We start from the raw sequence: 141,384 nt of genomic DNA, 5'->3' as shown, positions 1-141,384 counted from the left end.
GAGATGCCACGGCCTCTGGGGGCACCAGGGGCCACTGCCTGTGGCCAGCACTTCCTGGGGGACCAAGGCCTTCCCGCTCCCCATGGAGATGCACCAGCCTTCCACCTGACCGTTAATGGGGCCTGATAGCTAACAAATAATGAGAGGGGACAGTATGCAGGTGGATTTTCACTGGGGGGTTTGCCTCATGTGCTCTCTGGGGAGCAGGGTGAGTGGGACCCTGGGTGACCAACGGCCACTCCAGCCCCTTCTGGGGCGTGTCTGGGGTTCTAGCCCAGCTGGGCTGTGTGAGGGGCCCATCCCTGACTCCAGCCATGGGCAGCACTTTCCAGGAAGCCTGGAAAATCTCCTTGGGACCCGCCCCTTCCTCAGAGAGTGGTGGGTGACTTGGGGAGGCGGGTGAGCCCCTGGGCCCCACGGGGCCACGTGGACGGGTACAGGGTATGTGTGCACGCAACCTCTGGGGCCCGGACGAGGAGCACCAGCTCCTCACTCTGAGCCACGGTCCTTGGCTCTGGGTAGACCCCGTCCACACCCCCAGGGAGACCACATCCCCTCCTGCACCTCTGCAGTGTCTTCTCCATGCCAGCTTCTCCCAGGAATGCCAAAGGCTGTCCGGGATCCTGGGCCCACACCCCCGGCCTGGTCCAGGCCCCCCACCCCTCCTGCTGGGCCCAGCCCTGACAAGGACTTTCATTTCTCCAAACTCAAAGCCACTCCCCGACCTGGGAGGGCCAAGCCTGCATCCACTGCTTGCATGACATGGCACCTGAGCTTCAGTCCCCTCCTACCTAGGAGGAAACCCAGCCACCTGGCCGGTGAAGCCTCTGCTCAGCCAGTGCGCCTCCGCCCTCCCTGGCCCGAGCGACCTCACTTTGGTCTTTCAGTTTTTGGAAAAGTTCGGATTTGTCTTTAAATGACCACAATACAAATGGTCTGGATGAGTCACCCCCAAACCTGGGTCATCTTGGCTGCCATGAATCTTTCTATTTTAATTTATTGAGTTGAGATTCACATAACATAAAATTAACCATTTTAAATGAACATTCTCAATTCGGTGCAGCCACCACTTCTCTGGAGTTCTGGAAATTTTCTACCCCCCGGAAGGAAACCCCGGCCCTTTCGGTCACTCCCCATGCCCCTCCCCCAGCCCCTGGTGATCAGTGATCCATTTTCTGTCTCTGTGGATTTGCCCGTTCTGGACATTTCGCATACATGGAGTTACACACTATGTGGTCTTCTGTGTCTGGCGTCTCTCGCTAAGCATCATGTTTTCAAGGTGCATCCATGTTGTAGCAAGTGTCCGTGCTTCATTTCTTTTCATGGCTGAGTGATACTCCGAGTGTGGACGGACCACACTTGTTTACCCCTTGGCCTGGCCCTTGTCACCAGTTGTCCCAGGGCCACGGGAGCAAGCACTGCCGAGCCTCCACACTTGGTCCCAGCCCACGTAGCTGGCCACCACACACCAGGTTTCGGCTTTGCAGCGGTTTATTCTGGGGACAGGCTCTCCAAGGACAGGTTGGATTTCACTAATTTTTTTTTAAGTGAGCTTTTTTTTGGGGGGCCGCACCGCATGACATATGAGATCTTAGTTTTTCCTGACCAGGGATCGAAACTGTGCCCCCTGCAGTGGAAGCACAGAGTCTTAACCACTGGACCATCAGGGAAGTCCCTGGATTTCACTCATTTTAATCAGCCCCGGTGTGGCGTATCAGGGTCTCAGGGCCGTCCCAGCTGCCCCTCTGTGCAGAGACACTAATTCCCTGTTCACAGAGGTCACTCACGTCTGCCGTCCCCACCAAAGGGCAGCCCCCATCATTTCAGAAGCAGGCTCTGAGGCTGGTGTAAAGGGGCCACCTGTGTTCAGTCACCTGATCACTGCAGAGCCCCCCACGTGAGGAGCAGTGCCCAGACAGGCTAAGAATCATATCTCAGGCTGTGTGGCCATGGGCAGAGCGGGAGGCCAAGCCCCACAGCCTGCCCAGGGTCCAGACCTTCCCTCTCCGCTCTCCTGAGCTCAGCTTCCAGCTGACTTTCCTGCTGGCATTCCGAGGAAAATCCAATCCTCCTGGGTGGAAACGGCATCTGTCCAAATGAGTTTTCCGAGTCTGGTTGAAAACACTCTGGGAAGCTCCAGGAGAGAAAATGTGGTTTTGATTTTCTGGGGCAGCCAGGCCCCCAAACTCAGCCCACGTGGCCCAAGCACGAGTCTCTCCGATTCTCAGCCAGATGCAGCGCATCACTGAGCAGGAGCTTGCTGACAGGTGGCCTCTCCCCAGGGCCTGGGGCTCCTGTCCTAGGGTGCTGCTCCCTCCGGCCTCACCTTGGACAAAGCCTGCGTCTGAGCTCTGACTGGTCACTTCTCAAGGTCACTAAGAAACTTGGGCAGGGAAAGAGCTGACCCCATGGGGCTTCCGGGACATCCCGACCAAGCCTGGGTTCACAGCTGCTGCCTCTTACCTGGGACTGTCCAGCTAGGTAGTGAGCTCCTCTGCACAAGAAGGTTGCCAGAGCAGCTGGGCACGTGGACAGAGGCGAGGTCCTCCCAAGCGCCCATGCCCATTCTTGTCTGAAGTCAGAGGTGTTGCTTGTGTCCACCTCTGGCTGGAGGATCCCAAGCCCGTAGGCAGCAGGGAGGGTCCGGCCACCCAGAGTCCATGGAGGGGGTCTGTGGGCGGCTCCTGCTTCCTCTCCCAGGCCAGACTCTTGGGAGCCCACAGGAGCACTTTGGGGGAAACCCGTGGCCTCTGGGGGCTGAGGTCATGGGGAAAAGGTCCTCCTGCTCCCAGGGGTCCCTGGGGTTCTACTCACTTCCCTGCACCCCACATCAGCTAGAGAGCAACTCAAGAGGCCTTACCAGTCTCTGATGCCTTGTAACACGGAGACCCCAGTTCCCCATCGGCAGAGCGGGGAGACCCCCGCCCAGGCAGGGAGTCTGAGCAGTATCATGAGGGGTGTCGGCAAGTTCCAGGGCTCAGCTGGGGGATGGGACTGGGAGGTACCCGAGCGCCCCCCACCCACCCAGACTCTGCCTCCGGAGCCCCTGTCCACCCCTGATGGTCAGCTCATGTGCCTGACATGAGGCGCTGGGGTCAGCAGTGACCACAGTGGGCCCGCCGCTGCCCTCTTGGGGCTCATGATGTGTGGGCAGGAGTCCCACCTGTTGCAATGACAGCTGACGGTGACCTGGGCTACTAGGGAAATAATCAGATAGGCTCATTATGTGGGGTAGTGCAGAAGGCTTCTCGGAGGAGGAGGCATCTGGGCCGAGGGTGACGGGGCCAGCAGGGGAGAGGCAGGGCAGGCACATTTAGCGCTGAGGACACCACTCCCCACTTCTCCCAGGAGGGGAGATGTCCCCTTATGGCAGCAACTTGTAGGACGGTCTGGCTGGTGCGCCTTCCCCTTCCTCCCGACAGTGGAAGCAAACAGGTAACCCACTCAGTTCCCGTCAAGTCTCCTGGGAAGCAGCAATGCCCGTTCCGGCCTCTCTTTCTTCCCCCGTCTCTCTCTCTTTAAGTCTGGTGCAGGGACGTTCTGGCCAGCCAGCCCGGCTCCCCTCGTTGAACCCTCCCTCCCTGCCCATCTCCTCCACCTCCCCTGCAGCCCCCACCCAGGGGCGGCTCCTTGGAGTACTCACCAGGCCAGGCTATTTGTATCCCCTCTTGACACCCACCCAGGAGCCAGGCGCTATACCTGGTTAATTGTTTCCTACCGCTGTTGGGAGCCCCCACCCACACACCTCCCACAGGCTGCCCCCTGCCTGCTCCAGAGCTCTCAGAGTCTGTGTGCACCCCTGATGACCCAAGGGCAAGGTCTCTGGGGCCGCTGGGCACGCATGTCTCCGTTTCGTGGGCCTCCTCCCCAGGGACCACCCAGCCTCGCAGCCTGGCCCCAGCACTCATGGTTCTGGCTTATCCACCCCATGGCTGCATAGGAATCTCCCAATTTAGTCCATTGCTCAGGCTCCGTGGGGCTCAAGCCTCTGCTCACTCAGGCTGGCCTCCTGGCTGCCCATGGGGGAAGCTGTTCCTCTCTTTCCCCGTTGGCTCCCTCGCCGCTCTGAGGTGCCCAGGCAGGCGGACTTGGGTGCCCATTTCCCAGATGGGTAAACCGGATCTGAGCCTTCCCAATATGCCCAGCCCAGGGGAACCAGCAGGGACCGTGAAGCGGCGTCTTGCTGGGGTCCCAGCATCCATCTGGGTGGCAGGGGTAGGAGGGCATTTTGCAGACTGGAGCTTCAGGGGCTCAGTATCAAGGAGGATTTGGGTGGGGCCTCTCCGGGGCTTCATGCAAATGAGCCTGCGCTGGGGCTGTTTTGTAACAGCCTCGCCCACACTCCGGATCTGCCTCGCCCGCTGCCGCCCACGGACCCTGCGGAATTAGCTCGCAAATGGGAGGAACAGGTGACAGGGAGCCCGCGTGAGGGGAGTCAGCCCCGCCAATCTCACACCCGGGTGTGCGGAGCGGGAGGCAGGCGGGGGCGAGGGCCCGCGACCCCATCAACCCATCACAATCAAGATGTAGTTTGTCTCCTTTCCAAAGGCACCGAGCTGGCTGTGTCCCTGCTTTGCAAGAAAATGACTTTCCTGTCAGCTGGGAGCAGGACGCCCACCTCCCCAAAGCTCCAGCTCTGTCTTCCTCCACGACTGTGCCTGCTCCATCCACACTGCGGGCATTCCCGAGGCGATGAAAACCCCCGCTCAGCCTGGCCTGTGACATCCATCTGCCCGGGGTGGGGCTGGGGCTGGTGTTTCATGGAAGGAAACACTCCAGCCAGCGCTTCCTGCTCAGGTTGCCTTCTGTCCCTGCCGCTCCCTCTGGGCCTGGCGGTCAGGTCAAGGAGGCAGGGCCGGGCCAGGCTCCGCGTCCAGCAGCCCCCAGTGTGCACCCCAGCCCCACCCACCACTCAAGCCAGCTCCCAAGGGTGCCTGCGGGGCCTCCCTGGCCTCAGGGCCAGCCTGAACATCCAAATGTGCTGGCCGCCCTCCCGGGGTGTCCAGAGGGGTCCAGAACATTTTCTCAGCCTTAGATCGTCCTCTAACTAGGACACCCAAGAACGCTTCCCTCTGTGGGTGATGCCAGCGCATTCGGGTCCCCTGGCAGGCCAGCTTGGGGGCTGATGGGGCAGAGGCACCTCTGGCATGACCCACCGAGGCAGAGCCCAGGAGGAGCATCTGAGCCCACAAGCCCCTTCCATCCAGCTGACAGAGTGAAGGCCCTTCCCCTTCCCAGCGAGGAAGCCCACAGTGCTCAGAGGACAGACAGGTGTAGGGTGTCCTTTAGGGCAGCAGATCCTGGCACGTCCTGCCGCTGGGGCCTTGCCCCACTTTGCTTTTCTGCCCAGGGCTTGGCCTGCAGCCCTGGCCAGCAGAGTGACCACGGGGGAATCACAGACCCTTCAGGCCTTTGCTGAGATCACACTGGCTGAGCACAGGCCAGCCCAGTGCCCAGCACATACTGTACGGTCGCCACTGTCCTCACGCCCCCTACCCTCTTCTGCATACCCGCCTGCCCCCCCAACCCCTTACGAATAGATGCCTCCCCAGGTCCTCACAGAGCATGTAGGTTTCCTCTTTTAACAGGACCATGCTCCCCACCCAGACATTCCTCTCCGGGGACCTGGGCAGCTGTGAGGGGCTCCCGCCTGCCTTGCCCTCCTCACCCTCAGCAGGAGAAAGGCGTTCTGGACTCCCTTTCACCATCGCTCTCTTCACCATCACTTACCTGTTTCAGGATATTTTCTTTCTGTCTGCTGAATAGAGTGGAACATTCCACAATGTGGAAACGTGGGGACATGGGTCCCCTGACTCTGGGAAGAAAAGTTCCAGAGACCCCACTTTCCATAGAGTGATCAGAAGAACTTTGGGTTGATTTTGGAAGAAATCCTCCTACATGTTTTTCTCACTGCCCTGCCTTAAAAAAACAACAACAAAACAAAACACAAAAACCCTTATCCTGGATGTGAATGGAATCTCCCGGGTGAATGGAATCTCACGGTGATCCCTGCCTTGGGAGGCTCCGTGATGCCTGGCTCCTTCTCCCAGCCGTGTTGGACCCCAATGTGTGTAAAGATCATAATTCACTTACTTACTCAAAGGGCACTTGGGAGGCTCCCAGTTTGCAGCCTACAGAGAACCTTCTAGTCCTGTGAGCACAAGAGCTTTTGGCTGTGTGTGCACACCCAGGAGCAGGACTGTGGGGTTGTAGGGCACCTATGTGTCACCTGCAGGTAGGACTAAAGCCGTTTTGAGGGATGAGGCCCTGGTTCCCCACATCCTCTCCAGCACTTGGTGTTTTCCCTCCTCTTAATTTTGGCCTTTCTGGCAGGTGCCACCCCTTCTGGAGGAGGGAGTTCACACGCTTCAGCTGTTTCTTGATAATTCAAGGTCTCAATCATCAGTGTTACTCACAGTTCCAGATTAAATAGCTCAGAGCAGACCAGCCCTCCCCATGTTGTGTGCTTAGCACCCCTCTCACAACAACTCACCGTGCATAGACCACCAGACTGCCAACCAGAGTGCCCGGGGCTCCCAAGACCTCCTTTGTGCCCTGTCAGCCACCCCTTTTCACTCCCTGCCACTCCTGTACAAATATTGTCACTATCTGAGACATATTGGAAGAGAAAACAGTGAGTCCCTGGGCATCCTGCCATGCTGCTGCCCTGCCCTTCTGTGACCACTGGGCCTTCGTCTGGCTTCAGGCTTTGGAAGAACTGAGACTCGCCTCATCTTCCTCTGTTCATTCACAGATTCATAGTCAGCAAATACTCCCTGAGCATCTGGTCTGTGTCCAGAACAGCCTATGTCATGGATGAAGCTCAAGCACAGCCACAGACCTGACCCTGTTGAGCTCGTAAGGCCACCCAGGGGCACACTACCCATGCTGGGATGGGGTTGCCCCCCCAACACTGCCCCCACCCACAACCCAAAGTGCATGTTTTCCACAGAGGGGCGTGGGCAGTGTGGGACCTCCCACACTTGTTTATTGGGTGACCACCGTCCTGGTTCTCCAGGGACAGAGGGCCTCCCAGGATACATGACAGTCAGTGCCAAAGCTGGAAATGTCTGGAGAAACTGAGGTGAGTATGGACCCAGAGTTGTGGGGGGCTGCACCTGGGTCCTGGCCCAGACACTCTGCCTGCCTTGGGCATGGCTCAGGTCTGCCCCTGTGTCTTCTCAGTGCTGCTGCCCACTCAGGTCCAGTGAGAAAAGAGCCAGCCAGGGCTGCCTAAATGGGCTTCTGAGGCTGAGTGAAGGAGCGAAGGATGATGCCATTTACCAGGATCTGTACTAGGCAAGGCTGAGGTCACAGATCCCTGCTCAGAGGCAAGACTCTGTGGAGGGGATTTCCCTGGTGGTGCAGTAGTTAAGACTCTGAACTCCCAATGCAGGGGGCCCAGGTTCTATCCTGGTCAAGGAACTAGGTCCCACAAGCATGCAGCAACTAGCAGTTTGCATGCCACAACTGAGGAGTCCATATGCCGCAACTAAGGAGCCTGCGAGCCGCAACTAAGGAGCCCACCTGCTGCAACTAAGACCTGGCGTAACCAAATAAATAAATAAATATTTTTAAAAAAAGACTCAGTGGAAACATCTCAGGGAGACGTTACCATGACAACCCGCAGAGGAGGCTGGTCCCTGTGTAGGTTCCTACAGTCCCCTCCACTTGTCCTGTGTGACCCTTTCTTGATGCACTGAGAAGGGGGCAGGGCTAGGTTAGTCTCCTTCTCCTTTAAAGTCCTATACCTGGTGTCTGATGGTCATTGGATGGATGGAGGGATGGATGGGGAGAATGTCGGCCCTGTCCAGCAAGCAGGCCGACTCCTTGCTGAGGTGTGAGTCCTAACTTCAGCTCAATGACAACTTTGGGTGATGTGTATTTAGTGGCTGCTCCTAACCAAATCCTGTGCTAAGGACTCATCTCCCATGCTTCTGATCACCGTTCCTGGGGAGGTACACACCATCCTTCCCATTTTACAGAGGGACCTCAGAAGCCAGAGAGGCCTACCAGATGCCAGGCACCGTGACCCTGTCTTGATAACCCCCTCCTGTTTGGAAAAATGTAGAAGACTCAGGTTTCTAGAGCTAGGGTCATCCAGGCCCTCTGGCCACCTTCATCCCACCCCTCCCTCTCCCTTTAGTGAACAAGCTCCTCAGAAGACCCATGTGACCCCAGGAAATTGGGCAGAAGGAAGGGGAGACCCCCCCCTTTGGGGGTGATGCCCAGAGTGTCCAGGCCCACCTTAGTCCCACACTTGTGTGTGAGCGGGGACGCACACACAGCCATCGGGGGTACAGGGTACAGAAGCGTAGACAATACTTCCCAGTGGTGTCCAGACGCCCTGCCACCGATGAGACACTTGTTATCTGGAAATGGATGTGGCCTCTCCTCCATGCAGCCCTGGCTTGATGGAGCTCCCTCCACCCAGGGACACCCAGCACTTGCCCTCTGCCTGCACTAGGGGCTGTCCTCTGGACAGAGCAGCCCCTCATCCTCCATCAGCCGGGATCTGGAGCTGGTCCAAGTGTCCCAGTGGTGGTGTCACCTGTCCCTTAACATCCAGCCCAGGAAGGGACATTGACTGCCTGGTCAGGTCACACACCCTGCTATTCTCCCACATCCCCTGCTTATTCTCCCACATCCTCATCGCCCCACGGCAGGGGGACCCCTCTGCCAACTTGTCTGGCATTTCAGTCCCCTCCCTTCCACCCCCAAGATGACACCCAGGAGGCACAAGACATGCCGTGAAGGAGCAGGAAACCAGGGAGCCGGCACCAGATCCTCTAGGCGGTTTCCAAATCCAGCCCCCCAGGGGGTCGCAGGGAGGAGCCGGCTGATCCTCCCCCGCGATGCACTCCTAAGTCACAGGCTCAATTTTTCTGGTGGGAGAGCTAGATCTGTGGGTGGCACTTTTTTTCCTGGTGACGTCTAAATAACCATGACAGCAGCAGCAAAGGATGGCAGAGCCTGGCTCTCGGAAGAGTTTCTTCTGGGTCTTCCAGGCTCCCTCTACCCTCACCCCTCTCTTCCCCTCTTCTCTCTTTTTTTCTACCCTCCTCACCTCACCTGTCTCCTCTTTCCTCTCCTCTCAGTCTCTCTCCTCCCCCCTCCCCATCCCTGCCTTCTGCTTCTCACAATGCAGGGAGCACAGCCACTGCTGGCCTCTGTCCCCTGAGCCAGGAAGTAGAGTCCAGGGGCCAGGATGCCCACCCGCCAAAGTCCCCTCTGTATCCAAATATTTACACTGTGTCTGCACACAAAAATTAATACATCGATTTTGTCAGCCGATTCCCACTGCCCGCTTGGCCTCTGGAGAGTCAGGCCGGTACTGGCCCGTCCTGCCCGCCACAACGGCAGCACCCACAATGCTGCCCAGAGGCCGGCTGGTAGCGCATACAAAGCACCCGTCCGGCCATTATCATTCCGGAGCCGAAATCCACCCCGGCGTGCATCTCATCGGTCATTCAGCAGCCCTTAATGACTTGTCAGTTCCTTGCCCTGCCATTTTCTGTCTAATTAATTCTTTTATTGTGCACCGGATAAAGCAAGACAAAGGCCTCCCCGGCAATAATGATTCATTAAAATGCAGCGCCTTCGCTGGCGCTCTTGGCCCTGCACCAGCCCGGCTGCTCTGCTCAGCCGCCTGCACTCCCGCCAGGCCTCCAGCACCTTAACCCTTTGCGGGGTCCTGCGGGTGGCACCCCGGCCCAGGGAGCCAGCGAGCAGGGCCGACCTGACCCGGTTAGGGACCTCTTGGAAAGGCCCAGCAGCAGCCTCAGCAGACCGAGCCCTGCATTCTGGCCCCAGCCCCCTGGGGACGGCAGGGGTTATGGAGAGCTTGGGGGGGCGGGGGCGAGGTATCCGCTGCACACAGGACCTTGCTGGGGACAGCCCAGCCTGGGCAGGGGAAGCAGGAAGGCTGTGCAGGCCTCCACCACCGGCCATTCTGGGGCTGAGCTGAGGAAGTCACTATGAGGCTGGGGGAGATGAGGGGAGGGAAGACCCCAGGGGTCCGGGGACAAGTCTGCCAGCAGGATGGGGCAGGAAGGTTCCTGTCCCATGTGTCCAAGTGCTGGCCTCAGGCTCACCAAGTAAATCCTCAAGGCACCTCGGTGAGACCATCATCACCCCATGGTCATGGGGGGAAACTGAGGCACAGAGGGGTTGACAGGAAAGTGGCAGAGCTTCTATCCACCGGCCCAGACTGCCTTACTGCAGGGAAGCTTGGAGGACACCTCGGTGCAGCAGGAGGGGTCCCAGAGGCAGAGGCTGGGACGGGGGCATCCCAGGCCCCTGGCCTTTGAGTGCACATTCTCTGCCCATTTCACTTTTACTTAATTTTCTTACCAGCAAATCCACCTTATTCTGCAGATGAGCAAGAAGCAGCATCATGTGATTGAAGGTGGTAATAATAGAACCAAGAGTTCTCTCAGGTATCTGTGCAAACGCTCCATCGCGGGCAGGTCCTAATCTCACTGAGTCCCCCCAGTATGTCAGGGGGTCTTTTCCATCTTTCCTCCCTCCCAGAGGGAGGCCAGGTATCCCAAAGCCAGCCTGAAGAAGCAGAAGACAGGACACCTCTCACAGCCTGGTTGCCCAGGCACGCAGCCAGGGGTGGGCAGTGCTGGGCTCTCAGGGCCAGTCCTCGGCCCCACTCTCTGCTCCAGGACGTTCCTCACATGAAGGGGGGGCTGGAGCCCCATGTGCATCTCCCTCTTTTGCTCCTTCCCTCCCTGACTTCCCCTTTGTAGCCTCCTGCAGCCCCATCCTTGGAGATATCTGTACAGCTGCTCCCTCCTGGAGGAGAAGTGCCCGGGCCAGGGGGCCCGAGTTTGGGGGCCGAGTGCGGCTACAAGTCTCCTTCCTCGAGAATGATTCCTTACCCCCAGTGTCTGGCAGAACAGCCCATCTCCCTTGTCTTGGGGTCTACACTGGCTCTGGGGTGAGACTGGGGGATTTGGCATCACGGGCTTTGTGGCCTCCAGACTAGGTCCTGGTCAGCACAGGTTTTCCATGAAGCCTGTTGGAATGTGTCCAAGGAGGCCGTCCACACAGGGTGTGAGGGCTTGCCTAGTGTCTGGTGGCCATCGAGTCACCACCTGGAAACACATCCTCCCAGCCCCACCTGATGCCATGGACCGCAGCCGCTGCAAACCTGATCAGCCAGAGATGGCATCCACAGAGACCCTAGAGCCCTCTGTCCTGGGCAGGACTGGAGACCCCAGCTACACACTGGGGAGGAAAGAGTTGGTTCCACACCAGGCCAGGACTCTAAGTCTGTGATGCCCATCCTGAGTGCTGTTCCCCTAAATGTGGGCCAAAGTTGCAGCAGGCTGGGTGGGTCCTGAATCTGACCCTTGGGATCGGCCGGGTGAGCAGGACTTTGGGCCTCTCCCAGGCAGCTGCTCAGAGGACATGGGCATTCCCTGAAGCTGACAGCCACACTGGCCATGAACTCCCATCCAAACAGAAAATCCACTTCTGAAAGCCGATATCATCCCAGGAAGAGTGATTGTGAACCAGAAGGGGCCTTTCCAACACATCAGAGCAGGGCTGGATCATAAATGCCATTTCCCCTTTCTCCCTGAACAGGGCACTCTGTTCATCTGAGATCAGAGAGGCAATGCTCTCTGTTCTGCATGAGGAAATGAAAAATGAGGAACTTTTCCTGCCAGCCTGGCCCTGGGATGGGCCAATGGAACAGTCTAAATGAGAACAGGACTCCGGACCAGCTTGAGCAGACACTCTCTTAGACTTGGGGCGAGGCGGGGCGAGGCCGACCTTGGGAGTAACCTCGTCAGCTGGGCTTTCCTCAAAAATCCTTCACCAGCCTGAGGACCAGGGTAGCCCAGGGAGCCCTCTCAGCAGCCCTGACCCCCGGGGGGCCGCCCCAGCTGGCTTCTCAGAGTGTCACTGCGGGACCCAGCATTTGGGGAGACAGAGACCCCACCACTTCTAGGGTCCTTGGCTGTGGGCTCGGCCTGCGATGTCTGCCTGAGAATGCTCCCAGCGGGGAAGCCACCAGCCCAGGCCCCAAAGACGGGAGGGGGCCCTGGAGGGGCAGGGACAAGGTGCAGGGCACTGGGTCTCCATGCCCTCGGCCAGGCAGGGTGTGGTTGCGCCAGGACCACATGGCTGTCCTTCCTCTCCCTGGAGCGTCACGAGCTCAGATGTAGGAAACCCATGGGAACCCTGCCCAGAACCCAGGGCCATGGGCTGTCACACAGGGTGGGTCAGTGGGAAAAGACCGGGACCTGGGGAGTTAATACGCAGGAGCCCCTCCAACTCCAAACAAAACTGGCAGAGCCTCCAGCCCTCGGGAACCTGGCAAGGCCTGAGCGATCCCAGAACAGCAAAGGGGAGGCCTTGCTCCCTCTGTCAGCAAGCTGGACGCTGGGGGCTTTCCTTGGTTTGGGGTGTCAATGCGAGGGCTTAGAGGGCCATATGGACCTGGACAGCCCTTCGCTGGATGCAGGGCAGGCTGGGTTGGCTCCTCGCAGGCGGCCGGCTGTGAAGGCAGCGGGCCTCCGTGAGCCTGGATGTCTACATCCCCCCACCTCAGACCCGCCTCACCCGGGAAGCTTGGCAAACACTGGTCTCACGAACCCTCATAAATCCGGGCAGCTCTTCCCAAACGCTGCTCTTGGCAGGCCCTGGATGTGGCTCCCCAGCGCGGGGTGAGGGATGCGCCCTGGATTGCAGCCACGCGAGCGGCTGGGCAGGCGAGGGGACGGGTGCGTGGCCCTATACCCAGGCCATCCATTAAAATTGCATAGGTTAACTGCCTTGCGTATCTGGGTTCTCTTGAGAAGCATAATCTTCCTCTCACCCCCAGATGCATCTGCACAGCTCAGAGGTGGGTGCCTCCAGGCCCGTGTGCTGGGGAGGCCCAGCCGGGGAGCGAGGCTGCCCCTCGCTTGCTGTTGCTCCCACAACCGTTTCTTCCTAGAAACCCTTTCTGCCAACCAGACAGTCCTGTCCGGGGCCTGCAGGGCAGCTTTTATCCAGCTCCCAGCCTGGCTCTGAGCCAGTGCCCGAAAAATGTCGTCAGCCACCCAGAAACCAGCTCTGGGATTCGCCTGGGAGGAAACCACGGCCCAAATCTGGCCCATCTGGACCCATTTTGCCTACTGAGAAGGTTCCCCCCCCAACACACACCAGGAGGAAGATGCATCCCCCGCTTCCTGGAGGCTTCTGAGATCTATTCTTTTCAAATTCAGATGCAGCACCCAAGAGGGAGGGTGGTCTGGCCAGCCGGCCCCTCCCCCCGGGGAGCCTGGGGTTAACCCTCACAGAGCCCACTCCTGCCTTGGCCAAACTCCTTCAAAACAGGACCCCCATGGTCTCGGAGACCCACAGCCCCCATGCTTATGGAAAGCAACACACAAAATGCAGCCCACGTAGATAAAAAGCATTTTTTAATTTTATCAAATTGATCTGTACAAAAGTTAGCGTTGCTTGGTCAGAAAGTAGCGAAACACAGCAGGTAAGTGACAGCGAAAGTCCAAACTTGACACCGAAAAATATATTGCATAAAAATGAGTTTGCTGTAGTTCCCTGCCCCCACCCCCAGGAAGAGATATGCAAAACAAAAAATTTTTTTCTAGAAAATGGTAGGAAAAAGTAGAAAAAGTAAAAAGAAGCAACATCTCAGATGTACTTAAATTTACAAAGTTTTAAAGGCACAATTTTCCATGAAGTAGGCGGTTATCATCGCTCAGCACACAGCAGAAGCAGGACAGGGAAATCAGGTATTATTCTTCTAAAACTAAGAATCTAAAAGCGCTTAGTGGAGAAGGTTTTAGTTTCACAGCTTGTAGGTGGCGCCTGGTTCCTAAGAGCCGAGATTAATGCATTTCTGGAGCCACCACGTCCCAGGAAATTCCCGCCTCCACCACTTGGCACGGTTGTGAGCAGGAATGAAATTCAGCGACACCCTGCCTTCTAAACCTTGACTTAATGCCAGGTGCCAGGGGCACCTCAACCTGATCAGAGACACCACAAGACAAATCCCTTCTCCTGCCTCGGGGTTCCGGCCACCTCTGGGGGCCCTGGAGCTGGGGCTCTGCCTGATGCCTCCCAAACAGCCAGGCTCGCAAATGCCTGGAGCAAGGGCCCCACCCCATCTGCCCCCACCCCCAGCCCTCACCCTCAGCTCTGCGGCTTCCGTTTTGTCTTAAATTCTGCTCTCTGCACAGATTACTTCATTAATTAAAGATAAAATAATACAGAACATAAATACATTTTAACAGCTTTCAAAACAAATCAAACACATTGAAGCTTCAAAAATAAAAATTAAAAAAATAAAATAAAAAGAGAGAAGTGTTAATCACAGCCAAACCTTGCTCGGAAGAACCCTAACTACAAGGAACACCTCAGGTCTAATGAGCTGGTCCCAAGAGGTGCTCCCGCGGACACATCCCCGCCAGGCTGTGGGTGACGGGTGATGACCAGCCTCAGGAACGTCATCCATTGGTCTCGGGGAGTTCTCAGCGCCAAGGGTGGCCAGGACCTTGGAACACGGGCGGCCTGGAGACCCCACACCTCTTCCCTCCTTTTGTCCTTTGTGCTGTGGCTGCTGCTTTGCAGACACTGAGGTGCAAAACCCAGACGCTGGCGTCTGCTCGGAAGAGGGACCCAGTGACTGTCCGTCAGAGTCGCAGTCCCCGCAAAAAGAGAGCGAGAAGGGAAGGAGGGCTTTGTCCATGGACAGGAGTTTGGAAGTCTGGAAGCAGAGGGGACTCGTTTACAAAGCCTGGCTTCCCGCGGACCTCAGCAGGCACTTGACGGAGCCGCAGCTCCTCCCCACGTCACACACCTTCTGGAAGCCCTCGGAGGTCTATCTATCTTTGCCGAGATCAAGGTTGTCCTCGGCCGCAGCCCGTCCACGCGGCCGCACCCTCAGGGTCTGGTCAGGGTGGTGTACACGGGCTGCTCCCAGTTACTGGGGGGGCTGTGGGCGGGCGGCACGGAGAGGCCACCGAGCAGGGGCGAGGCGTAGGGTCGGCGGGGCGAGTGGAAGTAGGGGTACTGGTAGAGGCCGGACGGGTAGCCGGGGTATGGGCCATAGTAGTTGGGGGCCTGCAGGTCGGTGTAGTCGCACTGTGAGCTGGTGAAGGAGCTGGCGGCCGCGGCGGAGGCGGCCGTGGTGACACTGGCCTGAGCGCTATAGGAGCCGTAGTCGGTGTGCCCCGGAGAGCCGTGCGACTGGTCGCTGTAGTGGCCGGGGCTCAGCTGCTCCGTCTTGATGTGCGGCCTCGGGGGCCCTGCCTCAGTGGGCGACGCAGAGGCCGATGGGGCTCCCTTGTGGGCCCACACAGGGGACGCCCCGATGCCAGCCGCCCCGGAGTGCGAGTAGGAGGTGCCTCCGTAGGAGCTGGCAGCCGCGGGCTGGCCTGGCTCTGTGGGCAAGGCCGAGTGGCCGTTGAGGGGCAGGTACTGGTCGAACTCGTGGACGTCAAAGGTGTCCATGTTTCCGATGACCTCACTGCTCAGCTCAGAGATGTCCACGTTGCTGAAGTCGATGTTCTGGCGCCCGCTGTCCACCAGGCGGCGGCCTTCCAGCTTCAGCTCCTGCTTGCCCCCGTGGTGCAGGTCAGTCTTGGGGGTGGTGGGGGGGGTGGGCGGCCCATGGGTCTGCCCTGGGGACAGAGCACATTTCAGGGATGAATGCCCCTTCTGTAGGGGGCGGCCAGGCTGGTGACGTGCACACAGGAGGAAAACCAGCCCCGCTAACTGCCGCAGGTAGGAATCAACGGCTTTTTGTTCCTGTACATTTCCCAGAAATTCCAGCAAAGCCAGACCTAGACCTCACTCCTCGCCGAGGAAATTCCGTTAAGCACTGTTCTAGGGAAAGGCCTGGGGCCAGGGAGGCCCCATCGTGAAGAGCAAGCTGGGGGCCGGGGGGGGGGGGGGGGGGGGGGGGGGAGGAGAGGAAGTGCCCAGCCCCTCGCCCACGGCAACAACACAGTCCACACAAAACCTGTCTCCCCAGGCCCGTGGCTGTAGCCAGCATGACTAAGACTGCTCAGCTGGCCAGAATTCCACCCGGGTCAGTCTGATCCTGAAACTGGGCTGCTAACCACCAGGCCGGTGGCATGGGTGAATCCTAGGTCAGAACCAGCAAAAAGGCCAGCGGAGCAGAAACGCTTTCGGGAAGGACAGAAAACACCCAGGTCACAGTGCGCTAGACCAGGGCAAGATATCAGGCCCTCAGTCTCAGAGGGGGCTAAGCAGGCCCCCGTGGGCATCGGAAACAGCTGCCTTTTGGGGCTATGGGGCCTTTTCCCAGGTACCCGGGGAAGGTTTGGTTCTCTTGAGGGTGCCTGCCCTGGGAGTGAGCCCCTGCTCCCACCCCCAGGAGCCCACCTGTGTGGTCACCGTGGTGGTGTGCGTCACCGAGGCCGGCGTCAGTCTTGTAGACAGTACCGCCCGGGTGGTGGCCCAGCTCGGCGCCTGAGTCTGAGTCGCTCTGGCCAGTCTTCACACTCTTCCTCCGGCGTGGCTGGTACTTGTAATCTGGGTGGTCCTTCTTGTGCTGGACCCGCAGCCTCTCTGCCTCCTCCACGAAGGGGCGCTTCTCACTCTCACTCAGCAAGCTGCAGGGCAAAGGGCAGGAACAAGATGACGAGGGGGCCGACACCACCCCAGGTGTTGGCCCGCGCATCAGGTGAGGCGCTGGGTAGGACCAGGGAAGCCCGAGTGCATGCCCACAACCTGGTGGGCACCAGGCAGGTGCTCCCCTTCTCTGAGGACAGAAGGGATCAAGCCGGGGGTGAGGGCATTAGGTGAGGTCAGAGGAACAAGCCAGAATAAGACCCAAACCTTCCGGCTTCCATCTTCCTCCTCTGACTTCCCCCCTCCCTGAACCTGTCCCCTCCCTTTGGGACTTTCTATGGCAGGTGGGTGAAGAGGCCAGGACCCAGCTGAGAACACACTGTGGACAAAGGGAGGCTTCTGGGAACCAAGCCGGGACTTTGTGGGCAGCTGGGCTTCCCAGACTTCCAGAAACACTGGCAAAACCCAGTGGTCCTCGCTAAGGCTCAGAACACACACCGGCCCCCCATACCCTTCCAGAAGCTCATGTCTGCCTGCAGGACAGGGTCTAGGGATACAGAGGCACGGGGCTGCCATGGGTCCACAGCACCCTGACTGGACAGAGGCCGGAGCACAGAAGACATAAACACAAGCTTTGAGCTCCCACTCATGAGGTGAGGAGCAGGAAACGAGACCAGCACCCTGGATCCAGAGCTTTAAACCCCAGCAGAGAGCGTTTGGTGGGGATGGGCTGTCCCAAGCAGCAACCTTGTCACTACTGCCCACTGCTTGCCGTCCTACTTTCTGCAAAACGGCCAGCCTCATCACACCAAAGTGCACACCAGTGCTGAATACCCCCTCCATCCCCTTCCTTCCCTGGTGAGGGTGCAGAGGTGGCAGAGCATTGGGAGAAGCTGCGGGGAAGGTGCCGAAGGTGCTGGTGGGGCAAACACACACCATTCCATCTGCCTTCTGGACTCCCACCACAGGGTGGTCGGGGAGTCCTTTCCAAGGAGGGGGCACCTCCAGAGAGTTGTCTTCTGCTTCCAGAAAGAGGCCACTTTCCTCTGGGAGGGACAAGCTTCCAGGCTCTGCGGCCACTCACAGCTGGGGTCCCCAACTCGGCCTGCCATCCACTGCCTAGAGAAGGCTGTTTCTGGGCTCAGGGAATGTGCTAGGGGCTGCACACTGCTCCTGCTGCCCTCTGCGTGCCCAGGCCGTCCTGTACCCCGTGTCCCATCCGTCTGGCCAGATCGGGTTTTTCCACTACGACTCGCCCTGGGAACAGCCACTGGGAGCAGGGCCGAGGCCGGGCGCTGCGCCACCGCCCAGCTCCACGCACCCCAGAACCCGCTCCCCGCCCCGGCCTCGGGACAGTGCACTCACCGCCACAGCTTGCCCAGCGTCTTGCTGAGTTCCGCGTTGTGCAGGTGCGGGTACTGATCCGCCAGCTTGCGGCGCGCTGCTTGCGCCCACACCATGAAGGCGTTCATGGGCCGCTTCACGTGCGGCTTGGCCTTGAGCGCACCGCCGCCGCCGCCTCGCACCGGCATGGGCACCAGGCTCCAGTCGTAGCCCTTGAGCACCTGCGACACGGCGTCGCGGATGCAGGCGGGGAAGCGCTCGTCCGCCGCCTCGGCCGCGTCGCCCCGGCCGCCGCCCCCCGCGCCCGCCGCACGGCCCAGACCCTCGGAACCGGCAGGCGACGGCGGCGCGTCCGAGTCTGAGTCCTCCACGTGCGACATGGAGCTAGCAGTGCCAGATGGGCTGCAGGGCGGCTGGGCGCGGGTCTCGCTCATGTCCAGCATCGGGGCCGCGCGCGGAGAAGCGCGCACCGGGGAGGTGCACCGAGTCCGATGCCCGGCTGCGCTGCAGCCTCTCTGGGACCCGAGGTCGTCGCGCGGTGGCCCGACCCGCGTCCCGCAGCCTCCCAACCCCGGTCCTCTTGCCGCCGCCGCCGTCGCCGCCGCCGGAGCTCAGTCCCCGCTGGGCTACCCGCAACAAGTTTCTTTAAGCAGCGGCCACAAGGCTCCGCCCCCCGCCCGGCTCCCCATTGGCCGGTGCGCACCCCACTGCCACTGGGGGCGGAGCTTGGCCGCCCCCGCCCCCTCCCCCCACCTTAAAGAAAGCGCCGCAGTTCCCCCTGCGCCCCCGCCCACCCCGCCTGGCGCCGCACCACGTGGGGCCGGCGCGCCCGGCAGCCGAGGACCGGATCCCGGGCTGTGCAGCACGCCGAGGGCCCCCCTTCCAGGAGGGGCGGGAAGGAAAAAGGGGGCAGAGACGGGTAGAGGTGGGCGCTCCGGGGTGCCCTTTGCCTGCTGGGGTTCTCCGCTGCGCTCCCTCTGCTGGCTCGTAGCTGCTCCTGTGCGTCCGGGCCCCGGTCCCATTACCCAGCCTCGGCCTCCCGCTGCGTAAGGAGGCGGGTCCTCAAGAGCCTCCCCCACAGCTTGCGTTGAGCCCCGATGTCTTGCCCACAGCCCAGAGGCGCCGGGGTCAACTGCTGCAAGCCTGCGGCCCAGGGCGGGGGGTCAGCTCCCCGCCCGCAGGGCCGGCGCGACGTGCAGGAGCCTCCCGCGCGCCAGTCTGCACGCCGCGCACGTCCAGGTAACGGCGCGCCCAGGGACCACGGCTCGGAGTTGGGCGATCCCAGGACCCCGATCCCGTCCGGGCGCGGAAAGTGCGGCAGGGGCGCTGCCGCAGAAGCCGCGGCCGCCGAAGGGGGCGGGAGCGCTGGGCGGGGCCTGGGCTGACCCTAGCTGAGTCCCTAGGGCGTCCCGGCGGATGGCGTGGCCGGACGCGGGGGCCCAGGGCCTTCCGGGCGTGACCCGGGGGTTGGGGGCACCGAGGCCGTCCGCCGGGGCGGTCCTGGGTGGTCTGGCGGAGGCGGAGGCCGCTCCGGGCGCTTGGAGTGGAGGAGGTGGGCGCGCCAGCCAAGGAGAGAAGGGGGCGGGGTGTGCCGCCCTGTTGGGGGCGGCGGGGTCGGAGAGGGGACATTTACCCGGAGGCAAGCGCCGGGCCGCGGCTCAGAGTCCCCGCCCGAGGCCGCCCCCGCCAGTTGGCCGTGGGCCCGGCGGTCCCGGAGGGCGGCTCGGATTCTTTCGCCAAACCCGCCGAGAGGCGACGGCCCGGCCGCCCAGAGCTTCGCCAGACTACCCCCCCCCCACCCAAGACAGCCAACACAGAACACGCGCGTCTCCGACCTTGCGACCCGGGTGACCCTAGTCAAGGGCGCCCAGTTCCCCAACCATGCACCTCCTTCCGAGTCATGGATTCCCGGGCGAGTGGCCACGGCAGCCTAAGGAGTAGAAGGGGCGGGTCTGTTAGCAGAAAACACCAAAGCTGAAGAGTCTCCCCTATGTGCTTTTACGAACCCAGGAGCTCCCTCCAAGGCTCTGACCTCGCAGGGAGAGCCTCCTGCCCTCACCCCGCCCCCACACGTAAGACAGGGCTCCAGCCAGTTTCCAACTGAGTGCGCCATTGCCTGGGCTGTGAACTCCTTAGTTAGGCCTTGGAGACAGTTTCTGCCAGACGTCTAGTGGGCTCTGGGAGATGCCGGGGATGCCCGGGACCCCCACAGCCTTGCATCTGGAACAGCTGGCACAGGGCCTAAGAGGCAGGGGCCAGCGCCCAGGCTGCCCTGTTCCCCACCACCTTCAGGTGATGGAAGGGCTACCCCACTGGCCCAGGTCAGGGAACCCGACCTCCAATCTTCCAGGAAAGCACCATGAGGAGCCTCGCTGTAAGGCGAAACAGTGTGCTGGGAGGACGCCCTGATACCAGAGGGAGAGCTGGCCTGTCCCTTTGCCTCCCCTCCTGTCATCTGCCTGCCTTTGCAAGGTCACCTGCCAGGAACATCCTTCCCGCTGGTCTGCGGTGGCTTCCCTTCAGAGGTCCTGCCCTCCTCTTGGAGTCCCACCCTGCAGTCGGAGGACACCAGGGAGGCCCAAGTGAGGGCTTCCCCAGGGGCATCCACCAGACGCAGAATTGAAGTGGGGGGAAGGAGGTAAGGATGACAGACCCGGCCCAAACTGTCCTGCCTCCAACCCTGTCCTGGGGATCAGATCCCACCCCTCCCTGCACTGGGCATGCCGTTGGGCACCAGGTCTGCGTTTCCATGAAGAGCTTTGCTTTGCCAGGGAAAATGGAGCACGGTCTGCATTGGGTACGCTGGGCAGGGCAACCTCTCCCCGCTCCCCACTGACCCATGGTGGGGCACCACACAGCTATGTCCCCTAGGACACAATCAGTTGACCACTGGGACCCTTGGAGGAAAAGAGGCTGAGCTAGGAGAGTCCAGTGCCAGATCCAGGTCACAGTGTGTGGCATGTGCAGTCCTAGGCCCCACCCTCAGCTCCACCGGGCTGCAGTGACCACCTCAGGGACTGATGGGGTCCACCTGTCCTGGTGGGCAGCTTCTGTCTTATATGTGCAGGCCACCATTCCCAGGGGATGGGCAGGCAGATCCCTGCCAGGGCTTGTCTCAGGCTGGCTGCTGACACAGAGGGTGGCACCCAGAAGTGCCCCAAAGCTCCCTCGTGGTCTTGAAGGCTGTAAAATTTGCCATGTGCTATCTGGCCCCACCCATTAGTGCTGACCTCGATTCATATCCTCATCTGCTAGGCAGCCCCTGAGTGGACACCAGGACGTAGCCTTCAGAGGAGGTGGTGGCCACAGTTAATTCCTGTGTTTACCAGTATTGATGAAGTGCCTGCTGTGTGCTGGGCTTTTCTGGGCAACACAGCACAGAACCACACTACACCGTCCTAGCCTAGAAGATGTGGCGTTTGAGGAGGGGACCAACAGTGAACACACCAAGGGGCTGAGACATTCACCATGGGCGGCAGGGGGGTGGTGGTGGTGGGGTGATCCAGGAAGGCGGCTTTGAGGAGGTGACAAGTTGGGGCCTGACACTTCTGACCAATCGAAGAGAGAGGAAAGAGCATGGTGGGATGGGGAGCATGTGCGAAGGTTCTGTGGCAGCAAAGAGCACAGGTTATCTGAGAACAGAGCCAGGCTGAGGGGCAGCTCTCAGTCCACCCCCGGCTCCCCTCTTCTCTGAGCTCTTCCTTTCTGTCCCCACCCACCCCAGTCCACATGCCTCTACCTTCATCTGTGGGCTCTGCGGTTTCAGGGAGACGATCTGATTGGCCAAGTTTGGACCAGGTACCTGCCCCGGGACTATCAGCCTGGGGTGTGGGAAAGCTGACGTAAGCAGGTTTCTAGACCCACACCCCTGGCAGAGGCTCCAAGGGGACCTGCAAAGAAGGAGGTGTGGGCTGCCAGGCACCCCCCGTGCCTATGAGACCTGGCCAGTGGAGGGCTGGAGAGCTCCAGGGAAACCTCTTCCAGGTGCAGAGACACCCCCCCAGCCCATCCACTCGTTGGCTTCTAGGCCGGCTTGGGAAGTCCATGTGAAGGGGCTGCTGAGGGCCAGATCACCACGGAGAAGGACACCTGCCCATCCTCTGCCCGTCCCCTGCCTGGCTCTTCTCTCAGACAGTCAGGGCGGCCATGTGTGTAGTTGGTAGAGTCTTTAAGAGAAAGACCTTGGGGGCAGGTCATGTGGGCCCATGAACCCCAGGCCGATGTGTCCCCTGTGTGTCCGCAGCCCTGGCCTGGGCCTCTTGGCAAGCCAGCCTGAGGCAATTGGCATTACATCCTGGGAACCCCGGCTCAACCTTGGGGATTAATTGGTACTTTTAATTACTGGCCGGTCTGCAGAACCAAACTTCCAGGCCAAAGATGAAGCGACAGCTCTGAGCAGAGGCCCCATAAAGGCAGCCTCGTCCTGGCCCACCAGGTCTCCAGAGAGAGAAGAGAGGGGGCTCCCAAGGGTGCCAGGGGTCCAGCATACCCCAGTAACAGACTCTCGGGGCTCTGGGCCAAGCCTTTTGCTGAAACTCCCCTCCCCGACATAATTGCCAGCTGGTGTGGAAGTTCTGGTTTGGGTGGAAGCCTGCCCCTTGGTTGGGCTAATATCCCCTCGGGAGCTGGCCGTAGCTGTTCCTTGTCCTGTGCAGAGGACACTGGAAGATCACGCCCGGATTCCTCCCCTCTCTGCCCGCAGGGCCAGGGTGTTGGGGGCCAGCCCGTGGCAGGCGCTGGTCCCATGTAGCTTGCTCCTGAGCCCTGTTACTGCTTCCAGCAGACACCTCCTCAGGATGCCTCCCCACCTCCAGGTAGGGAGAACCTGCTCCAGGCTGTCCCTCTGCACCTTTTCATCAGCTCTAAGGCCTCCTGATAAGTAAACCCATACGGCCTGGGGGTGGCTGCTGACTGCTGGTGGGACCCCCTGCTGTGGCTGTTCCTCTCTGGGGAGGGGGCAGTGCTTAACCCAAGGACCCCAAAGTACATTGTCTGCCCAGTGAGATGTGTGTGCACGGATGTGTCGGAACAGCTGTGGTCTCTGCTCTGGCCTCCACTCACCCCCTCCTGGTAGTGGTCCCCAAGCCTCCGGCTGTGCCCATCCATCTCTCTCTGGCCAGTGGGCCTGGAGCTGACTCCACCAGCAGCCATTAGGTCTCTTTGACTGCGGGAAGAGGGTGATTCTGCAGCCAAAAACGTCTCCAGGCAGGGTCCCGGGGGTAGAGGGAGCACAAAGGGGTCCAGGCCAGGCACCAGCAGCGTCTTCCACAGAGGAACTGAGTGCTGAGGCGTTAGCGTTTTGGCATCGGTGTGTGCCTTCCTCTGGACGTCTCCCCCGTCAGCCAGTAAATTCCATTCCTTGTCCCTGCAGAAGGGCTCTGCGTGCTACTAGACTCCTGGATCCCTGGACCCCAGCCCCATGCTGGGCCCTCACTCCCCTGGGCCCTGGACTCCACCCTCATGTTGGACCCTCAGTCTCCTGAACTCCCAGACCCCACTCTCATTCTGGGCCTTTGCCCCCTGGACCCCAGCGATGGGGCCAGGAGAGACTTCCTCAGCCCCCCTGCAGGAGGGGACCCAGGACATTGAAGCAGACTCTCACTTCAGAAAATCAGCTTTCTGAGCCCGAACAGGCTGCCAAGAGCTATGCTTGTCCTTCCAATCTTGGCTTTCAGATTTAATGAGGCCTCTTGTCCAAGTTGAACCCCTCAGAGTGTGACTGGGATGGGCCAACATGGCTGAAAGTAGACACGTCACAGAGAAAATCCCTTTCTGAGTAAGGGGCTCCGGCCAGCAGGGACCTGGCCGCCTCTGCCACAATGGAAGGTTCCAGAGACCCACTAGTGTCAAAGGCAAGTTAAAACACACCCTGTCAAAAGATTACCACCCAGGGCTCCCAGGTATTTGTTTTTCTGAACACAGAGTAGGAGGGTTTAATTAAGATGCTCTCAGGCGGGCACATTGGGGTTCTTCTGCAGTGAGGTGGGAGCCGGCCTGCAGGAGCTCAGACATGGGTGTGGCAAAGCTTTGCCTCTGGGGTTGTTGGGCTGGGGCAGAGGTGCAGGAAACTCCTGGTCTTCTCTTCGTGGGTCCCTTGGTCCCTCTGGGCCTGGCACGAGGAGCTGGAGGGGCAGCCGCTGGCAAGAGAAAACCCAGCCTCCTCGGCTGCAAACCCCAACGTCTCCTTCCTCTTGGGACATGGCGTGTGTAGAACAGGACTGTCAGCCACCTGCTCCCGAGCCCCAGGACCTGAGGACTTCAAGATATGGGCCAACTTTGCCACTCAAACTGGTGATTCCCACCCAGTCACCTGGTGTTGGTTTGAGAAGGAATGGGCTCCTTGGCCAGGTGCAAGCAGGAGCCTGGCAAGTCATCAGAGGAGGTAGCTGGCACCCCGGGGGCGGGTATATTGGAGCCTCCTGAGGGCTGGTGGCCTGCTGCTCCCTCTCCATTCCCTTGGACAGGAGGGGCCCTGAGCTGGCTGTGTGGAGGTGGGTGCTGGAGTGGCCGGGATGAGCCAGCTCCGAAAGCTCTTGATCACGTGACCCCTGTGCGTTATCTGGAAGTACAGTAATGAATTAACCCGAGCGGTTAGAAGCAATTTCTGGCAGCTTTCAACATTTCCTGTGACCACGATGAGATGGAGAGCCCCCAGTGGCCGCTGTGCAGGTCCATTAGACTAGATCGGGATGGGGGAAGTAAGCGTTCTGTATTCTATAGCTCATTCTGAAAACACTTTTGGGGCTTCCAGGCCAGACCTGTGTTGGTGCTGGGACAGTGGGTGACGTTCACAGGGGCTCTGCCCTGTAGAAGCTTATGCCGGCAAAGCGTTCTAATAAAGTGTGGAAGGAGGTTTCCCAGCTGGTCTGTGAACTGGGGCTACACAGTGGTCCCTGCCCCTGCCTCCTGCCTCCTGCCCTTGGGGTGTGGAAAGGGGCAGGAGGGAGTTGTGGTGCTCCCCCGAGAAGGTGCTGGAGTTCTAGAAAGGAGGGCGTCTCCAGGTCATGGGTTCTGATGCCGTTCTCTGTGGCCTCTAGCTTTGGGCAAGTTACGGGGTTACTCTGGGCAGCAGAGTACCTGTCTGTCCCGGAGGCCCCACCAGACCTGCACAAGTTGATGTCCGTAGGATTCTGGGTGTGCTGTAGACAACACCTGATGTGTCCTGCATTTTCTCAGTGACCTCACCATCATGCGAAGCTGGCAGAGTTCCGAGCACATCTCCCACTGTCAGGCCCACTGGGCGTCCTGTAGGAGAACCTGTAACAGCAATGCTGCCCTCTCTTTCCAGAAATGAATCGTCTGCTTTAATCACGGGGTGAGTCTTAAGAAGGTAAGATCTGGTGATGCATGGCACTGGGCACAAGCTCCCCCAGCCCAGCCCTCAGCACCCCCCAGGTTTGGGCCAAATCACGGTCTTGGATGCCAGTGCCTTCAGGAGCCAGGCAGGGAGGGGAATGTGGAAGCTGTTGAGGGCGAGGCTATAAGGAGTGGTGCGGCCTGTGGGTGGCCGGAGAGAGGCCCTAATGGCCAGCCAGGGCTCTGCTGCTACCCAGACCTCAGCTGACTGCAGAGGCATACCTGAGCCAGGCTGGATGGGAAGCACTGCCCAGCGACACAACAACTTGTGGCTTTGAGGCTGTTTGTTACGTGGCATTATCGTGGTGATTGGTAAATGATACAGTTCTGTGGGCCGAATTCACCTGCAGGCCTCCTGATTGTGACCTCAGCAGTTTTCAAGACTTCTTCCAGTTCAGAATATGATTCCATGAGAAAAACATAACTGTACACTCTTTCCCCTATAGGGCTCTACAACCAGAGAATGTCACTGCACTAGGATTATTTGCTTTCCACTCTGCCTGGCAGTCATGGCTCACCAGCTTGCAGGTCCACACAGGGTCACATCTCCTTCTGGGGATCAGGGGTAGGAGTGCTCGTGGCCCGGAACCGAGGTGTGGGGACAGGAGACGGGCAAGCCAAGCAGAACAGCCGTCCATGAGTCATGGTTCCAGAACAACCAGCAAATGGCCAGCACCTGCTCACCCACCCCCTCCCGCACCTGCCAGCCTCACCAGGGGGTTTTGGCCGCTGGACAGGCAGGGTGGGGCCGGCCCAAACTGACCACCCCTCCAGAAGAAAGTGACAGATGTTAGCACCAGCAGGTCCTGCCCTCCCCATCAACAGATGTCAAGACATGAAAAATTGGGGTAAATGAAGAGTGCACGATTAGATTTGGGCCCAAGCTGGGTTCTTGTGGGTGCCAGAGACAGCTGCAAAAGCACGTCAGGGACAATCACCCTGATGCGGTGGGGACTGCCAGGCCCGTGTGCCCAGGGACAGCTGGACGAGGTGCTGACATGGGGCTCCTTCCTCTGAAGCCGTCCCGCAGCTGCTGGGAGTGCCGCCAGCTGTGAGCTTGTGCGCCTCGGCTCCAGGGCCGTGCTGGGGGAGCTGCAGGCGGACCCACCTAGGGGTTCCTGGGACACTAGCCCATCTTGAGCTGAGAGCTCCTCTCAGGGGAGCTCCCTTTCTCCCCTCCCCTCCCCTTCTTGGCCCTTTCTGGCTCTGCCCAGGTGGGGCTCAGCTCCAGGTCTCTTGAAACCAGCCCGGAGGGTAGTCAGGCCTCCTCTCAGCACCTCTGGCCTCTCCTGTATCTTGGCTTGTTTTCATATAGTTTTTTCCTTGAAAATGTAGGTTCAGGAGCCTCCCCCAGGCTCCTGGCGTTGGTGAACAGCTGCTTCATAGAGACCCCAGCATGCAGGCGCTGAGTGGTGGGGCAAGAGGAAAGCATCTCAGTGCCCCGACCCAGCACCAGGCCCCGGCCCTCCGGCTTGGGGTTTGCAGAAGAGGTGTGTTTTAGAGTGGGGCATCTTCGCGGGGCACAAGATGTACCCATGTCTGAATATTATTTTAAAACTGTTAGTTGCTCTCTAGCATAGATGAAGATGTAAGTTTAAATGAAGATGTAAGTATAAATGACATGACTTATTCCAACAGGTAAAAGCAATGCCTTTTTAGGTGATTCTGAAACAAGGACCAGAGCAGATTTTTTTTTTTAATTTTGGTGAAATTCACATAGCATAAAATTAAGTTTTTTTAGGTGTACAATTCAGTAGCATTTAGTACATTCACCATGTTGTGCAAGCATCACCTCTATTTAGTTCTACAATATCTTCATCACCCTACAAGGAAACCCTGTCCCTGTTAGCAGTCACTCCTCATCCCCCTCCCCCAGCCCCTGGGAACCACTGATCTAATTTCTGTCTCTGTGGATTTGCTTATTCTGGATGTTTCATATAAATGGAATTGTACAATATGTGGCTTTGTGTGTCTGTCTGGCTTCACTCACTGAATATGTTTTCAAGGTTCATCTATGTTGTAGAATGTATCAATATGACTCTTTTTTATGTCTGAACAATACACCAGTGCACGTTGGATTAAATTCAGGCTGAAACGGCCACGAACTGAGCCACTGGCCAGCCTTTCCATGGCCAAGCCCTGCTCGATGGGGTTCATTCCCGTGAAGGTTCTAGACCCTCAGATGGACTGGACCTCTGCAGTCAGCTCAGAGGAGGACCCTGGAGGAGACATGAGAACATGAGCTCCCGGTGGACCCTCTGATGGCCTCGCCCACCCTGTGCAAACCCGGGGAGGGAGCCTAGAGCCCAGCGAGCTGGAGGCTGGACAAGGGGCCCCTTTCTGCTCTGCACAATGTCCCATTGTGCCCTTCTCAGGGGGGAACAATGCAGCCCCAGCCAGGGGAAGCTGAGGACAAAGGGCCCTTTGTGAAAACTGTCCCCACCTGAAAAGCAGCACCCGGGGTCACACCTGACAGCAGAGCCATCCTTCCTTGCCTCCATCCCCTGTGCAGCTCCCACATCCAGGCGGGGACCCAGGGAAGCTCGGGCAGGCTTGGGCTGGGGGCCCTGGACTCTCCCCACTCTTCCCAAGTGGCTGTGTGGGCTCATCCGAACGTGGCACCCGGACAACAGCGGGTATGGAGGGGAGGTGTGGGTTGTGGGTTCCTGTGGAAGGACCTGGAAGCAGGACACAGCCAGGGCTCCCCAAGGCTTGAGCCCTCAGGATGAGGGCTCAAGGAGCTAGGGGCTCTCCAGGCTACAGAAGATGTTTGCACCCTCCGTTGAAAATCTCTTATAGGTCTTAGAGATGGGGTCCGAGGGAGGGTTTTTCATGGAAAAGAAAAGGGAGCTTTTAAAAAAAATCACACTGTAATATACACGTAAATGCTATTACCCCAACAATGGGAGGGTGGGGTGGCAGCTGAGGGCTGGAGGCGGGGTTCCGGAAGTTCCTGGTCAAGCCTAATTTGGGAGAGCCTATGTCCAGAGGCAATCACTGCCCTCATGGGGCTTACACTACAGGTGAAGATATAATTAAATATGCCAGAAAAACTGATCATTTGACTACACAACTATTGATAATTTACATACCAAAGACTAGGAACAAGACGTAAAAACAAACAAAAAACCCAGAACATTTGCAATATACAGACAAGAAGATCTTTCTTGACAAAATTCACCACTCACTTGTCTGGGCGTGTTGTGTGTAGTGCATTTCACATTGTATGACTAGGTGGTTGTCTCTCCCCTACTAGACTGTGAATTCTTTCAGGATCAAAACTATTTCATATTTACCTTTGAATTCTCAGTGGCCAACACAAATGAAAATGGTATAGTTAAAATGAAAACTATACCTCATGGACTTTAATGTTTTTTTCTTTTAAACTATAAAGTGAGAATGTTGATCTACTTCCACTTTGAAATGGAAAGATATTTTAAGTAGATAAAATCCCAAGCAATATTAAAAAAAGAGGATCTTTAATATGTAAAGAGCTCTAACAAATGAATAAGAAAAAAACACACCTACCTCAATCATTTCCTTCCAAGCTCCCCACAGTTTACCCAGTAACCCCTAAGGTCCACTCTCTCACACAGCTCTTCCTTCCTCTGAGGAATGCCTACCATTCCACCTGCTTAGAGACACCTCTCCTGTATCTTCAGAATGTAGAGTTGCTTGTGTCCTCACTGGGGTTATGCTTAGGTCATTGGTCAGTAAGCTCTTCCTTACTCTGAATCCTCAGCCCACCACTCTCCCCTGCGGCTGGAGGTCCAGTCTTGAGGGCCAATAGGAGCGCTGACCGTCTAAGGGGACTTTGCTGTCCTGTGCAGAGATGTTGTGGGGTTGGTGGGGGGTAAAGGGAAAGAAGGCTGGAGCGTCTGAACTTTAGGGCCCAGCCACTGCGTGCACTGTCCCTCACTAGCTGTGTGATCATCACCCCAGCACCCTCCTCAGACAGCAGAGATGGGGAGTTGGGAGGGGACACCTGTGAGGTACCGGTCCACACCACCCGTTCAGGCAGTGGCAGCCTGGAGCCCTGGGGTGAAGCTGCTGCTCTGGCCTTTCCTCTGCAGGAATGCAAGTCTACACACTGCCAGGGCGTGCAGCAGGAGCGCAGTACCCTCCAGGGTCCTTGGCTGCCCACATCTCAGCTGCCCTGGACGCGGAGAAGGCCTGTGGTCTGATACGTGCTTTCCAATAATCTCTTTCACATTGCATTTCTGCTTCTGAAGTGCCATCCGTCCCTCTCCAGTGTGAGGGTCCAGGAGGGGAGGCGCCTAGGTAGGGGAGTGCACTGGGGGCCTCTGCAACTTTGGCTAATTCAATGAATGAATGAGCGAGTGAATGAACGAGTGAGTGGGTCAAGCCCGCTCCAGGTGGGGCGACGAGCCGTTCTCCACGAACCCACCGCGTTACTCTCACGGCTGCAGCGCCCCGAGCGACCTGCGGGGAGCGCGAGCGGTATCGGGCCAAGTCCTCGCTCCTCGCGCATGGGCGTGGCTGGCCGGAGTTGGTCGGACCTCTAAGTGTGGGCGGGGTCTCTCGGCGTGGGCGGGGCATTTTCAGCGCGCGGCGCTCCTCGCGCATGCGCTCCGACGGCCCGGCGATGGCGACGCCGGAGGAGCCCTTGAGGAGGCGGAAGGCCGGGGTCGCGGGCCCGGCGCCTGAATCTTCGCCAGGGCCGGGGCGCGACCCTGCGGGCTGCCCAGCCCGCCTCCGCGCGGGCACCTTCTGGCTGACCAGAATCGTGCTCCTGAAGGCCCTCGCTTTCGTTTACTGTGAGTTCGCGGGGCCAGGCGCCCCAGTGTGGTCCCTCCGCTCGCGCCCTGCCCCCCACCCTCAGGCCCATCCCCAAGCGGGTTCGCGGCCGAGCCTCGGCCCTGCGCCCCCCTCCGTCCTGCAGGTCCGGGGGGCCCCCACGCCGACCCCGCGCTGACCAGGAGCTCGTGAGGCGGTGACTCCCCTTTGCCGCCTACAGGTCCCACGAGCTGTGGCCCCGCCGCCTCCCCGCGGCTCCAAAGCTTTGAGGCCTGAGCAGCAGGTGCGGCCTCACCTGCGGGGTTCTGTGCGCGCCAGGTTTGATCAGGCGGAGAACCGCGTGGTCTGCCCCAGTCTCCCTCTCTCCCTCCCCTCGCCCCAGGCCGCCCCCCAGAACACCGCTGGACACCCGACGCCCCCCGTCCGCGCGCGCGCGGAGTGCACACCCCCCCAACCCCGATCCCCACGCCTGGAGGGGCACAAACGCCCTGGGTCGAGCATTGGTGCCTGAAGCCAAACTGGGCTTCTCAGACAAACGTGGCAGTGCGGGGGCCAGTGGGGTTGGGGCACAGCCCCCGGCTGAGATGGCCTGGGGCCAGTGGGCAGTCGCCCTTCTAGAGGGTTCCGGAGGGCGCTGGTACCCGGCGGGCCGGCCGGGATTGCACGCCGCGGGCACCGGCCGTCCCGGCGTCATTTCTGAGTTTTCAGAACATGCGTTCCAAGGGAGTGGAAATGCCACGCTTTGCACAGCGACCGTCATCACACACCGAGCGGGGCGCCGCGGGGACCAGGGCCGGGCGCGCGGTGAGGCTCGGTGTGCGGCGCTGGGGGATTCAGCTTCGACTCTCGTGCGCTCTAAGTTACTATAGAAAATACTTCTTGCCAGTATTGCTTTATTCTCCACGGGATTAGTCATTCTAAACGGTTGAGCTGTCACTTAGTAAAAGATGGAGTCAAGACAAAGTTAATCTCCGAGACTTTAGCAGACCCTTAAACCGGCGCCATGACAGTAGAAAAACCCCGGTGGCTTAGCTCGCAGAGAGCACAGCTTATAAAAAACTCAGCTTGGCTTTCCAGTGTTAGGGGCTGCCTTTGATCTCCACAGGGATTCTCTGTTCGGTTCAGAAGGAAACCGTTTTGAACCAGTGGGTCAAGAAGATATTTTAAGGCCGGTACTGAGCACAGAATGATTTGCTTTGGCATATGCATTCCCCCCACCCCCATCTTTTCTCGCTATTTGGGGTAGAGTCAGTGCTTTTCAGCTGCACGAAGGAACCAGTTTACCATCTTCAGGGACGAGGGTCCCTGGCTGAGATGGCTCTGGCAAGTAGGCAGTCGCCCTGTATTGATTTCTTTCTGGAGGGTTCCAGATCTCCTGGGGACTGTGAGCTACCTCAGAGTCCCTTAAGTCCCAGGAATTTCCCACAATGCCACAGACTGTCCACAGCTTTCACTTGACGTTGAGTGTTACAGTTGCCCTCATGGACTGCTGACCCCACCAGGAGGCTGAATAATGGACCCCTAGCCTATGCTTCCTTCACCCTCTGCACATCTAACAGAGTTCTTAGTGTCATTAGTCTACCTGTCTGTGCGACTCCCTGGGAGCTCCTTGAAGCCAGGGTCGGTGTTTAATACCTCCGTCCTCTGTCTTCTAGGAGCAGCTCCTGCTCCATAAAATTTCCTTGACATTTTGCAGCCTTTATCATTGCTCTGTGCCACCACAGGATACTTTTCCAACTGTGTCCTCCCTCCTCCCCAGCTCGGCACCCCAGGCCCTGGGTGTGACACTCAGGTCAGAGACTGCCCACCCGAGAGGCCCCTGGTTCTCTCTGAGTTGTAGTTGTAATTCCTCAGATCTCGTGTCTTGTTTTGGGGTTTATTCTCTCTCTTTACTGGAGCATATCCCAAAACAACGTTCCAAGAAAAGATACAGAGAAGGTGAACTTTCTGTGTCCTTCCTTGCACACGTAGAAATTGGCCACTTGCCTGGGTCTGTGGCTCTCAGAGCAGTTTTCCTCAGAACTTTGTGATGTCAAGGGGTCTTTACACAGTCTGACTCCTGCTCTTTTGCAGGTGACTAAAGGGAAACACTTTTATTTCTTCTGCTCACATGCTTGTGACACCAGATGTGGGTTTTTTCTCACAGCGAGTAATCGTCTGATTGTCCAGACACCACGTGAGTGTCCTGAAAGTCAGTGCGTTTTGACCCTAACTGCCCGGCGTCCCCACAGGCTGAGGGCTCAGTCCCACGAGACACCCCCCAACACCACAGACGCCAGTGAGAAGTCCAGGCCGTCACCTGTGCTTCTGACCAACCATATGTAAATTGGGGTTCCCACGACCCCCTCCTCGGGTTCCATAACTTGCCAGAACAGCTCACAGAACTCAGGGGAACACTTTGCTTATGTTACTGGTTTATCATAAAGGACATGACTCGGGAACAGCCAGATGGGAGAGATGCCCAGGGAAGGTGTGGGAAGGGGTGCAGAGCCCCCACGCCCTCCCAGGGAGCCACCCTCCCAGCACCTCCCTGAACCCCTCCATTTGGGGTTTGTGTGGAGGCTCCATTACACAGGCAGGACTGATTAAATCCCTGGCTGTTGGAGATCAGCTGCGTCTCCAGCCCCTCCCCGTCCCGTGAGGTTAGAGGTCAGGAGTGGGGCTGAAATTTCCTCTGGCAACCAGCCCCCATCCTCCAAGAATCACCTCATTGGTATAAACCCAGGTAAGGTTGAAAGGGGCTTGTTATGAATAACAGATGCTCCTCTCACCTCATCACTCAGGAAATCCCTGGAGTTTTAGGAGCTTTGTGCCAGGAACCTGGACGAAGACCAAATAAATATTTCTTATGATATGACAATACCACAGGGACCTTTTTTCCTCTCTGGGAGCTTTTCGAGTCTGCTGCCTTGCCATCCTGGCCCGGGTCCTTGTCATGTGATGGCATGGCTCTGTGAGCTCCCTTCCTCGTTCCTTCGCAGGGCCCAGGTGAGCTCACTCAGACTTAAGACTCCTGCCCTAGTTCTGGATGAGCTTCTCTGGCCCTGCCCAGTCTGCTGACTCCAGGCTCCTGTCTGTTCAGACCCCCCAGTGGGTCCCAGATGTACCCCTTTGGGGACCACCAATGCACTGAGGCTCCCAGTTCAGATCAGAGCCTGAAGCTAAACGAGGATCTGTTGCAGAAGAAGGTGAGCTCCTCCCAGGCCTCGGGAATTGTGCCCTCATATGGGACCCGCCGTGATGGCCAGGACCGTATGAGTAACCATGTGTAGGTGACTGCCGCCATGGTGCTCTCCAAGGAACTGCAAGCACTGGAGCGAATGGAGGACTTTTTGACACATCAGCAAAATTATTTATCTCCCCAGTTTCATATGGTACCTTGGAGTCCCCGGGATAATATATCTTTTAAAATCCTACTTCAAAAAGATCTCACAACTAGTTTCAGCCCAACTCTGATTCCTGGCTTTGCCAGCTTACGGTACTGTCCTTTTGGTTCAGATTTGCTGTGCAGTGTCATGCTTGAGTCTTTCCTTGTTTACTTTACCTGTAGTAGAGTTTATTAGGTCTTTCCTCCCAGCTGCCAGTCACTGTTAGAGCGTCTGAGGTGAACCTAAACTGCACCCTCTAGCAGCGGCAGCTTGTCTCACTCATGGTCAAGAGGTCTCACCTGGGGTCTGGTAGCTTAGCCTTGCGGCCAGTCAGCGCCCAGGCCCAGCACTGGCGCAGCCCAGCAGAACCACACACACCTGCATTTGCTGAACTCTTAGGTGTTCTTTGGAAATTTTGAGGAAGAAAATGGAACCAAAAGAGTACTCGAATCTTGCTTCATTTTCTGTTGTTCTGAGCTTTCAGCGCTTCCTAGATTCATGGGAAGTTAGTTCTTCCCTCCAGGCCCCTTGATTGCTAATGAAATGCTCTGCTTGGTTTCACAAGCTTCTCTGTAAAATGCTTCCAGTTTGTTTAAGAAATAAACCTGCCCTACGTCTGAGCTCTCTACAGCACACACCTTTAAAGAAAACCTTTAAAGAAAAAGTACTGGAGGTTATTTTTCTAAGGCCCAGAATGTAGCCACAGTCCATAAAACCACCCATCGGAGAGTGACATTTCCGAGATGATTCTGTTTTAATTTTATAGCACTTTATCTGAAAGGGAGAGAAAACTAAATTTTTTCTTTTTGATATTTTAAAGAAAATATTTGCAGACATCCTTGATAATGCATATTAGGTGACCTGGTAACCTCTCCTAGGTCAGTCTGTGGGTTACCCCACCAGGGAGCAGCTGAGAGTCTCATGCCTGGGCCCTGTCTCCTTCCTTCCTAGAGCTGGTCAGGGGCTGTCTCCTCCTTTCCTAGAGCTGTGGTGGGGGGGGGGGGTGTCCCCTTCCTTCCTAGAGCTGGGCAGAGGGCTGACTCTTTCCTGGAGCAGAGTGGGGGCTGACTGAGCCTTTCTAAGGTTGGTTGTTCGGTTTAGCTTTGAGATCCTATGATTTTTTGAAAACTTTTTTCTTTATTTAGGCATTTCTATAACAGGAGTGAAAAATGAATAGGTTCTTTTCATCTGAAATTTAAATCCATTCTGTTTTCATTTTTTCCTGTAAGGTAGGAAGTTTCCTATGATGCTTGCCTTAGATTTACTTTTTTTTTTTTAGTTAAGATGGTATGTTTTATGCTTTGTGTATTTTACCACAATTTAAAACTTTAAATTTTTTTAAATTAAAAATTGAAAATATCGTAAATGGATGTTGAACTTTGTCAAAAGTTCTTTCTCCATCTGTTGAGATGATCATATGGTTTTTATTCTTCGATTTGTTAATGTGGCATATCACATTGATTGATTTGCATATATTGAAGAATCCTTGCCTCCCTGGGATGAATCCCACTTGATCAGGGTGTATGATCCTTTTAATGTGTTGTTGGTAGATTTACTTTTTAACTAGTGAGACCAAATTTCGTTTTTCTTTCATGGCATTGGAGTGTGGTTGTGGGGCGGGAGGATGTCCAGCTGTTCAGCCATTGCTAATTAGGTCCCCACGTAGTCTGAGTCGGGAGAGACAGGCTCCACCTGGGTGCGTGTGTGTGGATGTGCACACACACGGCCAGGGCTGGGTGGGCACCACTGTGGGGGTGGCCTCCATGTTACCAGGAAAGTCGGTGGCATATGGACTTGGGCAGCTTTTGCCCAGTGATGGAGGCAGCAGGAGGGGTGCGAGGAGAAGACCAGGGGAGCCCTCCCTGCTGACCCTCTGGTGTCCAGTGTTCTGTCTTTATTCCTGACATCCTGGACATCTGCTGTCATGGGGGGGATCAGGTCTCAATTTTCTTCCTGCAGTTACAGTGAGCCGCACGTAGTATTCAAGAAACATTTGCCTTTAAAAACAAAACAAAACTATTAACCAAACTCCAGACCTTATTGGTTTTCCACCAGCACCCCTTCCCATCCGGTGTCCCCGCACTGCGTTAGCCGTCATGGCTCCTCTGTCCCCTCTGGTCTGCAGCAGTCTCTGGACTTCCCTGCCTCTTTATGACCTTGACAGTTTTGAGCATGTCTGGTCATGTGTTTGGTAGAATGTCCCTCAAATTGGGCTTGTCTAATGTCTTCTCATGACTGGACAGGTTGTGGGGAGAATCTCACAGAGGAGAGGCACCCTTCGCATCACGGGTGATACTGACCTGGATCACCTGGTTGGGGTGTGTCTGCCAGGTGTCTCCTCTGTCAAGTTCTCCTTTTTCCGTCCGTCATGGGGTCCAGTCCATGCTCCAGGGACCCCCGAGGTGGTATCTCCACATGTTATTTGGATATCCTCTGTAATGAATTTATTTGGCAATTGTCATATTTGTTTACACTGTGGGTTGTGGTCCAGCAGTGTTCCTCGTGGTATCAAATTGTCCAGCTCTGGTCGGTGGTGGTTCTTCCCAGTTGTCTCCCGTATCCCTGTGACATGCCTCCATTCTTTATTTTTCGAGAGCTTCCTTACTTTGTGGTACTACAGGATGCTGCAGGCTCCTCTCATTTCCCAGCCCTAAAACCAGCCATTTCTCCAGGAGCCCTCGTTCCTTTTATTTGAGAGTGGTGTTAGGAACCCAGATCTGGGTGCTGTGCTGAGAGTGCCCATTGCTACTGGGGTGTCACTGCTTCCAGACTCTCTTAGCAAACAGAGCTAGGTTACATATGTGGGTGTGCTCACTCACATATGGTCATTTCTCTGCATATCCATTTGAATGTATATTAGGGTAAACATGAATTCTCATTGGCATCTCCGATTCTCATCCAGTATGTGGGGTGTGTGTTGGCCTTCCCTTTTTGCTTATCTGGAACCTCCTTCTCCACTAGTGAGAAATCTTGCCCCACCATCCCCCATGGTTTATTTGCTTAACCCCAATGCACATGCAAAGCAGTCTTAGAATTGTTTGCCTACCCCCAATTAGACTCCGGTGTTTCTATACAGTTACTTTTGTCTTTGTCCTTAGTTTTTACTCAGAACAATTTCCAAAGTTTCTTAGGCCAGCCCTCCCTCTTTCCTTGCATTCAGTGTGGCCGAGTTATACATTTGTGATAGAGTTTGATTCATTTGTCACAGTCTGCATTCTATGCTGGCATCCCCTAACCTCCTGGCTAGGTTGTTTTGATAGTTTATATACATTAAAGTTCGTTTTTTATGATGTACAATTATGGGTTTTGACAAATGCATAGTTATCAGTCACTCTAGTACCGTACCAGAATAGTTACATCTCTTGAAAATTCCCGTCCACGTAATCGGCTTCCCCCCGCAGCCCCTGGCATGCTCTGGTATGTGTTCTGCCCCATGGTTTTGTCTTTTCCAGTGTGTCAGATGAATGGAATCCTACAGTGTGTAGCCTTTGGGTCTGGGTTCCTTTACTTAGTAAAATGTACTTGAGATCTTTCCATGCTGTTGAGTGAATCAACATTCCGTTGATATTCTCTCTGAATATCATACCGTTTTATGAACGCACCACAGTTTTTATCCATTCAAGCTCTGAGGGACATCTATGTTGTTTCCAGTTTTAGCAATTATGACCAAAGCTCCTGTAAACAGTTGCATGCAGGCTTTTTTGTAAATGTAAGTTTTCAGTTCACTTGAGTGAACACGTAAGAGTATAATTGCTGGGTCATATGGTAAATCTGTGTTTAACTTTATAAGAAACTGCCAAACTGTCCTCCAGAGTGACCGTACCAGTTTGCCTCCTACGAGCAATGAATGAGAGTTCCTCTTTTTCTGAATCCTCTGGAGCATTCGGTATTTTCAGTTTTTTGGATTTTGGCTGTTACGATAGGTGTGTGGTGATACTGCATTGCGTTGTTTTTTTTTTTTTTAAGTTTTTTAAAATATTTATTTATTTAATTAATTTATTTTTGACTGCGTTGGGTCTTTGTTGCTGCACGTGGGCTTTCTCTAGTTGCGGTGAGCGGGGGCTACTCTTCATTGCGGTACGCAGGCTTCTCATTGCGGTGGCTTCTCTTGTTGCAGAGCACCATGGGCTCTAGGCACGTGGGCTTCAGTAGTTGTGGCTCGCGGGCTCTAGAGCGCAGGCTCAGTAGTTGGGGCTCCCGGGCTTAGTTGCTCTGCAGCATGTGGGATCTTCCCGGACCAGGGCACTAACCCGTGTCCCCTGCATTGGCAGGCGGATTCTTAACCACAGCACCACAAGGGAAGCCCCTGCATTGTGGTTTTAATTGGCGTTTCCCTACTAACAAATGATATTAAGCATCTTTTCATGTGCTCATTTGCCATCTGTGTATCTTCTTTGTGTGAAGCAGATGACTTTCAGTATCTGTTCAGATCTTTTGCCCTTTAAAAAACTGGGTTGTTTGTTTTCTTGTTGTTGAGTTTTAATGGTACTTTATTCTGGATGCAAGTCCTTTATCAGATATGTGATTTGCAGGTATTTTTCCCAGTCTATGGCTTGTCTTTTCGTTCTCTTAAAAATATCTTTTACAGGGCTTCCCTGGTGGCGCAGTGGTTGGGAGTCCGCCTGCCGATGCAGGGGACTCGGGTTCGTGCCCCGGTCTGGGAAGATCGCACATGCTGCGGAGCGGCTGGGCCCATGAGCCATGGCCGCTGGGCCTGCGCGTCTGAAGCCTGTGCTCCGCAACGGGAGAGGCCACGACAGTGAGAGGCCCACGTAGAGCAAAAAAAAAAAAAAAAAAAAAATCTTTTACAGAACAAAAGTTTTTCATTTGATAAAGTAGAATTTATCAGTGTTTTCTTTCATGGGTCATGCTTTGGGTGTTGTATCTAAAAACTCATTGCCAAACACAAGTCACATAGATTTTCTTCTATATTTTATTTTAGAAGTTCCATACTTTTATGTTTTACATTTAGGTCTCTGGTCCTTTTGAATAAATTTTTGTACAAAGTGTGAGTTATGTGTCAAGGTTCATTTTTTTTGCATATGATGTCTAGTTGTTCCAGCACTGCTTGTTGAAAATACTGTCTTTGTCTGTAATTGTCTTTGCACCCTTGTCAGAAATCAGTTGACTGTCTTTGTGTAGGTCTACTTCTGGACTCTCTAGTCTCCCATTGATTTATGTGTCTGTACTTTTGCTAATACCACACTGTCTTGATTACTGTAGCTTTGTAGTAAGTCTTGAAATTGGATAAAATGAGTCCTCGAACTTTGTTCGTCATCGGAATTATTTTGGCTATCCTAGTTCCTTTGCTCTTACATATACATTTTAGAATCAGCTTGTCAATATCTATGGAAAAGCTTACCAGATGTTTTGATTGAGATTGCATTGACTCTATAGATCAAATTGGGGAGAACTGACCTCTTAATAATGCTGGCTCTTCTTCCAGTTCATGAACACAATGAATCTTTCCATTTATTTTGATCTTCTTTGATTTCTCTCATCATGTTTTGTAGTTTCCCATGTACGGATTCTGCATATATTTTGTTAGTTTTTTATCTAGGCACTTTTTTTTTTTTTTTTTTCGCGGTATGTGGACCTCTCACTGGTGTGGCCTCTCCCACTGCGGAGCACAGGCTCCGGACACGCAGGCCCAGCAGCCATGGCTCACGGGCCCAGCCGCTCCGCGGCATGTGGGATCTTCCCAGACCGGGGCACGAACCCGTGTCCCCTGCATCGGCAGGCAGACTCTCAACCACTGCGCCACCAAGGAAGCCCTAGGCACTTTTTTTGGTGGCTATTGTAATATTTAAACATTCAGCTTACAGTTGTTCATTGCTGATATATAGGAATATAATTGACTTTTGTATATTGGTCTTGTATTCTGTGACCTTCTTAAACTCACTTATTAGTGCCATGAGGGCTTTTTTTTCTTCTTCTTTCTTTTTTGTCGATTCTTTGGGATTTTCTACATAGGCAGTCTATTAATAGAGATAGTTTCATTTCTTCCTTTCTAACCTATATACCTTTATTTCTTATACTTGCTTCATTGCACTAGCTAGGATTTCCTATACAGTGTTGAATATGAGTAATAAGAGAAGAGATAGTCTTGCTTTGTTCCAAATCTTCAGGGAAAAGTATTCAGTCATTAATCTTTAAGTATGATCTTGGCTGTAGGTTTTTCATAGTTACGTTTTATAGACTGATGAAGTACCCTTCTATTCCTAATTTGCTGAAAGTTTTTTTACCATGAATGGATGAATTCTTTCATGTACTTTTTTGTGGGTCTATTCATACTATCTTATGGTTTTCTGATTTAGTTTGTTAGTGTGGTGATTACATTGATTTTTTTAAAAATATTTATTTATTTATTTGTTTGGCTTCCTGGGTCTTAGTTGAGGCACTTGGGATGTTCCTTGCCGCGTGTGGGATATTTAGTTGCGGCATGCAGAATCTTTTAGTTGTGGCACGTGGGATCTTTTAGTTGCGGTGTGCAGGATCTTTACTTGTGGCATGTGAACTCTTAGTTGCGGCATGTGGGATCTAGTTCCCCGACCAGGGACAGAACCCAGGCCCCCTGCATTGGAAGTGCAGAGACTTAGCCATTGGACCACCAGGGGAGTCCCCATGGATAGTTTTTTGTTTGTTTGTTTTGGTTTGTTTTGCGGTACGCGGGCTTCTCATTGTTGTGGCTTCTCCCATTGCGGAGACAAGGCTCCGGACGCGCAGGCGCAGCGGCCATGGCTCACGGGCCCAACTGCTCCGCGGCATGTGGGATCTTCCAGGACCGGAGCACGAACCCGTGTCCCCTGCATCGGCAGGCGGACTCTCAACCACTGCGCCACCAGGGAAGCCCTTAAGTTATAAATAAAAGTAAAATAAGGTGTATATTATTTTTATTTTTTTTTACATCTTTATTGGGGTATAATTGCCTTACCATGGTGTGTTAGTTTCTGCTTTATAACAAAGTGAATCAGTTAATACATATACATATGTTCCCATATCTCTGCCCTCTTGTGTCTCCCTCCCTCCCACCCTCCCTATCCCACCCCTCTAGGTGGTCACAAAGCACCGAGCTGATCTCCCTGTGCTATGCCGCTGCTTCCCACTAGCTATCTGTTTTACGCTTGGTAGTGTATATTTGTCCATGCCACTCTCTCACTTTGTCACAGCTTACCCTTCCCCCTCCCCGTATCCTCAAGTCCATTCTCTAGTAGGTCTGTGTCTTTATTCCCGTCTTAACCCTAGGTTCTTCATGACATTTTTTTCCTTAGATTCCATATATATGTGTTAGCATACAGTATTTGTCTTTCTCTTTCTGACTTACTTCACTCTGTATGACAGACTCTAGGTCTATCCACCTCACTACAAATAACTCAATTTCATTTCTTTTTATGGCTGAGTAATATTCCATTGTATATTTTGCCACATCTTCTTTATCCATTCATCCGATGATGGGCACTTAGGTTGCTTCCATGTCCTGGCTATTGTAAATAGAGCTGCAATGAATATTTTGGTACAGGACTCTTTTTGAATTATGGTTTTCTCAGAGTATATGCCCAGTAGTGGGATTGCTGGGTCATATGGTAGTTTTATTTGTAGTTTTTTAAGGAACCTCCATACTGTTCTCCACAGTGGCTGTACCAATTCACATTCCCACCAGCAGTGCAAGAGTGATCCCTTTTCTCCACACCCTCTCCAGCATTTATTGTTTCTAGATTTTCTGATGATGGCCATTCTGACCGGCGTGAGATGATATCTCATTGTAGTTTTGATTTGCATTTCTCTAATGATTAAGGATGTTGAGCATTCTTTCATGTGTTTGTTGGCAATCTGTATATCTTCTTTGGAGAAATGTCTATTTAGGTCTTCGGCCCATTTTTGGATTGGGTTTTTTGTTTTTTTGATATTGAGCTGCATGAGCTAATTGTAAATTTTGGAGATTAACCCTTTCTCAGTTGCTTCATTTGCAAATATTTTCTTCCATTCTGAGGGTTGTCTTTTCATCTTGTTTATGGTTTCCTTTGCTGTGCAAAAGCTTTTAAGTTACATTAGGTCCCATTTGTTTATTTTTGTTTTTATTTCCATTTCTCTAGGAGGTGGGTCAGAAAGGATCTTGCTGTGATTTATGTCATAGAGTGTTCTGCCTACGTTTTCCTCTAAGAGTTTGATCGTCTCTGGCCTTACATTTAGGTCTTTAATCCATTTTGAGCTTATTTTTGTGTATGGTGTTAGGGAGTATTCTAATCTCATACTTTTACATGTACCTGTCCAGTTTTCCCAGCACCACTTATTGAAGAGGCTGTCCTTTCTCCACTGTACATTCCTGCCACCTTTATCAAAGATAAGGTGACCATATGTGCGTGGGTTTATCTCTGGGCTTTCTATCCTGTTCCATTGATCTATCTTTCTGTTTTTGTGCCAGTACCATACTGTCTTGATTACTGTAGCTTTGTAGTATAGTCTGAAGTCAGGGAGCCTGATTCCTCCAGCTCCGTTTTTCGTTCTCAATATTGCTTTGGCAATTCGGGGTCTTTTGTGTTTCCATACAAATTGTGAAATTTTTTGTTCTGGTTCTGTGAAAAATGCCAGTGGTAGTTTGTTAGGGATTGCATTGAATCTATAGATTGCTTTGGGTAGTAGAGTCATTTTCACAATGTTGATTCTTCCAATCCAAGAACATGGTATATCTCTCCATCTATTTGTATCATCTTTAATTTCTTTCATCAGTGTCTTATAATTTTCTGCATACAGGTCTTTTGTCTCCTTAGGTAGGTTTATTCCTAGATATTTTATTCTTTTTGTTGTGGTGGTAAATGGGAGTGTTTTCTTAATTTCACTTTCAGGTTTTTCATCACTAGTGTATAGGAATGCCAGAGATTTCTGTGCATTAATTTTGTAACCTGCTACTTTACCCAATTCATTGATTAGCTCTAGTAGTTTTCTGGTAGCATCTTTAGGGTTCTCTATGTATAGGATCATGTCATCTGCAAACAGTGACAGCTTTACTTCTTCTTTTCCGATTTGGATTCCTTTTATTTCCTTTTCTTCTCTGATTGCTGTGGCTAAAACTTCCGAAACTATGTTGAATAAGAGTGGTGAGAGTGGGCAACCTTGTCTTGTTCCTGATCTTAGTGGAAATGGTGCCAGTTTTTCACCATTGAGGACGATGTTGGCTGGGGCTTTGTCATATATGGCCTTTATTATGTTGAGGAAAGTTCCCTCTATGCCTACTTTCTGCAGGGTTTTTATCATAAATGGGTGTTGAATTTTGTTGAAAGCTTTCTCTGACATCTATTGAGATGATCGTATGGTTTTTCTCCTTCAGTTTGTTAATATGGTGTATCACGTTGATTGATTTGTGTATACTGAAGAATCCTTGCGTTCCTGGAATAAACCCCACTTGATCATGGTGTAGGATCCTTTTAATGTGCTGTTGGATTCTGTTTGCTAGTATTTTGTTGAGGATTTTTGCATCTATGTTCATCAGTGATATTGGCCTGTAGTTTTCTTTCTTTGTGACATCCTTGTCTGGTTTTGGTATCAGGGTGATGGTGGCCTCGTAGAATGAGTTTGGGAGAGTTCCTCCCTCTGCTATATTTTGAAAGAGTTTGAGAAGGATAGGTGTTAGCTCTTCTCTAAATGTTTGATAGAATTCGCCTGTGAAGCTATCTGGTCCTGGGCTTTTGTTTGTTGGAAGATTTTTTTTTTTAACATCTTTATTGGGGTATAATTGCTTTACAATGGTGTGTTAGTTTCTGCTTTATAACAAAGTGAATCAGTTATACATATGTTCCCATATCTCTGCCCTCTTGTGTCTCCCTCCCTCCCACCCTCCCTATCCCACCCCTCCAGGCGGTCACAAAGCACCGAGCCGATATCTGTGTGCCATGCGGCTGCTTCCCACTAGCTACCTACCTTACGTTTGTTAGTGTGTATATGTCCATGACTCTTTTTCGCCCTGTCACAGCTCACCCTTCCCCCTCCCCATATCCTCATTCCGTTCTCCAGTAGGTCTGTGTCTTTATTCCTGTCTTACCCTTGGGTTCTTCATGACATTTTTTTTTCTTCTTAAATTCCATATATATGTGTTAGCATACAGTATTTGTCTTTTTCTTTCTGACTTACTTCACTCTGTATGACAGACTCTAGGTCTATCCACCTCATTACAAATAGCTCAATTTCATTTCTTTTTATGGCTGAGTAATATTCCATTGTACATGTGTGCCACATCTTCTTTATCCCTTCATCCGATGATGGGCACTTAGGTTGTTTCCATCTCTGGGCTATTGTAAATAGAGCTGCAATGAACATTTTGGTACATGACTCTTTTTGGATTTTGGTTTTCTCAGGGTATATGCCCAGTAGTGGGATTGCTGGGTCATATGGTAGTTCTATTTGTAGTTTTTTAAGGAACCTCCATACTGTTCTCCATAGTGGCTGAACCAATTCACAGTCCCACCAGCAGTGCAAGGGTGTTCCCTTTTCTCCACACCCTCTCCAGCATTTATTGTTTCTAGATTTTTTGATGATGGCCATTTTGACTGGTGTGAGATGATATCTCATTGTAGTTCTGATTTGCATTTCTCTAATGATTAATGATGTTGAGCATTCTTTCATGTGTTTGTTGGCAGTCTGTATATCTTCTTTGGAGAAATGTCTATTTAGATCTTCTGCCCATTTTTGGATTGGGTTGTTTGTTTTTTTGTTATTGAGCTGCGTGAGCTGCTTGTAAATTCTGGAGATTAATCCTTTGTCAGTTGCTTCATTTGCAAATATTTTCTCCCATTCTGAGGGTTGTCTTTTGGTCTTGTTTATGGTTTCCTTTGCTGTGCAAAAGCTTTGACGTTTCATTAGGTCCCATTTGTTTATTTTTGTTTTTATTTCCATTACTCTAGGAGGTTGGTCAGAAAGGATCTTGCTTTGATTTATGTCATAGAGTGTTCTGCCTATGTTTTCCTCTAAGAGTTTGATAGTTTCTGGCCTTACATTTAGGTCTTTAATCCATTTTGAGCTTATTTTTGTGTATGATGTTAGGGAGTGATCTAATCTCATACTTTTACATGTATTTGTCCAGTTTTCCCAGCACCACTTATTGAAGAGGCTGTCCTTTCTCCACTGTACATTCCTGCCACCTTTATCAAAGATAAGGTGACCATATGTGCGTGGGTTTATCTCTGGGCTTTCTATCCTGTTCCATTGATCTATCTTTCTGTTTTTGTGCCAGTACCATACTGTCTTGATTACTGTAGCTTTGTAGTATAGTCTGAAGTCAGGGAGCCTGATTCCTCCAGCTCCTTTTTTCGTTCTCAAGATTGCTTTGGCTATTCAGGGTCTTTTGTGTTTCCATACAAATTGCGAAATTTTTTGTTCTAGTTCTGTGAAAAATGCCAGTGGTAGTTTGATAGGGATTGCATTGAATCTATAGATTGCTTTGGGTAGTACAGTCATTTTCACAATGTTGATTCTTCCAATCCAAGAACATGGTATATCTCTCCATCTATTTGTATCATCTTTAATTTCTTTCATCAGTGTCTTATAATTTTCTGCATACAGGTCTTTTGTCTCCTTAGGTAAGTTTATTCCTAGATATTTTATTTCTTTTGTTGCAATGGTAAATGGGAGTGTTTTCTTGATTTCACTTTCAGATTTTTCATCATTAGTATATAGGAATGCCAGAGATTTCTGTGCATTAATTTTGTATCCTGCTACTTTACCAAATTCATTGATTAGCTCTAGTAGTTTTCTGGTATCATCTTTAGGATTCTCTATGTATAGTATCATGTCATCTGCAAACAGTGACAGCTTTACTTCTTCTTTTCCGATTTGGATTCCTTTTATTTCCTTTTCTTCTCTGATTGCTGTGGCTAAAACTTCCGAAACTATGTTGAATAAGAGTGGTGAGAGTGGGCAACCTTGTCTTGTTCCTGATCTTAGTGGAAATGGTGTCAGTTTTTCACCATTGAGGATGATGTTGGCTGTGGGCTTGTCATATATGGCCTTTGTTATGTTGGGGTAAGTTCCCTCTGTGCCTACTTTCTGCAGGGTTTTTTTTTTTGTTTTTTTTTTAACTTTTTTTTTTTTTTAACATCTTTATTGGGGTATAATTGCTTTACAATGGTGTGTTAGTTTCTGCTTTATAACAAAGTGAATCAGTCATACATAAACATATGTTCCCATATGTCTTCCCTGTTGCGTCTCCCTCCCTCCCACCCTCCCCATCCCACCCCTCCAGGCTGTCACAAAGCACCGAGCCAATATCCCTGTGCCATGCAGCTGCTTCCCACTAGCTATCTACCTTACTGCGTTTGTTACTGTGTATATGCCCATGACTCTCTCTCGCCCTGTCACAGCTCACCCTTCCCCCTCCCCATAACCTCAAGTCCGTTCTCTAAGAGGTCTGCGTCTTTATTCCTGCTTTACCCCTAGGTTCTTCATGACATTTTTTTCTTAAATTCCATATATATGTGTTAGCATACGGTATTTGTCTTTTTCTTTCTGACTTACTTCACTCTGTATGACAGACTCTAGGTCTATCCACCTCATTACAAATAGCTCAATTTCGTTTCTTTTTATGGCTGAGTAATATTCCATTGTATATATGTGCCACATCTTCTTTATCCATTCATCCGATGACGGGCACTTAGGTTGTTTCCATCTCCGGGCTATTGTAAATAGAGCTGCAATGAACATTTTGGTACATGACTCTTTTTGAATTTTGGTTTTCTCAGGGTATATGCCCAGTAGTGGGATTGCTGGGTCATATGGTAGTTCTATTTGTAGTTTTTTAAGGAACCTCCATACTGTTCTCCATAGTGGCTGAACCAATTCACATTCCCACCAGCAGTGCAAGAGTGTTCCCTTTTCTCCACACCCTCTCCAGCATTTATTGTTTCTAGATTTTTTGATGATGGCCATTCTGACTGGTGTGAGATGATATCTCATTGTAGTTTTGATTTGCATTTCTCTAATGATTAATGATGTTGAGCATTCTTTCATGTGTTTGTTGGCAGTCTGTATATCTTCTTTGGAGAAATGTCTATTTAGGTCTTCTGCCCATTTTTGGATTGGGTTGTTTGTTTTCTTGTTATTGAGCTGCATGAGCTGCTTGTAAATTTTGGAGATTAATCCTTTGTCGGTTGCTTCATTTGCAAATATTTTCTCCCATTCTGAGGGTTGTCTTTTGGTCTTGTTTATGGTTTCCTTTGCTGTGCAAAAGCTTTGAAGTTTCATTAGGTCCCATTTGTTTATTTTTGTTTTTATTTCCATTACTCTAGGAGGTGGGTCAGAAAGGATCTTGCTTTGATTTATGTCATAGAGTGTTCTGCCTATGTTTTCCTCTAAGAGTTTGATAGTTTCTGGCCTTACATTTAGGTCTTTAATCCATTTTGAGCTTATTTTTGTGTATGGTGTTAGGGAGTGATCTAATCTCATACTTTTACATGTACCTGTCCAGTTTTCCCAGCACCACTTATTGAAGAGGCTGTCCTTTCTCCATTGTACATTACTGCCACCTTTATCAAAGATAAGGTGTCCATATGTGCATGGGTTTATCTCTGGGCTTTCTATCCTGTTCCATTGATCTATCTTTCTGTTTTTGTGCCAGTACCATACCGTCTTGATGACTGTAGCTTTGTAGTGTAGTCTGAAGTCAGGGAGCCTGATTCCTCCAGTTCCTTCTTTCGTTCTCAAGATTGCTTTGGCTATTCGGGGTCTTTTGTGTTTCCATACAAATTGCGAAATTTTTTGTTCTAGTTCTGTGAAAAATGCCAGTGGTAGTTTGATAGGGATTGCATTGAATCTATAGATTGCTTTGGGTAGTACAGTCATTTTCACAATGTTGATTCTTCCAATCCAAGAACATGGTATATCTCTCCATCTATTTGTATCATCTTTAATTTCTTTCATCAGTGTCTTATAATTTTCTGCATTCAGGTCTTTTGTCTCCTTAGGTAGGTTTATTCCTAGATATTTTATTCTTTTTGTTGCAATGGTAAATGGGAGTGTTTTCTTGATTTCACTTTCAGATTTTTCATCATTAGTATATAGGAATGCCAGAGATTTCTGTGCATTAATTTTGTATCCTGCCACTTTACCAAATTCATTGATTAGCTCTAGTAGTTTTCTGGTAGCATCTTTAGGGTTCTCTATGTATAGGATCATGTCATCTGCAAACAGTGACAGCTTTACTTCTTCTTTTCCGATTTGGATTCCTTTTATTTCCTTTTCTTCTCTGATTGCTGTGGCTAAAACTTCCAAAACAATGTTGAATAATAGTGGTGAGAGTGGGCAACCTTGTCTTGTTCCTGATCTTAGTGGAAATGCTTTCAGTTTTTCACCATTGAGGATGATGTTTGCTGTGGGCTTGTCATATATGGCCTTTATTATGTTGAGGAAAGTTCCCTCTATGCCTACTTTCTGCAGGGTTTTTATCATAAATGGGTGTTGAATTTTGTCAAAAGCTTTCTCTGCATCTATTGAGATGATCATATGGTTTTTCTCCTTCAATTTGTTAATATGGTTTATCACATTGATAGATTTGCGTATATTGAAGAATCCTTGCATTCCTGGAATAAACCCCACTTGATCATGGTGTATAATCCTTTTAATGTGCTGTTGGATTCTGTTTGCTAGTATTTTGTTGAGGATTTTTGCATCTATGTTCATCAGTGATATTGGCCTGTAGTTTTCTTTCTTTGTGACATCCTTGTCTGGTTTTGGTATCAAGGTGATGGTGGCCTCGTAGAAGGAGTTAGGGAGTGGTCCTCCCTCTGCTATATTTTGGAAGAGTTTTAGAAGGATAGGTGTTAGCTCTTCTCTAAATGTTTGATAGAATTCGCCTGTGAAGCCATCTGGTCCTGGGCTTTTGTTAGTTGGAAGATTTTTAATCACAGTTTCAATTTCAGTGCTTGTGATTGGTCTGTTCATATTTTCTATTTCTTCCTGATTCAGTCTTGGCAGGCTGTGCATTTCTAAGAATTTGTCCATTTCTTCCAGGTTGTCCATTTAATTGGCTTAGAGTTGCTTGTAGTAATCTCTCATGATCTTTTGTATTTCTGCGTTATCAGTTGTTACTTCTCCCTTTTCATTTTTAAGTCTATTGATTTGAGTCTTCTCCCTTTTTTTCTTGATGAGTCTGGCTAATGGTTTATCAATTTTGTTTATCTTCTCAAAGAACCAGCTTTTAATTTTATTGATCTTTGCTATCATTTCCTTCATTTCTTTTTCATTTATTTCTGATCTGATCTTTATGATTTCTTTCCTTCTGCTAACTTCCGGGTTTTTTGTTCTTTCTCTAATTGCTTTAGGTGCAAGGTTAGGTTGTTTATTCGAGATGTTTCCTGTTGCTTAAGGTAGGATTGTATTGCTATAAACTTCCCTCTTAGAACTGCTTTTGCTGCATCCCATAGGTTTTGGGTCATCGTGTCGCCATTGTCATTTGTTTCTAGGTATTTTTTGATTTCCTCTTTGATTTCTTCAGTGATCACTTCGTTATTAAGTAGTGTATTGTTTAGCCTCCATGTGTTTGTATTTTTTACAGATCTTTTCCTGTAATTGATATCTAGTCTCATAGCATTGTGGTCGGAAAAGATACTTGATACAATTTCAATTTTCTTAAATTTACCAAGGCTTGTTTTGTGACCCAAGATATGATCTGTCCTGGAGAATGTTCCATGAGCACTTGAGAAAAATGTGTATTCTGTTGTTTTTGGATGGAATGTCCTATAAATATCAATTAAGTCCATCTTATTTAATGTATCATTTAAAGCTTGTGTTTCCTTATTTATTTTCATTTTGGATGATCTGTCCATTGGTGAAAGTGAGGTGTTAAAGTCTCCTACTATGAATGTGTTACTGTCGATTTCCTCTTTTATGGCTGTTAGTATTTGCCTTATGTATTGAGGTGCTCCTATGTTGGGTGCGTAAATATTTACAATTGTTATATCTTCTTCTTGGATCGATCCCTTGATCATTATGTAGTGTCCTTCTTTGTCTCTTCTAATAGTCTTTATCTTAAAGTCTATTTTGTCTGATATGAGAATTGCTACTCCAGCTTTCTTTTGGTTTCCATTTGCATGGAATATCTTTTTCCATCCCCTCACTTTCAGTCTGTATGTGTCCCTAGGTCTGAAGTGGGTCTCTTGTAAACAGCATATATATGGGTCTTGTTTTTGTATCCATTCAGCCAGTTTGTGTCTTTTGGTGGGAGCATTTAATCCATTTACATTTAAGGTAATTATCGATATGTATGTTCCTATTCCCATTTTCTTAATTGTTTTGGGTTTGTTATTGTAGGTCTTTTCCTTCTCTTGTGTTTCTTGCCTAGAGAAGATCCTTTAGCATTTGTTGTAAAGCTGGTTTGGTGGTGCTGAACTCTCTCAGCTTTTGCTTGTCTGTAAAGGTTTTAATTTCTCCATCAAATCTGAATGAGATCCTTGCTGGGTAGAGTAATCTTGGTTGTAGGTTTTTCTCCTTCATCACTTTAAATATGACCTCCCACTCCCTTCTGGGTTGCAGAGTTTCTGCTGAAAGATCAGCTGTTAACCTTATGGGGATTCCCTTGTGTGTTATTTGTTGTTTTTCCCTTGCTGCTTTTAATATGTTTTCTTTGTATTTAATTTTTGACAGTTTGATTAGTATGTGTCTTGGCGTGTTTCTCCTTGGATTTATCCTGTATGGGACTTTCTGTGCTTCCTGGACTTGATTAACTATTTCCTTTCCCAATTTAGGGAAGTTTTCAACTATAATCTCTTCAAATATTTTCTCAGTCCCTTTCTTTTTCTCTTTTTCTTCTGGGACCCCCTATAATTCAAATGTTGGTGTGTTTAATGTTGTCCCAGAGGTCTCTGGGACTGTCCTCAGTTCTTTTCATTCTTTCTTCTTTATTCTGCTCTGCAGTAGTTATTTCCACTATTTTATCTTCCAGGTCACTTATCCGTTCTTCTGCCTCAGTTATTCTGCTATTGATCCCTTCTAGAGTATTTCTAATTTCAGTTATTGTGTTGTTCATTGTTGCTTGTTTTCTCTTTAGTTCTTCTAGGTCCTTGTTCAATGTTTCTTGCATTTTCTCTATTCTATTTCCAAGATTTTGGATCATCTTTACTATCATTATTCTGAATTCTTTTTTAGGTAGACTGCCTATTTCCTCTTCATTTGTTAGGTCTGGTGGGTTTTTATCTTGCTCCTTCATCTGCTGTGTGTTTTTCTGTCTTCTCATTTTGCTTATCTTACTGTGTTTGGGGTCTCCTTTTTCCAGGCTGCAGGTTCGTAGTTCACGTTGTTTTTGGTGTCTGTCCCCAGTGACTAAAGTTGGTTCAGTGGGTTGTGTAGGCTTCCTGGTGGAGGGGACTAGTGCCTGTGTTCTGGTGGATGAGGCTGGATCTTGTCTTTCTGGTGGGCAGGTCCACGTCTGGTGGTGTGTTTTGGGGTGTCTGTGGACTTATTATGATTTTAGGCAGCCTCTCTGCTAATGGGTGGGGTTGTGTTCCTGTCTTGCTAGTTGTTTGTCATAGGGTGTCCAGCACTGTAGCTTGCTGGTCGTTGAGTGAAGCTGGGCGTTGGTGTTGAGATGGAGATCTCTGGGAGATTTTTGCCATTTGATATTGCTGGGAGGTCTCTTGTGGACCAGTGTCCTGAAGTTGGCTCTCCCACCTCAGAGGCACAGCACTGACTCCTGGCTGCAGCACCAAGAGCCTTTCATCCACACGGCTCAGAATAGAAGGGAGAAAAAGTAGAAAGAAAGAGAGAGAGAGAGAGGGAGGGAGGGAGGGAGGGTGAGAGAGAGAGAGAGAGAGAGAGAGAGAGAGAAAGAAAGAAAAGAAGATAAAATGAAGTAAGATAAAATAAAGTTATTAAAATAAAAAATAATTATTAAGCAAAAAAAATTTTTTTAAGTAAAAAAAAAAAGAACGGATGGACAGAACCCTAGGACAAATGGTGAAAGGAAAACTATACAGACAAAATCTCACACAGAAGCATACACGTACACACTCACAAAAAGAGAAAAAAGGGAAAAAATAATAAATCTTGCTCTCAAAGTTCACCTCCTCAATTTTGGATGATTTGTTGTCTATTTAGGTATTCCACCGATGCAGGGTACATCAAGTTGCTTGTGGAGCTTTAATCCGCTGCTCCTGAGGCTGCTGGGAGAAATTTCCCTTTCTCTTCTTTGTTCGCACGGCTCCTGGGGCTCAGCTTTGGATTTGGCCCCGCCTCTGCGTGTATGTCGCCAGAGGGCGTCTGTTCTTCGCTCAGACAGGACGGGGTTAAAGGAGCTGCTGATTCCGGAGCCTTGGCTCACTCAGGCTCGGGGGAGGGAGGGGCATGGAGTGCGGGACGAGCCTGCGGCGGCATAGGCCAGCAGGACGTTGCACCAGCCTGAGGCGTGCCGTGTGTTCTCCTGGAGAAGTTGTCCCTGGATCCCGGCACCCTGGCAGCGGCGGGCTGCACAGGCTCCCCGGAAGGGAGGTGTGGATAGTGACCTGTGCTCGCACACAGGCTTCTTGGTGGTGGCAGCAGCAGCCTTAGCGTCTCATGACCGTCTCTGGGGTCCGCACTGTTAGCCGCGGCTCGCGCCCGTCTCTGGAGCTCCTTTAAGCAGCGCTCTTAATCCCCTCTCCTCGCGCGCCAGGAAACAAAGAGGGAAGAAAAAGTCTCTTGCCTCTTCGGCAGGTCCAGACTTTTCCCCGGACTCCCTCCCGGCTAGCGGTGGTGCACTAACCCCTTCAGGCTCTGTTCACGCCGACAGTCCTCTCCCTGCCATCCCCTCAGCTCCCAGCCCCTGCCCGCCCCGGCGGGTGAGCAGACAAGCCGCTCTCTCGGGCTGGTGAGTGCCGGTCGGCACTGATCCTTTGTGCGGGAATCTCTCCGCTTTGCCCTCTGCACCCCTGTTGCTGTGCTCTCCTCCGCGGCTCCGAAGCTTCCCCCCTCCGCCACCCACAGTCTCCGCCCGCAAAGGGGCTTCCTAGTGTGTGGAAACCTTTCCTCCTTCCCACTGGTGCAGGTCCCATCCCTATTCTTTTGTTTCTGTTTATTCTTTTTTCTTTTGCCCTACCCAGGTACATGGGGAGTTTCTTGCCTTTTGGGAGGTCTGAGGTCTTCTGCCAGCGTTCAGTGGGTGTTCTGTAGGAGTTGTTCCACGTGTAGATGTATTTCTGATGTATCTGTGGGGAGGAAGGTGATCTCCGCCCATGGATAGTTTTTTGAGGGTTGAACCAGCCTTGCATTTCTGAGATGAAGTTGGCTGGTTGTGATGTATTATCTTTATTTCTTCTTTTGTGAGTTTTGGTAGTTTGCGTCCTTCAACTAATTCTCCTATTTCATCTAAGTTGTCAAACTCAAGATCTTAGAGAGATGTGTAGTATTCCTGTATTATCTTTTTACACCTGTGGGATCTGTAGCAGTGTTCTGTTTTGATCCCTGATATTGGTGTCTTCTTTCCTTGGTTAATCTGACTAGAGTTCTAACAGTTACATTGATTTTATCGAAGAACCAACTTTTGGTTTTATTGATTTTCTCTGTGTTTTTCCCTGTTCTCAATTTCATTGATTTCACCTCTTTTTAAAAATGTCTTTTGTGATGCTTGTTTTATATATAATTTACTCTTTTTTCTGATTTCTTAAAGTAGAAGTTTAGATTTGAGGCCTTTCTATTTTCTAACATGAGTGTTTTACTGTAAATTTTCTTTAAGCAAAGTTCATTCTGGGATAGTTAACTAACCATTTTATGTAATCAGGCACATATTTTATATAAATGTGTGTTTATTTTATATATACGTATACGTTGTGTATAAGTAGATACAACACACATAGCTATGTATACATATACACATACATTATGACTTCTCCAGGTTGGATCTTCTAATATCTCCCCCAAGATTTTGTGAAATACCCTTGAGTCCACGCTTTGATTCCAAACCACTGGTCAGACTCTGCCTCATCTTCTTGCCTAGCCGAGGCCCTGCACGTCTGAAAAGTATCTACAGAGGGCTGTGTTCCTGTTCATGTTCCTTTTGTCTTCTTTTCCTTCCAGTTGTGGCATTCTTGGTGGCCTTCCATCAGAACAAGCAGCTGATTGGAGACAGGGGACTGCTGCCCTGCAGAGTGTACCTGAGGAGTGTGCAGCAGCACTTCCGTGGGCAAGTCAGCTGGGAGACCGTGAGCTATGCCCCCACCGTCCTCTGGCTGCTGGACTGGTCTCACATGGACTTCAACCTGGACGCGCTGGCTCTTCTCGGGCTGGGCATCTCCTCTTTCATCCTGGTCTCCGGCTGTGCCAATATGGTTCTCATGGCTGCTCTCTGGGTCCTCTACATGTCCCTGGTCAACGTGGGGCAGATCTGGTAAGAGGGAAGGATGGGGCACCTATAATGCAGGCACGTGGTAACTCAGGGTTCAGGGGTGTTACCCCTCAGAGCCCAACGAGGCCTCCTAGTAACAGGAGCAAGCAAATGAGCTTACTTCTTACGTTAATTTGGAAAATGTCACCCTTTTAATTAGGCTGTGGTAGACCCTGCTGGTCGCATTCAACCAAAATCCGGGAGCTTCCTTATTTGGGTGTAATTGGGATTCTGTTAGGAGTGTCATGGCCACACCTGAGATAGCATTGCCAGCCTCTTGTGCTGGGGGGCCATGAGATGGAGGTGGAAGCTGCTGGGTGGGCTGCTGGGAGCACTCTGGTGGTGGGGCTTGATTTGGAGGCTTACTCCTCTGCTCCTGCTCCCACCTGCTCCTTCCTTGTTTGAGAGGAACTGGTGCCAGTGGTCACAGTTCAGGCCAGCCCTGCTGGGGGGAATAGGCTCCAGTGCCGGACAGGTCAGAGGCAGCGTTGGGCTCCATGGAGGGAGAGTCACATGGGAACACGACGGGGGCATCAGTGCAGCGTGTCGCTTGGATAGGCTTGGAGGAAAATTGAGGGCCATGAAGTGCTGTGCCATGTTTGACAGTGGAGGAGGGGGTACTGCTCTTCTTCAAGTTCTGGGCTCCGGCCCTGGGGAAGAATCACCTACCAGAGGAAGCACAGAGGACTCTGTAAGAGAAGGTGAAGCCTTGAGAGAAAGCTCTGGGGTTGGGGTGGGTGTCTGTGTAGACATGGAGGAAGTAGACAAGGGGGTGGTGTCTGCGTGCATGAGCAGGAAGTGGAGGAGGGGTGGTGTCTGTGTAGAGGAGCAGGAGGTTAAGCACCTGTGGGCCTCCTCCTGCCATGTTCCCACCAGAGCCTTTGTTTTCTGGGAGGAAAGGTTCATTCGGTGGCCTGACATTCTTGGCTGCTGGCCCAGGTCAAAGGGGCTGGCTAGGTCCTGGACCATGACATGAATGGGTTTTAACCCAGACGCCGGACTCCTTCAGTGTCACTCACTCAGCTCGTGAGCCATCAGAGGTCCCCTCCCAGCTCCTGTCGTCTGGCCCTGGTCCCCGAGCAAGTGTGAGTGACACTCAGTGTGTGAGCTGAAGACACCTCTCCCCATCCAGTCTACGGAAAAGAAGGCTGACATCTCAGTCACCCTGGCTCCCCTCCCTGCTCCCGGGGCCTTCATGTTGATATTGAACTATTGACCAGCTAACACCCTCGTAGTCAGAGCCAGAATTTATTCAGAGACTTTGGGAAACTTCAGTGCCCTGGTGTTGTGGCGTGGGCTGCGTGGATCAGAAGAAACAGTGATGGGCGTCGGCTACCAGGTTTTGCAGGGGTCACCAAGTGGGTGGCAACATCGTACTGTGGTGGTGCATCCTGTGTCCAGTTCCATACAGAAACTGTGTGGGTTCCTAGACAAATGATATTTACATCTGATTTATGGCATTTTCTTTTCTGAAGGCCCAAGCAGTGAGGGTAGAAATAGGGGCTGGCTCCCGGTAGGTGGAATGTGCCTCGTGCCCGTCAGGCTGCTGTGAGGCGAGGGAAGCGTCCTTCATTCCTGTCTGCTTCTCCCCACCTGGGATTCACGGGTGCTGCCACCTCGGGCTGTCTGACCTCCTCGGTGGCCACAGGCATTCACTGCCTGCCTCTAGTCTCTCTGGTCAGTGGATGTTTACAGCACAAGAGGACTCTGGCTGGGGTTGTCTGTGATGTGTAAAAGGCTGCTGTTTCTTGGCACGTGTGATTTAGCGCATGTCAGAGGAGGGAGAATTCTGGGTACGTTTGCCCCGTTTTAACAGCTGGAGTTACAGAGAGGGGGAGCGCAATGCCTGGCTCCAGTGTCCTGCTCAGAGGATGCACCTGTCTGTAACACGGGGCTCGGGCCATACTGTACCTCACCCAGCGACCGGGAAAATTGTATCCACTGTCAGTTTGGGGTTTTTTTCTTTTTTTTTTTTTCTTTGCGGTACGCAGGCCTCTCACTGTTGTGGCCTCTCCCGTTGCGGAGCACAGGCTCCGGACGCGCAGGCTCAGTGGCCATGGCTCACGGGCCCAGCCGCTCCGCGGCATGTGGGATCTTCCCGGACCAGGACACAAACCCGTGTCCCCTGCATCGCAGGCGGACTCTCAACCACTGCGCCACCAGGGAAGCCCTCTTTTCTCTTTTAATTTATTTTTGGCTGCATTGGGTCTTCGTTGCTGCTTATGGGCTTTCTCTAGTGGTGGCGAGCAGGGGCTACTCTTTGTTGCAGTGCACGGGCTTCTCATTGCAGTGGCTTTAGGCATGCGGGCTTCAGCAGTTGCGGCACGTGGGCTCTAGGGTGCATGGACTTCAGTGGTTGTGGCACACGGGCTCTGTAGTTGTGGCTCACGGGCTCTAGAGCGCAGGCTCAGTAGTTATGGCGCATGGGCTTAGTTGCTCTGCGGCATGTGGAATCCTCCCAGACCAGGGATTGAACCTGTGTACCATGCGTCGGCAGGCAGATTCTTAACCACCGTGCCACCAGGGAAGTCCCTCCACTGTCAGTTTTGTTTTGTTTTGTTTTTTAATAAATTTGTTTATTTTATTTTTGGCTGTGTTGGGTCTTTGTTGCTGTGCGTGGGCTTTCTTTAGTTGCGGCAAGTGTGGGCTACTCTTTGTTGTGGTGCATGGGCTTCTCACTGCAGTGGCTTCTCTTGTTGTGGAGCACGAGCTCTAGGCGTGCGAGCTTCAGTAGTTGTGCTCGTGTGCTCTAGAGCGCAGGCTCATTAGTTGTGGTACACGGGCTTACTTGCTCGGCAGCGTGTGGGATCTTCCCAGACCAGGGCTCGAACCTGTGTCCCCTGCATTGGCATGCAGATTCTTAACCACCATGCCACCAGGGAAGCCCCTCCACTGTCAATTTTAAACAGTAATTTCTAGTCACATCTAGAATGTGTTGGTCAGGAAGATTTTTGAAAACTGGTCTGAGTACACATGGCCAAAAATAGAGTCTTGTATTTTTTCAGTGAAAAAGATGTTCTGCTCCCTTCCACTTGGATGTGTTTAAAAATGTGATTTGAATTAATTTAAGCTCACTCAAGGAAAATAAAATAAAACTGTTTTCTCAGAAATGACACATGAGGTCTTCCCTCATGGCGCAGTGGTTAAGAATCCACCTGCCAATTCAGAGGACATGGGTTCGAGCCCTGGTCTAGGAAGATCCCACATGCCGCGGAGCAGTTAAGCCCATGCGCCACAACTACTGAGCCTGCACTCTAGAGCCCACGAGCCACAATTACTGAAGCACACGCACCTAGAGCCTCTGCTCCACAACAAGAGAAGCCACTGCAATGAGAAGCCCGCGCACTGCAATGAAGAGTAACCCCAACTCCCTGCAACTAGAGAAAGCCCGCATGCAGCAACAAAGACCCAACACAGCCAAAGATAAAACAAATTTATTTTAATAAAAAATGACACAAGATGTTTTAGGTGAAAAATGTAAAACAAAACAAAACAAGACAAAAACCTGTCAGTGGAGACCAGTGGATTATTTACCACATTCTTGATGCCGAACATCTGTGTTCCCAGCGGAACTGCAGGCTGCTTGCTGTGGCCCACGTGTGGGGCCCCAGGTGAGGCTGGGCAGGCCACTCGATCTGGAAGGTGTCTCAGGTCACCTTGACTCGGGGCTCCTGAATGGATGATAGTTTCCAGGTTGTCAGAGTGATGCTGGAAACTTACTGGGAGAGTGAGGACCCCTTAAATGGAAATTGGGCTTTCCTTTTCTTGATGCCCCAGCATGAGAGTTAGACACACTCTGTTCTTTCACGTCCCATTTATTCTAAGTTGAGGGAGAAGGATATTTGTTTGGGGTGAGATCCTCAGATAATGGACACTGTTGATTGGATGTCTTTCAAGTGTCATCCAGCTGGTGGCCTGCAGTGGGGACAGGAAGCCCACATGGGGCAAGGAGACACCAGGCAGGTGCACGGGGCACATCTTGGCCGGCACCGAGGCCCCTGCCCTGGGGTCCCATGGTGGTGGCTCGGCGCCTGCCCAGTCTGGCTTGTGTGCACTATGGCCACTGCTTCACTTGAAGCCTTGCTCACTTCCTTCTCTTAAGTGGGTGTCCCCTCTGCTCCTGCTGACCCCAACTGGCATCTGTGATGAAGTCCCAGCGTTGGAAATGAACGTCTTCAGCAGACATGGGATGCAGCGTTGCTGCCAAGTGAGGCTGGTGGGGCCCCATGTCGATATCTTGGGCGGAGTCAGGCAGCCTTCCAGACAGCCTGCTCGTTCTGGGATCCTGGGATCGTGCCCGCCCTTCTCCCGCCCTCCTGACATGGTCCTAGTACATGCGTGGTGAGGCTAGCAGGAACCTGATGAATCCAATTCATGGCGGCAATGGTCAGAGATCTTCATTTTGGGGAGAGTGGCTTTAGTCATGCAGTTAGTGCTTTGTAGGGTGATGACCCAGGTCCTCAGACTCGGGAAGCAATACTTTCAGAGGAGCCAGAAAAGACTGGTGTTATCAACTGCTTGTCTAGTGGTGGCAGGAGGGAGAGCAGGATCACAGTGTTCCCACCTTGCAGCAGAAACAAGGGAACCAAGACAGGGCCAGCTGGGGTGGTCTGCCCCTGGGTGAGGGTCCAGCTCTCTGGGGTCCTCTCCTGGAGCTGCACCCTGGAGGCAGCGCAGTGCATGGGTAGGCTTGGGGCCAGCCATGGCCATGCTGAGACCCAGCCCTGGCCCCATAGACACCTGGGCTGTGTTGTTGACTTAGCTGTGTCCCTAGCTCCACAAATCAGCATGTCCACACTCAGCCTGTCCCCCAGGTGGGATCCTGGGGAGATCTGGGACTTGTTTGTGAGTCTTCCTGCTTCCCCCATGTTTCACCAACCTCCACATCCTCCTGATTTCACCTGCAGGGTATCTCCGAAACCTTCCTCTGCTGCCAGCACCAGTGTGGCCCTGAGTCCATAGTGGCTGTCAGCTCTGCTCCTCACATGCCCTGTGGTTTGTCAGGGACACGTGCCAGCTTCCTCTGGGTTTCTGCTGTTCCAGGCCCGGCAGTTAGAAGGCGATACTTTCACATGTGGGCAGATCTAAGGCGAGGACCACAACCGCCCTCCCCACCTGCCCCACCTCGTCTTGAAGAGCAGGGCAGGCATGGTTTTGGGTTTTCAGGCCTTGGAAGCTGGGCCCTGTTGCCTCTAGACCAGGGCTACTGTCAGGCTCCTTTCAGGGAATGGGAACGACTCCCACGGCCCGTAGGAGGGGGCCCCATAGGGTCAAGGTGCCACAGACTCACAAAGCGGGCCAGGTGGGTCGGAGCTACGGGGTGGGTGAGGGAGTCCTTGGACTTTGCTGGCCAGAGGGAGGAGAAGGAGGAGCAGATGCACTGCCGTCGTGGTGTTTCCTTAGGCTGTGGTTCTGTTCTGTCTGGGTTGGTTGAGAAACTCTGAGAGAGGGTGCAGCAGGCAGCAGGGGTGCACCTTCCTGACACCTGTCATGTCTTCTGGACATGGGAAGGAGACGACGCCAGACGGTTCTTCAAGACAGGAAGTGAGGCAGAGGCTTGGCGCCCAGGGGCTGGACATTTGGGGGCCTCCCTGAGGACAGTGCTGCCACCGAGAGCGGGCAGTAAGAAGCCCACCAGGCCAGCAGGTCCCTCAGGAGAGGTGCAAGGCCGGCCCGGGGGGCCCAGAGTTTCCAAGGACACAGGTGTGGCCGCGCCGCATGGCTTTGGGATCACACACCGCCCCCCAGAGTCTCAATCAAGCGTGGCAGGAGTAGGTTCTGATTTAATGGTGCCCGGGGACTGGGTGACAGCAGGAGTCATAGTCGTCCCCGAAGGGCAGACAGCCAGGGCCAGCTCCGTGACACTCTTGGTTCCATGTCTGGGTTTCATAGAGGAGGCCTTGCTGGCAGAGGGTGCAGCTCTGGCAGGCGGGACGGGGTGGGGGGTGGCCAGGCGCTGGGTCTGCAGCAAGGAGCTTTGGGCCAGGCACATCAGATGCAGGGCGAGTCTGTCCTGTTCTGGCCAGAACTTGAGTTCACCTCCCTTGGCCGTTGCCAGAGCCCCCGGGTGTTGCACTCACAGGAGGGGAGCTGGGCTGGCCTTGAGGTGACGGCCGTTCTGTGCGTTCTGTTTGCGGGGTTGGAGGCAGCTCTCCTGACAGGTACAGATGTTGTTGCTGCCCAGCTACCTCGACTTTTCTTAATTTCACAGACTTCATTTTTAGAAGAGTTTGAGACCTACTGAATTACTGCAGAAGCAGTGCGGAGTTCCTGTGTGTCCCACTCCCAGTTTCCCGTTATTATCCTCTACATTAGACGGTGCATTTGTCACACTTAACAAGCCAGTGTTGACACTATTGTTCATTCACCTCTTCTCAGTCCTTCCCATCCTGGGACCCCATCCAGGTCCCACAGAAATCTTGTTTGCCGCATCTCCTTGGGCCCCCTTGGGCTGGGACTGTGGCTCAGACACCCCTGTTCTGGACGCCTAGACGGTGTTGAGGAGGACCGATCAGGGGTTTTGTAGAATGTCCCTCCGGCGGGATTTGTCTGATGTTTTTCTCATTGTTGTCGTGGTGATGGGTTTGAGAGGAAGACCAGAGGTAAAGTGCTGTTGTCGACACGTCGGATCAGGAGTCCCTGCCCTCAGCATGACCTGTCTGCGGACGTTGCCCTGACCTCTGGCCGAGGTCATGCCTATCAGGCGTCTCCACTGTCCCAAGTCTCCACCGTGTCCTCATTGGAGGTCATCACAGCACAGCCCACACATGGAGGGGGTGGTGGTGTCAGCCCCTCCTCGAGGGGGGCACACACAGTGACGTGGGCTCTTCCCCACAGGTCTCTCTGGTATCCCCGTGTTTACTCAGTCATTGGCCAAGTCGCCGTGGACTGGAGCATGTTTATTGGTGCCCTGGGTGCCCGTCCTCTTGCTCTAGGCATTGAAACATCTTGGGGTCAGTGACACTGAAGAGAGACAGAGCCAGAGCTCAGTGACTGTTGTTGCGTGAAATGCGAGTGACCTCACGGAAGACGGACCAGCCCAGTGCTGTCCTGCTCAAATGGAAGCCCGAGTTGTCCCTTCTTCTCCAGTTTCTTCAGTTAGTATCAACTTTCCCAAAAAGTTGGATTTCTGGTTCTGTTATCTGTGCTTTGCTTTGACAGGAATCCTAAAGGGCTTCTTTGTTGCTCTTAAGGATGGCCGTGTGGCCGTCCTTTCCTCTTCCCACCTTCCCGGCCCCCACAAAGAAGAAAGGATTATCTCTAGAAACTTGGAGCGAGGTCGGGGGCTCCGGAGGTCCCTTCCTGCAGAGGAAGCCGCCTTGGCACTTTCCTCTGGCAGAAGGGACAGAGTATCAACTTCAAAGAGTGCCGGCAGCAGATGCCCGAGGGCTGCAGAGGTGCAGAGGGGACCCCTGCATAGCGGCCGCCTTCAGACTGTTGAGGATGAAAACTTTATTTTGGCCTTAAACGCAGTTGATGTCCACGGCTGCCCCTGCCCGTAGCCCCAGGTGCTTTTACGGGTGTAGATAGATTTGATGTGTAGAAATGAATTCCTGCTACGGTTTTGCAAGGTCCGGGTAGCAGCATGGTGCCATTTCTGCCGTGTGGCCATGCAGCAGGGCCCTGTTCCCTGGGGAAGCCCCATGTCCTTGTCGAAGGAGTGGCTCACCGCTGCCCACGGTCATCAGACACTGACACAGGCCTTCTCTGCTCTCTCAGACGGTGCCAAGATGTGGCGGGTCCCAAGACAGACCATGTTCCTGGACTGGGGGCGGGGTGGGGGCAGTCACCCATTGGCTGCATCGGTCGGGCCACTGCTTCACCCCCTCTGGCCTTTCTGTCCTGCCCTGCTTCTGTTCAGCCGTCTCCACGCAGCACTCACGGACACGGCTTGGAAGAACATGCTTTATCATGAATTCCCATCCACCTGCTTCCCGAGTGGGCCTTCGAGAAGCACTCTGTGCCAGGCAAGAAAGTGGGAGAATTCTACAAATTCACAGCTGCCCCTCCACAGCCAGGGGAGAGCAATCTAAAATATTTATCCAGGGCTTCCCTGGTGGCGCAGTGGTTAAGAATCCGCCTGCCACTGCAGGGGACACGGGTTCGTGCCCTGGTCCGGGAAGATCACACATGCTGCGGAACAACTAAGCCCGTGCGGCCACAACTACTGAGCCTGCACTCCAGAGCCCGCGAGCCACAACTCCTGAAGCCCAGGCACCTAGAGCCTGTGCTCTGCAACAAGAGAAGCCACCACAATGAGAAGCCCGTGCACCACAACGAAGAGTAGCCCCTGCTCACCGCAACTAGAGAAAGCCCGTGCACAGCAACAAAGACCCAACACAGCCAAAAATAAATAAAATAAATCTTTTTTAAAAATTTATAAAATAAAAATAAAATATTTATCCATGATGCCTTCTTACAAAGTGAAAAATCGCTGGGAACTGCTTTAGTTTTCTAATCAGAGCCTTTCTGTAAAACAGGAGCCTTGCATAGAGGTCGCTGGGGTAGCTCAAGGCCGAGGGCTGTAGACATGGGCGCGAGGAGGCCTGGCACACACACCCCTCCCTTCTTGGTTCTCTGCTTCCTTGCCGTGGAGATGAGTGGTCGGTGGGCTGTGGGCCACCTCTGATGGGGGAAGGCCTGTCACTAACAGACAGTTGGAGGTAAGGCGTTAATACAGACCATTTGGGAGCAAAATCTGGAACTCTTAGACCAGGGAGGACTTGAGTTTCTTTAAAGAACAAAACAACAGACCATCCCCCAAAGTAGTTCTGTGGACAGCCATCTCTTCTAAAATAAGTTCCAGCTGTTAAAAATATAATAAAAGCTGTAAAAGTCTAATGAATACTTTTTAACTTTTCATGTAATTAGATATAACTGCCTATATTTAAAAATCTTATATCAAGCAGCCTTGAAATTTAAAATTCAAAACAGGTGAAGTTAGGAGAGAACGCATTTCCAAATGCCCTCAGCAAATTTGACAACAGTGATGCCACAAGCCCGTCGCCGGTGTCCACGGGGACACTGTTCTGGTGGCCAGGCTGTGGGTGGGAGCTAGGCCAGGCCTCCTCTGTCCTGTTAGCTTTCAGTCTCTTCCAGTTGGTTCTGATGAAAATGTAAAACGTCCATTGTTTGTGAGGTTTTAAAAGTCAGCCCCGGGCTTCCCTGGTGGCACAGTGGTTGAGAGTCCGCCTGCTGATGCAGGGGACACGGGTTCGTGCCCCGGTGCGGGAAGATCCCACATGCCCCGGAGCGGCTAGGCCCGTGAGCCATGGCCACTGAGCCTGCGCGTCCGGAGCCTGTGCTCCGCAACGGGAGAGGCAACAACAGTGAGAGGCCCGTGTACCACAAAAAAAAAAAAAAAGTCAGCCCCTTCCCTTTTCTCTGCTCACCAAGGTTGTTTATTGGGAGAATTTACTGGGTAAACTTATTTGTCGCATTAGCCAGTGTGTGCACTGGCTGTTTATAGGTTTTTATTATGGAAACTCAGAATCCTGCTCAGAAGCAGAAGGAGTAACGCAGAGCGCTCAGGCCCATGTTCTATGCTCGTTCTGTCCTCGCTCCTCCGTGCAGCTTTCCCTGTAGGAAGCCAGCATCTCTCTGGGTCGGATTGTTAAAACGCCCCTACTCTGAGGAAGGGCCCTGGCCTCACCATGTTCTTTATTGCCTGGCCTGCAGGGTCTGTGTCCTGCCTTCTCAGGTGGGAAATTGCTTCGTGTGGGAAACAGGCAGTCAGGGCGCCCTCCTCGCGACCCCGCACCCTGCCCTTCCCTCCCCTTTGGGAGCTTCTAGCAAATCTCAGACTTCGTATTGTTTCATTCACACCTCCTTAATCAGACAACTTTTTTTTTTAACATCTTTATTTACGAACCATAAAATGTAACCATTTAACACGTGTAAGAACAATCACCATCTGCCTCTAAAACATTTCATCAGCCTGGGCCTGCGTCCTCACCCCCTGGCACCCGCTCTTGCTTCCTGTCTGTGCGGACATGCCTGCTCTGGCTGCTTCACACAGATGGAGTCACCCTATGCGGCCTCCCTGTGCAGCTGCCGTCACTGAGGAGGCGCTGCATGGCTCATCCACAGTGTAGCTGGGACCGCTGCCTTGCTCCTTTCACTCATGATCACTTGCAGAGTCAGTTAGAGACAGTTGTGTCCCTTTGTATTCTCGGGTCCTCCTGCTGGGTGTTGTGTTAACTTGGGCAGAGTGACGGGCAGAGGATTCACAGGTGTGAGGAATGTGTTCTGGAGCCACTGCGATCCCAGCCAGGGCCACTTGTGTTACATTGTGGGGTTCCTTTCCATGACCTGGGGTCCATACACGTTTGTGCTCCCCAGGGGTGCATCCTGGAAGCCCTTGTGGGCGAAGACCCCCAACTCCCTCAGATTCCACAGGGAAGGCATGTCTGACACATCCTCCATTTAGGGTTGCTTTTCTAATAACCTGTGCTCGTGGTAATGGGGTGTCCTTTGAAATTAAAGATTCTAGGGTAGGACATTTTCATGGTGTTTGAAGGAAATTATTAACTGCAGTAAAACCAAGTACAGTTGACCTCTGAATACATGGGTCAGAATTGCGTTGAGTTCACTTCTACACAGGTTTCTCACTAAAACCTATGAGGAAACCACTCAACCTGCAGTGAGAGGGCCGATCTAAAAAACACCTCCACTGCAGAATAGCCTGCCTAAATGCCAAATTGTTCAAGGGTGAACAGTATTACATTTACTTTTCCAAACATGTTTATTGATACCCTGTTGTGGGCGTGGCCCTGTAGTGTGATTGTACATTGGGGCAAATAGGAAACACTACTGTCAATGACAGTTACCTGGGTACCTAAGGTGTGCACCCCAAGTTCAGTAAACTAGGACAGGTCTCCCCTCAGCTTCACCTCCACTCACACCTCAGAGCATGTCTCCCCTCAACTTCATCTTTGCTCAGACACTTCAGGGCAGGACTCCCTTCAGCTTCACCTCCACTCAGAGAGCTGATGGCTGGTCTCCCCTCATTTTTATCTCCACTCAGATGCCTGAGAGCAGGTGCCCCTTCAGTTTCACCTCCACTCAGAAACCTCAGTGCATCTCTCCCCTCTTCTTCACCTCTACACAGACACCTCAGGACAGGTCTCCACTTTAGCTTCACCTCCACTCAGACACCTGAGTGCAGGTCTTCCTTCACCTCATCTTTACTAAGAGACCTAGGACAGGTCTCCCTTGACATTTATCTTCACTCAGACACCTGAATGCAGGTCACCCCTCAGCTTTACCTCCACTCAGGGACCTGAGGACAGGTCTTCCCTCAGCTTCACCTCCACTCGCACACCTCTGCACAGGTCTACCCTCATTTTCACATCCACTCAGACACCTGTAGGAGGTTCTCTGCTCACCTTTACCTCCACTTAGACCTTAGAGGGAAGGTCTCCGTCACCTTCACCTCCACCTGGAAACTTGAGGGTGTATCTCCCTTTAGCTTTCTCTCCACTGTGTCACCTGATGGCAGGTCTCCGCTCACCTTCATATCCACTCAGATACCTCAGGACAGGTCTCTTCTCACCCTCATCTCCACTCAGAAACCTCAGGTCAGGTCTCCCCTCACCTTCACCTTCACTCAGACACCTGAGGGCAGGTCTCCCTGCACCTTCATGTTACTCAAACATCTGAGACCAGGTCTCCCCTCAGCTTCATCTCCACTCAGACTCCTCAGGATAGGTCACCCCTTAGCTTCACCTCTACTCTTACACCTGAGGTGACTTTTCCCCTAACCTTCACCTCCACTCAGACACCCAAATACAGGTCTCCTCCACTCAGTCACCTGAGGGCAGGTATCCCCTCAGCTGCCGCTCTACTCTGTCACCTGAGTGCATGTCTCCCCTCACTTTTTCCTTGTACCTCAGTAATGTGGTGACCTCCGTAACTTGTCCCCGTTCTGTTTGGAGACACTGTGTTAATCTTTCTTTAGTGGGGTGAAATGATGCTTAAATTAGAAGTTTTTGGTAAAGCCGTCCTAAATTAATACATTCTTCCCCTTCTGTCTTTCAGGTATTCATTTGGTAAGTGGCAGACACTTAGGATAGCCTACCATGTTAGAGGTAATCTGGGGTATGTATCTTTGCACGTGTCCTGGCTTCTCGTGCTGGCGTCTCTCGTTCTCTGTGGTTGCACCGTCTCTCTCTGATAACCCATTTGCCCTTGACCTGCATCCTCATCCACTGCCTTCCACCAGATGGGGGACTAATGCTACTGTCATGCCTCCATCTGTCATGCCCTCATATGCTGACATCTGTTTTCATACTGGTGATGGGCACCCAGCGGGGTGTCCCAGGACATTGTCATTGGTTGTACCCTTCTGGTGGTGGAGGGACTTGTGGCATGAGGACTGCAGTGTCCTGCAGGCCTGCTCTCCACTCCCAGGCGTCCCCGGGGACACCCCATGCAGCACAAGTTTCCTGGGTGCCCCACAGGCTCAGGTTTTGCTTGGTTCTCTGTGGGGAGACTTCAGGTCCCACCCGTGCTCTGTGAGCAGCGCAGCCCCAGAGGCTCCCGAGCCAGTAGAGGCGCAGGGCTCTGGGCACGTGGCCGGGAGTGATCAGGCAGGCTGAGCGCGCAGCTGGTCTCGACCCCGAGGCCTCTGGGCAGCCCTGGGGACATAGCGGGTTCAGCAGTTGACGCGTCTCAAGGGTCCTCCCAGGCTCAGGAAGCAGAAGCAGGGGTTCCCCGGGGCACCAAGATCCATGTCGGGTGGGATGGGAGCCCAGTGCCCTCCCGCCCCTCCTGCTCCCATGCTGACCTCTCCCTCCATGCACGGTAGGCAGTCGGGGTCCAGGGCTGCCCCCCTCACCGTCTCCGCCTGGCCTCTGAGGCGCATGCCCCCTGCATCAGAGGTCACTGTCTTTGCGCTTCATTCCTTAAAGGTCATTCCCTTACCAGCCGTACAGGGCCTCCTGTGACAAGTATGACGGGTGACTTGGAGCTTGTGGCCTAGACCAGGAGCTGGAGATGGGATTCCTTGACCGTCTCACAGTTATTACATCAACAAGAGGCAAAGCAGCGCATAGCATTTGTTTTCAGTTCTGTTCGAGGGGACTCTGGGTGAGGAGAGGCCGTGTGAACACAGGAGACCGTGGTGCCCACCACCATGCACTCTCTGCTGTGCACTTTGGAGGCCACTAGTGTTGCAACTTTTACTTCAAAAAATAGGTCTAAAATTCTGTGCCCTGTAAGTGCGGCCTGCTTCCTGCTCCCCTGCAGGAAGTGTGCTTTTTTGATATTTGCGAGCTTGGGGCTGGGAGCCTTTTTCGAACTTCATGCTGGTCCCTGTGCATTTGAAAACTATGCAGGAATCTGGCAGTCCTGGCTTAGCTGAGGCTTCCAGGAAGGGCTTTCTGGTCTTTTCCCCCAGGATGAGGCTGCTCTTGGCCCAAGGCTGAGTCCTGTGGGGCTCCAGGCGGGGCCATAGGGAGGGGGGCTCCAGGAAGGGACTCCCCTCTGCCCGCATGTGCTCAGGTCAGGGTGAGTGAAGGGTCACCTCAGTCGTTTTCTCCGGGCTGAACTGTGATTCCCTCCAAGTGCTTCTGCAGAGTCCACGCTCAGAGGCAGGCCCCTCCCAGGCCTGGGCAGGCGAGAGCGCCAGAGGGACAGGCCAACCCACTGGAGGATGGGTGATGCACGCTGGCCAAGCCCAGGTCGGGATCTCCTCGGCTCCGGCTCTTGGCCATCTACCAGGGTCCTCACGCCCAGGCAGACAGACAGACAGACAGACAGACATGGGGATGCTGGTGCTTTCCTGAGGCCTCACTCCTTCTTTCATGGCTCCTGAGGCCTTGGGAGTGAATGTTTTGTAATTTCTTTGATTTGATTTTATCTTGAGGGACCTCAGTGTGTGCAGATGGTGCCTCCAGGTGACCTTCAGGGATGACCTCCCAGCAGGTGACCTCCAGGCAAGTGACCTCCAGGCACCTTCATCCCTGTCTCCACTTTTCAGCACTGAGATTCATCTGTCAGGAGCCTTGCTGTCCTGACAGGCACAGCATAAGTGCGTTTGATTCACTCCTTAGGAGTTTTCTCTTAAGGGACATATTTCCCTATTTCTCAACTCTGGTGGGGAGGGAGGGGGAAGAGGGAATTTTAAGGAAGGATTCCGAAAGGCTCCATGCCCAGGATGTTCCTTTTGAGGATAAGTGTTCACTGTTTTACTGTAGGCTCATCAGGCTAAGAATTGGACATTTAGGGATCCTTGGTTTTATTGAGAAGCTCAGTGGACGAATTTTTGATTTAGCCTAACGTGAAAACTGTGTCAGCTAGTGCACAGTCTTCCTTGGGACTGGGCAAGTGTTGGGGTCCCGCCTCGAACTGCAGGGTCAGGGAACAGGACCACAACAGAGACGGTGAGGGCTGACCACTCGAATTGTGTGTGCCATGTGAGCCGGGAGCACACCAGGTCCTCTCGGCAGGTGCACGGAGTGGATCGCAGCGTTTAAAATAAACACGCCCAGGCTGCGGAGGCCCATGCGGGTGAGGCCGGGGAGGCGGGGCAGGCGAGCAGCATCCTAGGCAGGTAGGTGTCTGGCAGCGGAGCTGCTGTGTAGTGGGGCCGTGCCTCCTGTGCGGGGCGTGGAGAGCCTGGGCTGCGGACAGGACGCGAGCAGACAGGCCGTGTTTAGATCTGTCACCTGCCGCCATACCTTTGGTGCCTTGCTCTGCTGTGCTCTTGCCGAGTGGGCCACCCTCACTCCTGTGTGTTGAGTCTGTTTCCAGGCAGGCCGAGGGCAGGTCAGATGTTTACGCAGCCTGCACCCCCAGACCCCACGTCCCCTGTCACAGCAGCACCTCCCGGCAGCCGTTGCAAATTAAATGCTCCCTGTGACCTTTACCTCTCTTAAATTCATGCTTTGAAAACAGCTTAATGAGGGGTTTACTGGCCCAATTGGAAGTTTTTATTAAAACCCATTGGTGCTGGAGTGGAGCCTGCCTGCAGGAAGCGATTAGCCAGCCTCGTAGCTCAGAGCTGCCTTGGCCACAGCAGGGCCACCAAACCGTTTCCAGACCCTCACCGGCCCCGGCTCCAAGATTCGCCTGGTTCTCATATCCTCCACTTTAATTCATGGTTCATCTAGTTCTCCCTCCAGCCCCATGTCCAATGAAGCAGTTTCTTGTGATTAAATTATTCCCGTAATCAGAGGCAGCCGTGGCCGCCCTGTCCTGTGAGCTCACCAGGCTGCAGACCCTTCCGGGGAGCCTGTCCCTGCTGACCCCTTCCTGGCCCTCCAACCTACCCCCTGGAATGTGAGCTCTGCTAGGCAGTGTCGGTCTTGATCTCATGTCTTGTCGTGTCCTTCTTAGAAAGGACAGAGAGCCTGGATCAGGTGACTCTCAGGGCCGCCATGTGACCCAGCAAAGGTGGTCATTTCCAAAGTGAGGGAAACAGGCACCATTAGTATTCTCACTGTGAGTGGTGACCCTTCCTGCTGGGGGCTCCCGGCACCCGCCTGCCCCCTCTGGTCTGAGTCTCCTCCTTAGTGTGGGCCAGTGTGGCCTTGCTCTTTCCTCTCCATCCCCCTCCCGGTCATGGGGAATGCAGTGCAGGAGACGTGCTGCCCAGAGATCACTGTCCATTGCTGGAGGGGAAGGAGCAGCAGGTGAGGGGCTGGAGCCGGGGTAGACTGAAGGTGCCATCCCCACGGTAACCACCTACCTGGTCATGCCTTCCTTACCCTGGAGCCTGATTGGATCTGCACATAAGCACAGACCAGGCGGGCCATGGTATATGCATTTCTGCCCTTCTCTTTTTTTCACTTGGTAATATCCAGTGAAAATTACTTAGTGGAACCTAAAAGAAAATATATTTTAAAGACTTTTTTCTTGTTCACATGATTATTAACACTTTGCTTGTTCTAAATTTTTCCCATCTAGTACCCGTTTCTGCTTCTAAAACAGAATGCAGAATTCTAGAATACCAAAGAAGCATTTTGTGGCTGTGATTCATATTTCCAGTCCTGAATCCTTTTGGGGGTGTTTTGTCTGGAATATTCTAAATAGCCTTTTATTTTTATTAAATTGTGTAGATGTTGGACTAGTATTGCCTGTTCAGTTCACAGTATAATTAATAATGACAGCATTGCAGTTGACTGTGGAGGCTCCTGGGTGCTGGCACCCTGGCCATTGAAGGCAGGTTCATCACCACTCATTTTCCAGAGACTTGCTGTTAGTCCTGCAGCCCAGGGTCTGCCTGCTGGCCATCCGCCCTCCTGTTCATGCCCTGGCCTCACCACTCCCCCACCCGTGGTGCTGCCTCGACTCTCCTGTGATGCCAAGTGCGTGTTTGGCTCCTCCCTCCCCCCACATCACAGTAGCCATATGGGTCCTTTCAAAGAACTGGCTTTATTTATCAGATTTTTTAAAAATGTGTTCTGGCTCATTAAATTTTACTTTTTACAGGTTGCTTCCTCCTTCTGGGAGGAAGGGGTTTAATATTTTCTAAGATCTTGAGTTGATTAACTCATTAATTGTCCATTCTCCTTACCTGCAAATGAAAATATGGAGAGGGGTGATCACTCCCCTCTGAATGTGTCCCTGGCCACCCTGGCAGCTGACCCCAGTGTCCCCGACAGTGGCAGACAGTGTAGTTTTATAACCTTCAGATGCTGATGCCTCTTTGTCCCAAGTGCTGTTTAGAGAAGAGTGTCAAATGCTTAAGGTTTTATAGGTTATCTTTTGTTAGTCAGTTTCTGATTTTATTACACTATGGCCAGATAACATGGCCTAAAGACTGTTCTTTTTTTTTTAATTTTATTTATTTATTTTTGGCTGCATTGGGTCTTCATTGCTGTGTACTGGCTTTCTCTAGTTGCAGCAAGCGGGGGCTACTCTTCGTTGCGGTGCGCAGGCTTCTCACTGTGGTGGCTTCTCTTGTTGCAGAGCACGGGCTCTAGGCGCATGGGCTTCGTTAGTTGTGGCTCACGGGCTCTAGAGCTCAGGCTCAGTAGTTGTGGCACACAGGCTTAGTTGCTCCACAGCATGTGGGATCTTCCTGGACCAGGGCTCGAACCCATGTCCCCTGCATTGGCAGGCGGATTCTTAACCACTGTGCCAGCAGGGAAACCCGATTGTTCTTTTAATTATTATTTTTTTTAAGTTAGACATGAGAGTGGATTAGAAATTCAAGTTGTATTACACAGCTTCTAACAAAAACAGCTTACCTTCTTTTACCTGCACTCACCCCATCCTGTTCGCAGGGTAACTCCTTCATCTCCTCAAGCAGTTCTGACTAACATGTTTATATAGATTATTCTTACTGTATCACCTCTAGACATTATCCGTGTACTTCCTGTTATTACTCTCTCACACTTCTAATGCTCTTCACCTATCTCAGTTCAGCTGTCACAAATGTAATTTTTATTAAATTAATATTCAGTCTTTACATTATTGCAACTATGTGATATTGTTGATTGCTGAGCTGGTAGAGACGTATAATGATTTTTTTCTAATAACTTTTTTTTTTTGGCTGCGTTGGGTCTTCGTTGCTGCGCACAGGCTTTTCTCTAGTTGCAGAGCACAGGCTGTAGGCACGCGGGCTTCAGTAGTTGTGGCACGTGGGCTCAGTAGTTGTGGCTCGCGGGCTCTAGAGCACAGGCTCAGTAGTTGCAGTGCACGGGCTTAGTTGCTCCGCAGCACGTGGGATCTTCCTGGACCAGGGCTTGAACCCGTGTCCCCTGCACTGGCAGGTGGATTCTTAACCACTGCGCCAGCAGGTAAGTCCCTCTAATAACTGTTTTTGGGGGAGATACGCAGTTTACGGGATCTTAGTTCCCCAACCAGGGATTGAACCTGGACCCCCTACAGTGGAAGCACAGAGTCTTAACCACTGGACCACCAGGGAATTCCCTGATAACTCCTTGTTTTTCCTGGAGTTAATAGTTGCCTCTTCTTTTTTAAAAAAAACACATTTTTTCCTTCCTTTTTTTTTTTTTTGGCCATGCCACACGGCTTACAGGATCTCAGTTCCCCGACCAGGCATTAAACCCGGGCAGTGAAAGCATGGAATCCTAACCACTGGACCACCAGGGAATTCCCTAGTTGCCTCTTCTTTTTTTGGTTTGCTTTGTTTTTCATCTCTGATCATGTTTCATTCAGCAGTTTGTTCCAAATACAACAGCACAACTGCTTGACCCCTCCCGATAACTGTTTTTTTTTTTTTTTTACTGAATCAGACACATTAGATAATCTATCAGTGCTTTCTCCCCCTTCATAGAGATTTCTCCTTGGGTGCTGTTACCACCTGGAGTGCATGCTTTTGAGGCCTTGGATTTGGAGATGGTGGGCAGGTTAACTCTGCCAGATTAGGTACCACTGACTGATTGGTCCCTCTCCCCATCTCTGGGATCCTTGTGGTTCACAGGGCAGGTGCCTTGTTGTGCTGGGGGTAAGGCCAGAGATGCATCCATGTCTCCACTGCCTTCCTCCCCATTGCGTTCTGGAGCAGTATTCTCAGGGAGGATCATTTTTAAGCCCTTTCCTTGATCACATTTATATAAAACAGCTAAAAGCATCTGGCGAGATGGGTCCTTCTCTTTACTTCTCCAGCATTAATAGTCACCTGTCTGAGGCAAGGTGAACAGGCTGATTTTATTCACCTTGCCCCAGTGCTGCTTCCTTTCCAGGTAAACACCTGTGTGTCCTGAATCCTGAAAAGCACTTAGGAGCCAGAGAAGGGCTCTTGGTCTCACTGGACACCATCGCAGCCACTGGCTGGCCTGGAACCTCCAGAGTCTGGTGTGTGTCCCTGGAGCTTCCTGGCTGCAATGCCCCATTGTCGGGTGCGGGAGGAACACAGCGTCGGCAAGCCTGACCTTTGGCAGCACAGTAACAGGGAGAGGCATTGTTAGGTTAGCTCTGGAGCAGCAGCTGTGTGCCAGTTTCTTTTGTAAATGCTTTGATATTTTAAAACAGAAATTTTAAACGAGGAAACCATGCTTTGTTGCTGTTACAATAGCAGCTCTTGTCCGTGTGGGTTCATTGAATGGAGACAGACACCGATGCAGCTTTAGTACCATTAATGGCTCCCAAGTGTGTCAGACAAATCTCTTCTTGATGGCTGTGTCCTTCTCTTACCAAGAATGTTATACCTCTTTTAAAGAAGGATCCTGTACTTATTACGGACATGTTGGCTGATCTCAGATTAATGTCCATTTGACAGGGTTTTCCATTTGTTTGCAGCCTCAATGCCTGTCTTTTGAGCATTTAGAAGATTGACATACAAACAGGATTCAGGGGTAAAATTTGTGTGATGTCCACTGACCCTTATGGGCCTCTGTATGGGCTGTTCCTGCTGTGGGATGTGGCCCCTGGAGCTGCGTGCTCCCCTGCCGCCAGCATCCTGCACATCCCCGGGGGCTCCTCCAGCCGCTGCCCCGGCCTTGTCCTTCCCTGGCCCAGATCCCTGCCACTCCTGACGTGGATCTTCTTGTGCACTGGTGCCCCTCCCTGCAGTGTGCAGACCTAGTCCCAAGAGGAACTTGATCACGGCTTGGTGCCCGCATGTGGGATGGGGACTCTGGGTCCCCCAACTTGGCACGGGGGCGGGCAGGTGGTCAGCCCCCTGGAGGGAAGCCTCACGCCAGCTCCGGGCACCCACTCAGGAGGCCATGCTGGTGGTGCACACGCACATTGAGAAACCCGAGTCCTTGTTTCCTTTGATTGTCTGTGAAACAAGTGTGTGTGCGCCCTGGTGTCTGGGCGATTGCGGGTAGAGAGGCTCATGGGGCCTCCTCGGGCATCAGCCCATGCTCTTGGCCTTGGTGCGGACCCGGGAGAGCACTGAGCGGAACCTCCGCAGTCAGTTCCCCCCAGCAACGGCAGCTGCACAGCGAAGGCCATGGGCTGCCTGGCTCTGCTCTCCTTGTCCTGGGCCCGGGCAGCAGCAGGATGGGCAGCGGCCACGGCCATGCATTGTTCCCAGGTGGTCTGAGGCAGAGTCCCTGAGTCTGTCCTCTTCAGGCAGCTTGTCCTGGTGAAATGTGTCAACAGCACCTTGAAAAAGATCTCGACGTAGCTTCCAAGTCGGTTCAGAGCCCAGGGGCACTTCGCCCAGCCCCTCATAGACATCTTACTGACCCAGCACTGGCCACCACAGCTGGACTGCAGACAAAATTGGGCTTGTCTGGTGTTTTCTCAAGACTGGACAGGTTGGGAGTTGGGGGCTGGGTACCACGGGGCAAGAGAGTTGCTGCGACCTCCCTGGAGCACAGTTATGCGCCTGCCAGCAGCCTGCTCCCCTCAGGGTTCCTACTGCAGGACCGGGAAGGTGCGGGCAAGCTGGGACAGGGCTCCTCACTGTGTTGGGGCTGGAAACGGAGGTGTGTCAGAGGCTTAGGTGGGGAGCTGGTTAAGTAATGTGCATCTCTGCTCTGGGTTACTGCATGATAGAATTCAGTGACCACAGTGCTGTTTAATGAATGAAGCCGTGTTTATGATGTGTTAAGCAGTGTGTCCTGTATTCCATTCTGTCTCAAAAAAATCTAGCAGATCTGTTTTGAAATCCATGACCAAGGGGTTAACCAGATTTACCTCTGGGTGAGCAGGTCACTTCCTTCTTCTCTCTGGTTCCGATTTATCTTCACTAAACATTTTTGCTTTCAATGAAGGATAAATACATTAGTTTTTTGGATTTTTTTTTGTTTGTTTGTTTTTAATACGTTAGTTTTAACAAGTTAGTTTTAATAAAGGAAATCAAAGGTGAAGGGACGTGAGCTGGGCACGTGGAGCCTGTGTTCACGACAGGGCTCCCGAGGCTGTGGGACTTGCCTTGTGGGAAGGCGATTCCTTCCCTGGGATGAGGTCTCAGCTAGGCAGAAGCGGGTTGCAGGCAAGGTTCAGGCCCCGTCTGGGTTGGGGGCCGGGACCCAGCGTGCTGGGATTTGGGAGGGTGGAGGTTTTCGGGGCTGGGGGGATAGTAGGAGGTCAAGCCACCAAGTAGGGGCCTGTCTCTGGCCAGGCCCAAGGTTGACCTGCTCTCTGCACCGCTGCCCAGCAGGAGGCACTGGCCAGGGATGCCTGGATCCCACACATGGTCATGGAGACAGTCCTTAAAGGAGGGCCCATCTGTGAGGTGGTGTCGAGCAGGCAGGGTGGGACGTGACGGTCTGGAGGTCTGAGCTTCAAGGACACCCAGCTGCGGGCGTGGAGGCTGAGCAGGAGGAGGAGTGTGGGTGCAAAGAGCTTCTGACCTGACCTCTTCATCTTCTGTGCCGAGTGCTTGGGTGGGTCTGCAGAACGTGGGGCAGGGGTGTCACTGGGCCCTCGCCAGGCACTTGGCACTTCATCGGGGCCTGGCTAGTTCAATATCCTTCTACCCGTCGCCTTTGTGCTGTGTCTTGGGTTTTGTATTTTTTGATGGCAAGAAATCTCCTTTCATCTGAGGAAGAGCTCTTTGATCTGCCTCAAGAAAGGCAGGAGTCTTGAGGGATGAAAGCAGTGACACAGGAAACAAAACCTGATTCTCGTCACGCAGCGGACCTCTCCAGGCCTCGGACCTTTTGGACTCTCCGTGGCCCGGGCCCCTTCTTCCTGCATTCCAAGCGTGCGTGTGTGGTTTTGTTGAGAGGCTTACGTGAAAGTCTTACTACGTCAGCGCGTCCCAGGCTTTAATTTGGTGAAAAGCACTGTTCCAGGATGGAGAGAGTGGGTCTCACCCTGGTCTGTTTACACAGGACAGTGTGGTAAGCGTCAGCCTTTCAGCTTAAGCGCTGTTAAGCGGTTTTCACTGGTGAAACCTTGCCCCCGCCACCACCACTTGGTTCAGGACCCAGATTTGGGAAGTTGACACCATTGAACATTTGGCTCATCTTCAGTAACCGGACAGCTCTCTTCCTTTTTTCCCCTTTTGGATTGTGCCAAAATCAGCAATTTTGTCATAATCCCAATGAAAATAACAGTTGAGAAATGTCAGGGGATTTGCAGGTAGCCAGCAGGTGTGCTGTGGATGGGGCATGGCCAGCTCTCTGGTTTGGGAACAGGAGGCCCTGGGTGGGTGCCCCTTCTTTCTTTCCTGAACACTGAACTGGAGCAAAGCCCTACAGTTTTCTTAGAGAACGTGGCCGTCTGCACAGAATCCTGGGTCCTAGTTTTCTTCCCTCAGGTTTTCATAAGGCCTCGCTCTGTGTGGGAAGAGCCCAGGGCATGAGCAGTTCAGCGTGCAGGGCACGTGGCTCTGCTTCCACCTTACTCCCACCTCGGGCTGCAATTGGACAACCTCGGAGTGGGAGGGAACACATTCAAAGAAGCTCCATCAGTCCCATTTCAGCCTCTAGCTCTTAGCCTCCTTGGGGAAATCAGTCACTCTGAAAAACACACCTCCTGTTTTGTTCTGGAAAAAAGTTTTGTTTTTAGAGTTACACCTGAATAATTTGATCAGACTCACTACTGCAGCTCCCAAGATGATGACTTGCAGCTGTTCTGTAAAGTGAGTGCTCATTCTGCTGGGAATTTTAAAGACTTATTCCCACACTCACTGTAAGTTTGGCTTCTAGAACAAATGGCAGTGTAAAAATAGCATTTCAGGGACTTTCCTGGTGGCGCAGTGGTTAAGAGTCTGCCTGCCAATGCGGGGGACTCGGGTTCAATCCCTGGTCCGGGAAGATCTCGCATGCTGTGGAGCAACTAAGCCATGCACCACAACTACTGAGCCTGTGCTCTAGAGCCCACGAGCCACAACTACTGAGCCCACGCACCGCAACTACTGAAGCCCCTGCCCCCTAGTGCCTGCACGCTGCAACTGCTGAAGCCCACATGCCTAGAGCCCATGCTCCACAACAAGAGAAGCCACTGCAGTGAGAAGCCCACGTACCGCTACAAAGAGTAGCCCCTGCTTGCTGAAACTAGAGGAAGCCCGCATGCAGCAACAAAGACCCGACGCAGCCCATATGTGTGTGTATATATATATATATATATATATATAAAAAAAACATTTCCCAATTTGCGCTCAGAGAGAATGCCAGTGATCAGTTTTAAACGCTTCTTTAATTTTTGAATATGAAAAACATCAAACAAATCTGAAAGTAAACAGAGTGGCCTTGTGAGCCCCGGCAAGCGTCTCAGACGCTTCATTGCCCAAGACGTGCCTGTCTTCCATGTGCGGGTGACCCCTTCCACTCTGCTATTTAAAGTAAACCGTAGGCGTTGCGTTATTGCATTTAGAAATACTTTGTTGTACACCTCTGAGAGATGGGGTCTTTTAAAACAATGTGACTACAATACCAGCATCACACCTGAAAGCTTAGGAGAGTTCTATCAAATGTGTAGTCAGCATTCCAGTGTTCCTGGTTGTCTCCTAAATAATGTCCTTTCTACATTTCGTCCAAATAGGGATCTGACACATTTCATTGATGTGCCCTTATTGCCTCTCCAGAGGCTCCTCCTTTATGCTCCCAGACAAGGTGTTTCTCAGTCTGGGAGTGCCAGGCCCCCCGCCCTCACTGTGAGCTGGTAGGAGAGCTCCAGGCCGCATCAGTCAGCTTTGCTTCTGGCAAAGATGCTTCTTGGGTGCTGGGACTTTCTGTTGCCGCCAATCAGGAGGCACAGCCTGCCTTTCCCGTCTCTCTCTGCAATGGTGAGATTGCTGAGGTCAGGCCTTCCCAGCCTGATCTGTCATTAGAAAGTTCTCCACCAGCCGCACTGCTGGGCCCCAGCAGCCTCGGTGTTCATTGCCTGGACTCATCCGCTAGGGCCTGCAAGCTGGCGATGTTCTAATTCTATTGTTCTGTTTGCATTTGTTATTGGGGATTTTTTTTAATCAAAGTAACTTTCCCTCATCAACTCTCTGGTTGCTCTAAATGCAGTTTCTCTGGGGATGTCAGAATAAACCCTTCACCCTTTCCTTTACTTAATTTTCAGAAGAACTTCGTTCCCAAGCACCCCAGAGGATTCCCTTTTTTCTTTTGGCTGTGTTGGGTCGTCGTTGCTGCGTGTGGGCTTTCTCTAGTTGCCGCAAGCAGGGGCTACTCTTTGTTGCAGTGCATGGGCTTCTTATTGCAGTGGCTTCTCTTGTTGCAGAGCACAGACTCTAGGTGCCCGGTGTCTGGAGCGCAGGCTCAGTAGTTGTGGCGCACGGACTTAGCTGCTCCGTGGCTTGTGGGATCTTCCCGGACCAGGGATTGAATCTGTGTCCCCTGCATCGGCAGGCGGATTCTTAACCACTGTGTTACTGGGGAAGTCCAGCAGAGAATTCCTTTTAATGTCATTTCCAGTCAGTCTGTTACCACCACTCAGTAGTTGAGCTCGTTTCCTGTAGATTCTCTTGTTTTTTTTGTTTTTTTATTTCTATATAGGCAATCATATTTTTTTCCACTTCAGACCTTAAACTTTTATTTCTTTTTCTCAGTTTTGCAGTGCCTAAGAACTCCACTACAGTGTTGAATAGACTTTTAAAATCATTTATGAAAAATTTCAAGCATACAAAAAAAGTTGAATTGTATAGTAAAAAACCCATCTATGGACCACCTAGATTCTACAGTTTATATTTTACTAGTTTTTGCTGTGGTGGTGGTGGTAGCTTATATGTTCATCTTTCTATCCACCACCAACCCTTCATGTATTTTGATGCAATCCAGAGTAAATGTCAGTTGTCAGTATCCTGCCCCTAAATACTAAAGACTCAGTGGGCAGGTCGTTAACAAGAGCTCAGCGCACCTTCAGGGTTTTGCCTTGATGAAGAATTCACACACAATGAAATGTGCAGATCATAAGTGGACATTGTTAGTTCTGACAGATGCATACACCTGTGTAATCTAGACTCCCATCAAGATATAGAAAATTACCATCACCCCAGAAAGTTCCCTCATGCCCCCAACTAGTCACCACTCCCATTTAAGAAAAACACTGAATCTATTCTGTTCTAAGATTGAGTCCATGTGAGAACTTACAGGACTTTTTGTCTGTTTGCACCAGATGCTCCTCATGAGGAGGGAAGGTTTGCTTCATGCCAAGCTCCTCGCCTAACTTTCCAAAGGACCTGCTCAGTTAATATCTCTCTTCAAAACCCTCATGCCCTGTCCTTTCCACACAAGAGATCCTTGGTTTCAGTGGCCGGTGGGGAAGGGCATGGTTAGCTATGTGAATGACAGCTGGAGGATTCTGCATATCTGGCAAGTGAAATTAAAATTCCTGAAATGAAAGCATATCTTAGTTAATAGAGAAGTTTCACCTGCTTTCTCATTTATAGGCTATAATGTTTTTTTATAAGGATGGGTAGTATTTTTTCTGTTTATTGTTATTAATGTAAGGCACTTAAGTCACAATCTTACCTCTTTATGTCCTAGAGAGAACGGCCTGTTTTTACTGAGTGCCTTCTGAGCATAGTGTGTGATGATGCATGGCTTTCCATCTCTTCTTGCTTGGACAGACGGCCTGATAGATCCTCCTGGAGGAGGTAGTGATTCCTCCCTCCACACCTATACTGCTTTATTTCCCCTTTAAATTTTTGATTATGCTCAACATTGTCCTCATGCAAGCAGTTTGAGTCTCTTGCTGTCTGAAAAGCTTCTGGATTCTTGGCTCTGATCTCGGAACAGACAGTTCCGTCAGGTGCAAGACTCTGCACTCAGTTCACCGTCTTCTCATCTCCGTTGTTGCTGACGAGAACTCGGCTGCTGTTCCTCATGTCAGTTCTCTGAGCATAATGGCTTTCTTTTCTCTGACTGCTTTGGAGGTTTTGTCTTTGGTTTGCAGCAGTTTGACTACGACGTGCCTGCATGTGGCATTATCCTGCTTATGATTCCCTGAGGTTTTTGAGTCTGTAATTTATGTCTTTTACCAAACTTGGCTAATTTTTGCCAGTATTTTTTAAAAGTTTTTTATGCCCCATTTCTCTCTCCTCTTCTAAGATTCCAATTACATATATGTTAGAGCTTTTTTTTTTTGCTGTACGCAGGCCTCTCACTGTTGTGGCCTCTCCCGTTGCGGAGCACAGGCTCCAGACACGCAGGCTCAGCGGCCATGGCTCACGGGCCCAGCCGCTCCGCGGCATGTGGGATCTTCCCAGACCAGGGCACAAACCCGTGTCCCCCGCATCAGCAGGCGGACTCTCAACCACTGCGCCACCAGGGAAGTCCCTTCACCACCTTTTTATTCTCTGTCATCCAATCTGCTATTAAGCTCATCTAGTAAAATTTTAATTTCATATATTTTATTTTTCAGTTCTAGAATGTTTGTTCTTTTTTTATAGTTCTGTTTCTCTTCCAAGTTCTCTCGTCTGTTTATGTCTTATGATCGGTCATATTTTCATTTATGTTCTTAAGAATTCTTACTATGGTTGCTTTACTTTGTCTGCTTGGAGCTTGTGTTCTGGGTGCAGAATGAGTGGAGAATGGAAATAATTGAGATGAGCAGTGTGTGGTGGGGTGAGTGTTGCAGGCTAGGCAGTGCCGGGATGGACTGAGGCCTAGGTGTATGTTACATCCAGGGAAGGTGTATCTGAGCAGAGACCTGACCAAAGGGCCATAGGGATGGGCACTGGGGGCAGGGACTTGACGCGCCTGGGCCGCCAGCAAGGGAGGAGACCCCTGGGCAGAACAGAGGAACAGGTGAGGCAGTCAGGGGGGCCCTGGTCAGCTTCATTCTCTCCCTGTGGGTCTCTCTGTGGGTCACCTATGGTGTTTTCCCATGATGACTTGCATCAGCTGACTTACCTGAAACCTGACCCTCTGCCGTACACTGATCCTTCTAGAAGAAAGGAAATCTCTTCTAATGGAATCGAGGACATGATGCTGGAAGCTGTCACTGCCCCTCCCCGAGTCCCTGAACCACCACCAGGCTCCCTTGCAAATGACCACTGAGCAAGATTGTGGCAGCTGGCGGAGTCCACTGGGTACTGGTTCTGTGGCCGAGACGCCCTCCCTCCCCTCCTCATTCCGTGGGTGTACGTGCCACCCAGAGAGGGTCTGTGAGGCTCCCTGCCCTCATCAGCCATCCCGGCCTCTGGGCCCAGGAGCTGCCCGTCACGCTGACCTCACGGAGGGCCAGAGACAGCGAGCATCCGAGAGTCATGGACAGGTAGAGGCAGGAAGAAGGCTGGTGTGTCCCCTGCCATGGCCCCAGCAGAGACGGTGTCCACGTGGGGCAGAGGCCTTGGGGCTGGCCCGACCTCTGCCCTGACCTCTACCCTGGGCGCCTGCCAGGTGGAGCAGTGTATGTGATTCCCTCCTTTCCAGAGGAGCTGACCCTCCCTGTTATTTCTGACGAGTGTGGACACACTGGCCTCTCCTCCCTCAGGTGACAGGGCCTGCCCATGGGCAGCGAGGAGGACGCCAGGAACCATGTCCATCAGTGTGGGGAAGCTCTTGAGAGCTGTGGGTGAGTGGGTCATCCTCCAGGATTATGTGGGTGAGGGTTACCCCAATTCCATGGCACAGGGGTAGGGGACAGGAGCTCGCCCTGCTGTGGTGCTGGATGGGCGTGGCCGCTCCGCACAGGACCTGTGGACACACGTGCCTCCTGGGCTGACAGAGAGCAGGTCTGCCCAACCACCGCCAACCACGTTTCAAGCTCAGCAGCCCCACATGGCTAGTGGGCCTGGGCTGCACAGGCAGGAGGCAGGTCAGAACCTCCCCTCGTCTTGAGCAACCCCAAGAAAGCACTGCCCGGCATCTCGTGAGGGGTCTCACAAGGCACTTTGAGACGAGCTTCAGCTAATTTTCTTTACTTTTTTTTTTTTTAAGATTTATTTAGTTCGGCTGCGTTGGGTCTTAGTTGTAGCACACAGGATCTTTCATTGTGGCATGCAGGATCTTCGTTGTGGTACGCGGGCTTCTCTCTAGTTGTGGCGTGCAGGTTTTCTCTTTTCTAGTTGTGGCATGCAGGGTTTTTTTCCTCTTCTCTAGACATGGCGTGCAGGTTTTCTCTCTCTAGTTGTGGCGCACAGGCTCCAGGGTGCATGGGCTCTGTAGTTTGCAGCATGCAGGCTCTGAGGTACACAAGCTCAGCAGTTGTGGTGCGCGGGCTTAGTTTCCCCGTGGCGTGTGGGATCTTAGTTCCCTGACCAGGGATCGAACCCACGTCCCCTGCATTGTAAGGTGGATTCTTTACCACTGGACCACCAGGGAAGTCCCATCAGCTAGTTTTCATGCACAGGAAACAAAAGACAAAGAAATGGTAAGGCATTGTGCCCTTCATCCAGATATATATTAAATATTTTGAATATGTTAATCCTGAAAAATCTCTGTTGCCAAGTCTCATTTCCGTTGACAGGAAGCATTCTCATATTTATCCCAAACCAGTAAAGCCAGCTAAGGTCATTACTATGGATTTTGTTTTCAGGCTAGCTGGTGACACCTGTGTGGATCTGAGCAGCAGGGGACACCTGGGGCTATGAAGTCTGGTTGCCACAGCAACCAAGTATGAACCAGCACCGTGACAAAGTGCAGTGGGAGGAGGGTCGCTGTGCAGGTCACACAGGTCACTTCCCGTTCCCTGCAGCGCCCAAGGACATCCGTAAAACACAGACTGGCAATTTGCTAAGCGCTTCCTAATTGAGAGCGTGCAATTTAAAATGATTTTACTTAAAGCGTGAAGCATTTAACCAGGTCTTTCAAAAACGTCTTCTTGCTAGAAGACGTGTTCCATTTACCGTCTGATCTCTGGCTTAAATCCTCAAATATGTGAGAAGTGACCAGAAAGCCGGACAGACAGGGTCCTGTCCCAAGAAACCTGCCCAGCTCACGCCGGTTCTGGAGGATTCCTGGGCAGACGTGGCTCTGAGCGGGTCCTTGTAGGGGGCACGGGAGGCAGGCCCAGCACGAGGGGGGCTGAGGTTGGGGAGGTGAACAGGAGCATGGCTGCACCTCTGGGGCAGGGCAGCATTAGTACCTCCTGGGCCCTGGGGACAGGCCCCAGTCTGTCCCCTTAGGGCAAGGGCAGCTCTGCCAGGTGGTTCTTATGGCCGGAAGGGGTTGGTGCACCTGGGCAAGGCCCCGTGCACCGTGGTGACTGCAGGAGGGGGTGTGAGGTGGATGTAAGGTGTGAGCAGGCTGGGCGGGGCTCTTGACCTCGCTGGACAGGTGCACACAATCACCAGGTGCCCCGTCCAGATGGGGAACAGAGAGAGACGCATGTTCCCCGTGATGTGCTGGACAGCGGGCGGCTATTTCTAAACACCAGCAAGAGTTTTCCTTCAAGTTTTGTTGTAGCCTCCCTTGTGTTTTTTACCTGATCTCATTTTATATTGTGTCTCAACAAAAGAGGAAAGTGTGTTAGCCAGTCATTGGGCAGGGCGTGCTGGTCTGGACTGCAGTGTTTGCAGCAGGCACCAGCAGCATGCAGCTCTCCCTAGTCCCTTCTGGGTGACGGGCGGGCAGACGGTTCAGGAACAGTGTCAGTGGAACCTCCCCCCAATTTCCCGGCTGCCATGCAGCCCCCACTCCCCAAGGCCCGACACCACACAGTGAGGCCTGCCCTTTGCTCAATACCCCGTGGCTCCACTCTGGTGAGCATCGGGGCTCCAGCTGGCCCACAAGAGCCCATGCAACACAGGAGTTCCTCTGCCTGCACCTGGCTGGCACTCTGCCCTCAAAACACCAAATCCCTCCAGTGGAGTCTGCGTCACACATGCCAAGCAGCCATGATAAAAACTCGCAAGCATGGCTTTGCAGATCAGAAATGTGGAGGAGAACACAGGAGTTCAGCCCCGGGCGGCCTGGACCCCTGGGCCGCCTCTGACACTCTGCTGAGAAGAGGGGCTTTTTCTCCACCTGCCGCTCAGGCCATTCCAGGGTTGCCCACTTCTGTGAAACTCGTACTTTGCAGGCGTTGAGCACGGAAGTCACCAGAGTCAAAGGCGCAGGGAGGAGTGGGGTCTGCAGACTGTGCTCCTGGACCACGCCAGCTGGACATGTCCCATGACTCAGGCCCCGTGTTTTGGACACAGGCCCGGGTGGCCCTCTAGCTTATTAGCCCCAGAGTCTGAGCACCTCTCCTGCTGCCTGAGGTCAGCGAGGGGGCCCAGGGCACGTGGCAAGCAGCAGCCAGTATCACAGCAAATGGATTCGGGGCTGCCCGCTTTGTCCTGCCACCTTTCCGACCATGGTCTCTGCCTGGGCCACCCCCCACCCAGGAGCCACTGTGCCTATCGCGAGGCCCCCAGTAGGGCTGTGAGCGAGACCCAGAGCTACCCCCACCAATGCCAAAGTGACATCCTCCCACCGGATGGGGCCAAGGACAGTGGACCAGGCACTCCCCCAGCTGGCCCGTCACCCTATGTCTCGAGCTTTGGCCTCTGAACCCCACCTGCCCATCACAGTGGGCTCTGACTGCACTTGTAGGAGGCATGGGGCTCTGTGGCAGAGCGAGCATCGGCACCTGGGGGGACAGGGTGGCCCCAGAACTGTCCCCAAGGTGTAAAAACAGCCCTTCTTTGCCGTCAGAAGCTGCAGAACGGGCTACTGTGCCCGTGAAGACTGGGAGTGACTTACAGCTCCGAGTGCTCCCAGGGTGGGCGGCTCAGGCAGGAGTGACAGCCCGTCAGGAGGGAAGCGCTTTCCCCTTCTCCCGCTTTTAACCATGAAGCTAATGGGTTTCCTACTCATAACGTGGATGGTGCTGTCATCTTTGAAGGATCCATGCCTGCGACATTTAATTACTCTAAGTAACTGTAATAGTTTCGAGGAGGTTGTGAGGCCTCAGTTGCTTTCAGAGCCATCGGGTGGCCTCTGCCACTGAAACCTTGCTTTAGGCCACATTTCCTTTCTGGTTGGTGGCTTAGCCTGTGCCATCCTGACCTTGACTCTGGGTGACCACAGTGCCTGGCGAGCCCCCTCTGAGCCCCCTTGACGGTCAGCAAGAATCCCCCACGAGGAGCCGCCCGGCCCCATCCTCATCCATCCTGGAGTGCCATGCCCACTCTGCGGTGGCCGTGTGTTCTGCATCACCAGGCCCATGCCAGGCTGCCCAGTGGTGGATTATCCAGTCTTCGATAGAAGAGCATCTTTGCTCTTCACAGGCCCAAGAGGACAAAGCCAGAAGTCAGCACCACATCCACATCGGAGCTGTTTGGGGAGCAGGTGCCCCATGTGGCGAAGGAGTGAGGGACCCACGGGTCACAGGTCAGGCCAGGAGACTGAGGGGCCGGATTCAACATTTGTAGGCCTTCCTCAGACTCGTGTGCAGCTCTGGCAGACACGGGCTGGGTGATTCAGAAGCACAAGTCGGGAGGAGGGGAGCATGGAGAGCATCCACTTCCTCTGACCACCAGTCTGCTCGGCTGCAGCCAGTCCAGCCCACAGGCGCCCAGACTGCCCAGAGCCTGCAAGGCAAGGGGCTGTGTCTGCTCTCAGACCTGGAGGCCACCGACTATGGCTGGCCCTGAGCTCTGGTCAGGACAGGGCTGGACGACCCTGCAAGTCCCTGTCAGAGCCGTCCCCAGAGACAGTGGGCAAGCGGCTCCTTGGGAAGGCCACCGCCGCCACACCTCACCCAGCATGGCGGGTGGGCGCCGACCCTCAGTCTCACGAGGACGCCTCCCAAACATAGCTGGACGCTGCGCCGCATTCCTGGAAACCAGCCAGTAGCTGCCGAGGTGAAAGTTCTAGCAGCAGGTGGTGCAGCCCACGGAGACTCCCCTGGTCACTTGCTCACTGTCACCCCAAAGCCACTGGTGGGATGTCCCATGCTGTGGGCGAAACCGTCCAGGCCCCCATGAAGGGGCTGTCGCCTTGCCCTCCTGAGGGGTCTGCGCATAGGCTGGGGTGCACGTCTGGGAGGAGGGCTTGTCTTTCTGGGGCCACGGAGAACAGTGGTGTTCCTTGTGCCAGCAGCATAGCTGCTGACCACCGGCCGGACCCCAGCAAAGGAAGCGGAGCAGGTGGGTGTAGGCCACCCTCTCCTCCTAGCAGTGCCGGTGAGCACTAATGGCTGGAGTGGCGGCCAGCGAGCAGGCAGCCTCAGCTTCGGCCTGGAAAATGGCTATGCCGAGATGGGGGGCGGGGGTGGCCCCACGCACCCAGCAGGATGAGGGAGGTTCCAAGTTCAGGAGGAGGCAGGAGGGCCAGGTGACACGTACATCCCTAGGGTGATAGCGGGTCCCCGTCACCTGCTTCCTGGCACTTAGGAGGGTCTCTGGGCTCTGCCATTTGCATTTCGCTTTGATTGGTGTCACTCAAACTGCACATTAAAATTCCGTTCGTCGCGTCTGTGCAGAGCGAGGTGACAGAGAAGGCAGACCCGGGCTCTGGGGACCGCTCTGCCCGCCCACGTGAGGTCTGCAAGCTGCTGAGGGGCTTCCAGGGAGCATGAGCAAGGCCGGGTCCCCACTCCTGGGCGGGTACATGGGCTGTTCCAGCCTTGCTTCCTCTGGGGCCTGCCCAGCTCAGCCTGGAACACCGTGTCCGCCTGCCCTGCTTGCGGGGCCACATTGAGGAGGGGTGGGGACAGTGTCCTTTGAGGTCCCTTCTCAGATCTGAAGCGTCTGCAGATAAATCCTCCCAGAACCGTGTCATCACTCCCATGTTCTGCCGTCATAAAACCACACGTTTTAAAATGCCCCCATGTGGAAGGAGTCCAAGCTTAATAAAAACGACTTCTCAAGATAAAACCAGAGAAGGTGTCGCATAAGGAACAGAGTCTGCTTCTTCCTGTTGAGACAAGAAGGGGGTTTGAAGCACATTGTGAAGCAGAGGTCGTCATGTCCACGAGCAGAAGGACGAGACCTGCACCCAAAATGAGCGACGCTCAGTGTCCGGAACCTCGTAGAGCAGATGAGCACGAGGGCTTCCTGCTTTCTTCCTTTGAGGCATCTGGGGGAAGCCGGGTGTGTGCCCTGGAGGCCAGCTCAGCCCACGTGGGCATCCCACACACTGGGTCCCCAGAGGAGGGTGGCACCGATGTCCCCATCTCGGCCTTGGCCAGAGCGCCCTGTGCTCTGCCTTCCTCTCCCGTCGGTGACAGCTGTGCCGACAGGCCCACCGTCTCCATTGGTCGTGGCCTGGCCACAGCCTGGTGGCGCTCTGGGCTCCAGTCGCCCGCCTCACTCGGCTCCCTCCCCCGGGCACCCCTCCCCAGCACTGTCCAGGCTTCTTTCTGCTTCTGGAATCATCTCCAGACAGTGCAGGGCGCATGCTGGTGGCCCCAGATCCCCCAGCACAGGTGGCTCAGCCGATGCAGTGAGCCCACAGAGACCCTAGGCAGTGACGGCCCACCCGTCGGTGCCGCCCTGGTGTTGGCACTGCTGCCTTTGGGCAAACTCACCTGTTTGTCTTCCAGAGAAGAACCGATGTGGAACTGAGCTTCAGAAATCCAGAGCATATGAGAGTCAGTGGGATTTCTCCCTCCACATTTTACTATGAAAAATTTCAAGCCACAGAAAGTTTCAAACAGTTGTACAGTAAAAACCCTCAAACCCACCACCTACATTTGGCCGTGGCTGGTCGTTGGCTCTATTGGCATCATCACACATCTGTTCATGCCTCATCTTAACGTTCAGTGTGTTTCAGAGTGGGGTTCAAAATTCATTTAGGTTTGTCTGTTTTTTTGAGAAGTTTACAAACATTGAAATGCACAGACCTTAAGGTGCTTTTGGTAAGTCTTGGCCAGTGCACCACCATGACCAGCACTCCCACCCCCAGGGTGCAGACCCCCCAGGCAGCCAGGTTCTAATTTCTCTCACCTGCATGGGGGCAGCTTGTTCTGGAACCTACATCAGTGGAACTGTAGAGTGTTTGCCCTTGTCTGAAGCGTCTCTGACGCAGCAGAATGTTTTTGAGGTTCATCAGTGTGGGGTGAAAGGGAAGTCGTGCAGCCCACAAAGCGCAGTGCAGGCTCCTTTTGATGCAGCCCAAGACCAGCTCCATGTTGTGGGTGTCCCGGAGACGCAGTGTGAGGGGCCGTCTCCACGATAGGAGCGAGAACTCAGGTGTGCTGCTCACACCTGCATTTCTCACATGGGCTCCCCAGCAGGAAGAATGACTGATGCCCCCCATCCAGCGGTGCCAGGCTGAGCCACGCAGGGCCTGTACTTGCTACTCCCCTGGCTCCCTCCCTCACCTGGGCAGATGGGACCACAGTCTGCTCCGCATTTAGCAACTCACGTCCGGGTCGCCCAGCCTGCTCGGTGCCCGTGTCCACCCTGGTGACTGCTCAGGGGCTGCGCCGTGTCTGTGGGCGCCCTGCGAAGGGCAGGAGCCATGGCCTGAGCAGCTAGGCTCAGCCAGGAGCTGTGTCTCGGTTGCTCTTTGTCCTGTTTGAAGGACTGTCTGGGTTAAGCCGGGTTTGGTGCAGTTGCTTCCTCGGAAAGTGTCCACTGCTGCTTACTCGTCCTTTGTGTTCTGTTGCCCTCATTTCAGGATGGGAGTCCCAGCTTCTGGAGACGGGCTTCCTGGGGATTTTCCTGTGCCCTCTCTGGACTCTGTCTCCATTGCCCAGGGGGACCCCCACGTCCCGGATCGTCCTGTGGGGCTATCGGTGGCTGATTTTCAGAATCATGCTCGGAGCGGTAAGTAGAACTTTTATTTGTTATACTTGGAAGGAAACGTACTAAAAACGAGTGGCTGCCTTGCTGCTTTCCCGCCGGCCAGGCCAGCCGTGCCCCTTCCACCACTTTCCATGATGTCCGAGGCCTGTTTCTGAGCACTCGATGCTCCACTGGCCCCTCTGGCATGGCCATTTTCTATGGGAAACAACCAGGACTTGAGTCATTCCACGGGGACACTCAGGGGAGGGCCCCCTGGTCACCCCTTCCCCCCCAGTCCTCCTGGTGTGTATGGAGCATCTGAAATGTCGGGAAACGTGTTAGCGGGTCACACGACGTTGTCTGTGACCCCGGCCTCACGCCCTCCTGTCTCTCTGCCGGTGGAGCCCCTTCTCCCAATGCCTCCCCGTGTGGTTGCGGTGGTGCTCAGCTATCCCGCTTCCCTGCCACGTCCTCTCCCCCTCACGCCCTCCTGCTGTGCCCTGGGACCAGGCTCCTCGACTCCCACCTGCCATGCAGCTGTGGAAAGTGCACGTCTCAGTTTTAATTACACCTTCGAGTTTTCAGAAACTTAAAATCAGGAGTAAGGTGGTTCACCAGGCAGAAGTCTGGGCGACTTCATGTACTTTCCCTTCCGCCTCTGCCCTGCTTGTTACGCTAAAATGTAAAATACCCATTTCTTTCACATCGTCCAGACAGTCTAGTGTCTGTTTGCTCTAAGTTGTTCCTCGTGGGGGAAAATACGAGCCTGCAGGGGGGTGGGGGCCGGCGCTGGTTCTCCTGCAAAGTCGCTGTCCTCCACTGCGCCATGCTGCCCCTTCCTTGTCAAATGTTCGGTTTACTCATGGGCTTCTTACGTGAGGGGGGCCACGTCCCCCGGGCAGCACAGCGCCACCTTGCCCTATGCGGCTCTCTGTATTTGAAGCCCCCGTCGCCCCACGTCCTGGCTGGTGCCACAGTCTGCTGGGAAGACTGAACTAGCAAGTGATGGCATCTGCTGTCGAGGGGGACGGGCCAGTCCTCAAGCAGGACCGTGGGTTCCCACTCCCACAGGCTCCCCTCCTGGACTCCCAGGGTGTTGGCCGTCAACGCCGTGGTGGTTCAGGTAGCTGCCATGTCTGCACCGTCTGGCCAGGCTCCGGGGGCACTGCAGGCAGCTGGGTGCAGAGGGATGAGCTCTGTGGCAGGGGGGTGGGGGTGGGGGGTGGGAGACAGGCCAGGGTGGTTGGCCAGGTTCCCAACCCAGCGGGGTATGAGCAGCTACAGACACTTGGAAACACCATGTTGGGTGATTGTGTGGGTCCAGATTCCACGGCAAAGTGTGATGCTTTCCCTAAACTCATTTTTCCATTTAATTAGAAAGATGAGCATGGTTTTTTCATAGGGCCCTTTGATGAAACACGAAACCGTGAGCGGTCTCGCCACCGCACAGGTGTTCTTAGCCTCAAGGCTGCTGTTCCTTGTCCGTCTAGGACTCAATTGTAGATTCTCTCTCAGCTGGCTTTAAAAAGCATAAAAACATATGCATTGTTTCTAAGGACTTTATCAGGACCCTCCTGGGACGGTAGCTTCGGCTGCAGAGCTCTGGGTGGCGGAGCTGTCAGGTTGCTCTGAGCACGGTTCGCGGCTGCACAAACTCCCACGATGCCTCACAGGGGCGGCGAGTCATTAGCATGTTGTAAAGCACCTTTTATGGCATTTTGATTGACTGTTAGCACCAGCTGGATAAAAAATTATCAGGTGCACTAAAAGGTGTAATTACTTGATTCCGTCTGTACGTTGGATATTATTAACCTCCCTTCGTAGGAAAGCAGAACAACAGAGTTGACTTGATAAAAAGGAGTGACAGCAGCAAGTTGTCCAGTCCGTAGGAGCTGAGCAGACGCTGCCCGGGATGAGCCCAGCCCCGATTTTCTGCTGCTCGATCAGAACTGGTGACTGTCCCGGACGCTCAGACCTGCTTGTGGTTCTGTAGTCTGGCCATGCTTCACATGCCCCAGAGGACAGACTGGTCCTTTCAGAGCTCAGCCTCAGAGGGGACCCCAGGTCGTGTGGGTGGGGGTGCCCGAGCAGAAGGAAGGAAACCTCTCTGCCCGCTGATGGCCTGGTCCCCCCAGGTGCCCGGGGTGCAGTCGGTGTGGCCACTCCATCCTTGGGTGTCTGGAGAGGTGGCACCAGGCTGCCCTTCTCTGGAAGCAGCTGGAAACTGGACACATGGTGACACAAATGTTTTCACACCCGACGATAGCCAGGTGGGCCGGGGTCCAGAGGGAAACTCTCGAGCCGAGCCCTTAACTGCCTGGCTCTTCGGGGAGGCCGGGGTCCTTGCCGCGGGGAGGCAGTGATGGCCGGAGGGCTTCCTGCTGGAGGCAGCGGCCAGGGCACAGAGGGGAGGAATCTGTGCAGAGGATGCAGCTCCAAGGACAAAGCATCAATTCTGTCCAAAATGCATCCTCTGATCTAACCATGAGGAAGCATCAGACATGCCCCAACTGCGGGACGTTCTGCACAGCTTCTGACCAGCATCTCAAGTATCCAAGTCATACCTTAATTAAAGTCTAAGGAGCCGTCAGCCAGGATGTTAGTGGGAAGCTGGTGAAACTCAAGTAGGGTTGAAGTAGTAGTGACACGTGTACAGAGTCTCCTTGTCATTTTTACAGCTTTTCTGAAGTCTAAGATTTTCTTCAAAATAAAAGGTTAAAGAGAAGTAGTATGGGCAACTTTATGCACGTGAAGTGGGCAGTTAGAGGACATAGAGGTAGGTAGGTTTCTGACACTGACACAAGAGGGTCAGCACAGCTGAATCATTTTATAAACTGAGTCATTAAACATACAAAAGGTACCTCCCACAGAAAACTCCAGGCCCAGACAACTCCACTGATGAGATTTATCAAATATTTAAGGAAGAAGTGATAGCAAATCTACACACACTCATTCAGAAAACGGGAGAGGGGACCCTTCCCAGCTCACTCTCCTGAGGCCGGTGAAGACAAGGACATTTCAAAAAGGGAAGTTACAGAATACTGTTCTTCAAGAGCACAAACAAAAATTATCAAGGAATTATTCGCAAATGAATCCAGAGTACATAAAGGTGTCAAGTCCACGTGGGATTTTCCCCAGAATGCAAGGCTGGTAGGACATGAATAAATAGATGTAATTTACCAAGTTACCAGATATAAGGAAGAAAGAGATCAAATGATATGTTCATCTCATTCTAGGTACAAAAAGCATTAGACAATGTTAAACACTTATTCACAATAACCAAAAAAAATCTCAGCAAACTAGAAATAGAAGGAAACTTCTTCAACCTGATAAAAGATAACTATACAAACTACCTACAGCTAACATCATACTAAATGGTGAAAGACTGAACACTTTTCCTCTAAGACTGGGAACAGGGCAGTGGTGGCCAACCTCCTCATGGCTAGTCAACAGTGTGTTGAAGATCTTAGCTTGTGCATTAAAGCAAGAAAAAGTGGTGAAGGCCCTGAAGATTGGAACAGAGGAAGTAAAATTATCTCTGTTCATCACGTATGTGGAAGATCACAAGGGCCGTAGAACTAGGGATTGAAGTCGACCAGTGTGCAGGACTCAGGGCCAGTATTTCCATGAGCTGGCAAAAACTGTCAAAAACATGAAAGTTTAAAATATACCCCTAACATCCACAACCATAAAATACTTAGGAAGTTTTCACAGAAGTGCAACACTTGTGCTCTGAAAACCACCAAACGTCACTAAGAGGAGACTTGGGCAAGTAGGTCTTCCACGTTTGTGGTCAGAAGGCTCGTTACCAGCCAAGGGTCAGTTGTCCCCAAACTGGTCGATAGATTTCGTGCAGCCGCAAACATAATCCTAGAAGGGTTTTCTTTTTAGAAATTAACGAACCAAGTCTTAGGTGTGCGTGGAAATGCGCAGGACCTAGTCTTGAATGAGAGCAAAGTTGTCGGCATCACACTGCTTGTGGGTTCAGGCCTTCCCAGAGGATGTGGCCCTCGAGGCGCCAGGGGAGGTGAGAGGCCAAGAGCCGTATCGACGGGGTTGGTCAGTCTGGAAGTAGTCCCACACTGAAGTCACGGTCAAGTGACCTCTGGACAAGACAGCAAGTCAGTTCAGCTGAGAAAGAAAAGTGTCTCCCCCGCCAGTGCTGGGTATCCACACGGGCACACGGACCCCACCCCCCACCCCACCACACATGACAGTTCGAGGTGGACGCAAACGTAAAACCAAGACACTCCTCGCAGATAACTTAGAACGTTCACAGTCTCGGAGAGGCAAAGATTGCTTACAGCACAGAAACCATTAACCATAAGAGAAAAAAATGGGTAAACTCTACGTCAAAACGATGAAAATCTTGGGTTCTTCAAAAGACACCATGAAAAAACGGCAAGCCACAGGTTGCAGGGAGCACTCACAGCACACACCTGGCAGAACCTCCGTGTGGAGTATGTGAAGAACTCATGCATGTCACTAACGGACAGTTCACTCTGAAAAAGGGAGAGGTCTCGGCAGGCACGCGCGTGGCCGTCCCAGCACTTGCACGAAACACACATGGATGGACACTGAGGTCCCACCCCCCCAAGAGGACAGAACTTAGCAGCTGACCAAACCAAATACTGGCTCACTCAAGTTGCTGTAACAAAACACCACAGCCCAGGTGGCTTAAACCACATTTATTTTCTCACAGTTCTGGAGGCTGGAAGTCCGGGGTCGGTGTTGCAGCCAATTCTGTTCCCAGCGAGGACTCTTCCTGGCTTGCAGATGCCACCCTCACACTGTGTCCTCACCTGTTGGGTCAGCTGCCCCCCCCCCACATGACCTCCTTGACCCTGCGTGACTCCCTTGGTCCAGACGCAGCCACACTGGGGGTCAGGGCCTCGATATACGAATGTTGAGGGGCGCGAGCAAGAGGGACTCCCTGCGTGCTCTCCTGTGGGCGTGTAAAACAGTGCAGCCACTTGGGGAGGCAGTTTGGCATTTACTTTCTGAGTTGACCCCACGCCCACCCTGTCCCCCAGAGTTTCCACTCGATACGTAACCCAGGAGAAGTGGAAACGTGGTCACAGAGGCCTTTTACACAAACACTCGCGGCAGCATTATCCACACGCACCAAGAACTGGAAACCAACCACAGTCCACCAGCAGGAGGATGGGGGCAGCCTGGCCCAAATCCCCCAAAGGCAAACCACCCAGCCGGACAGGGACCCAATGCCGAGCCCACAGGCATCATGTGGCTGAGAGCACTAGCCAGGAAGGGGTCCCGCGTGAGTCCTTGTGAAGGTTCTGGAATCGGCAGAGCCAGCAGGCGGCCACAGACCCAGAGGCTCTGTCACATCTGGGATGTGGGGTGGGGATTGATGGGCGTGCAGGAACTCTCGGGGCAATGGGGTGAGGCTTCACGGGCATGCACATCCACACAAGCCCCTCAGCTGCAGCTTCAGGACAGGACATAAGTCATTTCCTGCAACCTAACAAGAGGTCACCGTAAGGGGAGCCTCGGGAGGTGGTCCATCAGCCCCACAAAGAGCAGAGTTGTGCACATCCATCCGAGCAGGGTTTTCCTGGGCTGAGCACCAGTTGACACAACATGCCTTCAAGCCCTGGAAAGACCATCAGCCCCGCCAGGCACTGCAGCTCGAGACAGGCTCCGAGACGCTGCTTCCTACCTGTTGCCCAAGCCAACCGCGGGCCTGGCCTGTGCGGCGTGAGTTCTCGTTATTCGTTCCCGCTGATACAGAGGTGACTTGACGGCCCCAAACTGTCGCCACACGGGCCGGGGGGGCAGGGTGGCCACCCCACATTGGTGTGATTGGAACTGGAATTCAGGCCGTCCCACGCTGGGGCTTCACAGCTGTGCGGCAGTTCTGTGCGTTGGCATCCTGGGGCCAGACCGAAGCAGTGAGGAGCTGCCAGTTCCTCACAGGAGAGGGCAGACCAGGCCCAGATGCACTCCTTCCTTTTCCGTCCTCAGAGCAAAGAGTGGAGACTCTCTCACCTGCGGGAAATGGTAGATGGTGTAGATGTTCAAGTCACTGTGGTTAAGCCCTTTAATTATGCTTTAAAGATAAAGGTTTTCACTTTTGGACTTCCCTGGTGGCGCACTGGTTAAGAATCCACCTGCCAATGCAGGGGACACGGGTTTGAACCCTGGTCTGGGAAGATCCCACATGCCGCAGAGCAACTAAGCCCGTGTGCCACAACTAGTGAGCCTGTGCTCTAGAGTCCCAGAGCCACAACTACTGAAGCCCGCGCGCCTAGAGCCTGTGCTCCACAACAAGAGAAGTCACCGCAATGAGAAGCCCTCGCACTGCAATGAAGAGTAGCCCCCACTCACCGCAACTAGAGAAAGCTGCCGCACAGCAACGAAGACCCGACAAGCCAAAAAATAAATAAGTAAACAAACAAAAAACCATTTAAAAAAATTTTTTTCACTTTTATCTCAATCTGTTTTTGTAGCTGAGTTCATACTGGCCGAAGTTTTCAGCTGGACCATGTTAAACACCTGTCGTGGAAGCCAGAGCCCTTGGCTCCTGGTCCCTGTGCTTATTCCATGGGGAGTGGGCGGGGATGTTCCACACGGGCGTCCTCAATGGTTCCAGCCCGTGCTGGGCCCGAGAACCGTGCTCACTCGATGGCTGACATTCTGGAAACTGAGCCAGTATCCGTGCTACTGGGAGTTCTCATACCTGGACAACGCCAAGGGGATACCAGTTGGGTCAGTCAGACCCCCGGGAAGTCGAAGAATGAAACCTGTCTGCACCTCTCTCCCTGCAGCCTGGCCCCCGGGGGTGTGTACACGTGGCCGTCGGGTGGCAGTGGCTGGCATCTCCCTCTTCCCATAGGAGCCTTGCTTGGTGTGAGGGCTGCCTCACAGGGGTGTCCTGGGCCCACGGGGAGAGTGGCAGTGAGAAGAGGCGGTGCCCGGATGTTCAGAGTCATCAAACAAGGGAAGTAGGAACCTGTCCTGCTGCTAAATGTCTGGCAGTCGGGGGAACCCATCCTGCTGCTGGATGTCTGGAGTGGGTAAACCGGTCCAGCTGCTGGATGTCTAGGTGGGTGGGGAAGGCTGTCCTGCTACTGGATGTCTGGAGCGGGGGTGGGGGGACCCGTTCTGCTGCTGGATGTCTGGGGGTGGTGGGGGTAACTGTCTCCTGGACGGCTGTTTCCACTTGCATTAACTAGGCTGTTAGCGTGGCTTTTATTTTCCTGTATATTCTCTCTACAGTTCTTCCAATGTCTTTTACTACCTTTCTCCTGATACTAAATTGTTTTTATTTTATTGCTTCACATTTTGAGTTAAGAACTTAATTCCCTAAGATGACATGATACTATACATAGAGAATCCTAAAGACGCTACCAGAAAACTACTAGAGCTAATCAATGAATATGGTAAAGTAGCAGGATACAAAATTAATGCACAGAAATCTCTTGCATTCCTATACACTAATGATGAAAAACCTGAAAGAGAAATTAAGGAAACACTCCCATTTACCATTGCAACAAAAAGAATAAAATACCTAGGAATAAACCTACCTAAGGAGACAAAAGACCTGTATGCAGAAAACTGTAAGACACTGATGAAAGAAATTAAAGATGATACAAATAGATGGAGAGATATACCATGTTCTTGGATTGGAAGAATCAACATTGTGAAAATGACTCTACTACCCAAAGCAATCTACAGATTCAATGCAATACCTAACAAACTACCACTGGCATTTTTCACAGAACTAGAACAAAAAATTTCACAATTTGTGTGGAAACACAAAAGACCCCGAATAGCCAAAGCAATCTTGAGAACGAAAAAAGGAGCTGGAGGAATCAGGCTCCCTGACTTCAGACTATACTACAAAGCTACGGTAATCAAGACAGTATGGTGCTGGCACAAAAACAGAAATATAGATCAATGGAACAGGATAGAAAGCCCAGAGATAAACCCATGCACATATGGTCACCTTATTTTTGATAAAGGAGGCAAGAATATACAACAGAGAAAAGACAGCCTCTTCAATAAGTGGTGCTGGGAAAACGGGACAGGTACATGTAAAAGAATGAAATTAGAATACTCCCTAACACCATACACAAAAATAAACTCAAAATGGATTAAAGACCTAAATGTAAGGCCAGACACTATAAAACTCATAGAGGAAAACATAGGCGGAACAGTATGACATAAATCACAGCAAGATTCTTTTGACCCACCTCCTAGAGAAATGGAAATAAAAACAAAAATAAACAAATGGGACCTAATGAAACGTCAAAGCTTTTGCACAGCAAAGGAAACCATAAACCAGACAAAAAGACAACCCTCAGAATGGGAGAAAATATTTGCAAATGAAGCAACAGACAAAGGATTCATCTCCAAAATTTACAAGCAGCTCATGCAGCTCAATATAAAAAAAAAAAAAAACCCAGTCCAAAAATGGGCAGAAGACCTAAATAGACATTTCTCCAAAGAAGATATACAGACTGCCAACAAACACATGAAAGGATGCTCAACATCACTAATCATTAGAGAAATGCAAATCAGAACTACAATGAGGTATCACCTCACGCCAGTCAGAATGGCCATCATCAAAAAATCTACAAACAATAAATGCTGGAGAGGGTGTGGAGAAAAGGGAACCCTCTTGCACTGTTGGTGGGAATGTAAATTGATACAGCCACTATGGAGAACAGTACGGAGGTTCCTTAAAAAACTAAATATAGAACTACCATACAACCCAGCAATCCCACTACTGGGCATATACCCTGAGAAAACCATAATTCAAAAAGAGTCATGTACCACAATGTTCATTGCAGCTCTATTTACAATAGCCAGGACATGGAAGCAACCTAAGTGCTCATCCACAGATGAATGGACACAGAAGATGTGGCACATATATACAATGGAATATTACTCAGCCATAAAAAGGAACAAAATTGAGTTATTTGTAGTGAGGTGGATGGACCTAGAGTCTGTCATACAGAGTGAAGTAAGTCAGAAAGAGAAAAACAAATACCGTATGCTAACACATATATATGGAATCTAAAGGAAAAAAAATGGTTCTGAAGAACCTAGGGGCAGGACAGGAATAAAGATGCAGACGTAGAGAATGGACTTGAGGACATGGGGATGGGGAAGGGTAAGCTGGGACAAAGTGAGAGAGTGGCATGGACATATATACACTACCAAATGTAAAATAGATAGCTAGTGGGAAGCAGCCGCATAGCACAGGGAGATCAGCTCGGTACTTTGTGACCACCTAGAGGGGTGGGATAGGAAGGGTGGGAGGGAGATGCAAGAGGGAGGAGATATGGGGATATACGTATATGTATAGCTGATTCACTTTGTTATAAAGCAGAAACTAACACACCATAGTAAAGCAGTTATACTCCAATAAAGATGTTTTAAAAAAAAGAAACCTTAATACTGTAACTTTTCATTGAGCAGAATTGCAGCTAAAATCAGCAGTTTTCATTGAGATTTGCGTCTTGGCTATGGCTGGGGCAGGTCATTTTCACTTTTTTTTTTTTTTTTTTTTGGCTGCTCCATGCAGCTTGTGGGATTTTAGCTCCCCAACCAGGGACTGAACCCAGGCCCTCAGCAGTGAAAGCACCAAGTCCTAACCACTGGACCACCAGGGAATTCCTTGGAGCAGGTTGTTTTTATGTGAAATGGAGGGGATGCAACATAAAAGGAGGCTCTGGAGAACCTGGGCATGAAGAGGAGCCTCTGGGCCCTCAGAGGCGGCACGAGGATGTGCTTTCCTGTCCGTACCTGGGCAACCGCCATGTAACCCGCAGGCTGCAGACAGCGGCCTCAAGTCCCTTCTCGCTATTCAGAAGGGGCTCGGTTGCTAACCACCTGTGCTGCCCACAGCTCTGTGCTCACACCTGCTGCACACCCCATGGGGCCCCGATGCTCCTTGTGTGCAGACTGTCCCTGTCTTGTTAACACAAAAAAAAGCTATATCTAAGATGGAGAAAATAGAGGCCCACAGGACCTACCGTTTCGGGGTCAGAATTCAGCAGGGCCGGGAGCCACAGCCATGCTGTGATTGAAGGACACCATGAGAAAACACTGTCTTCACCTAACTGGCAGTTTTGTCTGAGATCCTGCCGTAAAGTCACCTGGAATATTATGAAAGCTTCGGGCCAATAAATTTGACAACATAAGTGAAATGGAGAAATTCCTTGACAAGTGCAGCTTACCAAAACTGAGACAGAAGGAAACAGGAAATCGAAAGGGCTCCATATCTGGTAAATAAATTGAATCTGTAATCAAAAACCATTCCAGAAAGAAAGTAGGCACAGTGAAATCAAACATTTGAAATAAAACATTTGAAACACCAGTGAAATCAAACATTTAAAGAGGAAATAATAGCAATCCTACACAAACTCTTGGAAAATAGCAGAGGCAGGGACACTTCCCAAATTGTTTTCTGTGACCAGCATAAGAGTGATACCAAAACCTGATGAGGACAGGACAAAAAGGAAAATAGAAACCAGTGTCCCTCACAAAGACACAGAAACCCTTAGCAAAATATTGGCAAACCAAACTCGGCAATAAAAGAGGCATGGTTTATCTCAGGAATGCAAGATTGGTTTAATATTTGAAAATCAACTAATGAAATTCACTATACAACAGAATAAAACTGAAGAATGATTTTTTTCTCAACAGATGTAAAACGTACACGATACAATGCAGTACCCACTGAAGGGCGTGTTAGACGGGGCTTCCTCAGTGGTGATAGAATGAGAGCATTCATGTGTGATTAGAAACAGGCCTGTTGTCTGTTTCTGCTGCTGCTCTTCATCACTGTATTGGAAGTCCTAGTGCAATAAAACAAGAAAAAGAAAGCCATAAAGATTCCCAAAAAAGAAATGAAACTTATTCACAGACATGGTTGTACATGTACAAAACCCAGTGGAATCTTAAAAAGCAACTACTAAAGTGAATACATTAATTTAGCAAGGTTGCAGGATACAAGGTCAATGTGAAAAATAAACTGTACATCATATACTATTACAAAGTCATTAGAGGGGACTTCCCTGGTGACGCAGTGGTTAAGAATCCACCTGCCAATGCAGGGGACACGGGTTCGAGCCCTGGTCTGGGAAGATCCCGCATGCCACAGAGCAACTAAGCCAGCATGCCACAACTACTGAGCCTGCTCTCTAGAGCCCGCGAGCCACAACTACTGAGCCCATGTGCCACAACTACTGAAGCCCGCGTGCCTAGAGCCTGCGCAGCAACGAAGAGTAGCCCCTGCTCGCCACAGGTAGAGAAGGCCCGTGCACAGCAACAAAGACCCAACACAGCCATAAATAAATAAATAAATAAATACGTCGTTTTTCACCCAGGTTTATATGTAGACTCAAGGTAATTCCTGTAAAATTCCCAGTGGGCTTTTTGGGAAAAGTGACATGTTGATTCTAAAACTTACATAGAAATAAAAAGAAATTTGAAAAAGAACAAAGTTGGAGGACTTATACTTCCTGATTTTAGAGCTTAATTTAAAACTGAAGTATGGGGACTTCCCTGGTGGTCCAGTGGATAAAACTCCGTGCTCCCAATGCAGGGGGCCCTGGTTCAATCCCTGGTCGGGGAACTAGATCCCACATGCTACAACTAAGGAGCCTGCGTGCCTCAACTAAGGATCTGGCGAGCCACAACTGAAGAGCCCACCTGCCACAAGTAAGACCTGTGCAACCAAATAAATATTAAAAATAAGTAAATAAAACTGGGCTTCCCTGGTGGCGCAGTGGTTGAGAGTCCGCCTGCCGATGCCGGGGACACGGGTTTGTGCCCCGGTCCAGGAAGATCCCACATGCCACAGAGCGGCTAGGCCCGTGAGCCATGGCTGCTGAGCCTGCGCACAGCCCGGAGCCTGTGCTCCACAACGGGAGAGGCCACAACAGTGAGAGGCCCGCGTACCACAAAAAAATAAATAAATGAATGAATGAATGAAACTGAAGTATGGTATTGATCTAAACTGGAAAAATAGATCAGTAGAAGAGAAGAGAGTCCAGAGATAGTCCCACACCTCTGCTGTCAGCTGATATTCACCCAAGGTACCAAGTCAAGTCAATGGGAAAATGAAAATCATTTTTTACAAATAGTGGTAAAATAATTGGAAATCTGTATAGAAGAGTAAAATGAGCTTTGAGTGCTCTTTCATCTGTACCAAACTCTAATTTGAAGTAAATCATGGACCTAAACATAAAAGCAAAACCAAAAAGTTCTTAGAAGAAAACATAAAAGAATATCTCCCAGAAACAGACCCACACAGATGCAGTTGATTTATTTTCAACCAAGGCAATAAGCCAAATCAGTGGGGCAAGAAAAAATAATTTTTTTTAACAAACATAAAAGGTAGAATCATAAAATTTTTTGAAGATAGCATAGACAGTTACCTTGGGGTACACAGAGATTTCTTGGACAGGGCACAAAAAGCACTAACCATTAAAGAAAAATATTGATAAATTATACTTCACTGATATTAAATTTCTCCATCTTCAAAATACACCATTACGAAAATGAATAGGCAAGCCCCGCCTGGGAAACACCTGCAGTGTACAAGTCCAGCTGAAATCTAACATTCGGAACCTGCAGATCACAGTAGGAAGGTGGGTGCAGGACCTGAACATACTTCACCCTCGAAGGGATGGGAACGGCGACGAGGACGTGAAAACTGTGCAGCGGCATTTTGCACCCAGGAGGGGCTGGGTGTAAAGCACTAGCAGCGCCCCAGGTCGGAGGGTCTGTGGGCCATGGGATTCCTGGTGGGAGCGTCACTTGGCTCGTAGGGAGTGCGGTGGTGCAGCCTTGCTCAGCAGCTGTAGGCCGGTTTCCTACAAGGCAAGACATGGCCCCACCTGTGAGCCCACCTTCCGCTGCCGGGAAAGAAAACCTGTCCACACATGTCTACAGCAGCCCTGCTCATCATGACCGCAGACCTAGGCACCAGCCCAGTGTCCATCGATGGATGGGCAGCCTGTGGTGCATCCACACAAGGGACAGCGCTCAGCTGGGAGAGGGAACCAACCCCCCGAGGCAGTGATGCAGACAGACCCAAAGTCCCTGGAGGAGCTCGGCCAGCCTGAGCTCAGGGCCACGGGCCACCAGCCCCTATGAGTGTGAAACCCTGGGGGGAGGCGGAGGTGGCCCCCTGGCCAGTGCGTGTGGAATTGCCTGGAAAGTGGTCACGAAGAATGTTCTGTGGGATGGAAACCTGTGTCGTGTTTTGGGTGGATTCCTGATTGTGTACAATTGTCAGACACATTGAACTGGACATTTCATCTGTGTGCGTTCTGTTTCATGTGAATTGTAGCTCAACCCTTTGACTTAAGAATCCGTGTGAGTTTGCTTTTTCACGCAAGGATCCCTGTGAGATGCAACCCCATTAAAGCCACAGACCTTGGAGATTAGGGGGTCACAGCTTACTGCAGCCCTTGGGCCTCACCCCAGAACCCGCCATCGGGAGTGAGCCACGCCCCTTTCCATCCAGACGGCATACATTTCTGCCTGAGCTTGCTGGCAGCGATTCCAGGTGTGGTGACGGCCCTCTGTGTCCTCCTCCGAGCAACGCTGTCACTGCTGTAGCATCTGCGCTGGGCCCACAGCTCCCGCTTCCCTCGCTGGCTGGAGAAGGAGGATTCCTGGAACCCAGCAAGTCTGCACTTGGGTCTGTGCACTTTCCCTGGAGGCTGGAGGCCCAGGACTGCTCTGAGTGGGTGAAGCAGGTCATCTGAAGCAGTTTCCGCGTTGCCGTTTGGGGTCCCAGAGATGCTCCGGCCCCACAGTGGCAGCAGCGGCGCTGAAAGGTGAGTGAGCGAGACAAGACACCAGACCCGTTAGTAAATAAGAGCAGGAGCTCGGTAGGAAAGAGCCTTCAGCTCGGGGCCTCTCTGGGAGTCAGTTCCTACAGTAAAATCTTATTAACATAATGAAATAAACGTTGGAATGTGACTCACCCCCAAGACCAAGTCAAGCGGGTATCACTGCCACTTCCTTGACGAGCCTGCCGGGTCCTGGGATCATCACTCCAAAATGAGAGCGGTTATTCTAATTTGCTTTATTGCATCAGTGTGGGCTGCTCTGTCCTCCTTCCCATGGTGCCGTCGGTGGAAGCGTCCTGGGAACCTCTGGGGAGCGCCGTCCACGGGCTCTGACCTCTGCCCAGCTGCACGCCCCTCACATCAGCCCCCTGCCCAGTGGCTCAGTGCCCTCTTTGTGCTGTCTCTCTGCCACTTGTCTCAAACCAGCCTCGGCGGGAGGACGGTCATACCCAGCCCTGCAGTAGCTGTGAGGACCCGAGACTGTCCCCTCCACCCGCTCCACAGACCCTGCAGGTCTGGGCAGTTTTCACAAGCTCTCAGGGTTCAGGGAGGGGGCACAACAAGACCCCCCACCAACAGCATCCACGATTTCTCTCTCTCCCTGCACATTCGGCTCAGAGGTTCCCCTGTAGCTGATGCAGTGCACTGGTAAATTCAGAGGGTGGATTTCCATCTAATCATACCCTGGAGTCTGAAAGTGTAGACACTGCCCCAGACCTGGAGAGAAGGGGCTAGGTGGAAACCCTGTGTAGTCTGGGGCCCCTTCAAATGTGGAGACAGGTCGGTCCCGAGAGACCCCAGGCCAGCCTGTGCACACTCAGGTGAGATCTGGGCGCTAAGCCATGAGCCTCACGCTGCGGTCGTCCACCTGCTCACAGAGCATGTGGGGTCCCGTGGGTCCAGCTCAGCTCCCAGGGGAGATGCAGAGTGCTGCCGGGTCTGAGCAGAACCGAGGCGTCCCGACCCCCACACCCCGTGGCTGTGAGCACGGCCCAGACCAGCAGGCCTGCTCCAGGGAGGGAACAGCCCCTCTTCCCGTACCTACAAACCCAGGTTGATGATTCTCCTTTGTGGGAAAGGAGCAGGTGTAGGACTGATCACCCGTGTCTGCAGATGGAGAAAAGGATTTCCAGAGAGACAGACTCTGACGGTGAGAGAACGGGGTGCAGTGTACGTGCAAAATGGGGGCACTGCCGAGGGAGCGCTCGGTGCTGGCTCGGACCCGAGGGCTGTCTCCCCTCCCCCAGCTGCAGGCCTGGGAGCCCCCCACCCAGTTAGGTGTGATGGGACTTGTGCAGCGTCACAGAAATTGATGTTCTTTCTGTGGCAAAAGGCCTTGCTTTTTCCCATTTCCAAATGGGAGATTTTAAGGAGCATGTTCTTGGACCCGTGAGCTTTAGAGAGAAGCCCCTGTTCATCCCCTGGGCACCTGCCCCCACCCGCTGCCCATAAGGCCTGAGGTCTCCTCGGTCGCCCCAGAATATTCTAGCATCCTGGCACTCACCCTTTCCCCAGGGAGAGCAGAGGTTGTATGGACAGCTGGAGGTCACTCGGTGTGTTACTGGTCTGTCTGTGCCATTTTTTTGGAATTAATTTTGGGCTGAAAAAGGCTCAAAGAAGGCTTTGTTCCTTTGACACTTACTCTGGAAGAAAAAAAAATCCGTGGAAAATCTGACATCTGCATTGTAGAGAGAAATCAATAGATGGGGAGGAATATAATTATCCTCCACTCCCAAAAGAATGTTTCAGATTTTTAAGTGTCTCATACCAGCTTAGAATTTGAATGACATTTTAATTATTTTGTTTTTTTTCTTCTTTGCCTGGTTTGAATCTCCAAAGAGTGCCTCTTGGATTCCAAGGGATGTAGGGAGCAGAGCCTGCACTCACGGGGAGTGAAGTGTGACAGTGGCTGTGTTTTCCAGCCGAACGAGCAGGCACGTTGCCACAGAAACCAGCGGTTCATCCGCGCTGGCAGGACACGATAGGCTTTCTGTTTCTGTACAGATGCGACCGTGTATGGCAGAGTTCACACTGGAAGTTGTCTCCGGCACTTCTGTGATCTAAGCAAACCCAGTTTCCAGAGACTTGACTAACCGCCTCTCAAGGTGACTAGTTCTGTGAGTCTGTAGACAGAGCAGGCGGGTCCTCGGAGTGCAGCTCCACGTCCGCTACACAAGCTCCCCTGACGTGGGACTGGCCCCACTGCAGGGCGCCAGGCCCCAGAGAGGTGGGTGCGGAACAGCCACCGGGTGTGAACGGCACCCAGGACAGCTGAGTATTGTGCCCTCTGTGGGACATATTTGTAAACTCTCTGCTGGGCCGCACAGCTAGCTCATGCCTGGCCCATGTGCTCGGCCAGGACACGGTCACTCAGTCTCACTGTGGAAGCTGCCAGCATGGCCGCCACGTGGGCTCTAGCTTCCTTGTTGTTTCTTGTCCCTGCTCCTTCGGGTGTCGCTGCGTCTGTGCCACCCACAGGGGCCCAGGCCAGGTGTCAGCTGCCCCCTCGGCCCATCCTGTGGGCTCCACGGTCCAGGCAAGTCCAGGGTGGGCAGTCTTACACCCTGGGCAGCCATCCTGCCTTGCTGGCAGTGTGGCCGTCAGAGGACCTGTCGTCTCACACTGTCCTGCCCCCGGCTTAGAGCCCTCAACTGCCCCAAAGTTCTTCCCCTATGGGAAGGTCAGTTTTATGTGCGAGTCTGGCTGGGCTGCCACCCCAGGTGTTCAACCAAACCCCAGTTCGACGTGGCTGCCAGGCTGTTTTGCAGACGTGATTGAAGTCCATGGTGGGTTAGCTCCAGTGAGGAAGGGTGCCCGGGACAGGCTGGGCAGGTGCGAGGATGGGCTGAGGAGACTTGCCCCCGAGCAGCTGCAGCTGCAGAGACCACCAGCCAAGAGAGCCAGGCCGCCATCCAGGCTGCTTTCTTGGCGACACAGTTTCTCACCTTCCAGACCAGCTGTCATGTGAGACAGACGTTAGGGCTGAATCTGTGCATCCAGCAACAGTTTTACTCCCGTTGGTGAGCAGTTTGCTTCTGACCGTGAAGGGATCGCATGGAGCTGTGATTCCCAAGGGCAAGTGAACGGGGGAGTGCGGCAGGCAGTGAGCTGACTGTCCTCCTGGCCACTGTGGACCGGCCATGCTGGCCACTGCCCGGCAGGGAGACTGGCAGGGCTGCAGACAAGCCCGCCCACAGGCTTCACAGCGGAGGCCCTCTCTCCACAGCCACTGTCCCGGTGGACTGGGCAGCACAGGAGTTCCCTGGAGCCCCTCCTGAGCCTGAGCACCGGGGTCTCCCACGTGCTGTGGCCTGAGCACTGGGGTCTCCCATGTGCTGTGGCCTGAGTACCGGGTTCTCCCTTGTACTGTGGCCTAAGCACAGGGTCTCCTGCATGCTGTGGTGGGTGGATATTCTCACTGAGGCCACCAGAGCTCCTGAATCATCATCACCTTAGCAGTTGGGACATCGTCCCTCCCACGTCTTCCTTGGCGTCTAAGTCAGGTTGTGCTCATATGCTTTGCGAATTTGCCCTTTTCTAAAGCCTCACAGGTGCATTACTATGGTGATGCTCAGAGTCTAAAAGCTGAGTTTTAAAGAAACACAGGAGGAACTGATTTTATAAAAAGGAAAGAGTGGGATTTCCCTGGTGGTGCAGTGATTAAGAATCCGCCTGCCAATGCAGGGGGACACGGGTTCGAGCCCTGGTCCAGGAAGATCCCACATGCCACAGAGCAACTAAGCCCGTGCACCACAGCTACTGAGCCTGCGCTCTAGAGCCCGCAAGCCACAGCTACTGAGCCCACATGCCACAACTACTGAAGCCCACGCACCTAGAGCCTGTTCTCCGCAACAAGAGAAGCCGCTACAATGAGAAGCCCGCGCACCACAATGAAGAGTAGCCCCTGCTCGCCACAACTAGAGAAAGCCCACTCACAGCAACAAAGGCCCAACACAGCCAAAAATAAATAATCAATCAATTTTTTTTTAAAGCGTTTCTTTTTCCCTGTGTTTGCTACTTTTAGTCCTCAGAAACCCTAAACATGTCTTTCCTGGACTTCGTTCAGATTTTCCCTTTCATGTCGCTTCAGGCATCACATGAGGTCCGTCACTCCCACAGGTCCATCCGGAGGTGGCTCACATTCCTCTCTGTCTCCTCGGCAGGGCCTGATCAAGATCCGGGGGGACCAGTGCTGGCGGAACCTCACCTGCATGGACTTCCACTACGAGGTGAGCGGTGCGGCTGTGCGGCGATGTGGGGGCACAGGTGCAGGCTGGGATCGTTTCCCTGTGAATCACCCCGAGGGTGTTTGGCGGCGTGGTGTCAGCTCATCCACATTTGCCCTGCGTGCCTGTCACTACCTGTTTTCCTCACGTGGGGCCCTGCGTTCCTGCTGGGTCTGGGGCACCACCTGTCAAGCAGGATGTCTTCCTCGTTTCCTTCCCCAGGGCAGCGGGCAGCAGTCTCCTCCCTCCTGGGATCTCACTTGGGCTCCTGGAGAGGCTCTGCGGGAAGGAGGGCCCCTTGCAGACACTTCTCTCCTACCTGTGTCCTAAACCCGCCGGGAGCCGGAGCGAGGAGGCCAACGCTGCACCCCGACAACTGCCTCAACCACCCCGTCACATCAGCACCAGGGAGCCCTGCCCCTTGCCTGCCTCATCCACTTGCCTGTGTCGGCCACTTCTGGGTCAAGGGTGGAGGTCTGGGGACTCAGCCCAGCAGAAATCCCAGGAGGGGCAAAACAAGGGCCAAAGGTCTCATGGGCAGGAGACCCCACCCATCCCTGGCCACTGGGGTCCCAACCCACTGGTGCCTGGCTCTTCCGCCTGGGCGTCTCCAGGACTGGGGGTCGGTGGGGGGGCAGGGGGACGAACAGGAGAGCCTTCAGGAGTGCTTCAGCTCTGAGTCTGCGTTCCCTGCTGGCTGCCAGCCAGGCCCTCTCAGCCCCAGGGGGCGAAGAAGGTCCCCCGGTGGGTGGGGAACCTCAGCTGGTCTGTGAAGGGGTGGGAACAGAGAAGGAAGGTCTAGCTGGCTCGCCTCCCACCTGGAACGGCTGGTGGGCATGCAGTGGATGCAGTGGGCACACATCCCGCCTGCCTCTGGCGGGGGGCAGTGCAGGGGATCCCAGGCTCCCCTTTCCCTCTGTCTGGTGGGCGTAACCTGTGTTGATGAGAGGCAACGTCGGGGGCAGGCGGGGGTGGCTCCCCTTGAGGCCTCGCTCCCCCCAGCTGCCTGTGGCTGTAGGTAACGTGGGGCCTTCAGCCCTGAAGAGCGTGCAGGGTCACATGTCCCTCTGCTGCCCGAGGCTGGGCCGCCTCCTGAGCTGGGTCCTGAGATGTGGCAGAGGGGCTGCTCCTGTGCTCCGTCACCGTTCCCAGTGCTGCCCACGGTGTGGCCCATCCACAGCACCCACCTGTCCAGGGGCCACGGCGCCTTCCGGCAGCCTCGCTCTCACGTGCACACATCCACATACACTCGCATACACATGCGTGTACACACCGTATCCAGGAAACGCTCTGTTGTTTAAAAAAGCTGAAACATTTGGAACTGATTTGATGCTGCCTTTTTGTGTTGTTAGTGAAATTGCTGCTAACCACCAGAATATCTCCAGTTTTAGGACTATGGTGGTTTCATTCCACTCAGGCGTTAACCGTCATGTGGTGAATCTGGCGTCAGGAAACGCAGGCCTTTGAGCAGAAAGGGCCCCGACAGTTCTGCTCCCCCAACCCCGTGTCTCCCCAGGGCCCTGCCCCTACTGAGCCCCCCACCCCCCAGCCCTGCACGCCCTTCCCCAAAGGGGCTGCCTCTCTGTGTCTGATCCGCCCTCCACGTTCACAAGGGGGGAACCTCTGCAGCCAAGACAGAGTGAGAAAACAGTTAAACGCAGTTTTATGAGCCAGGCCAGCAGGAATGCGGGGCAGGGAGACAGCAATGCCCAGACCGGGTTTCTAACACCCGTCTCCACCTAGAGGGACCAGGCTCCTGGAGAAGCGGCTGCCCCCGGGCTGGAGCAGGAAGGGGCTCAGGTGACCCTGAGCATCTTTAGAGCCGGATAACAGGGAGACGCTCAGGGTGGTTACAGCCCAGCGAGTACGACAGCCCATGTGTCCACACCCACGTGGGTGCGAGTGGAAAGGAGTGACCCTGTCCTCACAGCAGACGCGGCGCCCTTCACGGACTCACTCTCCACAGACGGCAGAGGCACAGTTAGCCTTATGGTGGGTGCTGCGGGTCCACCGGGTCTGGGGCTGCCGCGGCCTGGTGTCCCACCCCAGCCAGCTCAGCATGGAGGGCCACCTGCACACAGTACCCATCACCGATGCTGGATGTCCACACCGGGGCCGCCCCAACCCCACACAGTGTCAGCACAGCTGGCCCTTTTGAGCATGGACGGCCGCGTGAGCGGGGAGGACAGGGCCTGTGGTTGGAGGCGCAGGGCCCATCAGCTGGGCCCTAGGCGGCCAGCACCACGGCTGAGTCAACACGTGGGCCTCGGGGACCTGCTATGCCCTCCCACCCCGCACACGTGTGGAGGCTGTTCCCAGGAACACACACGTGGGGCCAGGACCCGCTCCCCCAGCCTCCACTGTCCTCCAAGAGGAAATCCACCATGTGTGAGCATCCTACGGTCCTGCCTCTGCACCTGTGCCCTGTCCCCTCGCGGGGGGCATGCTGGTGCCCATGCTGCTCAGGGCTCTGACCACAGACTCTTCCCCAGCATCTGAGCTCCTGCGTTACCAGGGCCCTCAGGGTCCCCTTGAAGGGGTCAGTGTCAGAATTACAGGAAGCCAGGCGAATAGAGAAGGTCGGGACCCATGGCCCCCCACCATTCCCCATCCTGGTGACGTGTGAGCTGCTGGAGGGTGGGCCACGCCGCCGGTCTTCCCCGCACCTCTCCCGGCCAGGGCGGCCCCATGCACCCCACTTCCCCAAAAGGCCACCAGCGGGCACCACAGAGCAGGGCCAGGGAGGGCAGGTCCCCACCTCCAGGCACAGCTCACGGGCCTCCTTTCATCCCACAGACGCAGCCGGTGCCCAACCCCATGGCCTACTTCCTGCACCACTCCCCATGGTGGTTCCACCGCTTCGAGACCCTCAGCAACCACTTCCTGGAGCTCGTGGTGCCCTTCTTCGTCTTCCTCGGACGGCAGATGTGCATCCTCCATGGGGCCCTACAGATCCTGTTCCAGGTGAGCAGCCGCTTGTCAGTTCCCAAGGAAAACCTGAAATTTTCACGTCCTGTTCACCTCGTTTATGGAGGTTTGACCTACAGCGTATTCGTTGCTCTGCTAGTTTTGCCTCCATCTTTCTGTTCCTCGGTGTCCAGGGGCCCGTGTGCTGTGCCGCCCCAGATGATGGGTGCGGCAGCAGCAGGAGTGGGGCATCCCACACCTGGGGGAGCCACCTGTGGCTTGCTTGGTTGGTTGTTTATTGTGGCCATATCTACCAAGTTCTCTTGTTTCTTCTTTACTAGGAAGTTCTATGGGTTTTGTTTGGGGTACTTTTAGTCATGAGTGGGTGTCGAAGTTTAGCAAATGGTTTTTTCTCCACCAGTTGTGAGAAGATCACTTTTTTGCCCTTAATTTGTTAGCATGAATTACATTACCACTGCTAAAATGAAACCAATTTTACCTTGCTAGGATAAATCAACTCAGTCGTGCTGTGTATACTGTAACATGTTAGTGGGTATAACTTGGTACCATTTTGTTTGGGTTTTTCATGTTGTCAGTGAGTGAAGTTTGTGGTTTTCCATCCACACTGGCCTTGTCTGATTCTGCTCCAGGTTTTACTCTCACCCTCGTAGACAAGACAGAGTTGGTTCTCCTACATCACTGCCTGGCCCAGGGGGAGGCGGGGTGGTCTTTGTGGACACTGACAACCCTTTTGTGGCTGCCAGACAGGCAGAGTCTCTGTTTTTTTCTGGAGGCAGTTGTGTTTTGTTTTGTTTAATATTTATTTATTTGTTTATTTTGGCTGTACCAGGTCTTAGTTGCAGCATGCAGGCTTCTAAGTCACGGCATGCGGACTTCTTAGTTGTGGCTTGCGGACTCTTAGTTGTGGCATGCGGACTCTTAGTTGTGGCACGCGGACTTCTTAGTTGCGGCTTGCAGACTCTTAGTTGCAGCTTGTGGACTCTTAGTTGCGGCTTGCAGACTTAGTTGCGGCATGCATGCAGGATCTAGTTCCCCGACCAGGGATCGAACCCGGGCCCCATGCATTGGGAGTGCAGAGTCTTACCCACTGGACCACCAGAGAAGTCCCTGGAGGCAATTTTAATGGCAGACATTTTCCTGGGAATTTGTCCATTTCATCAGTTTTCAAATGTGTTGGCCAAGGATCAAGTCATAGTAATCTCCTGTTTTGCAGAGTCTGGATTTGTGTCCTGTTCTTCGGTGTTGCCTCTGTGACAGCACGGAGCAGGATTCTTTTTCCAAAGAGGCTCATGCTCTTTAAGTATCACGTATCTCAGCTGGTACATTTGCATTTTATTTCCACATCTTTGTGTATTCTTTTTGCCCTTTTTAAAAAGCTATCTTTTGAGGTTTTTCTCGTTCCATTAGTCCCCCTTTCCTAATTAGCAAGTTATACACTCTGTTTCTTTCAGGTAAGTACACAGTTAACTAACTGAAAGTCTAAATTTAATCCCCGTCCTTGCCGCCCTTAGGGCCCTGTGGCCTCGAAATGCTTTGATTGTCTCCCCCTACCTGCTCACCTGCTTTTTTTTTTTTTTTGCGGTACGCGGGCCTCTCACTGTTGTGGCCTCTCCCGTTGCGGAGCACAGGCTCTGGACACGCAGGCTCAGCGGCCATGGCTCACGGGCCCAGCCGCTCCATGGCATGTGGGATCTTCCCAGACCAGGGCACGAACCCGTGTCTCCTGCAACGGCAGGCAGACTCTCAACCACTGCGCCACCAGGGAAGCCCTGCTCACCTGCTTTTGCTGCCAGTATTTTAAGTTGTATTTTGTTTTGTTTTTAATTAATAGACTTTTAAAGAACAATTTTAGATTCACAGAAAAACTGAGCAGAGAGAGTATAGAGTTCCCATATCCACCACCACCCCCCCAGTTTCCCCATCAGGAACATCTTGCATTGGTTAGTGTGATACATTTATTACAACTAAGGAACCAATATTGATACTTTATTGTTAACTAAAGTCCACAGCTTACATTGGGGTTCACTCTTGGTGTTGTGCATTCTATGGGTTTGGACAAATGTAAAATTACATGTATCCATCATAATATCATACAGACTCATTTCACTACCCTAAAAATCCTCTGTGCTCCCTGGATTCATCCTTTTCCCGCCCCTAACCCCTGGCAACCACTGATCCTTTCACTGTCTCCATAGTTTTGCCTTTTCCAGAATGTCATATAGTTGGAATCATCCAGGATATAGCCTTTTCAGACTGGCTTTTTTCCTTAGTAATATGCATTTGAGGTTCCTCGTGTCGTTCCGTGGGTTGAGAGAGCGTTTTTTATTGCTGAATGATATTCCACTGTCTGGATGCACCACAGTTTATCCGTAAACTATCCGGACTTGGCTGGAGGGCAAAATCCTGGCTGGTGGGTGACCCTTGCTCCCAACAGTCTCCAGTGAGGGACACCCCCAGGAGGCCAGGAGTGCTCTGCACTGTCCCTTCCCTGTGCATACTTCAGCCCAGTGGCTCCATCATCCTGAGCTGCAGGAGGAAGCTCCAAACAGAGGCTCAAGCATCCTTGTGAGTGTCCACTAGCATGGACACTGCCTCATGCTGGACCTTCCTCCATTGTCAAAGGATGCCCAGCCATAGGCTCCCACCTTCCTCTGCTGATGGAGAACATGGGTCCAGTCCCCAAGGCAACTTGGAGGACCTGCCTGGCACACAGTCTCAGCAGGAATCTGGGTCTGCTTAGGCTGTGTGGTCACCACGGTGACCAAGAATCACTCTCAAGGCTGCAGTGCGTTAATTAGTTGCTGCTTCAGCCACTTTTACAAGCCTGGGACCACTGGGACCCTTTCAGGCCTGTAAACTCTACTGAGCCTATAGGGACCCTCCAGACATCCCTCAGGCTGTACTGACCACCTACCACTTTCTGTCCAAATAATCTGAAGCCCACCTTTGGCAAGCAGTGAAGAAAAGCAAATTGTCATATCACTTAAAAAACACATTTGAAGGAAGTTTGATTTACTAGTCCAGGTGAAAGGGTTCACCTACTTGAAAATAGGATTTGGGAAGATATTTACATTGACCTTTGACCCAGCAGCGTCGAAATGTTCTTGTTTATTCACTTGGCATGAGTCTCATGGTGCTTCAGGATGAGGACCCGCTAACTGGACCCAGCCCAGCTGAGTCTGTATCCCAGCCTGGGGCACCGGCGCCTCCACCATGGGGGACTGTGCAGACCCGGGGCAGGTGGGGGGGACTCAGGTATAGACGGCTCCCAGCAGCTCAGGCCACATGACTGAGTCTCCACCTGATTCTGGGTCTGGTGCCCGGGTGGACAGCGGTGGCACAGGGACACTGGGCGGGGTAGGGCCAGAACAGGACCTTGAAAGGCCTTGCTGCCAACCTGCGGCCCTGGACGTTATTCCCAAAGGCAGGCCATGCACTCGCCTTCTGTCCCCCAAGGCCTTGGGAGCCTCAGTCCAGGTGTGTCCCGAGCATCATCCTCCCCCACCCACACCATGCCCAGGACAAGGTGGGACATGGCCCAGGGCTGTGGCTCTTCTCTGAGGCCTGGTCTGATGCCCCCCAGGGGCCGGACCTCAGCTGTCCAGAGCAAAGAAGACAAATGGCCCCCTGGCCCAGCTGCACGTGTCCAGCCTCGCAGGCAGCGTGGGGCATGCAGGGCAGTCTCATGGGGGCGCGTGGCCCTCTGTAGGCCACAGTGCTGGCCACCCCTGGACTTGAACGTTGCTCCCGTCTCCGCGCCCGTGATCCCGAGGGTCCCTCGTTCTGTTTGTTTCCGTTCGTTCCCCGGGAGAGGGTTGAGGATGTGAGCACACACGCACCTCCTCCCACTCTCAGTTTGCACAGCTGTTCCGGAAGGTTCTGCAAGGCCTCCAGAGACAGCCTGTTGTCTACTTGGAGAGGCGCACCACCCCCGCCTCAGACCCCCACTCTAATGCCAAGGAGAGATGCTGGAGGGGCAGTGCTCGGCTTCCACTGTAGGCCAGGCTGGACCTCCCATCCTGGCGTGGAGCGGGCACTCACCAGGCTAGTGGCTCCTAGTCAGTGCAAAGACGCATCTCAGATCCCAGACTCTCCTCCCCAACCTCCCACCATGTCCTGCTCTTTCTAATCTCTGTAACGTCGGCCACAGACCAGGGGACATCACTGTGGGGAACATCACTACGGCTTTGGGCGCAGAGAGCTGCCCCCACCAGCCCCTGAGTGATCCACCCGGAGCTGGGGTCACAGCATAACTGTCCCGGGGCTCCTGGCTGCAGAACATCATCTGCGAGCACACATGTCCTCTGCTAGGCCCTGGGACCCCAGAGCCCAACAGGGGAGTCCCAGACACCTAGCCCCTTCCTTCAGGGGCGTCTCCTGGGCCCGGGGTCCCACTTCCCAACTCGTCTTCCCACCCGGCCCCCACCGTGGGGTCACAGCCAGTGTGTGCCAGACAAGGGCACGAAGACGGCATTATGAATCCTCAGGCCTCCTGCTGCTTTATTAGAAACAGGGTTCCATCTCCAAAACTGCTCTGGTGAACCCTAGTCTCTGAGTCAGAGCCCCCTAGCTGGTCTCAGGGTGGAGTGACTGGGGAGGGGTGTCTTTGGGCCCCAATGGACCAGGGTGGTGGAGGGAAGCCGGGCATCACTCAGAGGTCATAAGGACCCCACGGCCACTTGGTGGCCTTTAGACAAAGGCTCCTGAGTTCTCACCGGGATAGAGAATCCTGTTGTGCCAGAGAGAGAATCCTGTTGTACCAGAACAATCCGGGTCATGGCGTGTGGACCAGGCATCAGGGGCTTCAGCCCCATCCCAATGTGAGCTCTTCCTGCCACATGCAGGGGTCAGGGCCGCTCGGGTGGCCGTGCCAGGAGGATGCGTCCTCAGCTCGAAAGTGGGGGAGCCCAAGCCAGGAGCTAGAGAACAGTGCCAAGGGCATCCTGGCTAGACGCTGACCCGCAGTGGGGGCAGCTCATGAGCCTGGCCCTCCTGTAGCTGTTTGGAGAAATGATTTTCCCTGGGGCTGGCCCCACGCTGCTCCTGCACCTGAATCTGCAGCCAGGGCTGAAGGTCACGGGGTTACTGGGCAAAAGTCTGAGGCCGCACCAGCACAGCCTCCTCAGGAAGCAGAACTCAAAGCCCCCGCCCGCCAAAGTCATCGTGCCAAGTGGACAGCATCGCGCCCGACCTCAGAAGGTTGACTCAGGCTGTGCCGTGTCCTCGCTCACGTGGCCCCAGGGCTACAGGGTGATGGTCTCTCTCCGGTGCTCACACGCGGGGCGGGGGCGGGTGCTGCTTTTTCCAGTTTTCCTTTACAGAGGTGGGGACGCTGCCCTCTCAGGAAGGCACAGGTCTCTGAGCTGACTGCGCAGCCCTGACAGTGCTGAGCCGCTGGGCTCCTCCCCTGGGGCTCTTCCTCGGCATCCAGTGGCCCCATCAGGTCTGCCGCCCCGTTCGCTGTGGGTGGGTAGGCGGGATTGTGGTCCACCAGGGGTGGCCTGGGCGTCTGTCCCTCCAGGAGGGCTTGGACTACAGCCAGCAGGACGACAGGGTCCCAAACCAATGCCAGGGGAAGCCTGTGCAGCATCACCGCTGTGGGAGCCACACTGGCCGAGGCCTTGCACCCGCACCCCTGGGGTGTGGCCCTCACGGGTCCAGAGGCACCAAGAGTCTCCCCAATGGCACTCATTTTGAATGGAAAATAACTATGGTTTGGAACAGAAACAAGGGAAGGAAAGGACCCCCACGGGTCCCTGCTGGTCACGTGTGGGGTCTTCCCTCCACGAGAGCATGTGCCCAGCCACAACCACGTATTCTCACTCACTGTTAAATCTTTGCAGCCATCATTCCAACAATTGCAACCACAACGTGTGACTTTTCATTTAAACAGCTGGTTGTCTGTGTTTAAAAATCGCCCACGGGCTTACAATGTCCAGCCCCCTGCCCTCCTGTGTGTGCAACCTGGTTATTTTTCTTCTGCCTGAGGGATGTTTCATTTGGTTTTTTAATATTTCTTAGCAGAAGCTGCTGGTGGATGTCTTCCCTTCAGCTGTCCACGGTCTCTGCCCACAGCGTCTCTGCTGGGGAGTCTGCAGGACCCTTAGCCCCACTCCTCTGTCTGCGACTTTTCCCCTCTGACTGCTTCTACGATTCTTCCCTTTTTCACAGTTTTTCAGCAATTTGGTTTGATGTGCCTTAGGTGTGGCTTTCTTTGAGTTTATCCTCTTTGAGATTTCTTAGGCTTCTGTGACCTGTGCGTTTATAGTTCTCTTCAATGAGGAGAATTTTCTTCACATTGTGTCTGCCCCCTTCCCTTCCTGGGGCTTAAATCACACGTCTGTCAGGCCAGTGGGTGCTGTCCCCTAGGCCCTGAGGGGCTGCCCAGGCTCTGCTCAGCTTTGCTTCTCCTTGTGCTTCACTTTGCAAAGTTCCTGTTGTTCTGGGCTCATATTCACTGACTTTTTCCTTTACAGTGTCAGTTTTGTCAAAAGCCTATCCAGTAAATTATCTGTTTTGTATTCAGTAAGTCCCCTACATACGAACAAGTTCCGTTTTAGGAGCACGTTCATAAGTCCAATTTGTAAGTCCAACAAAGTTAGCCTAGGTACCCAACTACCACAATCGGCTATATAGTACTGTACTGTAATAGGTTTATAATACTTTTCACACAAATAATACTTAAAAAACAAACACAAAAAATAAAACAATTTTAATCTTACAGTCCCTTGAAAAGTACAGTAGTACAGTACAACAGCTGGCATACAGGGGTTGGCATCTAGTGAACAGGCAAGAAGAGTTACTGACTGGAGGAGGGAGAGGAGGTGGGAGATGGTAGAGCTGAAGGATCATCAGCAATAGGAGACGAGGGCAAGCTGCAGTTTCACTCTCGCCCGACGTTGATGGCACAGGTTCTGGTTCCTGGCTGGATTCAATTCTACCTACCCTCTTGAAAAAACGATCCCGTGATGTCTGGGTAGTAGCTCTTTTTTTCTCATCATAGATGACATGGTAGCACTGGATTGCATTCTGAACGGCTGCTGCAACCTTCATATACCATTCTACATTCAGGTCCTGTGCCTCAAAAACTAACAGTGCCTCCTCAAATAAAGAAAATCCCCTTGCCATTTTCTGCATCGTCCGTGAATCTCTTCGGTTCTTCAGTTACTTCTTCTTCCTCTTGTCTCCCTTCATCCTTTCTTGGCGCTTGGTGCTTCTTAGCAGTACCAGCTACATCAACACTTTTACGCTTGCTTCCAGACATCCTGGGCTTGAAATAAAGCTACTGTAATACTGTACTCTATACAGCACTGTACAGTAAAGTACACAGAAGCATGCTACTTGTAGAGGATGCACGCACATGACAGTGTATGCTAGACACGTGAACTAACTTATGTGATTGGACTTGTGAATACATGTTCGCATCTTTGAAAGTTCACAACTTGAAGGTTCATATGTAGGGGACTGACAGTATTACCTTTTTTTTTTTTTTTTAGCTGCGTTGGGTCTTCGTTGCTGCGCACGGGCTTTCTCTAGTTACAGTGAGCAGGGGCCATTCTTCGTTGCAGTGCACGGGCTTCTCATTGCAGTGGCTTCTTTTGTTGCGAAGCATGGGCTCTACGTGCACGGGCTTCAGTAGTTGCAGCATGTGGGCTCAGTAGTTGAGGCATATGGGCCCTAGAGTGCACAGGCTTCAGTAGTTGTGGCTCTTGGGCTCTAGAGCGCAGGCTCAGTAGTTGTGGCGCACAGACTTAGTTGCTCCATGGCATGTGGGATCTTCCCAGACCGGGGATTGAACCTGTATCCCAGGCATTGGCAGGCGGATTCTTAACCACTGTACCACCAGGGAAGTCCCTGTATTACCTTTTAAACTCTCAAATTATCATCTGGTTATTCTTTGGCATTTTCATATTTCTCTTATGACTATGTTTTCTTTTAAACCCCTTAATTTTTGTTTTTGTTTTTGTTTTGCGGTACGTGGGCCTCTCACTGTTGTGGCCTCTCCCGTTGCGGAGCACAGGCTCCGGACGTGCAGGCTCAGCGGCCGTGGCTCATGGGCCCAGCCGCTCCGCGGCATGTGGGATCTTCCTGGACTGGGGCACGAACCCGTGTCCCCTGCATCGGCAGGTGGACTCTCAACCACTGCGCCACCAGGGAAGCCCTAAACCCCTTAATTTTTGACAGTAGCTGTTTTCACATTCTTATCTGCTGGCTTCAGGCCATCTCTGGTTTCTGACTCTGCTCCCAGCCTGTTTTGTCTCTGCTAGTGCCTTGCAGGCTACTAACTACCAACTTGGAGTCTGTTAACTTTTGATTGCGTGCTGGACACTGGTGTTGTTGATTCTCTCCTGACAGCAGCTAATTGACTTGCAAATCAGTTTCAGAGCCTCCTGGGCAGGTCTGAATGTGCCTTCCCTGTAGGGCCAGCCTAGTTCCACAGGACAGGGCCTCGGCCTGGCTCTCCACGTCTCTCCACACGGGTTCGCAGGACTGGAAGGTCCTCTAGACCCACATGAGCTCAGCGTTGGCAACAGCCTTGGTCGTGTGCTTTCCTTGTCCTCACGGAATCTCCACCCTGCGAGCTCAGCAGCCGCGGGGACCCAGGCAGGACCCACAGCTCCTGGCTGCTGTGCCCATGTGGCATGTGGCAAGCCAGCCTCTCGAGCTCCCCCAGCTTCAGGCTCTGCCCCCTGCCCTGCCCTCCCTCAGTGCCCAGGCCTGCATCTCAGACAGTCGCTTTGAGGGTCCAGCACCGCTACCTCCCTTTTGGCCTAAAGCAGGAGTCACTGGTGGAGTTTTAGCCTTGAAGTCAACGTGAGGCCACTGAGCGATGAGGCAGGACGGACGTGGACCTGGGTTCCGAGGGGTAGCCCTGCTTCTCCAGGGTAAAGGAGGCGGCGGTGGGGGCAGGTTGGGTCTTGGGAAAGTCAGCTCAGTGGAGCAAGAGGAAGTGCACGCCTGGGAGGGGGAGACGCAGGAGGAAATGGGCGGCTGGCAGGTTGTCCTTGGGCCTTGTCCTCGGTCAGGGCAGTGGGTCCTAGGGTGACACCAGGCCTTGTGCTCAGCTCTCAGTTGGGGCCAGGCCCAGCAGCTGCATTCTGGTCGTCCTTTATGTTCCCACTGCTGCCCGCCTACTTCTCTTGTTCATGGAGGTGAGTGGCAACCACTTCAAGGGTCCCACCTCCTTGGGCCACCTTCCTCACTTTTCTTTCCTTTTCTTCTCATTGTTTATATTTTTCAGTCTAAATGCTTATACTGTTTTACTTATGATTCATCCTTGGAAACGAGAAATGGCCAGAACATGTGTGGGCCCAGGTCCTGCTCCAGTAACTGGTCCTGCACCCCTCATCCCCTGAGGCCCAGGCCTCCTTCCGCCTCAAGAGTGCCAAGTCTATTTTTACATCATTCTCATCCGGGAAAGTCAATTGTGTAGCCATTGACTCTGCTGAATCTGTAGTTTCCCTCAAAGGTTCTCCCATTTCTGCACCACATTCTGGAAGGATTTCTCAAATCAATCTTCTAAATCACTAATTCAGACTTCAGCATCATTCATTCTGCTTTTCACCTGTTAGGGTTTTAACGTTGTGCGTGTTACACATGAGGGTGTAGACAAATAGATGCCGTTTACTGATCGCGGTCCTTCAAATTAGCAGTGTCTTGTCTGGGTTTCTCTGGACGCCTCTGGGGTCTCGGGAGCCCCGAGTGGCCACAAAGCGAGGCTGTGCCTCAGCGAGGGTGTAGGCTGCACCAGCTACACCTGGAGAGGTTGGTGAGTAGGCCGTCTGGGGTGAACTCGGGCAGGTAGGCCCCCCAGGAAGCCCGCGGCTGCCCTGCTTTGCAGCATTATGGTGGCCATGTTTCCCAGCAGTTTGAGTGTCAGTGGAGAGGTGGGTGCTGATGGCTTGGGCTGGTGGCTGCAGAGGACACAGCTGCCCATCAGTTGCCTGCCAGGTTTGAGTGTGGACCAGCCCTGAGGGGTGGTGTGATGGGCGAACAAGGCGGGCTGTTCCCCGCATGCCTCCCCAAGGGCCGTGGGACATAGGCAGGAGCCCCCAGGCCAGGTGCGGAGGTGTCTTCTAGCTGGAGGCTGCCATGCGCCGGGTGCTTCTCCCAGCTTTGGCCGCCATCTCATCCGAGAATTAGGCAGTAGAGGGCTCTTGTCACCCATGTGGCCCTGACAGCTGCACCAGGATGGCAGGCCCTCGGGGAAGCGGCCTGTTCTCACCCTTGATCACCACTCCTGGTGGCCTTAGCTGCACAGCTGAGCCATGGAGAAAAGGGGACCCCCATGCAGCTGACCATCCCACCCCAAAGCAAAACGCATTTGTCAGGAGGTGTCAGGAGGGGCACAGGGACCGTTCCGCTTAAGCCCCTTGCTGACGCAGTGGAGGAGCTAGTGGAGCATCTGAGGTCTCGCTGGTCTGGGAGATGAGAATTGAAGGTCGGGCCCCCCCAGTGCTGTCCACGGGGAAGCTGGGCCCAGGCCACGGGACCCCCGCTGTCCCCCGCAGTGGAAGAGGGCCTGGCGGCACCACAAACCCAGACTGTCGGGAGCCAGCAGTTTTCAGGAAACTCCAGGGCGAAGCCCAGTCGGCCCGAAGCAGCTCGAGACCAGAGGCCCAGGGACCCCGACGGGCCAGGCAGGGCTGCAGGAGAGACCACCAGCCCAGGGCGGGCACACTTTGGGCACAGGGGTTTGTTAACATCCTAGACAGTGAAGAATAAGAAGTAATTAGTTTGGGCCTCAGAACCAGGAAAACTGGTTTTCCAAATTAATCCAGGAAGAGCTGTGAATCCACACCATCTCCTGCCACACACTGTAAGACCCTATCGTGATCCATAAAACTGACCTATTGAAAGCCTAGCTCCTCTCTCTCCAGACCCTTTTGAGGCCGGCGTCTGTGACCTCACGTTCTCCCCAGTCACTAGGATCAAGACCCAGCTTTAATTACAAATCAGAAATTGAGGAGCTGGGTGTCAGCTGAGTCTCATCCGGCCGTGGGGCCCCCGGCCTGGGTCTTTGGTCTCACCTCCTTCCTCGATGCCCCCACGTGGCTCCAACCCGTCGGCTCCTGTGCAGGGAGGCCCGCACGGCCCCGGCAGATGCGCGTGAGTGACCTGGACAGGGACATGGCCGTTCTGCTACTCAGGGGCTGTCTGCTCGTTCAGGTCTTTTTTTTGCAGAAATGTGTCCATTTGGTTGGACAGTTGAAAATCTCCTTATTTCTCTTGTCACTGTGGCGACTGTACCATTTTCATTGTGGGTTTATTTGCTGGTGGTGCTGGTCCCCATTTCCTTCTACTTTGCTGACCTGTGGCTCCTAGTGTCTTGTTTCCCCTTTTCTGAGGCACATGCTTGAGGCAGTTTGTCTCCCTTTACACACGTCCGCCGTGGACCCGTGTGCTCTCACCTCCCAGCACCTAACACCCTGGTCATCCCAGAGGCCCTGGTCCCTCCCAAGTCTTACCCCCACCTCCCCAGCCAGGGGCAGAGCCTGGACCAGAGCAGAGCCGGCTGGTGTGAACCTTATATCACACCTTTCATAAAAAACTAATTCGAAATGGATCCAAGACCTAAACATAATAGCCAGACCTGTAAAACTTTTAGAAGATCTTTACATCTTTGGAGGAGGAAAAGATTTCTTAGATGGGACACAAAAAGCAGAATTGTAAAGTTTTTTTGAATTGATAACTTGGGCTTCCTAAAAACGTAAACTTCGCCTCTTTGAAAACTGTGTAATGAAAAGGCCGCAGCTGGCAGTCATACATCTGACGGAGGACTGGCTCCGGGTTCTGCTAGGACTTCCAGCTTAGGGAGGCATGGGGGTGTCCTGGGCTGCACCCCAGAAGCCCTCGGCTCTGCCTCTTGCCCTCCCCAGCCTCCAGCCTGCCCTCCCACTGTGGTCACCTGGAATCTCCTCACCCGCGTTTGTGCAGCCCACAGGAAGCTCTGCGTGCAGCTGGCACTGGGGTCCCTGGGGCTCCACAATCAGAGGCGTCTGCCGGGGGGGCAAGCGGGGCTGCTCTGTTCCACCTTTGCTCTAGGAGAGCCTGGCACCTGGTAGGGAGGGCGGGATGTGAACCCTGCAGCCTCTCCTCCCCTCAAGTGAAGACCACCCACTCCCTATTCCCACCCGCATCTTCTCCTCCCCTCAAGTGAAGACCACCCACTCCCTATTCCCGCCCGCATCCTTGACGACAGGGTCAAAATCAGGCAGGAAGGTGCCATTTTCAAGTCACTAAAACAACTTACAAGCCTGTCCTAAGCACCCCCCACCCCTGTGAGGGGCACGTACCACAGGTGCGTGGGGCTGGTCCTGGCCCCGACACCTGGGTGGACCACTGAGCAGCCAGCTGGAGTCCTGGGGCTACCCAGGGCCTGTTGATTAACAGTCACGGTGACAGTTGCCACAAACACAAACTTGTCACCTCCCAGTTGTGTAACTTCAGTGGCCTCCAAGCAGGGTCAGAGGCCGGAATCACAGTGTTGGTAGGTGGGGTCCTCACCAGAGGCACTGGGTAGCGTCTGCCTCTGAGATCATTTAGGATGTAGACATTGTGGGGTTGGTCTGAGGGAGGCGGGGCAAGTGGCCTGTCGGGGGGCTTGGGGCCTGGGCCATGGCCTCCTGGGGGTCAGCACATTGCTGCTGGGAAGGACAGGACCCCCAGCCCCCATGCCTCTGGTGTGGACTCCATGCATCACCATGGAGCACATGAAATGCAGTGGCTGGAGGGATCTCTCTCTCCACCCCCAGATGGTCCTCATCATCAGCGGGAATCTGAGCTTCCTGAACTGGCTGACCATCGTGCCCAGCCTCGCCTGCTTCGATGATGCCACTCTGGGCTTCCTGTTTCCCTCGGGGCCCGGCTGCCTCAAGGACCAAGTCCTGAGGATGCAGGAGGAGGAAGCTCGAGGGGCCAGGGCCCCATGGACACACGGTGGGTGACACCTGAAGGCGGATGCGGCTGGGCAGCCCGGGTGGTCTCGAGTTGATGGCACCCAGCCCTGTGCCCACACCAGTGCCCTGGGAGACAGGGCAGCATCTCCATGCCTGGACAGGGTCACTCCTGTCTGCTTGGTATGGACATTGTGTCCTGGTCCTCAGGAAGGGAGGCCCAGTGACCTCAGCTGGGGGGGCCTAAGAGGGAGCTGCTGTGGTGGGGGCAGCAGCACCTCCTTCGGCTTCTGTGGGCCCAAGGGGCCGAACAGAGGCCAGGCCTGGGGGCAGGAGCCCACCCACTATTCCCCCTCCCGGCAGGCAGCGTGGCACGGCACACAGTCAACCTGGCGCTGGGCGTCCTGGTCGCCTGGCTCAGCATCCCTGTGGTCCTCAACTTGCTGAGCCCCCAGCAGGTCATGAACAGCTCCTTCAACCCTCTCCGGATCGTCAACACATATGGGGCCTTTGGCAGGTACCTCGGGGCCACCATGACCCCAGGGGGGAGATGTGAGGGTGAGGCCAGCCCTGACTTGCAGCCCCCCAGCCTCGCCCTCGTCTGGTCAGGTCAGGGGTTGGGGTCAGGGTGGGGAGGTGCAGCCCTGACTGGTCTCCCCCCCACCCAGCATCACCAAGGAACGCACGGAGGTCATCCTGCAGGGCACCGCCAGCCCCAATGCCAGCGCGCCAGACGCCAAGTGGGAGGACTACGAGTTCAAGTGCAAGCCCGGTGACCTGAAGCGGCGGCCATGCCTCATCTCCCCGTACCACCACCGCCTGGATTGGCTTATGTGGTTCGCCGCCTTCCAGGTGAGGCCCTCGGTGGGGAGGCCCCGCTGACACAGCGAGGCCCGGGAATCCTGTGCTGGGGCACAGCCCGTGGGGAACCTTCCCAGGCTCCTGGCACGGCCCTCGCACGAGGATCTGTGGGTGCCCAGGGCTGGGCCTCACAGCTGGCTTCTCAGAGCGCTTCCACCAGAGGGGCCGAGGCATGCGTGGCCAACGCTGGGGCAGCCAGTGTCCACAGAGGCTGCAGCACTGTCGCCATCCCTTCTTGCCCAGGAAGATAGCCTCCAGCGGGCTCGGTCACTTGCCCGAAATCCCTGGCCCGGCAGGTGACAAAGCTGACAGGTGAACTGGGAACAGCCCCGCTCCATCCAGGTCCCTGCGGACAGCACAGTGGCGGCGGTGCCCAGGAGAGCGAGCAGAACCGGGGGCCCTGCAAGAACAGGAAGGAGGTGGTCCCAAACCAAAGAACTGCAGCATAGGCCCCCAGGGCAGCCCCCCCTCAAGAGAGGCTGGCCACCAGCCACACTGGAATCAGGTGCCCCCAGGACAACAGACTGAAGGCCGGGTGACCGTCAAGAGGGAGCACACATCCACGGGGCTCTCCAAGGGCCCGGTGGCAGTGCAGGCACCCAGCTATCTGCGCCCTGTCCTCTTCTCACCCCCAGACCTACGAGCACAACGAGTGGATCATCCACCTGGCAGGCAAGCTCCTGGCCAACGACGCCCAGGCCCTATCCCTGCTGGCCCTTAACCCCTTCGCAGGCAGGGCACCACCCAGGTAAGATTCCCCTCCCAGACAGGAACACACACCCCACCCCACCCCCGCCAACTGCAGCCTCAGCTGCCTTTCAGGGCTTCTCCCCAAATGCAGGGTCTGCTCTGGGGGCTGGGCCCACCTCCTGGAAACATGCCCAGACACAATGGTCTGCGAACCTCAGGTACCACTCACCTGCTGAAAGGATGCAGGGCTCAGCCCGATTGGCTCTGAGCACTCAGCCCTCCCGGTTCCAGAGCCCCGCCCGCCCCGCCATCATCTGGTCAGGGGCCTGGTTGTGCCAGGGGCTCCAGGGGCTCCTTGGGGCTCTCTGGCTTCCCCTGGGTGGCCTCTCCCTCTGAGGACTCCAGGCCTGTCTTGGGGGCGGAGGCTGACTGTGCTGCCCTTGCTCTGCAGGTGGGTCCGGGGAGAGCACTACAGGTACAAGTTCAGCCGCCCCGGGGGCACACACGCCGCTGAGGGCAAGTGGTGGATCCGGAAGAGGCTCGGCCCCTACTTCCCCCCACTCAGCTTTCAGGACCTGAAGGGTTACTTCAGGTCACGGGAGTGGCCGTACCCCAAACCCGAATAGAGGTGGCCCAGGGCTTGTGCCCCAAGAAATAAAGTGGGAAGACCACGGGCTGGCTGCTCTGAGTGGGGTCTCCACAAGGACATCCAGGGAAGCTGACCCGGAGAGGAGGGGCTGCCAGGGTCCTGGGTGGTCGTCTGTGCTTTCTTATCTCCCCACAGTCAGTCCCTGTGGTTCCCAAGTCTCTTCACTTTGGGTTCGTCAGAGGAATCCCCAGAAAGCCCCCAGCCCCGCTCCACCCAGATCGCACCCCTTGTCACCAGGCACCCCCCGTCCCAGACACCAGCATCCCAATGTTGCACCCAGCTCTGGTCTGTCCCAGGACCACCTGCCCATGCGGCCAAGAAGAAAGCCTGCCTCTCCTCTCTGCTCCCCCAAGCGGGTCCCCACCACGTCCAGGAGGGTCCTGCACGAGGAAGTAGTCAGGGCTCCCTCTCAGAACCCACATGCGCCCACATGCGCTCTCCACAGTGACCAGCACCTGAAGGTGTGGACAGAGGGCCTCTGTCCTCCTTGGGTGGGCCACCCCCACCAGCCCTGAGTGATGTGCCTCCTCCCCTCCTTTGTGACCACGTTGCCCAGTCTCACACCTGGAGCCTCCGGCTCCCTGACCTAGGGTGGGAGGACGGGACAGCAGGGCGGTCAGCCCCAGCGCTGGGGTCCCCAGGGCAGCGATTCTGAGGCCCGGTCACTGCAGGTTGAACTGGATTAATGGTGTGTTGCTTGGCAACCCTACTGGTCTGTGGCCCAGAACCTCTACAGCCTGATGTCAGTGGTGAGTGGACACCCACCTGCCCCCCACCATCCGGGGCGCCTGCCGCACTGTGGAGGGTCCCAGTGGGAATGAGGTGGTTCAGGCTAGGAGGCCAGGCTGAGGTGGGCACAAGTGTGGATCTGTGTGGAGGCCTCCCGCCTGCCTGGGGGGCCTGGCCGGCCCAGGTGCCAACAAGAGAGGCTGTGTTCCTGCTCGCAGGCAAACAGGCGCCCTGTGTCTGTCGCAGGACAGACAGGGCCTCAGACAAGGAGCCTGGAGCCAGCAAGTCTGCCTGCAGCAGCCGCGTAAAACTACCACCAGCCTGCTGGAATGGGCAGCCCTTACTGGGGGGCTGTCCTTGGGACCCTGCCAATGGGTAGGAGCACCAGGGGTGCCCCTGTGGGGCCCGGGGTGGGTAGGGGGCCTGAGGAGATGCTGTGTCTTGGCTTGGGGTGGCCCTGCAGCCCCAGAACCACAGGTGGCCTCCCTGCCAGGAGCCATGGTGGGTCCCTGCTCTGCCAGCCCTTCCCGCCACACTCTGGGCTCGCTGCCACCCAGGGCTCGGGCAGGGGAGGCCCCCAGCACTCCTTGGTGTGGGCTCCTCTCTGAGCCTTGGTCCAGCTGTGCCCCCCAAGGCTCCTGGGACAGCCCCCCAGACATACATAGGAGGCTGTGCTTAGACCTGTGGGCTGGGTGGGGCCGGGGCTGGAGCCGGTGGCAGGAGTGACACAGGAGGCCCTGAGCCCATCCGGGGGGTGGGGGGGGGGGGGCAAGAACTAAGTGGCCCCACCCTTCCTGGGACAGGGCAGCATCCTCTCACCCCGGGGGATGTCCCAGGTGATCCCTGGTCAGGGTGGGCACATGGCCCTCTAACAAACCAAAGACTCTGCCAGACCTGCACACCCTTCCAGAGGCTCTGGTTCCCCCAGGGCCCACCCATGTGCCAGAAGGGGTGCCAGCCCCACCTTCAGAGCCTGTCCTGAGACCACACCCTCCCATCAAGGACAGCCAGACTGCACCTCTCCTCCACTCAGAGCCCTCCCAGGGCCCCCACCTCACTGAGTATGAACCTGGGGTCCCTGCCTATCACCTCCGCCCACTCCCCTGCATCCTCTCCATCCCACATGCCCACCAGCCGTGTTGGGCCCCAGGGCCTTTGCACTGGTAGCTCGTGGTGCTCACCTCTCCCAGGGCCTCCTCTCCTGCCTCTGCTGGACTCCAGGCTGCTCCTGGTCACACACGGGTTGGCGGGGGGCTCATCCTGGCCCCCCAGTGCTGGATACACTGTTGACCTGATGAAAGAGAAAGGCCCAGACACTTAACGTCTGCCCCACCTGATGCTGCCTCAGTCCAGCTTCAGGACAGTCAGCTGTTTCGGGGGCGGGGGGGGGGGGTGGCGAGTGCAGGGCAGGGACACAAGGTGGGGCCTTGGCTCGCCCCTCCCGGCAGCTGTGTCCCCATGAATCATCCACCTGGCAGCAGGGGATGCTTGCAGGTGAGGGTCCGCCTTATTCAACAGGAGGCTCAGATGCATGTTGGAAACTGAATTTCACCTTCTAAAACCAGGAGTCAGCCTGAGGCTCCTGGGGAGGTGGCAGCAGGAGTCTTCTCAGACCACAGGAGGGGCGGCCTGCTTGCGGGAGGGGCTGCCCTGGAGAGGGGTGAGCAGGGCATGACCAGGGCACCCTGACTTCCAGAGGGACTGGGAATTTCAGATCTGTTCTTCCCACCTGCTCTCTTGAGCCGACGCCCCCTGGAAACCACTGCCTGACAAGCTGGCCCTTGCTGAGACCCCCACCCAATCTGAGGGTGTCTCCCCCTGCAGAGCACTCTGCCCCATGGCTCTCACACATCTGAATGGGGTCTGTCCGGTGCTGGCAGCAACGCCCAGGCCCAGCCGGGACCCTGTAGGCTGCAGAGTGTGCCCAGCCCCCCACCCACCCCCCAGCTCTCCAACTGGAGGGCGCTGTGCTCAGCCCTCTTGCTCCAGGATGGGATGTGGGACTCAGGACTCCAGTCACAGGGCAGTGGCTGAGCTCAGGTGATCCGCTGAACCTGGCTGTCGGCCCATCCAAAGCTGTGGGCTCAGCCAGGGGCCTGTCTCAGGGAGGACCCGCTGTCTCCCTCTTGCTCCAGGACAGGGCGAGGGGTTCGGGTGCAGGTCCCGTCCCCACGAGGAGGGTGTGTACCAGCCTCCCTCTGTCAGAGGGCCTCTGGGCATCTTCCCCTTCACCAAGAGGTTTTCACTCAGAGGTGATCAGTGCAACTTGGGTGCCTGCTGAGGCCAAGCCCACCCTCTGTGCAGCCTAGTTCAGATCAGAGCCCTCCCATGGGGCATCCCTGGGCAGGGTTCACAAGCCCTCCTCTCCCTGGGCTTCTGCATCTGCACGGGCATGGCCTGATGCTTTGCGCTCTTAGGCCACCAGCTCTGGAGGGACAGGGTCAGCAAACTCCCAGTCTGGTGGCTTTGTGGGAGCAGGAAGATCTCCACATCAATGCATGTTGAGTTCAAGCATGTTACCAGTTATTAGAACAGGCCCGTGAAGACGCAGAAAACCTGAGCTGTCGTGGAGCGCTTCGCTGCCTTCCTCCATTGTCTCCAGCATCCTCCACAACCTCTGGGCCCCACGTGGAGTGAGGCTTCTCCCTCCTGATGTTCATCCAGGGCTTCTCTCTTGTCTCCTCATCAGTCTTCTCACAGCTCCAGCTTTGGCTTCTTCAGTCAACTGTCCTCTTCCACTTTCTGTTTCACACACATACGTTGTTATTTCCTTCCACCTTTTTCAGGTTTGCCTTCCGTCATCTCCTCGAGTTGCAGACTTTATTTCTTTCTAACCCTGCTTCTGATTTCTAGGAAACACAGCTAAGGACCACACACACACACAAGTGGCTGCACCCACAGGCTCTGTGGACCACTGTGGGCTTTGTCTGTGAATTCTAGAGACTGTGATGTCCTCTTAACACATCAAATAATAGAGGTGGGATTTAAATGTTCAAACGAATGGATTTGGGAGGCAGTCTTTTACCTTGAATTTTATCACCGTGTTTGCCACTCCCAGCACCCCTCACCCCCCCATTCCTCCAGCACCCTGGATTAATGCCCCTTTCACAAGTGAACAAATTCTGGTGGAAAGGATACCTCCAATTCTGAGACAGCTACTTGCATCCCTCTGCTGAGAGGTTCCCTAGTTCAGTTAGCATCATGACAACCTGTCCCCTGGATCCATCCCTGCCCTGTATCCCACAGCCTGAGGATACCATGGACCTTTGTCCCCAGGGATTCAGTTCCAAAGCCACTGGGTAAGGTGGAACTCACATGTCAGCAAACTGACCTTTAAAGCTCCTAAAGTAATCAGCAAAATTGATAGAACTGTAGCTTGACTGACAAAAAGAAGATACAAATAACTAAAATCAAAGTTAAGTGGGGACATTACTACCAACATTACAGACATAAAAAGGATTACAAGAGAACAGTATGAATAACTGTAGGCAACAAATCAGGTAACCTAGACAGTGGACAAATTTCTAAAGACACACAAAATGCTAGAAGTGACTCAGGAAGAAATAGGAAATTTGAAGAGATCTATAGCAAGTAAGGAGATTGAATCAGTAATCAAAACCTCCAGCAGACAAAATTACTGCATCAGATGGCTTTGTTACTGAATTCTCCCAAGAATTAAAGAAAAATTAACACCAATCCTTCCAAAACTTTTTCCAAAGAATTAGAAAAGGAGGTAGGACTTCCCTGGTGGTGCAGTACTTAAGATCCACCTGCCAATGCAGGGGACACAGGTTTGAGCCCTGGTCCAGGAAGATCCACATGCCTCAGAGCAACTAAGCTTATGTGCCACAACTACTGAAGCCCGTGCTCTGCAACAAGAGAAGCCACCGCAACGAGAAGCCTGTGCACTGCAGCAAAAGATAGACCCCGCTCGCCGCAACTAGAGAAAGCCCATGCACAGCAATGAAGACCCAACACAGCCAAAATTTAATTAATTAATTAATTTTAAAAGAGGAGGGAACACTTCCTAACTCATCCTGTGGAGGCCAGTATGACCCCGGTAACAAGGCCAGACAAAGACACCAGTATCCTTCGTGAATAGAGATACAAAAATGCTCAACAAAATACTAGCAAAACAAATCTATCAGCATATTAAGAGGATTATATGCCATGACCAAGTGGTATTTATCCTAGGAATGCCAGAGTGGTTCAACATAAGAAAATCAATCAGTGTAATACACCACATTAACAGAATACAGGAGCAGAAAGAAAAACATGATCATCTCAACTGATGCAGAAAAATCATTTGAAAAAAATCCAACGCACTCTCATGATACAAACCACTCAGGGGCTTCCCTGGTGGCGCAGTGGTTGAGAGTCTGCCTGCCAATGCAGGGGACACAAGTTCGTGCCCCGGTCCAGGAAGATCCCACATGCCACGGAGCGGCTGGGCCCATGAGCCATGGCCACTGAGCCTGCGCATCCAGGGCCTGTGCTCCGCAACGGGAGAAGCCACAACAGTGAGAGGCCCGCGTACCGCAAAAAAAAAAAAAAAAAAAAAACAGAAAACTGGGAATAGAAGGGAACTTCCTCAACGTAATAAAAGGCATGTATGAAAACTCCACAGTTAATATCATACTCAATGGTGAAAGACTGAAAACTTTCCCTCTATGACCAAGACCAAGACAAGGATGCCCCTTTTCACCACTGCTATTCAACACTGTACTGGAGGTCTAGCCAGAGCAATTAGTCAAGAAAAATAATTAAAAGGCTTTGAATTGGAGAGGAAGAAGTAAAACTATATTAACAGATGATATAATCCTATAATATAGAAAATTCCAGCAATCCACAAAAATATTACGGGAGCTAATAAACTAATTCAGCAAAGTTGCAGGGTATAAGATCAACACACAAAAATCAGATGTGTTTCTATACCTGCAATGAACAGTCTGAAAAAGAAACTAAGGAAACAATACCACTTATAATAGCATCCAAAAGAATAAAATACCCAAGAATAAATTTAACCAAGGAGGTAAATGACTTGTACACTGAAAAGTACAAAACATTGCTGAAAGAAATCAAGGAAAACATAAATACAGTGAAAGGCATCCATATCCATGGATTGATGACTTAATACTGTTAAGATGACAATACTAACAAAGTGTCTACAGAGTTGAAAAAATTCCAATGGCCTTTTTTATAAAAATATAAAGACCAATCCTCGAATCCATATGGAATTGTAAGAGGCCCTAAATAATGAAAACAATCTTGAAAAAAGAATAAAGCTGACAAACTCACACTTCTGATTTTAAAACAGTACAAAGTAATCAAAACTGCTCATGGCACAAGGATAGACACACAGACCAACAGAATAGAATGCTGAGCCTAGAGAAAAACCCTTGCATGTATGGCCAAATGGCCTTTGACAAGGGTGCCAAGACCATTCAATGGAAAAAGGATAGTCTTTTCAACTGATGCTGGGAAAAATGGATCTACATGCTAAAGAGTGAGCTTGGGTCCTTACCTCACACCATATTCAAAAATTAACTCAAAATGGATGAAATACCTAAATGTAAGAGCTAACACTATTACAACTCTTGAAAGAAAACATGGTTACTCTTCATGACCTTGGAGTTGGCAGTGGATTCTTAGGTATGATGCCAAAAGCAAGAGCAACAATAACCCAAGATAAATTGGACTTCATCAAATTTAAAACTTTTATGCATCTAAAGACACTATCAAGATAGTGGGACATATATACAATGGAATATTATTCCGCCATAAAAAGAAACGAAATTGAGCTTTTGTAGTGAGGTGGGTGGACCTAGAGTCTGTCATACAGAGTGAAGTAAGTCAGAAAGAGAAAAACAAATACCATATGCTACCAAATATATATGGAATCTTTAAAAAAAATGGTTATGAAGAACCTAGGGGCAGGACGGGAATAAAGACACAGACCTACTAGAGAATGGACTTGAGGACACGGGGAGGGGGAAGGGTAAGCTGGGACAAAGAGAGTGGCATGGATATATGTACACTACCAAATGTAAAATAGATAGCTAGTGGGAAGCAGCCTCATAGCACAGGGAGATCAGCTTGGTGCTCTGTGACCACCTAGAGGGGTGGGATAGGGAGGGTGGGAGGGAAGGAGACGCAAGAGGGAAGAGATCTGGGGATATATGTATATGTATAGCTGATTCACTTTGTTATAAAGCAGAAACCAACACACCATTGTAAAGCAATTATACTCCAATAAAGATGTTTAAAAAATAAAGACATTATCAAGTTTGGGGTTAGCAGATGCAAACTATTACATATAGAATGGATAAACAATAAAGTCCTTCTGTATAGCACAGGGAACTATTTTCAATATCCTGAGATAAACCATAATGGAAAAGAATATAAAAAAAGAACATATATATGTATAAATGAATCACTTTGCTGTACAGCAGAAACACAGCATTGTAAATCAACTATACTTCAATTAAAAAAAATAAAAACAAAGACGCCATAGAGTGAAAAGATGACCCACAGAATGAGAGAAAATATTTTCAAGTCGTATATCTCATAAGACTCTACTATCCAGAATATATAAATAACTCTGACAATTAAGCAACAAAAAGACAAACATCCCAATTCAAAATTATTTGAATGGACATTTCTCCAAGGAAGACATACAAATGGCCAACAAGCACATGAAAAGATGCTCAAAATCCTTAATCATAGAAATGCACATGAAAATGCACACAATGAGATACCACTTCACACCCATGAGGGTGGCTATGATTTTTTTTAATGGAAAAAAACAAGTGTTGGCAAGGATGTAGAAAAATTGGAAACTTCGTACATTGCAATTGGTAATGCAAAATGGTGCAGCTGCTATGGAAAAGTCTAACAGTTCCTCAAAAAGTTAAACGTTGGGTCAATTACCATACAAACCAGCAATTCTACTTCTAGGTATATATCCAAAAGAACTGAAATCAGGGAATTAAACAGATACTTGTATGCCAATGTTCACAGCATCATTATCCACAATAGCCAAAAGGTGGAAACAACACAAATGTCCACCAACAGGTGAATGGATAAACAAAGCATACAAGGGAATACTATTCAGCCACAAAAAGGAATAAAGTATCAGCACACACTACAGTGTGGATAAATCTTGAAAACATTATGCCCAGTAAAATAAGCCAGACACAAAAGGTCACCTGTAATATGATTCCATGTATAGAAATATCTAAAACAGGTAAATCTATAAAAATAGAGAGCTGACTAGTGGTTGCCAGAGGCTGGGGGGAGGGGAGAATGGGGAGTGACTGCTAATGGTACAGGGTTTCCTTTTGAGATGATAAAATATTTTGGAACTAGATAGAGGTGATAATTGCACAACACTGTGATATATTAAATGCCACTGACTGTTTACTGTAAAATGGTTAATGTCAATTTCTTCTCAGTTTTTAAAAATAAGCCTTCTGAGTGTCCTGAGACCCTGCCCCAGGGGGCTGGGAGACCTCACACTGCCAAGATCTAGTGAGAACAGTTGGGGTGGGGGAGGGGTGGTGAGACAGATAAAGTGCTTCATCCCTTTTTTGCTAAGCGCATAGGGCTGGATTCACTTAAGGCTAAAACATGAGGCTCTGATTAGCCAGTGGGATGGAAGGTGGGCTTCCAGAGCCAGCATGTGACACATGGGCACTCTTTTAACTGATGGTCTTGGAAAGACAGTCACACATGCAACTACCAATTAGACGATGAAAACTCGAGCAAGTGAAAGGGCAGCCGTGGCTACGTGATGTGGGTGATTCTTTTTTTTTTTTTTTTTTTTTGCGGTACGCGGGCCTCTCACTGTTGTGGCCTCTCCCGTTGCGGAGCACAGGCTCCGGACGCGCAGGCTCAGTGGCCATGGCTCACGGGCCCAGCCGCTCCGCAGCACATGGGATCTTCCCGGACCGGGGCACGAACCTGTGTCCCCTGCATCGGCAGGCAGACTCTGAACCACTGCGCCACCAGGGAAGCCCAATGTGGGTGATTCTTAAACCTACATCTGGAGGGCTTTCTGCCTGAGGCCGCCTGCCCCACCCTCACCCAGATCAGCTTCTTAGCAAGGCCCTGGGACATAGTTGGGGTCCTGACCCCTCTTCCCACAGGTGTGTGACCACCTCATCCACCAGGACTGACCTCACTGGGTGGACAGCAGCTGACCCTGCCTCTGGGCAGTGTGGCTCACTGTTCTAGGGGTCATACCTGTCTAGCTGTTCCGCATGGTCCACACTGTTACAGCTTTATCATCGATCCCGGTACCTCACGGTCTCAGCCCCCACTTCTCATAACTGCCTTGACTATCTCTGGCCCATTGCTCAAAACAAGCTGAAGTTTCTTGTTAGTTCTAATACAGGCAGACCTCATTTTATTGCACTTCACAGAAATCAGTGTTTTTTACAAATTGAAGCAACCCTGCATCAAGTCTGTGGTGCCATTTTTCAACAGCATTTTCTAACTTCAGGTCTCTGTGTCACATTCTAGTAATTCTCTTAAAAATAATGAAAATGTTTGAAATATTGCATTTGTGATGGTGCTATGTGATCAGTGATCTTTGATGCCACTATTGTAATTGTTTTGGGCACCATGAACTGTACCCATGTAAGACCATGAACTGAATGGATAAATGTGTGTGTTCTGACTGCTCTACCAACCAGCCGTTCCCCCCATCTGTCTCCCTCTCCTCAGGCCTCCCTGTTCCCTAAGACACAGCAAGATTGAAATTAGGCCAATTAATAACCCTACAGTGGCCTCTAAGTGTTCAAGTGAAAGGAAGAGTTGCATGTCTCTCACTTTAAATCAAAAGCTGAAGATGATTAAATTTAGTGAGGAAGGCATGTCAAAAGTCAAGGTAGGCCAAAAGCCAGGCCTCTTGCACCAAACAGCCAAGCTGTGAATGCAAAGGAAAAGTTCTTGAAAGAAATTGAAAGTGCCACTCCAGTGAACACATGAATGATAAAGTGAAACAGCCTTATTGCTGATATGGAGAAAGTTTTAGTCTAGATTGAAGATCTAACTAGCCACAACATTCCCTTAAACCAAAGTCTAATTCAGAACAAGGGTAACTCTCTTCAATTCTGTGAAGGCTGAGAGAGACAAGGAAGCTGCAGAAGAAAAGCCTGAAGCTGGCAGAGGTCGGTTCGTGAGGCTGAAGGAAAGAAGCCATCTCCATAAAATAAAAGTTCAAGGTGAAGCAGCAAATGCTGATGTAGAAGCTGCAGCAAGTTATCCAGAAGATCTAGCTGAGATCATTAATGAAGGTGGCTGCACCAAACAACGTATTCAATGTAGACGAGACAGCCTTCTATCAGAACAAGAGGCCATCTAGGACTTTCACAGCTAGAGAGGAGAAGTCAGTGCCTGGCTTCAAAGCATCAAAGGACAAGCTGACTCTCTTGTTAGGGGCTAATGCAGCTGGTGACTTTAAGTTGAAGCCAATGCTTATTTACCATTCTGAAAATCCTAGAGTCCTTAAGAATTATGTTAAATCTACTCTCCTATGCTCAATAAATGGAACCACAAAACCTGGATGACACATCTGTTTACAACATGGCTTACTGAATATTATAAGCCCACTGTTGACACCTACTGCTCAGAAAAAAAAAAAAGATTCAAAATATCACTACTCATTGACAATGCACCTGGTCACCCAAGAGGTCTGGTGGAGGTGTACAATGAGATTAATGCTATTTCCCTGTCTGCTAGCACAGCATCCATTCTGTAGCCCATGGATCAAAGAGTAATTTTTGATTTTGAAGCCTTATTATTTAAGAAATGCATATCATAAGGCTATAGCTGCCTTAGATAGGGATTCCTCTGATGGATCTGGGCAATGTCAACTGAAAATCTGAAAAGGATTCACCATCCTAGATGCCATTATGAACTTTTATGATTCATGGGAAGAGGTCAAATTATCAACATTAACAGGAGTTTGGAAGAAGTTGACTCAAACCTTCATGGATGACTTTGAGGGGTTCAAGACTTCAGTGGAGGAGGTAATTGCAGATGTGGTAGAAATAGCAAGAGAACTAGAATTAGAAGTGGAGCCTAAAGATGTAACTGAGTTGCTTCAATCTCATGACAAAACTTTTAATGAATGAGGAGTTGCTTCTCACGGATGAGCAATAAAGTGGTTTCTTGATATGGAATCAACTTCAGTGAAGGTGCTGTGAAGACTGTTGAAATGGCAACAAAGAATTTTAAATATTACATGAACTTAGTTGATAAAGCAGCAGCAGGGTTTGAGAGGATTGACTCCAATTTTGAAAGAAGTTCTACTATGGGTACAATGCTATCAAACATCATTGCATGCTACAGAGAAATCATTCATGAAAGGAAGAGTCAATCAATGTGGCGAACTTCATTATCTTATTTTAAGAAATTGTCACAGCCACCTCAACCTTCAGTAACCACTACCCTGATCAGTTAGCAGATATCAACATCAAGGCAGGACTCTCTACCAGGAAAAAGACTACAACTCACTAAGGCTCAGATGATGATTAGCATTTTAAAATTAAGGTATGTATGTAACATTACTCTTTTAGACATAATGCTATTGCACACTTAATAGACAACACTACAGTGTAAAGGTAACTTTTATATGCTCTGGGAAACCAAAAAATCATGTGATTTGCTTTATTGCGATGTTCTGGAACCAAAACCCATGGCATCTCCAAGTTGTGCCTGTAGTTTATGTGCAAATAGTGGACGGTATCGTTTCTCTTCTTCCTACCTGAGGCTCTTTGCCTTTTTGGTTTTTTGGGGGTTTGGGGTTTTTTTTTTTTCGGCCACACCACATGGCTTGCAGGATTTTAGTTCCCTGACCAGGGATCGAACCTGGGCCCTCAGCAGTGACAGCACAGAATCCTAACCACTGGACCACCAAGGAATTCCCTCTTTCTTGTCTTCTTGTGCTAGCTTCCAGGTTGAGGCCCACCATCTCTTACGACGTCTTGTCTTTTTTCTAACCTAGAAGTTGTCCCTTTAAAAAATCGCACCACAGTGAGCTAGCCTACTGCAAAAACCCTTTGGCTGAAACCATGTAAAAATGCTGGGGAAAAAAATAAATTTTGTTTCTGAACTCACAAAAAATATATAATGTAGTGCAAGAAGAGAAGCTGAAAGCCAGAACAGTGCACCGCCGGCTGCAGGAAGAGGCACCTTGTCCTGATGACATGGGGACTCCCAACAAAGACCTTTCCATAAAACTAGAACCCTTTCAGGGCCAAAACATTAGACAACAAAATCAATGAACCCCAATTTGGTTCTTTGAAAATATCAGTAAAAGGGATAAACTAGCTACAATGATCAGACAAAAAGGAGACAGAACACAAATTACAACATCAAGAAGGAAAAAGGGGACATCACTACAGATCGTATAGACATTGAAAGGACAATAAGAGAATATTGTGGACATTATTCTAATAGACTTGACATCCTAGTTGAAGTGAAAAAGAATTCCATGAAATATACACATTACTAAAAGTGACTCACAAAGAAAGAGAAAACCCAAACAGCCCCATCACAATTAAAGAAATTGAATTCATAATTTAAAATCTCACAAAGAAAACTACAGACCGAGATGGCCTGATTGGTAAGTTCTATCAACATTTAATGAAGAAATGATGGCATTCTATACAAACTTTCAGAAAATAGAGGAGGAGGAAACGCACAATACTGATCAGAATATAAAAAGGTATGGGACTTCCCTGGTGGCTCAGTGGATAAGACTCCGTGCTCCCAATGCAGGGGGGCCAGGTTCAATCCCTGGTCAGGGAGCTAGATCCCACATGCATGCTGCAACTAAGAGTTCGCATGCCACAACTAAGGAGCCAGCGAGCTGCAACTAAGGAGCCCACGTCCCACAACTAAGGAACTAGCGCAACCAAAGAAAGAAAGACTATAAAAAGGTACAATCACATGAAAAACAGTTTGGCATTTTGAAAACATTAAACATGTACTATCATATGACCCAGCCATTCCTCTCCTAGGTATGAAAACAGAGACCTTTAAGCACTGTTCTTAGCCGACCTATTCATAATAACCAAAGAGCTGGGACCAGCCCAGGGGTCCATCAGTAGGCAAGTGGATGAACCCATTGTGTTGTAAACATGCATGTAAACATGCAAATATTTGCATGTAAACATGCAAATAATTCTTAGCAATAAACAGATCAAATTATTGCTACACATTTGAACCTCAAAAACATGTTGAGCTAACAAATCCAGGAACAAAAGAATATACACCATATGATTCCATTTATATAGGACTCTAGGGAGGAAAAAAGTCCCAGTCAATCCCTCTCCAACTCCGCCCCGGCTAACCATTGACCTGTTCTCTGTCCCTGGGAAGTGGAACAAGGGAATATCTACGGGGGCTGGAAATGTTCCATATCTTAATTGTGTGGTAGGTACCTCAGTGTACACATTTGTCAAAAACCATCACGCTGTACACTTAAAATAGGTGCATTTTGTTTCATGTAAAGTACGACTGACTCTCTGCATAAAGCCCTGATTTGTAGTATTTTTTAATTTCCATGATCTAGACACTCCCACCACATCACTCAGCCCAGAGCTGGGAAGGGGTGTGCATGGTCAGTCTTGTGCAGCAGTACAAGCCAGCTCTGGCACAATACCACTTGTCCCTCAGTCAAGTTGGTCTTGAAAAGAAAACAAAGAAACCCTGAAATATCATTACGGCAGGCTAAAATAAATAAGACTTTCAATACCAAGTGTTGATGAAGACACAGAGCAGTGGAAATGCCGGTAAAAGCATAGATTGGCGATATCTATTAAAAGTAGACACTTGGGCTTCCCTGGTGGCGCAGTGGTTGAGAGTCCGCCCGCCGATGCAGGGGACATGGGTTCGTGCCCCAGTCCGGGAAGATCCCACATGCCGCGGAGCGGCTGGGCCCATGAGCCATGGCCGCTGAGCCTGCGCGTCCGGAGCCTGTGCTCCGCAACGGGAGAGGCCACAACAGTGAGAGGCCCACGTACCGCAAAAAAAAAAAAAAAGTTGACGCTGTACATACCCAGGACCCAGCTGCGCCATGCCTGGGGCGTCCACAACAGAAGTGTGCACTACAGGTCACAGCAGCACTGTTCACTAAAGACCAAACACCTATCAGGAGTGAAGAGGTGGACGGGGGTCATGCACTCACACAACGGGACACTTTACTGCACTCGGATACACACCTCGTGACTTCACTTACAATACGACGCTCACAGGCAAGCGGTGCTAAGTGCAGGGTTGTGGTCACGTTGGGGGACACCGACCTTCAGCCTCTGAACATTTTCTGAGCTCACATTTTGTGGACTTTTGTATGTGTTCCAATCCACAATTAAAACGTTTTTGACAGAAAAATCTGTTTTCATCGTTGAGTGTCAGACCCTTTACACTGTATTTATTATATGAGCCCAGAGCTGGGTGTTTGTCTTTTCATAGACACGCGTAAGAAGGTGCTGTGCCCACTTGACTCCGGGTGGGGTTCCTGCGCATCTTGTCTTGCGCTGTGACTGACACACTTTCCCTTTGCTGGTTGCCCATCGTGGAAGGGCTTTCTGTTCCCTGAGTTTGTAAACCTGCTGGATGAGACTCAAAAGCTTCAGACAGCCCTCCCTCCTGCCCAGGGCAGTTTGGTTCTTTTCTAAAGTCAACGCTTGAACGCTGAGGGACCAGAGCAAGTGAACAAAGCCTCCCGAGATAGAGCTGGCGGCGCCCGGTTGGCCCACGTCTACCTGCAAGGACACCTTGCTCTGGGGCTGAAAGTCAGGAAAGCGGTGACGTGAAGCCGGCAGAACCAGATGACTCCTCTTACCTGCCTTTCTTCCTGCACGGGGTCCACGGTTCCATTTGTCCTGGGAGGGTCATCTGCGTCACTGCCCCCGCTGGCGCTGGCTCGGTAGGGCTGCACCTGGGGCGAGGGCCTCAGCGCCAGCCAGCAGCTGCGCTCCCCGCGGGCACACATTTGCATCTCAATAACCGGGGCTGAAGCTGAAGGAGCCAGCTGTCAGAGCCTCGGGAGAAACGCGCCTTGTTCCTTTAAGGGGTGGGCTCAAGGCTCTTCATCAAGTGGCCTCCATCTCCCCGCTGGTCTTCACACTCACACAATTCTTCTAGACGAAAAAAATATGAAGCACCATTAGCGAGCGAGTTATCAGGGGCCAACTGTGTCCCCATCAATGCCCCTCAGTCCATTGTGGCCGTCGTGCAGCTGCAGGGCTGGCGCCGAGCAAGCCGCCGGCTGGGCTGTCCCTCCATCCCGTCTGACCATCCCCACTGGGCACTGAGGCCATCAAGCCCTTTCACTGTCGTGTCCAGTGGAAGTGGATGGCACGTTCAGAGCTCATGCACTGTCCTGGGGGGACCAGGCCCAGCCAACGCCCCCCAGACGATGGCTCAGCCCCAGTGGATCCCATCCTCCCCTCACCCGCCGGCTGTTCTTGTCGACCCAGTGCCATGAGCCCACCCCTTGCTGACCAATGCCCCTGGCTGCCCACTGACCCAGGGTCTCGGCACACAGGTCTGCCCCAGAGGCCTTCCCTGGCCCATCCCAACGCGTCCCTCACTAGGAGTCTCGGAACAGGTGTCCCTGGGCCTGGTGTTCCATACTCCTCAGTCCCCACACAAGGGCATCACCTCCACCAGTGAGGGCCTGCAGGTCAGCGGTGGTGGGTTGAATACTGTCCCCCAAAGTTCATATCCACCCAGAACCGCAGAACATGACCTTAGAAATAGGGTATTTACAGATGTGATCAGTTAAGAGGAGGTGATGCTGGGTTAGGCTGGGACTAAACCAATGTCCAGCGTCCTCACACCAGGAAGAGACACAGACACAGGGGAGGCCATGTGACCACAGAGGCAGAGACAGCGATGCGGCCACAACCCAGGGATGCCAGAGCCCCCAGAAGCAGGACGAGGTGGGAAGGATCTTCCCCTGGAGCCTCGGACTTCTGGCCTCAGACCAGGAGATGGGACATTCCTTTCTTCCTAAACCCCCCAGGTTATGCCCCTGTGCTGCAAGGACCCCCAGAGACCCACACACTGGAGGAGGAGGCAGCGCCTCTGGACTCAGGAGAGCCTTGCATGCCCAGATCTGGCCGTGCAGAGCATGGGGCCCAGGGTGGCCCCCACAGCCACCCTCCTCGATGACCTGGGGGCAGGTGGGCAACCACCTCCCCAGGCAGCAGCCCCACCCAAAAGGGTCCGGGATGCAGGGCAGTGAGATGGACGGTTCTGCTCTGGGGACTGGCTCCACCCCATCAGCTCATGCAGGGCCCCCCACGCATCTGTGCCCTTGACCCCACCTGCCCCTCTGAGCCCTTCGCACCCAGCCAGGAGCCACTGGGACCCCTCGCCCCTGCCCAGGGGGCACATTGCCCTGGATACAGGCAAATTTTGGTATGAGTCCCTAGGGGAGCGGGACACTGGGCATTCACGGGTGACACCTAGGGAGGACAGGGGCCAAATTCCTCCCTAGATGGTGAGGCAGGTGCCCAGGTGGCCATGCCGGGAGGTACCAGCAGGCCCGCAGCCCAGGGCGGGGCTCTTTGAGCTCCTCCTGCCCAACGCAGAAGGGAGGCGCTGTGGGTGGCACCCACTTTCCATCACTAGCAGCTCTAGGCAGGAATACACTGGGAACTGACATAACAGGCACCATGGAACCACAGGCCCCTTGCTGGGAGGAAGAACCATAAGGACAGGCCAGGGGGAAACAGACCAAGAGGCTCCCTTCTGCTCTGAAGGGGAAGAGCCCCACCTGGGAGGGGACCCACCCCAACGCTCTGCCCTTCCCTAAGGGTGCCAACCTTGTCTGTCAACCTCCCCTGGGGTGCTGGATGGGCCAACCCCATGAGGAGCCGAGGACACAGGTCACCTGGTCCCTCATCTGTGACCCTCAGGGCCAGCTTGGGGGTTCAGAGGGAATCAGGTGCGGCCACAGGGCCTGAACAGTCTAGGCATCAACATCAACACTCCAGGTTTCCACAGGGACCGGGAGAACCAGACAGAAACAGGGCAGGTGGACCGACCGCAGGTTCTTGCCAAACATCTAAGAGACATTTGGGGTTTGGAATCACAGATCAGGGCTGTGGGCGGCATCCTATTCCATAGACTTTTCTGGGGAGGAGAGACTCTCACCCTAAGAGAGAAAGAGGGGCCAGCAGAGTCGGCAAGGCCTACCTCAGATGCTGGTGGAGCCCCCGCACACACGTGTGCACACAGGCAGGACCACATATGTACACGTGCAGGCACACTGGCACAGGGGTGCTTCTTAAGTACACAGTTGTGTATATGACATTTCATACTAATATCACAGTTACATAAATTGTGTGACTAGCTAGAGATTTTGGAAATAGGAGTGACCACCAGACCTGACCCT

General features: G+C 52.5%; 2 protein-coding genes and 1 long non-coding RNA gene across 4 annotated transcripts; 1 reads left to right on the top strand and 2 right to left on the bottom strand.

The window, feature by feature from the left end:
* Positions 1 to 14,907: 14,907 nt before the first annotated feature.
* On the bottom strand, positions 14,908 to 18,361 carry SOX8 (SRY-box transcription factor 8; the record flags this gene model as incomplete). The annotated part of the gene is made up of 3 exons (XM_079944413.1): positions 17,929 to 18,361; positions 16,375 to 16,604; positions 14,908 to 15,647 (listed from the first exon to the last, which is right to left on the bottom strand). Exons 1-3 carry the CDS (start codon positions 18,348 to 18,350, stop codon positions 14,908 to 14,910), a joined length of 1,392 nt encoding a protein of 463 aa, XP_079800539.1. The 5' UTR covers positions 18,351 to 18,361.
* An 11,502-nt stretch (positions 18,362 to 29,863) lies between these two features.
* Positions 29,864 to 126,250, top strand: LMF1 (lipase maturation factor 1). 2 transcript variants are annotated; one of them, XM_079945599.1, is made up of 10 exons: positions 29,864 to 30,041; positions 53,418 to 53,727; positions 88,044 to 88,192; positions 106,108 to 106,217; positions 109,011 to 109,178; positions 121,898 to 122,081; positions 122,402 to 122,555; positions 122,707 to 122,890; positions 123,535 to 123,647; positions 124,041 to 126,250. In XM_079945599.1, exons 1-10 carry the CDS (start codon positions 29,870 to 29,872, stop codon positions 124,213 to 124,215), a joined length of 1,719 nt encoding a protein of 572 aa, XP_079801725.1. In that variant the 5' UTR covers positions 29,864 to 29,869; the 3' UTR covers positions 124,216 to 126,250. The 2 variants fall into 2 exon arrangements, with proteins under 2 accessions (XP_079801725.1, XP_079801724.1); XM_079945598.1 differs by lacking the exon at positions 29,864 to 30,041 and having other exon boundaries at positions 53,423 to 53,727; positions 106,152 to 106,217.
* On the bottom strand, positions 122,968 to 139,101 carry LOC307198600. The gene is made up of 3 exons (XR_013831650.1): positions 138,823 to 139,101; positions 126,149 to 126,258; positions 122,968 to 123,299 (listed from the first exon to the last, which is right to left on the bottom strand). It is a non-coding gene; the product is annotated as an uncharacterized lncRNA (long non-coding RNA).
* Positions 139,102 to 141,384: the final 2,283 nt, after the last annotated feature.

The sequence above is a fragment of the Stenella coeruleoalba genome, assembly GCF_951394435.1.
Source record: "Stenella coeruleoalba genome assembly, chromosome: 15".
NCBI lineage: Eukaryota > Metazoa > Chordata > Mammalia > Artiodactyla > Delphinidae > Stenella > Stenella coeruleoalba.
This window is presented reverse-complemented; position numbering and strand designations above follow the sequence as displayed.

What these genes read in the sequence shown, in the direction of transcription:
- LMF1 (XM_079945599.1), top strand. Translation starts at nt 29,870, where the DNA reads ATGGCGACGCCGGAGGAGCCCTTGAGGAGGCGGAAGGCCGGGGTCGCG. An exon ending in TCAGAATCATGCTCGGAGCG is followed by an intron (nt 88,193 to 106,107) that starts GTAAGTAGAACT and finishes TCACTCCCACAG; the next exon opens with GTCCATCCGGAGGTGGCTCA. An exon ending in ACATATGGGGCCTTTGGCAG is followed by an intron (nt 122,556 to 122,706) that starts GTACCTCGGGGC and finishes CCCCCCACCCAG; the next exon opens with CATCACCAAGGAACGCACGG.